This window comes from Rosa chinensis, chromosome 1 (assembly GCF_002994745.2).
Source record: "Rosa chinensis cultivar Old Blush chromosome 1, RchiOBHm-V2, whole genome shotgun sequence".
NCBI lineage: Eukaryota > Viridiplantae > Streptophyta > Magnoliopsida > Rosales > Rosaceae > Rosa > Rosa chinensis.
The window spans coordinates 53,709,804-53,849,476 of record NC_037088.1 but is presented as its reverse complement, the minus strand read 5'-3'; the positions used below and the strand labels follow the sequence as shown (position 1 = coordinate 53,849,476).

At 38.7% G+C, this 139,673-nt stretch overlaps 14 protein-coding genes, 3 long non-coding RNA genes, 1 other non-coding gene and 2 pseudogenes across 47 annotated transcripts; 11 read left to right on the top strand and 9 right to left on the bottom strand.

Annotated features, from left to right (window-relative positions):
* Positions 1-2,103: 2,103 nt before the first annotated feature.
* On the top strand, positions 2,104-3,729 carry LOC112178977 (zinc finger protein ZAT5). The gene has a single exon (XM_024317261.2). It carries the CDS (start codon positions 2,308-2,310, stop codon positions 3,463-3,465), a length of 1,158 nt encoding a protein of 385 aa, XP_024173029.1. The 5' UTR covers positions 2,104-2,307; the 3' UTR covers positions 3,466-3,729.
* A 3,896-nt stretch (positions 3,730-7,625) lies between these two features.
* LOC112169719 lies at positions 7,626-9,817 on the bottom strand (annotated as a pseudogene).
* A 7,253-nt stretch (positions 9,818-17,070) lies between these two features.
* Positions 17,071-21,749, top strand: LOC112173258. The gene is made up of 5 exons (XM_024310856.2): positions 17,071-17,193; positions 18,937-18,978; positions 19,063-19,116; positions 20,390-20,494; positions 21,131-21,749. Exons 1-5 carry the CDS (start codon positions 17,100-17,102, stop codon positions 21,220-21,222), a joined length of 387 nt encoding a protein of 128 aa, XP_024166624.1. The 5' UTR covers positions 17,071-17,099; the 3' UTR covers positions 21,223-21,749.
* A 10,478-nt stretch (positions 21,750-32,227) lies between these two features.
* LOC121052642 lies at positions 32,228-33,501 on the top strand. The gene is made up of 2 exons (XM_040518010.1): positions 32,228-32,332; positions 32,781-33,501. The coding sequence occupies exon 2, from the start codon at positions 32,791-32,793 to the stop codon at positions 33,493-33,495; it is 705 nt and encodes a 234-aa protein (XP_040373944.1). The 5' UTR covers positions 32,228-32,332; positions 32,781-32,790; the 3' UTR covers positions 33,496-33,501.
* A 4,613-nt stretch (positions 33,502-38,114) lies between these two features.
* Positions 38,115-39,978, top strand: LOC112182252. 14 transcript variants are annotated; one of them, XR_002929350.2, is made up of 4 exons: positions 38,115-38,250; positions 38,347-38,431; positions 38,557-38,652; positions 38,998-39,978. XR_002929350.2 is itself a non-coding variant. In XM_024320693.2 (3 exons), the coding sequence occupies exon 3, from the start codon at positions 39,008-39,010 to the stop codon at positions 39,704-39,706; it is 699 nt and encodes a 232-aa protein (XP_024176461.1). In that variant the 5' UTR covers positions 38,115-38,250; positions 38,337-38,431; positions 38,998-39,007; the 3' UTR covers positions 39,707-39,978. The 14 variants fall into 14 exon arrangements, 8 of the variants coding, with proteins under 8 accessions (XP_024176461.1, XP_040373959.1, XP_040373964.1 ...); XR_002929349.2 differs by having other exon boundaries at positions 38,535-38,652; XR_002929348.2 differs by having other exon boundaries at positions 38,337-38,431.
* Positions 39,979-44,326: 4,348 nt separating this feature from the next.
* LOC112182254 lies at positions 44,327-50,192 on the bottom strand. Of its 11 annotated transcripts, none has more exons than XR_002929368.2 (8): positions 50,006-50,020; positions 48,119-48,154; positions 47,973-48,006; positions 47,649-47,826; positions 47,077-47,146; positions 46,311-46,368; positions 45,934-46,158; positions 44,327-45,829 (listed from the first exon to the last, which is right to left on the bottom strand). XR_002929368.2 is itself a non-coding variant. In XM_024320696.2 (6 exons), exons 1-5 carry the CDS (start codon positions 48,442-48,444, stop codon positions 47,089-47,091), a joined length of 426 nt encoding a protein of 141 aa, XP_024176464.1. In that variant the 5' UTR covers positions 48,445-48,517; the 3' UTR covers positions 46,323-46,368; positions 47,077-47,088. The 11 variants fall into 11 exon arrangements, 3 of the variants coding, with proteins under 3 accessions (XP_040373971.1, XP_024176464.1, XP_024176466.1); XR_002929367.2 differs by lacking the exon at positions 50,006-50,020 and adding an exon at positions 48,524-48,672; XR_002929353.2 differs by having other exon boundaries at positions 47,973-48,154; positions 50,006-50,192.
* A 1,600-nt stretch (positions 50,193-51,792) lies between these two features.
* LOC121052658 lies at positions 51,793-54,412 on the top strand. The gene is made up of 3 exons (XR_005809721.1): positions 51,793-51,974; positions 53,005-53,061; positions 53,227-54,412. It is a non-coding gene; the product is annotated as an uncharacterized LOC121052658 (long non-coding RNA).
* Positions 54,413-59,464: 5,052 nt separating this feature from the next.
* On the top strand, positions 59,465-61,252 carry LOC112182256. Its single transcript, XR_002929369.2, has 2 exons — positions 59,465-59,680; positions 60,187-61,252. It is a non-coding gene; the product is annotated as an uncharacterized LOC112182256 (long non-coding RNA).
* An 8,253-nt stretch (positions 61,253-69,505) lies between these two features.
* Positions 69,506-73,532, bottom strand: LOC112182251 (monocopper oxidase-like protein SKU5). Its single transcript, XM_024320690.2, has 9 exons — positions 73,108-73,532; positions 72,873-72,982; positions 72,180-72,450; positions 71,956-72,088; positions 71,429-71,786; positions 70,328-70,696; positions 69,958-70,214; positions 69,781-69,871; positions 69,506-69,635 (listed from the first exon to the last, which is right to left on the bottom strand). The coding sequence occupies exons 1-9, from the start codon at positions 73,267-73,269 to the stop codon at positions 69,566-69,568; spliced, it is 1,821 nt and encodes a 606-aa protein (XP_024176458.1). The 5' UTR covers positions 73,270-73,532; the 3' UTR covers positions 69,506-69,565.
* Positions 73,533-77,618: 4,086 nt separating this feature from the next.
* On the top strand, positions 77,619-91,136 carry LOC112182509 (structural maintenance of chromosomes protein 3). The gene is made up of 30 exons (XM_024321002.2): positions 77,619-78,263; positions 78,993-79,032; positions 79,143-79,218; positions 79,431-79,469; positions 79,617-79,684; positions 79,776-79,847; positions 79,992-80,071; positions 80,184-80,262; positions 80,348-80,469; positions 80,548-80,719; positions 80,976-81,221; positions 81,359-81,480; positions 82,035-82,179; positions 83,046-83,218; positions 83,297-83,396; positions 83,566-83,702; positions 83,802-84,003; positions 84,981-85,068; positions 85,173-85,322; positions 85,936-86,087; positions 86,198-86,389; positions 86,491-86,674; positions 86,751-86,821; positions 86,891-87,042; positions 87,420-87,588; positions 87,717-87,863; positions 88,645-88,731; positions 89,081-89,255; positions 90,078-90,271; positions 90,888-91,136. The coding sequence occupies exons 2-29, from the start codon at positions 79,018-79,020 to the stop codon at positions 90,266-90,268; spliced, it is 3,606 nt and encodes a 1,201-aa protein (XP_024176770.1). The 5' UTR covers positions 77,619-78,263; positions 78,993-79,017; the 3' UTR covers positions 90,269-90,271; positions 90,888-91,136.
* A 1,067-nt stretch (positions 91,137-92,203) lies between these two features.
* Positions 92,204-93,806, bottom strand: LOC121051199. Its single transcript, XM_040513307.1, has 2 exons — positions 92,620-93,806; positions 92,204-92,516 (listed from the first exon to the last, which is right to left on the bottom strand). Exons 1-2 carry the CDS (start codon positions 93,722-93,724, stop codon positions 92,233-92,235), a joined length of 1,389 nt encoding a protein of 462 aa, XP_040369241.1. The 5' UTR covers positions 93,725-93,806; the 3' UTR covers positions 92,204-92,232.
* A 768-nt stretch (positions 93,807-94,574) lies between these two features.
* LOC112181671 lies at positions 94,575-97,334 on the top strand. Of its 5 annotated transcripts, none has more exons than XR_005804039.1 (6): positions 94,575-94,901; positions 95,544-95,669; positions 95,779-95,968; positions 96,300-96,362; positions 96,455-96,553; positions 96,673-96,695. It is a non-coding gene; the product is annotated as an uncharacterized LOC112181671 (long non-coding RNA). The 5 variants fall into 5 exon arrangements; XR_005804044.1 differs by having other exon boundaries at positions 96,678-96,694; XR_002929042.2 differs by lacking the exon at positions 96,673-96,695 and adding an exon at positions 96,757-97,334 and having other exon boundaries at positions 94,576-94,901.
* A 308-nt stretch (positions 97,335-97,642) lies between these two features.
* LOC112182245 (monocopper oxidase-like protein SKU5) lies at positions 97,643-100,564 on the bottom strand. The gene is made up of 8 exons (XM_024320685.2): positions 100,430-100,564; positions 100,229-100,338; positions 99,868-100,138; positions 99,626-99,755; positions 99,173-99,533; positions 98,567-98,935; positions 97,803-98,059; positions 97,643-97,701 (listed from the first exon to the last, which is right to left on the bottom strand). The coding sequence occupies exons 1-8, from the start codon at positions 100,562-100,564 to the stop codon at positions 97,643-97,645; spliced, it is 1,692 nt and encodes a 563-aa protein (XP_024176453.1).
* Positions 100,565-101,461: 897 nt separating this feature from the next.
* Positions 101,462-103,424, top strand: LOC112182244 (pentatricopeptide repeat-containing protein At3g46790, chloroplastic). The gene has a single exon (XM_024320684.2). The coding sequence runs from the start codon at positions 101,546-101,548 to the stop codon at positions 103,421-103,423; it is 1,878 nt and encodes a 625-aa protein (XP_024176452.1). The 5' UTR covers positions 101,462-101,545; the 3' UTR covers position 103,424.
* A 684-nt stretch (positions 103,425-104,108) lies between these two features.
* LOC112182249 (ras-related protein RABC2a) lies at positions 104,109-106,242 on the bottom strand. Its single transcript, XM_024320688.2, has 6 exons — positions 105,870-106,242; positions 105,349-105,417; positions 105,198-105,263; positions 104,827-104,948; positions 104,607-104,735; positions 104,109-104,499 (listed from the first exon to the last, which is right to left on the bottom strand). The coding sequence occupies exons 1-6, from the start codon at positions 105,997-105,999 to the stop codon at positions 104,386-104,388; spliced, it is 630 nt and encodes a 209-aa protein (XP_024176456.1). The 5' UTR covers positions 106,000-106,242; the 3' UTR covers positions 104,109-104,385.
* A 1,089-nt stretch (positions 106,243-107,331) lies between these two features.
* On the top strand, positions 107,332-107,404 carry TRNAR-UCU. The gene has a single exon. It is a non-coding gene; the product is annotated as a tRNA-Arg (tRNA).
* Positions 107,405-107,549: 145 nt separating this feature from the next.
* Positions 107,550-110,776, bottom strand: LOC112182246 (mRNA cap guanine-N7 methyltransferase 2). Of its 3 annotated transcripts, XM_040512597.1 has the most exons (12): positions 110,582-110,776; positions 110,408-110,489; positions 110,202-110,296; positions 109,779-109,850; positions 109,559-109,686; positions 109,312-109,434; positions 109,131-109,223; positions 108,662-108,730; positions 108,393-108,481; positions 108,213-108,310; positions 107,863-108,063; positions 107,550-107,832 (listed from the first exon to the last, which is right to left on the bottom strand). In XM_040512597.1, exons 1-11 carry the CDS (start codon positions 110,696-110,698, stop codon positions 107,887-107,889), a joined length of 1,143 nt encoding a protein of 380 aa, XP_040368531.1. In that variant the 5' UTR covers positions 110,699-110,776; the 3' UTR covers positions 107,550-107,832; positions 107,863-107,886. The 3 variants fall into 3 exon arrangements, with proteins under 3 accessions (XP_040368531.1, XP_040368530.1, XP_024176454.1); XM_040512596.1 differs by having other exon boundaries at positions 107,603-108,063; XM_024320686.2 differs by having other exon boundaries at positions 107,603-108,063; positions 109,559-109,668.
* A 1,144-nt stretch (positions 110,777-111,920) lies between these two features.
* LOC112182248 (uncharacterized protein HI_0077) lies at positions 111,921-113,126 on the top strand. Its single transcript, XM_024320687.2, has 3 exons — positions 111,921-112,120; positions 112,191-112,310; positions 112,383-113,126. Exons 1-3 carry the CDS (start codon positions 111,950-111,952, stop codon positions 112,968-112,970), a joined length of 879 nt encoding a protein of 292 aa, XP_024176455.1. The 5' UTR covers positions 111,921-111,949; the 3' UTR covers positions 112,971-113,126.
* A 3,622-nt stretch (positions 113,127-116,748) lies between these two features.
* Positions 116,749-117,354, bottom strand: LOC112169713. The gene has a single exon (XM_024306761.1). The coding sequence runs from the start codon at positions 117,352-117,354 to the stop codon at positions 116,749-116,751; it is 606 nt and encodes a 201-aa protein (XP_024162529.1).
* Positions 117,355-126,966: 9,612 nt separating this feature from the next.
* Positions 126,967-138,629, bottom strand: LOC112182242 (annotated as a pseudogene).
* Positions 138,630-139,673: the final 1,044 nt, after the last annotated feature.

Here is a 139,673-nt window from a genome sequence, read left to right as displayed (position 1 = left end):
TGTTTGGTCAAGCATGTGATCGATCACTTATAAACGTTATCTTTAGGTACGCAAAAGTTTGCACATTTAAAATCTCTAATAGGGCTGCACTCATCGATGGAGAGAAACCTCTCATGCTCTCAAACGGACTTGTAATGTATGCTTCTCTTTTCTGTTTATAACGGTAACTGTAAAATCTTCATATCTGGTGTTTGTGATGTGATGACGGATAGATGACTAGTATCACCTTGTGCATAATTAGTATTAATTGAGTTGTCATATGTGAACTAATAGAGATCTACATGAGTCATGAATTTAGAGGCTAGGGATTCAGATAATTTAGTGGGAAGTAATTTCCAGACATTCCTTAAAAATCGGAGTAAACTCACTAGTAATTGCTACGTTTGGCCCTCAATATTACACCCAACAAAGAAAGACACACAGAGTTCCTCTAATGTATGGTCATGTAAGCATGACAATACTTAATTGACGACAAGTAATATAATTGTATACATAAGAATAGAATATAATAGGATCTATAGATACAAAAATGAATGTTCAAATTATGTTGAGGGAGGGAGAGAGAGGAGAAGTGGGAGTGGGGGGAGCACCGCAGATTCCGTAGTTCCAGGCTTGCACTCCAATCATCTTGATCGATCATATTCATATTCATAAACTCACACACAATACAAATCGTTGAGGCAAAGTAATGGGGGTATTTTGTTGCCTCGTTGCCTTTGCTTGCTTCCCTTCAACACACTTTGTAAATTTCACTTCTCTTTCTCTGGTTTTCTGTAATACTAAATAGTATGTACACATCTACAATTTTGGAGTCTCTCTTCAATAGGACGTCTTCGATCACTAGGTGTGGTACTGTGGTTGGAATAGCTGTATAACTCACGCGCCTTCCATACTAACTTCCAAAACCATAGAAACCATTTCCACCAAAGAAATGAAAAATTCATGGAAATTAGACTTACATTTTTTAGGAAAAGGCAATAATATTATTACACACCCATGGAAAGAGAACCACACAAAGGACGAGTATGCAAACCTCGCCTCCTCTTCCAATTAAGCCTAGGCCTCACAATTCAGATTTCAGCAGTCTTGAGTTATGGTGAAGCAGACTGGTTATTGATACCTTGTAGGCTAGGGTTAACCATACTTTGTTTTGCTTTTGTCTGTTAAGGCCGGCTGGCTAATTCGAAACTCGTGTTCCAAGTGCGAAGAAGTATAAAGAAAATCACTATTAACCAAGGAATTAATTAACTAATTTTTAGCAAACACATTTGAAGATTTTTAGATCTTGAGAAATGTCTCAATAGCAGGTTTCTATAAAAGAACCCAAGTATTTTACCGAGTATTTTACTTATAAAAGAAAATACATGCCTAGCTATCCTTTAAAGTATCGATTACTTAGAACCTAATAAAATTTCTTCTCTCTAAAAGTGGGATATAACATACTCAAAAGTCAACCTATATATATTCAATGTGTTGTGTAACAAAATTTGATTAGTTGATATTAATGATTTGAAATTGAAGCACAAGGATAAACTACATAATAATTACTTTATCTAGCCAATACTATCATCTCTTTGAAAAAAAGAAGAAGAAGAAGAAGAAGAAGAAGAAGCAAAATATACTTTTGGAATAGTTGGTAAGTGATATCCAAAGTCCTATTCCCTTCAAACTTAATCCACAAGTTGAGCTACTTACATTAATTACTAGTTTATTACAAGCTTAGACTTTGTACCTAATTTGTTGGACGAGTCACAAGTTGATATTGCTGGAGTGAAGAGATGGAGTAGCACTAGTATGTGCAACAACAAGTATTTATGGACAGAACTTGGAAAGTGGGGTGCACGCGCTAACAAAATTGTTTGGTTTTGCAAGTGTGGGTTGGCAAAAGTGAAAAAAATGATTGAAAGAAAGAGAGCATGAAACGGAGTTTGCGTTTAACAACCTCTTCTTCTTCTCTGGCTTTACACTCTCCAATCTCTAAATTTGCAACCCTTCTGTTATATCTGGTTGTTTTTGGCTATCTCTAAAGCATTTACTAAAACTCTCACTCTCTAAAATTACAACAAATTCTTGTTTTTAATATAAATATGTTTATAAATACCTTGAAAGCTCAGCAAAGATTGGGGGACTAAAAATTCACAGTTACTGTTGTGTGCATTGGGTGGCCTTGTGATGACTCCATAATTCTTCACTATATATATTAATGCAATAAAAACCACTAAAACCAGTCTTTCTTCCTCCCCCAACCCTCCTCCTCTTGCTTCCTCCCAACCCATTAATCTCTCCCTCTGTCTCTTAAGCACTTTCATGTCTCAACAGGTAGAGGAGGAGAGGGAACAGCCAAACATGGAAGAAGCCGATCATCAAGAGGAAGAAGTCATCATAGGCTGCAACGAACAACACAACAACAACAACACCGCCACCACCACCACCAACAACAACATTATCATCAAGGGCAAGCGCACAAAGCGCCTTAGGCCTCAATCCCCCATCCCTTTCGCCATCCCCACGAACTCGTCCACCGCGGATGGCGGTGGCCAAGGTGGCGGTGGTGGTGAGTGTAACAACACCACCAACTCGTCTCCCACCACCTCCACGGAGTTCCAGGATAGCACCGAGGAAGAGGAGGACATGGCGAATTGTTTGATCCTCTTGGCACAAGGCCAATCCCGGGGTCCTTCTTCGTCCCCCAAGCTGCCCCAAGCCCATAACGATCACAACGCAACCACAACAACAAGTCGGAGATTCCTGGAAGCAACACCCCTCGCCGCTGCTGTGGGGCCAGCCAAGATGGAGGGGCCGGCTGCCGCAGCTGGCGGGTATTATGTGTATGAATGCAAGACATGTAACCGGACTTTCCCTTCTTTCCAAGCATTGGGTGGTCACCGGGCGAGTCACAAGAAGCCAAAAGCAGCGATAAATGTGGATGACAAGAAGCAGTTTGGAATTGGGCTGTTACCATCGGATGAAGAAGACACACAATTATTCAAGAACATGAACATGAACAACAACACGGCCTCCTCATCCCCACTTTCTCTTCATTTGAGTAACAGGGGGTTGGTCTTGAGTACCAACAACAACAAGTCTAAGGTACATGAGTGCTCCATTTGCGGGGCGGAGTTCACCTCCGGTCAGGCCTTGGGAGGCCACATGAGGCGCCACCGGGCGCCCGTTGGAGGACCAGCTACCCTGGCGTTGACAGCTCCTCCTCCAACAGTTCCTTTAGCCTTGGAAGCTCCGCAACCACAACAAAACCAACACCAACAACAGCCCTTAAAGAAGCAAAGAAGCATGTTGTCTTTGGATTTGGATCTCAACCTTCCAGCACCCGAAGACGATCATCATCATCGAGATCAATCCAAATTTCTGTTTGCACCCAAACAACAGCAGCAGCAACAACCGCAGCAGCCTCCGCAGCAACAGCAACAAGAAAGGTTAAGAATTTTGGTGGATTGTCATTACTAAAGAAAGGTTAAAAAAAAAAATTCTAGTTCCTTCTCACAGTTTGGTCAACTTGATGTGAATTACCATATTTTTTTTTCCTTTTACCTTGAAATTCTTTGGATTCTTTTGATTCAACTTGAACGATATCAAATATATGGACTTCGATTCTTTGCTAAGTCAGTGTAAAATTTTTCTACTGTCATACTTTTTCCGATGTGGGACAATTGTATTTGATCTACAAGATTAACAATACCATGTAATGATGAGGGCTTTGTCCTCTGCTTTCCAGTAGGGGTTTGTTGTTGGTCGTTTTCTAGTGGGAGAAATGTGAGAAACACTTGGGGAGTGCTTAGCTAGAGCTAGGTTGTCGCCACCACCATTACAAATTTACAATCTCACAACCAATTTTAGTGATGGTGTGAGTTTCATTGTTTCATTTACAAGAAAGCCTGCTGCCATTGATGCAAGTGATAAGAATAGAATAAAAAGTGTGGAAAGCCACTGAGACACTGCAATTCCCACATGAATCCACCTATTGTCCTTTCTCTCTTTATATTCTGTATATAAAATATGTGCTACTAAAATAATGTGTCTAGTTGCCTATTTTTGTCACTTTCTTTGCTTGGTCACCTCTTTGTTAGTTGCTACCCCACTGTGTACACCTAAGCAATCTGTGGAATGATCCACTGCTTCATGACCCACAAACCTTAAAGTACTCATCAGTCCTAGGATGTTGAACTTGGGAACTGAAAGTAGTTCATTGTCCTACAGTTTATAACTGGACAACAGGAATAAATTGGTAATTTACTGTTTCTTGTGTTGGTGATCGAAACTACAGGATTTAGTATTTGATCCGAAGTAGTGTTATTTGTAACCCCATTGTTGCGTATTGCTGTTGATTAACCTCATGTATGAATTTATTTTTATATTGATACACGCAGTGGCGTAGCTATAAATTTCATTTAGGAGGGTCAAAACATAAATAGCTATATATTAAAAAAAAAAATCGTCTGATAACATAATTGCTCCATGTTAAATCGTCTTATTTATAATTTCCTTATTAAAGCTATTGGAGATTTATAATTCTAGTTATGTACAAAGAAGGTATGTTGACATGATTTCTAGATTTTCTATGATTGGTTTCTATGTATAATTGACATTATACATAGTAGCTTTATAAATTATCTTATAAATTGATTTATTGGAGAATATTGATTATGATTTCCTCTGTATTAATAGAAATTGAAAAGAGAATGTATCAAACATTAAAACCGGAAAGTAATTAAAGAGCCTAAAATTATGCATTTAGGAAGGTCATTATGTTTTTATATTATATTTTTATATAGAAAGTTTGATTATTCAACAATAAAGATGAAAATATGAGGAGGGTCAGCTGACCCTTCTCGCCCCCCTCTCCCTATGCCCATGGATACACGAGATATGAGGTCATTCATTATATCAGCGAATTAAAATTTATTTTAAGGGATATTGACCATTTATACAATTTGAGCCTAAAAATTGTCCACTTACTCCACTAAGAGTTTTTTACTCTCATTTATCCAATTTAACATGTATTGACAGTTTTGCCCTCATTTTAATTAATAAATTACACTCTTCTCTCTCTCTCTCTCTCTCTCTCTCTCTCTCTCTCTCACACACACACACACACACACATCCGCCTCCTCACCCAGACCACCGTCGTCGAGCCCTAGGCCTCGTAGCTTCTATCAACGCCGGCTACCAGTTTTGCCCTCATTTTAATTAATAAATTACACTCTTCTCTCTCTCTCTCTCTCTCTCTCTCTCTCTCTCTCTCTCACACACACACACACACACACACATCCGCCTCCTCACCCAGACCACCGTCGTCGAGCCCTAGGCGTCGTAGCTTCTATCAACGCCGGCTACCAATGGGCATTTCTCGGCCATCATCACCGCCTACTCCATCGTCGAGCCCTAGGCCTTGTAGCTTCTATCACCGCCGGCTACCAATGGACATTTCTCGGCCATCATCACCGCCTACTCCATCGTCGAGCCCTAGGCCTCGTAGCATCTATCATCGTCGGCCTACTCCATCTGCGGCTTCGTCAAGCCCTAGGCCTCCCCCATCGTCGAGCCCTAGACCTCGTAGCTTCTATCACCGTCGGCCTACTCCATCTGCGGCTTCGTCACCGTCGTCGTTCTCGTCTCGTGCAACAAACTCGACGACTTCTCAATCTCATAATTGGATTTGGACGACGCGTTGGGGTTGTAGAGGGAGAGGGAGGAGAATCTGGAGATGGCAGCGAGGAAGTAGGATTCAGGTCGGGCCTAGACCGAGCAGAGGTCCTGGACGCGCAAGCGGGAGTTGTTGTTGGTGTCGACGTAGAACCAGAGGATGGGACTTGTGGTGGAGGGCGATGCGGTCCTGGCGGTCACCGGCGATGATGAGGAGGTGGCAGTTGGAAGGATTGGTGGAGATGAAGTCGCGGCTAGGGGGGGGAGGGGGAGTGGGAGACGACAAACTGCCATGATGGTCCTCTTCCGAGCAGAAGGCTTCATGGTTTTTTTGCTCCGATTTGCTACCCACAGCATTTTCTGGGTGGTCAAATCTTATAAACTTCCAATTATCTCTTTTCAGCTCTTCCGGCTGCCTCGATTTTGGCGCCAAGATCCAATTGCTAAGAAACAATTGGTTTTGCTTGTGAATTGCTCAGTGATCATGTTTAATAATTAGTACTGCTTCAAGTTTGGGATTTGATTCTGTTTCAAGTTTGTTTATATTGTTTTGAATCGTTTTTGGGTGGTAATAGTGCGACACAAATGATTATTAGAGGGCAATAATATGATTATTGGGGGCAATAATACGATTATTGGGGGTCAATAATATGATTACTGGGGGGTAATAATATGATTACTGGGTATTATTAGGGGGCAATAAAATCGGACGCCGGAATCTGGTAGCCGGTTGCTGGATTCCTGTCACCGGAGTCAGCGGTCCGCCACCCATCACCGGAGTCCGGCGAGGTCTCCGATGACTTCTCTCTCTAAGTGACAAAGAAGGAGAGGGCAAAATTGTCCTAAAAATAAATAAAAAAACAATAAAAAAAAATACTTAATTGAGTATTAGGGTAAAATATATAAAAAAATATTGTGTAAGTGGGCAATCTCTTAGAGTGTTTGGGTAAGTGGGGTTAATTAACCCCAAAATTGGGTAAATGATCATTATCCCTTATTTTAATTTGTAGTATAATAAATATGCTCGATGGCGGAAACAGAATTGGAGAATGTAATTCCAAACTTTAGTACTCTTCTTTTTTTGTCTTTAGTTCGATCTAATTTGGCCCCCAAACATGTTTTAAGAATTGCCACTTAGGTCATCTAGATGTGTAAGGCAGCATTTTGTAGTGAAGTGATCAAGATCCGGACACTTCTCCAGCCTTCATGCATGAATGAAATTTTCGATAGTTTTACGAGATTAGACACCGGTGCTTCTCACCACACACCGGATTCACACATAGTGCAGGTAAGTCCGACAATCCATGTCAAATTAGTGGCTCATGTCTAATGCACATTCTATAGTTCAAGTTTTATTTTGCTTCTGGTAGAGAGTGGACTAAATAATTAGATATTGCAAAGTTGGCCTGACTAATATAACTTGTGGTGCTTATGATGTTTACAAGCATGTGTAAGCACAAAGTTGGCGATAATAACCATCCAGTTCAAGACAGGATTAAGAAGGACAACTAAACAGCCTTGTACAGTTGGTATCATATGAAATTGTTAGCAAGCATCATTAGCTGTTTTAAGTAAGAGTTGGTCCATGTCTAATTGTCTACCTTACAGATCAGAGAGAGAGAGAGGGTTTGTGCTAATTTGGGAGTTGGGTCAACTTTTAAGCTTTAATTAACACTCACAGGTTCTTCACTTCTTCTTGTGAGGTCAAGGATGAATGTGCCAACGTGGGGCGTGAATCACTTAATGTTTTAGCTTTTCAAGGTAGCGTTTCATATAGATGTTAATATCCGTAAATCCTGGCCAAAATTTGAAAGAGATCGAGATAAATATTTGCCATGAAATGGTTTTTTTTTTTATTACCGGGAAGTTTATTGAAGATCAAAAGTTTACAAGACTTTATGAAATTTGTCCCAACCAAAAAAAAAAAAAAAAAGACTTTATGAAAACCTAGTGGATAAAAGTCATAAAACCCTGAAAAAGATCAAAGGGACCTTTTTGTCTATTGGTTTTTTTTCTTCTTCTTCTTCTTCATTGTGGGTTGGGAACTAAACCAATATGCAGCTTGAAATTGGATGTCTAACATTTTTAGTGCATGCATCAAATTTTGCACAATACATTCAAGCCTCTCTCTCCCATAATTTAAATCTACAAACAAACCCATTGTAATCAAAGATAAGCAGGAGAGTTCCAAGAGAGAGATAAAAATTCAAATTTGGAATCTATAGTTCTTCAAAACAGAAACAGCAGACCCTTATGCCTTGGATTCAGAGTCAATCGAGGTGGCCTTAGCCTCATCCAACTTTGTTTGGTCTGAACCAAGACCCTGCAGCGTTTTATAAAACTCCTCAGGAAGAGGACCAGGTCGGTGAATGGGCACGTGTTTGGGGACTGGAGCATCATTCTTGATCGCCTCACACTCGTAATCATCAGGAACACCCCATGGATCCCACTCTCCAATACAACACAATAAACAATGCAAACCATTATAAACAATCCATCCCTGTTCGTATATTCATGGAAATAAAGAGCTCATAATACGATTAGAAGTTAAATGAAAGAATCTGGATAATACAATTGTACTTTGACAAACAATAACTATATCATTTGTCTCAACAAGCACTTCAAAACAGAACAAAGATAGAAAAGGAACAAAATCAAAAACAGAAAAGAGCACTTTGTAAGAAGGAAGCACGAGAAATATACATTTTGACAACAGAAGATTCCAACATTATGGAAACAATTGAAAATGGATGAACCAAAATGTCATGTTTTGAAGAAACAGTTGCAGTGGCTAGTAAACACCATGCTTTCACACACATTAAGATTTCTACTCTGGCCTTAGTAAAAGGCATTCAAGTGACGAAAATAGCATTTCCTTATCATCTGTTCCACTTCCACTTAATGGAGATTGGATAGTCAACGAAGTGCTATTGCAGGAACAGGGGACATGCCTAGAATAAAATTACTTTCGGAAGAGAAGCCACCGGGAAATAAGTAGATGAACTCGATACAAATGATCGTCACAACAGGCTAACTATAAATATTGACCGACTAATATTTTGAGTTACCAACTTAGCATTCTCAAGTAGTAATTACCATCGGATCCATTGGCAAATCATAATCCTGATCAAAGCTGACAGTAACACCACTTTTCAGCTACATAAGCAAAAACCAAATGTCAAGACAGAATCAACACCAGTAAAGTGCTGTACCGAAAGAATTGTAACCCAACCTGATGGCTGAATACATGCATGTGTAGTTGCCCGTGGATAAACATATATAGGAATGCCTAAGCTTTTAACATGATAGGCGTATCATAGGAAACACGAAAATTGTGACGAAACTCCAAAACAAGCACTTTAAAGTGAAATTTTCAGCAACCATATTATCTTTAAAACTAAAAACTCCAAATAAAACTCGGCAACGAATAGAATTCTACAATCTTTACTCACTTTCCCTTCACAAAATAAGTAACTAGAAAAGCGAAAAAACTCAATAACCACACAAAACTTGTAAGTCCGGACCTAATCCCAAAAAATTCCAACCTCATTTGCATTTTCCAATCGCTATTTCTCGTCGAATAAGCAAACCACAAACAAGTCCAAACCAGAAAGCACACATTAACACTCCGATTTCACTCTCAGTTTCTTCCAAAGCTAAAACCACACAACAAAACAAAGTGAACAAACAACACACACATTTCAATTCGAAAACAATCAACGATAACAGCACTGACCGGTCATCTTTCCGATGAGCGTGAGCTCGTCACGCGCCTCCTCGATGAGCTCCTCTGACCTGGCCGCAGCCGAGCCTCTTCTCGATGGCCTCCCAGTCCTCTTCGCGGCAGACCTGGAGGCGCTGCCGAGTGAAGCTCTCGACGGCTTTGCGGTAGCCTTCGTCCTTGGGGACGGCCTGGATCTCCTTTAGGGTTTTGGAGTAGAGCTCGATCAGTACCTCCCTTGCGTTGGGGACCACGTCCAGCCCTACGATCCCCGTCGTCTGCTTCACCCTGGCCATCAGCGGCCGTGCGATCTCTCGGAGGAACATCGTTTACGGTCAGATTCGTGGTTCTCTCGGCCAAGCTCCGATGCCTCTCTCTCTCTCTCTGAGACTCGCTCACGCTATGAAGATGGGAAATGAAATTCCAAAGAAGACGAAGAGATTTTGGGCCTAATGGGTAGTCCATATAATGCCAGTCCATGGAGACAAGGCCATAAGCCCATAAATTAAGGAGGCCCATTTAGGTCAGCATCTTCTTAACTTTTGGAGGGTATAATATGAAGGGAGAGGATCCTCTCCTAAGCTTGTTATCAACCTAAGCTACCTAAGTTTTTAACTACATAGTGACATGTGTTAATAAGTACATCTAACGGCTTGGATCAATTTTTCCCCACTACACTTTTATTTTAATTTTTTAATCCTTACTCATTTCACGACCAAGTAGTAATCCTGCTCCTTTGTTTTTGTTTTCTTCATCGAGTTCAAACCATGCCTTTTCTCTGTTCTTCTTATTTTTCTTTGCAATCCCATTCATCCAAAAGAAAAGCCACAAAGTTTCAATCTTACAAATTTCCAACGACACCCAGCCGAAGTCATACCCAGCCGAAGTCATACCCAAATAGAATTTATAATTATACTCAGCAACTTTTCCAACAATACCCTTAACAAAACTCACACCCAGCCGAAGTCATACCCAGCAAGCTGGGTGTAAGATAAAACTTATCTCCGCATCAATTTTTGATGTTGATTGTTGCAGTGTGCATTTGAGCCATGTTTCACCGCCGCTTCTCCGCCTCACTCTCCCCCTCCGCCTATTAATCATCCTCGCGACAACTAAGTCAGTCCCTCACTCTCTTCCCTGCTCCAATCTTTACACCTCTTCTTCTCCATCTCTCTGATTACCCGGCCCAGAGTCAAACCCCTAGGTTGGGTCTTAGTTAGAAGAGGTGTTGTAACGATAATTGGTATGAAGTATGGGGTGTGGGACTTCTTGTTGTTTTGAATTCTGATAGCTTAGTTTCGAATTGCTCTGGCTTGTTCAGTTTCTGCGGTGAGATTGATGAGAATAGAGATGGGAGGTGCTTTTGCTGATCTTCTCAATGAGAAAGGGAAGGGCTCTGGTGAATTGATGGTTGTGCTAGTTAATTTCCGGCTTCTATTTATATATTGAACTTGAGCTGATTTTCAATCATGCTTCAAATGGGTTTGTGGTGAAGATGGAAATCAATGAAGAATTGGGTGCAGAACTATCTCAATCTGGGTGTCCTAAACAATTAAGAAGTTTGATCGATTTTCATTTTGGGAATATTCAATATGGAGAACTTGTGTGGAAAGCAACTAAGCAAGAATTGGATAATTTAAGGTCATATGAGAACTTGCGTGTGGCTTGCCTCTCTGAACTGGGTTTTAGGCAGCCATGGCAGTTGTTACACGTGTCTCCCAGAGAACCCATTTCGCCATTAGTCCCGCCTCCGTTTTGGCTCTGGCTTGCCATTTCTTGCTTCTAGTCTCTTCAGCCATCATTCTCAGTTTTGGGTATTCTAGTAATTAATCTATGCCTCTGGCATGTTGATTTTGGAAAGGTTTGCTCTTGATGTGGAGATAATCCAAGTTTTACTGGGTGTGAGATTTGCTGGGTATAACTTTTGCTGGGTGTGAGTTTTGTTAAGGGTATTGTTGGAAAAGTTGCTGAGTACAATTATAAATTCTATTTTTTTTTATAGAAAATTACACACAAGTGATCTTTTGAAACTTTAATTAGTCATAAGGCCACCTTATATTTTTTGTCTTCATAAGGCCACCTAATGCTTCAATTTTTTCCCCGCTTGACCAATTTGCCCTTCCACCTAATCGAAACGAGCTGAAATAACAGCCTATGCTCCACACATTCTCTCTCTCAACAGCCACCATTCTGCTCCACACATTCTCTCTCTCTCTCTCTCTCTCTCTCTCTCTCTCTCTCTCTCGCGTTGCAGATCCCTTCACAAACCCACACGACGTCATTGCCTCTCTCTCTCTCCCCTTCACCGTTGCAGACCTCAGACCTCAGACCTCACAAGCTCGCCGACAAAACACCTGATCGTCGACGTTCGATCACAGATCAAGTCTTGATCTCTGCCTCCGATTCCGAAGACCACCGGCACGGCGCTCTCTCTCTTTCCTTGATCACAGATCACCTCGTGATCTCCGCCTCAGATTCCGGCTACCACAGGCACGGCGCCCTTCTCAATCTTGCTCGCTCTCTCAGCAAACCTTATCTCCCTCTCCCAGGCTTCGTCGTCTCCGCGATGCTGAAGTTTTCGCAGACTACTGCGAACCATATTCGATCAGCACCTCCTACAAAGCCTCAACGATGCCAACTCGAACTCTGTTCACCTAGAGCTGACTCATGTAGTACCTCTCTCCTTCTCGCTTTTTCTTCAATTCCGGCTCTGTTTGCTTCCGATTCTCATTTCGGAGCCCTAAAATCCTCTATTTTGGTTCGGAGTATTCAGAATTTGGACGGAACTTCATTTTTGTTTGGTTTCGATTTTGGACGTTTAGTGAGACTATTAGAACTCAAAACGGGGTTTTGTTTGTCGTTTTGGCTTCCTCAGTGAGCTTCTGAATTGCTTTCTCAGTGTAGATTCGAACGCCGTCAACGTTGCCTTGCTTTCTCAGTGTCGTTTTGGCTTGCGCAGTGAGCTTCTGAATTTCATTTGATTTGATTTGAATTTGAATTTGCAGGTGCAAATTATTTTAAAAATCTCGATTTTGATTGCTGAATTTTCATGCAGGGTCTGTCTGGATGATGGCGATGAGTCTTCGATGGTGAGATTAGGCGTAGGGAAGAGCGAGAGTACTAATTCCAGAGATCAAAGCTTTGTTACATGTTCAAAACCTGGAATTATGTATTGTTACACTTTTTGGATTAGGTAGAAACTCATATGTTGATATTTGTCAATTTGATAGCTTTGGTTTGATTTTGGTAATTCCTATGGATTTTCCGGCTTACTCTAGTAAATGATACTCATGGATACAAGTTATGTTGATCGATTATGATATGTGCAATACATGCAAGATTGAGCATTGTGCATAGTAAATTTGTAGTTGTTTTAATGTTTCATAGTAGTTTTTGTGTAGGTTGGTAATAGTTTTCTCAGTTGGTGATAGTAGCTTTGTTAGTCTTTGGTAAGAGTAACTTTTTGTCGTGATGATTGTAGCTTTTTGTGATGGTGATAGTAGTTTTTGCTGTTGGTGAGAGTAATTTTTGCTGTTGGTGAGAGTAGCTATTGATGTTGGTGAAAGCAGCTTTTGCTGTTGGTGAGAGTAGTTTTCTAGTGTTGGTGAGAGTAGCATTTGTTGCTGATGAGAGTAGCTTTTGGTATTTGTGACAGTAGCTTTTGTTGGTGGGGATAGTAGCTTTTCGTTTTGGGGAGCATATGTTATTTGGTAAGCAGCAGCTTTTATTGTTGGTGATAGTAGCTTTTGTTATCTCATTGGAGGTTGCTGGAAATCTTACTAGAGTAGCTTTTGTTGCTAGTGATAGTAGTTTTTGTGACATTGCCGGAAATTTTATCATTGTAGCTTTTGTTGCTAGCTTCAGTAGCTTTTGATATCAGTGACAGTAGATTTTGTGGTTGCCGGAGTTCGCCGGAGTTGATCGAAGGCCTCGCCAGAGAGGAGAGAGAGAATAAATGTTGATTTTGTACTCTAGTGGCAGTTATGTAAATATATTGGTTTTTAATATCCAAAATAAAACATATTTTTTAATCTAGTGGTCTTATGAAGGAAAAAACTAGTCGGTGATCTTATGGCTAAAAAAACATTCTAAGATGCACTTATATGTAATTAACTCTTTTTTTGTTGGGTGTAAAAAATCTGCTCGGTCTATATAGAAATTTGTTGGGTACATTTAGAAAAGCCCTAATTTTTTTGCTGATATGTTTTGTTGGCAGGCAATTAGGAGTCAAAGGTTCAAAGTATTTGAACATTGGCTCAACAATTGGCAAAGTTCACAAAAAAAAAAAAAAAAAAAAAACTTTTTTTTTTGTTCAAGGGGAGACTACTAGAGCTTTGCGAAGTGCGATTCTGGCACAAGGAGTTGAAAACACCAAGGTATTCCCTAAGCTTAAATCCCACATGGGTATTCAAGGGCTTAGGGAGTACAATTTTGAAGGTGAGACTTTTTATGCTGCTGGATCATCTCAAGGCCTATTGGAGAATATGCAATTGGATCTCAATATTGATGAGTCAAATATTATTCCAGGACCTGCAAGACTTCATGCAAAATATATAGAAAATCCTTTGTAATTGTGAAATCAATTGCTTTAGGCAAATGATTTATGGTATTTTGGGATTGTTGATTGTTTTGATGTGCTACTGCTGATCTATGATGCACGGAAACTCAAAAATGTCCGCGTATCCCGTATCGAAAAGGGAAACGGGTACGAAACGCCTCGGAAACGCATGGAAACGCTCGGAAACACGTATCCGGATTTGGAAATAGTTTGGATACGTCTGTATCCACTGCGAAAACGCAGAATGTAAATAAATCGGAAACGTGGGGGTAATAATGACTTTTTACTCTGCAAAAATTGAAAGAAAAAAAAATGAGAGAGAGACGCGACCTCAGCCAGATCGAGATCGCTCTTCTGCAAAACGAGACCCAGATCGAGCTACTTCGTCGTTCGGTCATTCCTCCTCGTTGTTCGTCGTTCGGTCATTCCTCCTCGTTGTTCGTCGTTCGTCGTTCCTCTTCTGGCTTCGTTGTTCAATCGTTCCTCTCCTCTTCTGCTCGGAATCTTTTCTGCTCTTGTTCTGATATTGTTATGCGATGTGTGTACTAGCTAGTTCTCATCCTCTTTGCTTTTCTCGATCTATTTGTTTAAAAGCATATAGTTCTTTTAATTGGAACTGTATGCTTTATGTTTCATTATTTTTTTCTAATTATATATATATATATATATATATATATAATTGGCGTTTCCTTCATGTTTCCATTTCCTATTACATTTAAGATTTGCCATTTCCACGTATCCGAATACTCTTACCCGTTTCGGTACTTCTTAGCTGCTGATTATGTTTGATCTGTCAAGTGAGAAAGGTGGATATGCTTAATGGTGTTTCTTTTTTGTTTCCTTTACAAGTTCTGTATTGTGTCAATTCTTTCTTGTGTGTATATGCTGCTTTCATTTGCTGAGACTTGTTTTCTTATGGGATTATCTGTTAATGCAGTTTCAACTGATTCAGTTTAGTAATGACAGTCATCAAGAGATTATATTCATTATATGGTCTTGAGTCAATTTTAACAAGGATCGATGTCAGATCTGTTGGAAATCGTAGGTAGAAGAAGTTTCAATTTCTCAATCTTCCAAAATTTCAGAGCAAAACTTAGCTATTGAATCTGACTCAGGTATCTCAGTCAATGTCTTGCTTACTAATACCGAATGATCTCCATCCCCTTGGCTCAATGGTTAAAAGATGTACACTTTGATGAGTTGTTTGAATAGGTGGATCTAAAGCACATGTCTAGAGAGGAACGTATATACATATATACTTGCTGATGGCCTTTGCTTAGAGTCTGTTGAGCTTGTTTATTTCCATTTGCGACGTGCTTGTTCATCTTCGATTTATGTGAAGAAGTGAATATATGATTTGAGCTGTTTGATTTACATTGAAGTAATTTTATGTTAGAACTTGTTGCTGAGATAACTCACATGTTATTCTCAATAAAAAATATAAAAAATAAAAATAAAAAGAATTATGGAAGAGTGAACGTTTACTAAAAGCAACAAATTGGCCTCTATCTCCTAAGAACTAAAAAAGGATATTAGCGAGAAGGGAAAGTCTAGGGATCAATGGGCACGGCCACAAGCCCACAAACATATTTTTCTTATTTTGGGTCGGGCTTTTTCTTAAAAATCAAGGCCCAAGGTCAGGCTTTTTGGGTGGGCAAGGTCGAATAGCTATGGCAAATTATAACATGTTAACGATTGTACAAGATAAAATACAAAATACAGTTTCTTTGGGTCCCAAAAAAACAACTCTCTCTGTGAGAACCCTACCGGTGGCTTTGACCTTCGCTACCTTTCTCTGATCTCGTCCGGCGGCTCCCACACCTCGCCAGGCCTCTGGCCTCGTCGGAGTGCGGTGAGTGCAGTCGGGCGGGGCATTTTTCAGGGGAGCTTGGTGGCTCCTGCAAGAAGGCTTTTGGGCATCGACAGAAGGGGTGGCCGAACTGAGGGCGTCTGCTGATGTAGGTGGTGGCAGGCGGCACGTTGTTGTGATCCGATCAAGGCGATCCCATGGAGAGGTGCCGTTGGCCAGTCAGGCGATCTGATTCTTCTTCCTCTGGTTTCGAGTTGATGATGGGTTGTGTTGAGGGCCATTGGATGAGCTGCGTTTTGTGGGGTGGATTCGACGGCGGCGGGGACTTTGCAGCCTTGCTGGGCTTCGGGTTGGTGCGACGGCGGGCGTCTAGTGTCAATGCTTCGACGACGGGGTTTGTCATGAACATGTGTTGGTTCTGGGCCTGAGCTAGGCTTGCTCTTTGTGTTGGGCCTTGGGCTGAGTTTCTTTGGGCTTTAAGGTTTTTTAGGAATTAGTTATTTCCAAATTCTAACTTTGTTTGGGGAAGGTAGTAGGCTTAGGCCCAATATAGGCACTTCGTGTGTGTTTTAGTCTACCAGCTATGGGTTCTTTTTACACCCAGTTAATGAGTCTTCTGGAGTACCACAATTGAATGCATTGACAAAGGAAGATTCAAGATAGTTTTCTTCGTGTACGTTGAATTGTCATAGTTGTGTAGGCTTTGGAATAATTGAGCGATAATGAACTAGTGGATGGTACCCGTTTTCCTTTACCTGCTTGACCACTGATGTAGGGTACAAGCAAATGAGGATTATTTGTAAGTGCCGTTCTGGCTTTGGGATAATGGAATCTCTATTTCTTTGTCAGAAAAAAAGAAGGAAAAAAGAAGAAGAAGAAGATAAAATACAAAATTAAAGAAAAATATGGCCTAATACAATAATTAGTTCACATATTCAACTAATAATTACATAAAAGAATATTACTACTATAATTGAATGGCTTTCGGGCTGGGCTTATAATCAGACCGGGGCTAGCTTTAATGGGCATGAAATGGCCAGAGTCGCGGGCGGGCTTGAGCTTTGAACCCTCCGTCCTAGCCCTACCTCATGCCTAAAGGATAAGGCTGCGATGGGCTTTGCTGCGGGCCAGGCTGGGCTTTTACCCATTGCAAGAAAACAAAGATTCAAAGTATTGGTGCTGGGCCTTTGCCTGATTGGATTTCATCTTCTTTTTGTCCTCCTTAACATAAAGCCATGCCATGTGCAAGAATACAATGACACGTGTGTTTTTTTAAATAAGATATATAAAAACACAATTAAGGATCGGTATCGGGCAATCATCGAACCGAGTTCTTTTCCTCAAAGCCTATGGAATCATCCCAATGGGTTCGGATTTGGCTGGAAATATTGAAGGAAGTCATGGACGCGGGTCTGGGTCTGGCCGGAAAGGAAAGGACTGATGGTAAGCTTTTGATTATCTTTTTTAGGATTTCTGAGCAATATTTTTGATTTCTGGTCTTCATGTTCAGATTTTTGTTCTTCGCTTTGTATTTAATTGAAGGGGTTTTGTCCATTTACCCCATTTTTAGGGATTTTTTTCCCACTTACCCTATTAAGTTTTTTTAATTCTCTCTTACCCAATACACTCTAAGGGAGTCTTCCCTAATACCTTTTTTTTGTTTTTAATTTTTTTTTAATACCATTTTACCCTCACCCCCTTGTTACTTAGAGAGAGAGAGAGAAACCATGGGAGACTTCGCTGGAGCCCGTCACCGGCGGCCAGATTCCGGTCACCGGTCGCCGGAATCCGGCCAACTTTCGCCGGAATCCAGTCACCGGCCGCCGCCCACTGGAACTTGCTGAAAATCTCACTGGAAAGTTTTTTTGCCCCCAATAGACATCTATTGCCCCCTAATAGAGGGGTAATAGACGTCTATTGCCCCCCAATAGACGTCTATTGCCCCAATAGTCTATTGCCCCCTAATAGCAGTCTATTGGCCCCCAATAGACGACTATCAGCCATGTATTGCCCCCAGTAGACGTCTATTGCCCCCCAATAGACGTTTAGATTACCGAAATAGTAATTAATCTTCCTAAAACTACACAAATAAAACTTTGATTAAAGAAAAAAACGAGGAGATTACATCAATTCAAAACATTTATTGCCCCCCAATAGAGGTCTATTGCCCCCCAATAGACGACTATCAGCCATGTATTGCCCCCCAATAGAACTTTCAGTCACCAGAATAGGAACTAATCTTCTTAGATTTAGATAAATAAAACTTTGATTAAAGAAAAAAATGAGAACATTACATAAATTCAAAAAGTCTATTGCCCCCCAATAGACGCTTTAACAGACTTCTATTGCCCCAATAGAACATTTTTTTCCTTCATTTTTTCTTTCTTTCTAGGAATTCTGCACCATTTAATGAAAAAAAAAAAACAAAACAAATAAATTGATCTGGGCACCCAGAGAAAAGCTCTGGGCACCCATGTCATCTTCTCCATTTTTGTTGCAGTCGAAACTGTGCCAAACCTGCCAAACTGGACTCGAATATAAGGAACCAACCATGAAGATCAGAATTCCAACAAGGCGAAGCCCTGACCGGGTCGGGTCGGCACCGTCGTCTCTAGCATAAGAGTCGCTGGTGATGATTTTGTGGTGGTGGTCCTTCTTGCGGTCCTCGGCTCCATGGCCGGCGTTGAGATTGTCAAAGAGGGAGTCGGTGCAGTTGACGGTGTCGCAGGTGGTGAAGCAGAGGCGGAGGCGCTCGGAGATGATGTCCATAATCGGCGCTCGGAGACGATCTCCAAAACTGGATCCAACAAAATCTCCTGGCCTCCGCGACGATCCAACCCATTCCGGCGACGTTGCGAGCCTGGTGAGACCGGCGGCAGAATTTGAAAATGACGACGGAGGTGAGAGAAAGCAGATCGGAGAGGGATGAGAGAGAGAGAGAGAGAGAGAGAGAGAGAGAGAGAGAGAGAGAGAGAGAGAGGAGAGAAAATTGATGGCATATGGATGTAATTCATTAATTAGATGGAGGGTAAAATTGTTATTTTAGTTCAAATTGGGTTAGTGGGAATTACAATATGTTGCTGGGGTAAGTGGGATAATTTTTGCTCATTTTGGGGCTTTTGGTCAAGAACCCTTAATTGAATTTTTAGTTTTTGGTGTATTTAACCGCCATGGAACCTCCAACAGGTAGAAAGGGGGAACAATCAAAGGATGCTCAAACACCGGGGGGTATGTTCCTTCTTTCCTTCTTTCTTTTTTTCTTTTTAGCTTCTACAAACGCAAAACCTTAATTTATTATCTTCACACCCACAGGATCAATGAATATTGCTCGGGAAGAATCTGAAAAGTATATCCATTTGCTGTATGGTAAGTTTTTGGTCATGTTTATCTATTTTTTTTTTTTTTTTTAAGTATGAATGCATGAGATTACCTCTAATTGATTAAGCATCTCACTGTTTTGAGGGAAATAAAGCTAGTACTGAATTTTGTTTTTAGAGAGATACTATTGCAAGTTTGCAACTCATAGAATGTCATTTATTTTAGTTTCGTTTACTAAAACAAATTAACTCTACATTCTCTTCCTTCCAAGCTTGTTCTCAAACTCACCGATCAACTCTGGTTGTCCTCAACCTGTCGTCCTTGACCACAAATAGCTTGGCCTTCCTATTGTAGTCTTGTCTTGTAACTACAGTTATATTTCATCTGATACAACCAAATTTAAGCCAATAAATGCTAAGTTGAATTTATGTTTGGTTTATTTACTGGATTTATGTTGGATTTATTTACTGGATTTATGTTGAATTTAAGTTTGGTTTATTTACTGGATTTATGTTGGATTTATTTACTGGATTTATGTTGAATTTATGTTTGGTTTATTTACTGGATTTTTGTTCTTCTATGTGGTACATATCATACATTGCTTTGAAAACAGCTTTGTATTGGAACTAAAGTCTTATACTGGGAACTTTACTTTATTTTTAAGTTTTTGGTATCTGCAGATCCATCCACTCCATTGAGTATAATTTCAAACAACCTCTGCAAATGTCAGACTTCAATAGAATTTCTTAAAGGTCTCATAGGTCCAACAAACTTTTCTTTGTTTTGGTCAACTTTCTAGGTTTCTCTTCTAGTTTCTGGAATGAACATCTACTATTCTTGAAAGTCAGTTGCTTTCAAATAGTTAAGATTGTTTTGGGAAAAAAAATGTTTTGATAGATATTATTGGCACAATCCTAAAATGCCATTCCTTTGTTTTCTTTATTTTGTTCTGTTTACCGGAAATTAACCCTCCATTCTCTTCCTTCCAATCTTGTTCTCAACTCACCGAACAACTCTTAGTTATCCTCAACCTGTTCTCCTTCACATAAAAAGAATAGCTTGGCCTCTTCATCGTAGTCTTGTCTTATAGCTACACTTAACTTCCGTCAGATACAACTAAAATTTTAACCAAGAAATGCCAAGTTGTAAACAGTTACTCTTTTTTTTTATCGTTAATTTTTGTTTAGAGGTCACTTAGATGTCTGTTTAAAGTGAATGGCATATTCCTTCAATTTAAATTAATGAATCCTGTACTTGTCACATGCCTCAATTTATTATTATCTCACCTCTTAATACTGCTGTTGTGCATCCTCTTCGCAAGGACAAAGCGATAATATCAAGGACGAAGAATCTGAGGACAATGAATCTGAGGACCAGGAAACTGAGGACGAGGATCCGAATCTGGCTGTTGAGAACGGCTGCGATGGTAAGCTTTTGGTTTTTGTCGTAGGGTTTCTGTGGACGATTATGTTGATCTTCTCCGGTTTTGAGCAAACAATGTATGTTTCTGTGAATTTTAGAAGTTTAATTTACAACTACAATTTTAGGTTAGGGTAGTGAAATTCACCTTCCTCAAGTTACATTCCACACTCTTGATTATTATTATCTTTATCTCTTTGCCAAATTACACCTCTTTATCTTCTCTTTCTTCATTTATTCGGCCATGACCAATCACTCCTCCATTATCATAGATCTTATGAAAATGAGCAGACAATCCACTTATTGTGTGCCTTTGGCGCCGTATTACCAGTAAATTCCAAGATTGCTTGTTTTGACTTGGCGTATCTCTCTTTGAGCTTGATTCAAGTTCTGAAGATAGAAAACATTTGCGTGTGAGGCATTGCGTTTACTTGTTCTTGTGTCTAGATGAAGTATTGTGCCAAATAATTAAGTACTTGCTTACCCATTAAATTATTTCAGTTTGTGCTGATGATGCATAACTGTGATAAAGTTTTTATATTTGCCAACAGCTCTTTCATTCTTTCCTGTTGATTATAATTCATCAAGTCAACTTGTTTCCTAGTTTGATTATTGTTTGTTATGTTCTCTACATACCTTCCAGGTGAAAAATTATTAGGTCAGATGAAAACAAATGATGCTGGAGAGTCTTATCTCCGTATGGGCGACTGTGTTTATGTATGTGAAAGACTCTAAAAAGGAAGAAATCAGAGACGAAGAAGAAGCAGAAGACGGTTGTCCTATCTGTCTTGGGGACCACTTTAGCTTGGAATGCCCATGGCGAGATAATGTTCCACCAGGCCAACAAGTTGGGCGTCTCTATGACATAAAATGCAAGGGTTGTGGTAAGTGGGGACTTGCATGCAGTGCTGAGGGAGGACTTGCCGTTCTCAGGAGGTGTGGTCATTGTTTTGATTTTGGTCACTGGGGGGACGTCTGCCCCAACTATAAGTATATGCCCCTTCCGGCCTTCCCAAATTATCCATGACAAATCCGCTATCCCCTTTCTCTTTATGCAAGAAATCGAATGCGTCCTCAAAATAACGTTTCGTGGTATTATTTTCCATCAGGTTATTCAATCTATTATGACTTCCTACTCACCAAGTTGTACGTTTTTAGTAGATGAAGGTTCTAACCTCGTAATTAAGCTTAATTATTTGTGAGAAGAACAATTTATGATGCTTTTATCTATGAGTATTGCGTATGGTTATATTTTGCTTTTCTCTTCACCTTATTTTAGCTTGTAGTTCCTGGGGTTATACTATCCTAATGGTTTGTCGTGACTGTTAAAGTCATGGTCCTTACATAGCTATAAATAAAAGTATCGCCTTAGCCGTTTTTCTAGAACCACCTTCTTCCTTCCTTATACAGTTGACACAAAGCCAATCGAGTGTTCTTTATCTGCCTTTGTACTTGGCGCTTTTAGCTTGATCATTAAGTGTTGACAGTTTCTGATTTGTGGTTTACATTTTATACAGTGAACTTGATTTTCAGTTGGACTAGCCATTATATTGCAAGCGCTAGCTAGCTTCTTATGAGTCAGGCGTAAGTGCGAGTTAAGATCGATAAGTGTAGTTTGATTGTGTTTAAGATGAGAATGCTGTTGCATTTTGATTTTGTTTTAGATCGATGACTAGGAAAACTCAATTTGATTTTTTCTTTTGTTAACCTTCATCAATAAACATATTCCTTACTGGATCTCCATCCATGAGTAGGAATCCAGAACCTACTGGGTAAAGGTAAACACGTCTTGTACTCTAAGACAATAATTCTAATTGCCTTGGGACAGGAGCAACAGCTACACCGAGCACTTATACAGACACCTGACACCAAGATCTCCATCGGCAGCAGTTGGTCCTCGGCTAGACCTGCAGAAAAACCAAATTGTGATGAAACCAGTCGAGCAACCTAAGAAAGTTAATATACCAAGTGTATTCAAACCCTTCGCCAGGGGCTTCATCTACACAATGAGCACCAGCAGCCATTGCAGGTTAGGAGAGACATGTGCATCACTCCTATAATGCTTGATCGATGTAGTACCAAGGTGCCCAACAGTACTCAATGTCGGACCACTATTGCCAGCATTACTCACAAATACCAGACGATGCTTGTTCACAGCCTAATTTAGTATCAATAAAGAGATGGTAACATAACGCATGAAAGGAAAAAGAAAGGAAGATATCAGTCAGCTATGAAAGCAACAGTTAATAATGTAGTTATCATACTTCATTAACGAGGTCAACAAATTAAAGCACCCATAGTCCGGTAGTAACGCTGATTCTCCATAACTCATGTTGATCGGATCACATTTATGCTGCAAAAAACATTGTATTACGGCCATCAATACACTGATATATACCCCTCAGATTGGTATGTCCGAAACAGAGATTTTGAAACCTCCACAGCAGCAATCAAAGCTCGAGTCAGCCCAGTTCCTGTCTCCATTGAACCCAAGCGTGCGTCCCCAATTTTACAATATGTAACAACTGTGCTCCAGGTGCAACTCCATTCAACAGGCCGGGCCTCCTAAGAACAACAACGAGTAGCATAGGTATATATATTGTCTTACTATCGTCTATCGAGGTGCAGCAACGGAATAAAGTTATCTAACAGTAGCTTTGCATGTAAAGCAGTATCAATGCCAGCAACATGTGTGCCATGGGGAGAGCAATCTGTCACGACGCTCAATATCTTCCCTTCATCATACACATTACAGGCATCCAATTTGCCGGAAATGCCACACTTTCGTTCTATCCAGTACAGAGTTTATATAAAACTAAGAACATTCTATAGAATCAACCCACCATATAGGAAACTAAAACACCAAAATTATTCAAAATATCAAATAGGAAATTTCCAGAAGAAACAAAAAACACTGTTTGGTTTAAAGCATCGTAAGTGGTTCGATTTAAAATATACTAGGAACTGTAATCCCGCGCGATGCCGCGGGTTTTTTTTTTTTCTTGTCAAATTTATAGATTCATAGTTTACGAAATATTGTATAGTTATATTACAAAAGTGGAAATACCAAGTAGAATCTGGTATTTTAATTTGGATCTAAGCTCCCTAATTGTGACCAGCAACTATATACATGTATTCAAACATCCGCAAAATGTATTAATTACTCTTCCAACTTGTGTTGCTCAACTCCACCTCTCAGAGACAAAATTAGAATGAGAGATCTTTTTGAACTCTTGATGCATCCAGATGGGCCTGTATGTAAAACTGGTGAGCATATATAAAATACAGATTTACACCCTGGGAAACGAGGACAGTGTGTAAACAAAAATGAAGAGTACTCAACTGATCTTTGTTGTACTCGCATGGACTTGCGTGCGCATTCCTGCAAAATATTTTAGGAGTTAGTGACAATAGTGTTATTAGATTAGAGGCTAACTATTATTAAGCATAGATACAGAATAGTTTAGCGAGGACTCACCAAGAGAGACATGAATGGAATGAATGATGGAAGGTTTGGAAGTTCAGCTTGTTTTCTCTTTGGTCAATATGCTGAGCTATGTGGTTTTAATCCTACAGATATTAAAGTTCGAGTGAAAAACAAAAAATAGATTTCTGAGCATAAAGAAAAGTACAAAAAGGAGCTTGATTATAATTATAGATGAAATGGTAGCATATTAATACTCAGATTAATTGCGGTAGAATTTGTATACCTTTACTGTATGCAAGAAAATTTTGTAGTGGTAACTGTGTGCTTTTGATCCTACAGAAGCCAGATAAACTGCATTGTTTTATAGCTTTGGTTTTGCTGGTCTTCTGCAAATGAACAACTTGTGCAGCCAAAGCATGCTTTTTGTCAATCTTGTGATGCTTTCACTAACCAGTAGAATATGTAGATTAGTCTATTGTTTTTTGAGGAAAAATGATTTAGTTTAGCATTCAAAAATATCTACAATTGATATAACTACAAAAGTAATGTTTAATATGCAAGAATGTTATCAGCAAAGCTAAACAGGTACAATCTGTTTCTTAATTTCTTTCATTTTTATGTTATATATAAGAATTGATCAAGAGTTTCTATAATCTTCCTAAGCTAATATTTTAGATTCAAGAACAAACAAATTTTAGGATCCGTATCATTTTGTATTCTTGTTTATAATAATTTTAAGTCTATATTTTCTCTTTTCTTTACAATCGAGTTATCATGACTAACAGTTCTAATAAGAGAACTTACATTCTTTCTATGACTGAGCTGGTGGTCATTGACAGTGTTGGAAATCCAAGGCAGAAAGTGAGGAAGCAAAGACTATTCTTTAGACAATAGTGATTGTCCTGCAAACAAATGAATGTAGCAGCAGCATAAATGTTTTTGTTAAACTTAACAGTTATTTATCTACTTATCAACGTAATCACAGATTGAGCAAAGAACTGAATTATGCACCTTTTAGGGGTTTAGGTTTGAATCTATCATTATAAAGATACTTGCCTAAGAACTAAAATGGTTTACTTGCTTTTACTACTAATTGAATTAATTTTTTGTGAGAAATCGTAAGCACGCATTGGTAAGAGAATGAGTTTTAAAACTGTTTTACTTACTGAGATAAAAACCATGCCTCAGAGTCAGGTAATCATAGTAACTGACCTGAAAAACTGTCTGAAGAAGCACACATGATAGGAAAAGGAGAATACCTCAGGTCATTCATATATAAATTCACATCACCTACCATGGCTGGCAAAGAGCACACCGTTATTCATAAATAAAAAATGCAAAACAAAGTCCAGCGTGCAAGTAAGCTAATCACAAATCTATAAGATGTTTACAGCTACAACCACAAAACTCATCGGACAATATCTTCTTTCTCTTTGTTTTTCTTTTGAGGCCTTGACTCCTTGAGCTTCTAATACATAAGAACTAACAAACATGTACTATTCTCAACAACCAAGCAGGTAGTAGTAATTTCATGAAAAAGTGAGAAAATTTATCTAACCTTCCACATGGCCTCTCCATGTTTGAACTCTCCCATATCCTTTTAGCTAGTTAGTGGTAAAAATAATGAAAGTAGGTATGACCGTATGAATAAAATTATCATTTAAGCTGTTTTTCTTTAAACTAAAAATAAAATCATAAATGGTCATGCAATACACTACAAGAAAATTGTTATAGGGGGAGGGCGATGAAGAATGTTGCTAACGAAGATGAAAATTCTATCTTTATTTTCGATAATGACAGAAGCATAATAGTTTTTTTTTTTTTAGGTGGACTAAAAAGCACACGATATGTAAACCTATAAGAAACTATAGAATTTATATACAATCTATATAGAAGTTTGATAATGTCACTTGAGCTATAACACAGGATGGCCACCTCTCGCTCCACCCATGTTCTCCAAAATAACTTTTCACGGTTGCTTCTAGGGGTCATCATTTGGCCCTTCAGCCCTAAGCCCGCCCGCCCGGCCCGTAGGGCCGAAGCCCGACCCGATCCTTGCATTAGGGCGGGCCGGCCCGACCCTTTCTCAAATAGGGTAGGGTAAGGGACATGCAAATGAAACCCGGCCCGGCCCTCTAGGCCCGCCGGTTTAGGCCCTAATAATTTTCTATTTTTTAAATAAATTTCTCTTTTTTCTATAACATACAACTTATCTCTTTTTTGGTAATTGATTTCCTAAGCTTTATTTTCTTTAATTCTTGTTTCCTTTGTTAAATAACAATTAATTTTTCAGAGATTTAGAGAGATAGCTAATTAAATATAACCACATTAACTAATATTTATAAATGTTATAACTTATAAGTTAATTTCAATATATATATATATATATATATATATTAAATATGATCAACGAAAAATAATGAGTCTTATATTGCCTATATGACCATGGAGCCACATTTTGAGAAAAAAAGAATAATGTATTTCTTTTTGTTAAACAAATTAAAGCCCTTTTAGGCCTATTTTGGCCTTATTTGGAAGGCCGGCCCGACACGACCCTAGTGACTCGGGCTTTTAGGGCGGGTAAGAGTTAGCATATTAAAGCCCCAGCCCAACCCTAAATTTTGTTGACTTTGACTAAGCCTGACCCTAAGCCCTAAAATTTAGGATAGGGCCGGGCTAGTCAAGCCCCTATGACTAGTGTCTGGTGGAGGAAGCCACCCATTGGTGTACTCAAACTGAATATAGATGCGCTTTTGACAATGTGACTCAAAGGTGGGATTAGAAGGAGTGGTTCGGGACTATGAAGGAGTGTTTCTGGGAGGATTTCAACACCCCTTGACAGTGTCAAATTCAACAAAGCATGCAGAGCTTACGGCGCTGTAGGTAGGAGTACATATTGCTCTCTCTCACCATTTATCTCCATTAATTACTTGTTTGAGTTTTTAGTTGAGACTGATTGCCAAGAGCTAGTGTCTGTCATTTTGCAGCACACTTTGGATCATTCTGAGTTAGGTTTCCTCATCCAAGGCTTAAAGGTGCTGCTGCTTGCTATTCCATCTACTCAAGTAGTCAGTGGCAACTTTAAGTTCTCTGGGGCACAAATGGATATATCACAACATACAAGATCTGTAAATAAAATTTCTATGTATTAAAATGGTTATTGTCATCGACGTGATTTCATATTTTAAAATCATTTCAAAACAGTCTCTTTATCTATATTAGTAAAATATTTTTATCAATAAATAAAATCAAGCAATCATTTAACAGATCGCAACAATATTTGATTTTCTTTTAATATGTTAAGTAAAGAAAAACATCTATATTAGTTAATAAAAAAAAATTTATAATTAGCTAAACATAAACAGCACAAGAGAGTTTCTATTGGGACCTCTAAATCTGCTCACTTGACCTCATTCTATTATGAATTATTAAATGACATATATAACCTACTATAAAATGACTATTAAGGACAATACTTATACCAAAAAAATATTATATTTATTTTATGTAGACTTTCCAATTCAACAATATTAGATTGTATTCCTTATTATTTTCCTTATCTATTTTCATTTTCCAATTTCACTACATACTCATTAAAGCATTGATATATATATTTAATAAGAATTAAAAATATGATTAAGATCATGTGACATAAAAATGTATGATATATATGTTGAACATATATTGGTGAGGGAAAACAAAATAAATCCTCTTATGATTTATGACCTAAATCTAAGTCAATCCATTATATTTGCAAAAAAATATTAAAAAATAATAATTAATCATGTGATACAAAAAATACATTAAAAAATAAACATAAAAAAAAGAAATGATTTTTTTTTTGAGAATAAAAACAAATGATTTTTTTTTTTTTGCACAGCTAAAATAGAAAAAAAAAATACATAATAGTTCATGGAATTTTCTTATTTTTGAATAGAAGTTGATTGTTATTCAATAACCAACAGCCAATAGGCCATAGCTTACAAAGCTTACACAAGAATTTCGGCAAGAAAATCCGGAAAAACCTATCCAAGCTAAAGCAAACTAATTAAAATCATTGGGAAGCTCACATTTAAGCAAGCCTATCCAAGAATGACCAAGGTTCGCCTCCTACGGAAAGAAATCATTCAACTAGCCCTCACTTGCCAAGCACGCAATTGTGGTACAAGCAAGAAACTAGAAACGTCATAGAAAACTCATAGAAACTTAATCACACTCACACAGGCTGAAACCCCATCTAGAACAACTAAACAATAAACAGCTCCTGCCCTATCGAGTGGGAGCTTATATTCGAACCTGCATTATGAACTTTAATTTCTTTTGCCAAAGTATACTTGCGAGGACGACCCCTTTTCTTTGGAGTTGGCCCCAAAGAAACCGGAACCTCCACCAATTCACCAAGCTGAAACTGCCGAGGTATAATAGCTAACCTTGGCTTGAACTGCTTCCTCTTCACACCCAAGGCTGCCTTCGAATGTCTCTCAGCAGAAACAGGCCCCAGGTTTGCACCATTAGAATTGAGGCCCAACCCACCAATCTGCAGCTCTGGCCCAGTCAACCCATCCACCCCAGCGGTCAACCCTAATTTTGAATCAGGGTTTCCCGCCGAGATTTCCGGAATAACCCGAGCTGCACTTGCAGCAGGCGCCGATCCCAAGCCTGCCACCATTTCTTCCGCCACTTCCAGTACCTCCAACCGCTTCGACGCCGCATGGGACGTCCCCAGACCGCCAAACGCCGCCACAGAAGTCGGCGAACAAGGCGCCGAACTCAGCCTGCCGCGATCTGAACCTTCATAGTCCAGCATTGCCAGTGGCAGTGCCTCCATCTCCAACCTCCTATCACACACACCTCCGCCATGTCCAAAGAAACCACACGCAGCACAGAGCCCATGGCACTTCTCGTACTGGAGCTCAACCAACACCGACAAGGCCGTTGAAAACCCAAACACCCGTTTTGCCCAGATCCTCCGACGAATATCGTGCAACACACGGACCCTCTAAACCGAGTCCTTCCGCTGCACCGCCCCCTGATCAACCAGAACAAAGGTCCCCAACGCCCGTCCGATCAGAGTTAAAGCTTTCTCATTGCGCATAGCGATGCACAAACCCTTCACCGCCACCCATACCTCAAGGAGATGCAGCGGAGCGGCCTTGAGATCAGAAACGCCGTCATAGTCGGCCAGCAACAACATGGAATTGTTATAGAACCATGGACCCCCTGAAAGAATCCTATCCTTGACAGCCCTGTCTTTGAATTGAAAGACGAAGATGTCGTCCTCCTCTTGTCGGATCAAAACTCTCTCCCTTAGTCCCCACATGTTGGAGATCGCCGCTGAGAACGATGGGAGCACCACCACCTTCTTAGACAGTAGCCGCCCACAAAGGTAGAAAAACGAATCATGCATCGCATCTTCTCCTCCAACAAGGCTCACAAAAGCCTCCTCAAAAGGTGCAGGAGGAGCCACCATCTCCTCCGCCATCACAAACTCGATCAATCCGGACGGCTAGGGCAAAGAAACCCTAGCAGAGCCAAAAGTCGACTTGGAAAAGATAGGGTTAATCCTCCTCAAAAGCCACATGGAATTTTCTTATTGATTAGACATTAATTTTTGATACTCATGTTTGATTAAGAAATGTATATTTAGTTAAGATTTATAGAGTGATTAAATCATTGAAATGACTAAATTTTTTTATTTTAAAGATAATAATTTGTTTGCAAATTATATGAGTGAGGTTATTTGAGGAAGTTTAGTGAGGTTTAGTGAGTAAATTTAGCATTTGAAAATTTGATAAGAGGTGTAAAAAGCATAGAGGTCAAGTGAATAAATTTGGAGGTTCCAATAGAAAAACTCACAGCACAAACCAGAAATAAACAACAACAGAAAAGGAAAAGTTACTTCAAGGAGGTGAAGTGATCCATTCATAATTAATAATTTCAACAACACAACACACAACATACCAATAAAAAAAATGCTGAATTGCTGCTAAGGAAAATTGAACCCAAAACCTCTTTAGTAGCATAAAGAAGCCCAACCACTACATCAAGCTCGCAATTAGTTATTTTAGGTAACTAAATTTTATATGTATGTTAAAAAATAAAAAGTCAGTGGGTCATGCCCCTATGTGGCTCCACCTCTACAAGTAGTCCATTTGCGACGTAATGCCAACAAGGTTGCACATACACTTGCAGAGGAAACCAAGTTAAGAGTGTTTTCTATGAATTTCTTTTGGATTCAATTCAGTTTAGTCTCTCAAGCTTTAGGCCAAACATCAGTTTGGTCCCTCTTTTTTTTTTAGGGGCCGTGACCACTTACCCAATTTTAGCTTAAAAATTGCCCACTTACTCTACTAAAAGTTTTTAAACCTTATTTACCCAATCTAACGAAAATGTTCACCTGGTCAGTTATTGACCAAGAAAATAATGCTCAACCACCATTAGATATAAATCCAATGGCAGAGAGAATTATTATTAAGTTGAGGTGTTTTGTTTTCAACCCTTGGATGTAAATCTAAGGGTTATTGAGCATAAATTCTTTGGTCAGCAACTGACCAGGTGAACATCACTGCCCAATCTAATATCTAGTGATAGTTTTACCCCCTATTAATTAAATTAAAACTCATATATATATATATATATATATATATATATATATATATCTCTCTCTCTCTCTCTCTCTCTCAGTTCGTTGCAGGAACATCGTCTCCGATTATGTCCTCTGCTACCTCCAAGTCCGATTACTTCATCTTCTTTATCTTTCTTCGTCGTCCTTTGCCCTCAATCTCCGATCGGTGGTGCGCTGGATCACATTCGAAGCTCGAAGTCATCCCTCTGCCCTCAATCTCCAATCTCCGATCGGCGGTGCGCTGGATCACATCCGAAGCTCGAAGTCATCCCTTTGCCCTCAATCTCCAATCTCCGATCGGCGGTGCGCTGGATCACATCCGAAGCTCGAAGTCGTCCCTCTGCCCTCAATCTCCGATCGGTGGTGTGTTGGATCGCATCTGAAGCTCGAAGCGGTTAGATCCGGTAGGTTTTCGTTATCGGAGAGAAGGCTCGAAGCTTTGGAGTGTGGAGTTTGGTTGAGGTGGTGGGTAGTGGGAGCTTGTGAGCAGAGATTCATGGTGGCCGGCCGATGTTCATGGTGGCTGGGAATGAGAGAGATAGAGTAGAGAGAAAGAGATGAGGTTTCAGATATGTGCGAGGGAGAAAGGAGAGAAAATAAGAGAAAAAAAAATAGAAATTAGATTAAATTTGAAATGTCCATTTTGCTCTTCTTGTGGGTTCAAAATCAAAAATGTGGGACCTCCTTGTCAGCTCCAGCACAGCACATGACGTCATATTCGGAGTCAAATTTAAATTTTGGACGAGGTTGATGCAATTTGAGAGATCAGGGATGAGTTTGATTAAAAAAGAAGAGAGACCCAACTGATGTTTGGCCTAAAGCTTGAGGGACTAAACTGAATTTAATCCATTTCTTTTCTATAACCCCTCCAAGTGTAGGGGAGTTGATATATATATATATATATATTTTTTTTTCCGATTGGGGGAGGTTAGCGTTAGAAAGTTAGCAACACATATACCCTTCGGGGGGTATCCATAGAACACCAATAAAATTTTCTTTCATTTGAAAAAAAAAAAATAGATCTTCAATATTAAGATTTTCAAAAATTTTCTATTCTCACGTTGTAACATTGGAAAAGTTGTTAAGAAATTTCAATTTATTTTAATAAAATTGTGAAAAGTGAGTAGTCAATACCTGAAAAAAGTAAGGGAAAATGAATCCATAGAATATGTGAGACTTCACTTTCCCCCAATTTTTATTTTTTTAAATTTTTTTTTATCAAATTCGTATATCATACTTCATTTCAGCAGAAAGAAAGTTATAAGCAGGGATACGATGTAGTACAAAAGCCAAAATACCTACTTCCAACTTAGAATCAGATTATCAAATTTGAGCATCCAAATTCTAAAAACGAAAAAGGAAGTTAAACTCTCTAGAACACCAATAAGGCTACAAATAACCATAGAGGCATAGACCATCAACGGGCCACAACTTTCCCCTGACTATTTCTTCTTTCCCATTCAGGTGCTTCCCAAACATGGAAAATGCTGGTGCTTCCCAAACATGGAAAATGAATCTTCTAAAAAAAAAAAAAAAATGAATGAGGTTTGGTTCAATAACAAACAATACGGTTTGGGCTGGGTTTTTAAATTTAAACCGAACCGGGTCGAATTGGGCCAGGTAGCTATTTGATAAATAATGAGGTGCAGCTTCCTCGGATCGACGGAAAGACTCAAAAGGTGGAGACTTTTTGCTTCTCTTCGTTTTGGGTAATTCTAGATTGGTTTAGATGCATACAAGTTGACTGTGCAATTTCAAGCCTTCGAACTTATCAATTCCCAGGCTAATAAAAGGTGATTTCTTTTTTGTACTTGCATCTGTGCATTGTTATGGATTTGCTGAATGTCATCCTCTGTGAATTGGAGTTATGTTGTGAATTCGATTGTTGGGTTTTGTGAATATAATTATTGTTTCCCTCGGTTTCCAACTTTGTAAGTATTTTAATCGCCGGTCCGGCCGGAGAGTGATTACAAATTGGTAGACTGAGACTAACTCGGAGACTAACATTCTCTTTCTAGCTGGCGGAAGTAATTTCCGTACACACCAATTTCGTAATCCTTGTTGGTTTTGGTTTATAGGCTTTCACAAATTATGAATATTTTTGTTTTCCTAATCGTTGTAGAAGAGAGGTAATTTTAGGTGTTTTCCTAGTCCTTGTAGAAGAGACTCTAATTGCGCTAGTTATATATAATCCCTCGCCCTCAAAACTACCTTACTCTCCATTGTTTCCTTGAATATCAGTTCTTCAAGCATGTCCACAGAGAGGCATATATTCGCTAGCACAGCGTTGCAAGTAGAAACAGGGCACTCTGCACCAAGTTTGGATTTCCCCCGTGTGCATCCGATCCGTCTACGTCTCTTCAAGCAAACCCGGGTTTGGTATGACGATCCAGCAGACTTTACAACAGATGGTGAACCAACTTTCGTGACTGAGAAAGGACTTTTGCTCGGCAGTTGCTCCAGCCCAACAAGCATTGTTCGCGAGTATCTTTCGAGTATGGGTGTCCCACAACAAGAACACAAAGTTATTTCTAGCAAAATATTTGCGCGCATTTTGTTCAACGTAGCTAATAATTTGCCTATTACTGTGAATATACTGGACATCACTGTGGTCTTGTTGGGTGCTGCACAATATCATGACATTATAGATCGGGTTGCAATAGAAACCATCCTATTTGTGGATGAGTACCGTAATAGGGTCAATTTTATTCCTGCAAGTAGATCATCGATCAAGAGTTTGAAGAAAACAAGACTTGATAGTTTGGAAGAGTCTGTTATCAGACTCATCCCGTCATGTGCTATTTGTCTCGAGGACTTTGCAGAATGTACTGATCAAATGGTTACAACCTTACCCTGCAAACACCAGTATCATGAAGGTTGCATTGTCCAGTCCCTGGAGATCAGTCACCTTTGTCCCTTGTGCCGATACCCAATGCCAATTGTGGAAACGGATTAGCAATAAATGGAGTCTAGGGGCTCAACTGGATCAATCACTAAGGATGACTCGGCTTTGGAAGGGAGAGCTAATCCTTCCGACTGTATTTTAGTTATTTATCATTTAGGGAAAAAAATACAAACAGTACTCAACCTATGGCCCACTAGTAACTTCAGTACCCAAGTTTTCAAAACTATCACTTTGGTACCCAGGTTATCTAGCCCGACCCAACTTTAGTCTCTGGAGCTGTTAACTCAGTAACGACGTCTGACAAGTGGCATATATTGAAGGGTAATTTTGTCTTTTCATATTTAATTCATTATTTATATATATATATATATATATATATATATTTTTACCTCTGCTTCGCTCTCTCTCTCTCTCTCTAACCATTATCAACGACCAAGACCCGCGCCTCCTCCTCTCCAGCTGGCCCCCCCCCCCCCCCCCCCCCCCGCCGCAACCCCTGCAGCGAAAATTCAAGAGCTCACCAAAACCCTGTCCCGCCAGTTCTGGGGCGTCGCCTCGTTTCTCGCCCCGCCGCCCAATGCGGCCGCTCCGAAACCCGCCGAGCAGGGAGAGCCGTCCGATCCGGAGCTCTCCGAGGAGGACGTGATCGCCGGAATCCAGAGCGATTTCGCGGAGATCGGCGGAAAGTTCAAGAGCGGGATCTCGAAGCTTTCGAGCAATATGGCGGTTTCGGAGTTCACTAAGATCGCTTCGAATTTGCTTCAGTTTGGATCGGAGGAAGAGGCCGAGGCGGCTGGGCTGGCTCTCGGTGTGACGCCGGAGGTTCTTGCGTTCGTGAGAAATGTTTCTATGCATCCCGAGACTTGGCTCGATTTCCCTCTCTCTGATGATGATGAAGATTCAGATGGTATGCTTGACTTTCGATTGAACTTCAATTTGAGTAATTTGATTCAATGTGTGTTGAATTGTTGCTTAATTTGGTTGTGTTAGTGTAAATTAATGTTTATTTGTTCATCATTTTTATGAAGGATTTGATTTGAGATATTTGCTTTTCGCAAAGAGATTTCGTGTTTGTTGCGATTGCAGCTCTACATACTGAGAATTATGCAACTTAGAGGTTTTTCAGATAAGAATGAGGTGAATCTCAGCTAGGTTTTTCAGACCTGGAGGCGCTGCCGAGTGAAGCTCTCGACGGCTTTGTGGTTCTCTCGGCCAAGCTCCCGATGCCTCTCTCTCTCTGAGACTCACTCACACTATGAAGATGGGAAATGAAATTCCAAAGATTTGGATTGATGTTGTTTGATGTTTCCCAGGCTGTGAGGATCGGAGTTAGGGCCTTGATTGGTGGTGGGATTCGCTGTGACTTCTCTTTTTCTGGAAGATGCGACAGCTTCGGGGACGGTTTTGAACTGCAGACGGCGACTGGGTTTTGGTCACGAAGAGAGTGTGAGGAAGAAGAAGACGAACAGTGAAGGGACCATAATACCCTTCAAAGTTTGCCAGGTGGCTAACACCGTAATGGCAAACAGTGTTTTAGGTACTAAAGTTGGGTCGGGCTAGATAACCTGGGTACCAAAGTGATAGTTTTGAAAACTTGGGTACTGAAGTTACTAGTGGGCCATAGATTGGGTACTGTTTGTATTTTTTTCCCTATCATTTAACCAGAAGAAAAAGAAGTTGACGGCCCACCAAACAGAAGTTGACGGCCCACCAAAAGACAGTTGATGATCTTGCGCTGGCGGCGACTTTCTTATGATTCTGTTTTGGTGGTGGCGGTTGATTTTGCACACACAGAGAGAGGAATTTTTTTAATTAATTGGAGGTTAAAATTGTCATTTAACACTTAATTGGGTAGTTGGGTATAAAAAACTCTTGGTGGTGTAAGTGAGAAAACTTTGGCCTGATTCTATGCTTTGGGTCAAGATCTCTAAATTATTTATTATTTGGAACTAGAGAATATAGGTCCGGCCCGGCCCGAAAAATCCCACAAGACCTGGTTTATATTGACAAGTTTGGACTTAAAATTTATAATGAAGCCTGACAAGTCATTATGTAAAAATATTATAACAAATTACATATAAGTTATTGACAAAAGTTGACTTAACAAATACATCATCTAAAGATTGAATTAAACATATAAGGACTAAATCTTACAAACAAGGACAATGTGTTCTCCACTTACTACATGTCATGAGTTAATTTACTTTTTTACCCTTAACTACTTCTTTTGACTTCTAAATCCTTTTATAATGATTAAATCTTACAAATAAGGACAATCTGCTCTCCATTTGCCACATGTCATGAGTTAATTTACTTTTTTTACCCTTAACTACTTCTTTTGACTTTTAATCCTTTTATGTTATTTTTTTTTTCTGAGAATAATCCGTTTATGTTACTTTTTTTTTTCCTTGAGAATAATCCGTTTATGTTTTTTTTTTCCTTCAGAATAATCCCTTTAGGTTACTTCACAAGATCTCACTCTCCTACTACTCTCATCTCATTGCCTAATCCTCACCCTCACTCGTCAAATCCTGCTACTGCACTCATACTCGTCAAGTTCTGCTACAACACTTGTACTCGTGTCCAGTTCTGCTACTCATGTTCGGCTATTGCACTCGTCAAATCCTGCTATTGCACTCATACTTAGTCTAGTTCTGCTACTGCCCTCGTACTCATGTTCTGCTACTGCACTCGTCATCGTCTAATCCTGCTACTGCACTCATTCAATCCTGCTACTGCACTCGCTGCACTCATACTCGTCATGTTCTGCTACTGCTCTCGTCATCACCTAATCCTGCTACTGCACTCGTCCAATCCTGCTACTGCACTCGCTGCACTCATACTCGTCCAGTTCTGCTACTGTCCTCATACTCGTGTTCTGCTACTGCACTCGTCATCGTCTAATCCTGCTACTACACTCGCTGGTGTTATTCATTTTACAAGGATTCCTCTGTGTTTGTTTATGCCTATTCACAGAGAACTCAAGGATTTCAATTAATCAAAGTGAGTACAGCAAGAAACTAGTACTTTAGTTACTTCAAAAGCATGTGGGAATAAAATTTCCGTGCTTACACACAGTGTATACATATACTTACAACTTATGTCCAGTATCACAATTAATGGTAAACCAAGTATACTGGCCGGAAACTGGCATATACCAAATTAACTAACAATCTATACACTTCCATCTCTTAAGTTCATAATCTTACTAAGAGCCACTGCATTTCTTAATTACCAACAATTACCAAGTAACCGCTACTTTGCAAAAGGCACAGCATCCAAATTCCAAATATCTTTCTTTCCCCTTCTTATTTCACGTTTAAAGACCAATTTACTCAATGCATTTATTGATATACAATGGTTCTCATCTTTCTATATAATCACTCTTAATTAAGATTGGATACCAAACTACCATTCTCTGTGAAATGAACTCAAATAAGCATGTAAACCAATTATCATTGCACACAAAACAACCAGATCTCACCAAAGCCAAAATCTTTAAATAAAACCTAGCTGACCTTGACAACATAAATTTCAAACCCAGCACCTTCGTTGTACATCCATACTTTCCTGCATCAAACTTTCATATTCATTTTTTATAATAATCATGAAGAATCAGGTGTCCAATTCTATAATCAAAGTAATTGCCAAACTTTGTTAATTTTTCAACAAATACAATATCTACATGTCAAGATCATTCATAGTATAGAGAATTGTACCTTTATGTTGCGTAGTCCGAACAAACCAAAACTTCCCAGCTCTTGTTCTGATTCCAACATAACTTCTATCAATCTCTAGTCTGCCCGCATCTGGGTAACCGATTAGTTCATATTGAAAGCAAACGGGCTAGCTATTCTTCTTCGATAACTCGACCAGACACAAAGCAAATTCTCCGATTTCCATCAAGTTCTTCAACTTTGTGAACCAAACATTATTCAGTATTAATCCATGCCCAGAGGAACAAATTGAGGTCGGAAAAGGGCCAACCAAACCAAACTGTCACTATGAACAGCGAACAATACAGTCGAGGTCTCCCAAATTCCAAATCTTCAAGTATAAACCAAAAGCTGTGTTCACCCACAGAAATTGGAGTAAGGGCTTATCTTATCGACCTTCATTGAAGCCAGATTCAAGCTGAGTGCTACTGCTTCAGAGATTTTGCAATGCGTTTTGGATTCGTCGCTGGAGGTTTTAGCGTTTCTGATTTGAGGTTTGCGTTTTGCGTTTTGAGATTTCAGTTTTTGATTGTTTTGGATTATGGCAGTGGCATGTGCATAAAATGTGATGAAAATTGGATATTTTAGTCATTTTCCATCAAAATTCGAAGCCAGGCCTGCTTCATTTGGTTTTTGGGTTGGGCTTGTGTCTTTATTTATATAAAACTATTTGAAGGTGGGTTTTCTGTATTTATATCTTTGGTCTGGTGCTACTGTGTAATTTTCTAATAATATTAAAAGGCCGAACTCGGCCCATTAACAACCCCTGCCCATGAAGTTTTCATTTACACCCTAATTAATAATCTTTTCGTTTAAAAAAAAAAAAGGAGATAATGAACACTGTCATAGAGTGCCCATTTTCGGGTGAAAAACACAAGTATTTTTTTGGTCAAGTATGAATCATATTTGTGTTTTGTTTTGTTTGTTTGTTTTTTATTTTTTATATTAAAAAAAAAAAAAAGAACACAAGTATGATTAATAAATGCTCCCTGCTGGCCCGGACCGTTTGTACTTAAATCCGCTGAGACGTAGGTGCTGGACCTCCTGCTCAGCCGAGGTTCGATGTCGCCGCCACCGCAGCTGACCTGAGGTCGAGCTTTTGTCTCTTTGTTTGTTGTTAAAGATGGAGACTTTTCGGTTCTCTGATTGTTATTTTTCAATTCTGGGTAATTTTAGATTGGTTCAGATGGAGACAAGGTCTGCTTCACTGTGCAATTTCAAGCCGGTCGTATAGATCTCTTCCAACTTGTCAATTCCCAGAATAAGGAAAGGTGATTTCTTTTTTTCTACTTGTATCTGTTTTGGCTTGCTATGGATTTGCCTGGCTGTTGGGTTTGTGATTTTTTTGTTTTGTTTTTTCGGATCGGCGGTCAGGTAAAACTTGTCATTTCCCCAGATATATAGGGCAATAGCTAGGAGACTGGTTGAGAATTGGTTTGGGAGCGTCAAGTAATGTTATTTCAGACTCAAAGATTTTACCTTTGAGACTCCGGTAAGTAATCTCTGTACAATCAAAATTACTTTTCCCCAAGAGTCTTTTATCAACCAGTTGTAAAAACAAATGGCAAGGAGCGTATGAGGGATGGGTGGGCAGGGGTTGGATTTAGGCCTTTTTAGGGATTGCTAGAAGAAAGGGATTCCTAATCCTCCTAGAAGAAAGGGCTTTTCCTAATCCTTGTCGAAGAGAAACACTTGGTCCTTGTTTTCCTAATCCTTGTAGAATATGGACTCTTACTCCTCGTTGATTTTGGACTAAGCCACCTATATAGTCCATCACCCTCACTGCTAGTTTGATATAATCAGATATCGACTGAAAGGTCTCCATTTTTAATATCAGTTGCACAAGCATGTCCGCAGAGAGGCATATTTTTCATAGCACGGTGTCTCAAGTACCGGTACCAATATTGGACGAGGGAGAAGGGACTCTGGTCATACTACGTCTTCTCAAACAAAGCCGGTTTTGGTATGATAATCCACGAGACTTCACACAGGATGGTGAACCAACCCTCGTAGATGAACAGGCACTTCTTGTCCGACCTGGCCCAGCCAAATTAAAGTTTATTGCAGAGCATCTTTTGCGTATGGGTGTCCCACCAGAAGAACATGAAGCTATTCTTCAGAAATTCATTCAGAGGTATCTTGTACCGATTGACGACACCCCCCATTATGTGCCATATACTGTGAATATATTGGACATCAGTGTGTCCTTGTTGGGTAGTGCTGACTATCATGAGATTGTTGATTGGGTGGCACAAGAACACATCGTATATGAGGACCATTGGGGTACAAATAAGCTCAAATTTGTTCCTGCAAGTAGATCTTGGATCAAGAGTTTGAAGAAAATAAAACTTGATACTTTGGAAGTAGATCTTGGATCATGTGCTATTTGTCTCGACGACTTTGCAAACTGTGTTGATCAACTGGTTACTACCTTACCCTGTAAACACCAGTATCATGTCGATTGCATTGTCCAGTCCCTGGAGATCAGTCACCTTTGTCCCTTGTGCCGATACCCAATGCCAACTGTGGAAGCGGATGAGCAATAAACAGTCTAGGGGCTCAACTGGATCAACCACTAAGGATGACTCGGCTATGGAAGCGAGAGCTAATCCTTCCGACTGTATTTTAGTCATTTATCGTTTCACCAGAAAAAAAAAAATGAAAGGGAGAGTTAATCCTCCCGACTGTATTTTATAGCAATTCCTTTGTTTACCAGAAAGAATCCATCGGACTGTATCTTATTTTGACTTTGGCAGAAGGATTTTGATTATTTCTTTGAAGGTTAATCCTTCTGATTTGAGGAAAGAGTTTCTGGTTATTGTGGTACACCCTACTTATTTGATTTCATAGCTAAACCAACATACATATACAAAATGTAAAAGCTGTTCTCTTATCAAGTCATTCAGAATCCCTCGTTATAAGTGTTCTGTTACAAAAACTTATTCTGCCAGGTTCTCATTTTAAAGGCTAGTCAAAATCAAGTATATGCCGCCATTTATTTCAAATAAGAGTATCTCAGAAGGAGGATAGCTTACTTAGTCCTTTGGATTCAACAAATGCCTTTGGATTCAACAAATGCATCATATAAACAGCCTTAATTAGAAAGGAATCTGGAACATTACATTCACATCATCCTTGCCATCGATCAGTACTTCTGCAACTTCTAACATGTCGTTTTCCCAAGAAATTCACACTGGTTTTAACATTCATAGAGGTATAGTAGAGAGATTTCCTTAAAATTAAAGAGATCCCATAGTAGAGTGTTTTCCTTAAGGATCCTGGATCATCCTATTTGTTCACATTTCCGCCCTTTCAACATTTATGCTTCTAGAAAGTGATTGTATCCTTGATACTTTTAAATATGAAATACTCTTCCTAAGCATATGTGTCATATTGAAATTGATCAAGATCACTTGATTATGTCTTAGATGGTCTGGAATTAGTAGTAATCTTCCATGAATCTTGCTGCAAAACAAACTGAGGAAGCACTTGGATAGTAGGAGATAAGGAGACTGCGGCATTCTAGTACTTGCCCGAACATCTTAAGATAGACTAGTTCTAAGGAACTGATTTCTGTATCATAAATTAATAGGAAAAATATACAAATAATCCATGAACTAGTTAGATAATAAGACTTTTGTCCAATGAATTGAATTATCCTCAGAAAAAAGTAGTTTCCTAACTTCTACCTAGGGTCCTCTTTGGCCCCTTATCAAAAGTTGAATGAACCTCTGGATATTTGAATGAATGTAGCAACAATAAAGATAATGGATGAGACGTACAAAAAGCAAGAAGCAAAGGTTAGATGTGAAAGAGACTAGCTAGGAGTTTTCAAGAAATGAATTGGTATTGGGAAAACATATGATCAAAATTGATTCAAGTGATTAGTAGTGGCTAGCTAGTTTGTCTGATTAGTACCCTGTGTAATTTGCAAAGAAGGTTTCATATATAGGCCTTTGTGAGAAGCTCGATCCCCGATATTGTAACGTCCCGAACCTGAATTTACCGGTTTACTAGTCATTTGGACGGTAAACAGCCTTTACTTTCACTTTTACTTTCGGTTTGGTACTTTTAGTGGCCCTAAAAGTTGACTTTTTGTTCGGGTCAAAATTTGAGGAAAGGTTCTTCATGAAAGTTGTAGGGGACGTTAAACCGAGCGCGTGCATATGTGGTGCGTAAAAATCGGACTTAGTATGCGAGAGTTATGGCCAAAAATGTGAAGTTACTGTTCATGGTAATTTTTGATTAAAATAGAAACTTACCAGGGTAGGTTTCCAAAACCGGAAACCCACCCCCCATTCTCTTTCTCTCTCCCCGACTCTCCCTTCCTCTCTCGGCCGATTCGCTCCCCCTCCGAGTTCTTCCTCTTCCGGCCGCCTCCGGACGTAATCCGGCCAACCCCAAGCTCGGTTTCCTCCCCCGGTCACGTCTGTGGAAGCATCTTTGGACGATTTGGCCGGAAAAGCTCGGATCGAACGAATTTCCTCCCCGGTTGCAGTTTTGGATTTTGGCCGATTCCCGGCCATTCCGGCCACCTCCGGTCCCCATCTCGCCGTCGAAGGTTCGGTTTTCATCACTGATCTTTTCCCCTATGGCCTTGTATCACGATTTGTTGTGTAAATGCCGAATCGACGAATTGAAATTCTAGGGTTCTTGAGGATTTCTGGGTTTTGTTCATTGATCGATTTCGGCCGTTTTTAATTGTTATTTGGGAATGTTGTAGTTGAGAAGTTGAATCAGTGTGTTGAGTAGGTGCTGCTGCCAAAGTTTGGTGGCCATCGGAGCTGGTGGCGGTGGCGGCGGCTAGGGTAGCTTTTTAATTTCATTTTCTGGCTAGTTAAATTCTATAATTATCATAGGGCATATATGTGAAGTTTGGTGAATTTTGGAGGAGTTTGGAATTGTTTGTGAATTTTCGAAGTTTGGAGTTTTGTGGTGGAATTGTGGGAAATCCGACGGCCGGATTTCCCTCGTCTTCATTATGGAATATGTAAATTGAGGAATTGGAATTGTGGAAGAGATTTGGGGTGAATTTGAGAAGTAATGGAGATAGAGATTTTCAGGTTTCGTTTAGGTTCGTAATTATTTTATCGGATTGCTGTTTACGGAAATTTAATTGTGTACAGGGCAATGTTGCGAGCTACGGCTAGATAAAGGAACTCGTTTGTGTGGTCGCCCAATAGTACTGTGAGTGGACTTTTATTTGCAAAAGAATGATGCATGCATTTATTTAAATAGTTCCGAAGTTATAAATTATTTATCAATTTACTTTCTTGAGCACACGATTATTTTCGGAAACGGTTTTGGTTAATTGATTTACTTGGAGATTTTATGGCGTGCGGGGTCACGTCATTGGATTACGCTTATCTTTTCTTATTTATTTATTTCCGATATGATTTCCGGATTTATACTACTTATATTATATTTATATTCGGCAATTGAGATTTTTATGAAATTCTATGAAGTTAATCTTTATACTTATTTATATCTTATTTATTTTGAAGATGAGGTTATCTTGGCGTGTGGGACACGTCGTTGGAAATTTATTTACGAGAGTTGGGGAAGTTTTATGGATTTACTTGGCTTTCGGATTTTCTTTGCCATACTTTGGGTGACTTATCATTGCTAGCATTGATTTCCGCCTTTGTGGCGCGGTGATGGGATCACCGTAGCCCTCCGCCTTTGTGGCGCAGGTTACTGTCTATGTGATAGTAATGCTGTAGCCCGGTATCCTATCGCTATACTTAGTGGTGTAAGGGTATATTACGGGAGTTATGGGAGTTTCTTTAGCCTGGGAGGCTATCACCCAAGCCTGGGAGGCTCACTTGTATGGCTATCGCTTTCCCCCACTCACTTTACTACTTTAGCTAGCGGGGCTAGCTCGATTTTTGTTTAACCAGCGGGGCTGGTCTTATTTTCCTTGAATATCAGAGTTCCAACTGTTATTTTAAATCGTATGTGGCTAGCGGGGCTAGTCGGTTTTCATGAGTGGAACTCCTTTTGTTTTATTTTCGTAAATCCTTGCATGCATCGGGAATTTCTAAAGGAAATAAATGTGGGAAAGTATAAAATCCATTTGGTTTATATTTGTTTATTTTTGTCCACTCACGCTAACGTTTTTCTTGTACTTTTCCCCTTGGCCTTTCGGTTTCTAATGCCCAGTTTGCAGGCGTTATTAGTTGAGGTCGGGCGTACGTGGTTCGAGGCATAGTTGACGAATAGCTTCCGCACTTCTTTGTTTGGCTCTGATCTATTGTGGGTTACTGTTTTGGGTAGTCCACTTTAGGGGTGACTCGACCAGTTCTCGGTAGAGTTATCACTAAGGTGGGCCCCGCAGGGCCACTCCGGATTTCGGGGTGAAATCCGGGGCGGGTCCTGTCCGATATGATCCTTTTCCATTCTTCAAGATTTATCAGGGGTACTATTGTTGGCGGCCATTTGTTTGCTGCTGCGTATGAAACTTAGTTCCTGTTACATATTGTAACATAAAAATGATGTTAATCACAATCAACTTTGTGCATAATGATGTGTTTGATCATTAACATGGTGCAAATTTGCTACCTTGTAACTCGTCTAATACCAATCACCAATGAGAATGTAGAAACAATACACAAATCACACCAGCAAATCTATCACACACACAAAGTCAAGAGTACTGGAAGCACTACACCAAAACTGGTCTTTTACGGCCCACCATGTGCGCCGTAAAAGCCTATTTACGGCGCACAAAAACACGCTGTAAAAGCTCGCGCCGTAAAAGACATATCCCATTTACAGCATGCATTTGTGAGCCATAAATATTCATCTAAGCACGCCGTAAAAATGTTACCACCAAATCTCTGATCTCTCATCTGACATATAAGTGCGCCGTAAATGTTCAACAAATCGCGCCGTAAAAGATATCTTGTAGAACTCATTTATGGCACATATATGCATGCCGTAAAAGAGTGCCTATAGAGTCATTTACAGCCCACATGACACGCCGTAAAAGACTTCACCAATAATTTTGAAATGTCATTTGTGGCACACCCTGCACCCCATTATTTGCATTTCTTGTTTGCAGGCAAATTTTATACTGCTGCTCATTTGCCAAATATGACAGTACATTCAATGTAGCTGCTCAACCAACAATAATTCATTTCAAAACCTTATGCCAGAATAATAACTTAACAGCAAACACATATCAGATATGTATTCCATTAATTGAAATAGAATGTCTGTACAAACTCTTGCCATGCCCTATGCAAATCAACTACAAAACAATTGCATATGCATGTCCCTGCAAACTTGAGTTCAAAAGTAACATTACAGTTCAAAAATATATTACAGGTACAGGGTAATTGCAAGCTTTCAAGAACCATTATCCAACTGCAAAATGTCCCAATCAGTTCGAGCAATTTACCAGCAGTAGCAACATAAGGCATTCAGAGTCAGATACCTCAAAATTCCATAGTACCTGCTAGAAACAAGTTTGAGAATATAGTTTATAGATTTGTTGCACTGTTTTCTCCTTTTTTAAACTAGAATTAAAAAACAAATCTAAATCACTGAAAGCATGGTACAATTCTGAAAATAAGAAGTAAGTTGAGTTCAGATCTGTTATCTATCCTCCCTCTTGGAAATATATTTCCGTCCAATTGGTTTTCAAAAGAACTCCATTGCCATAGCTGAAAAATATTTCAGTATCAGAAAGTCTACCCTGTCATGTTACAACTCGCTAAGAGTTTGACAATTGAACATTTCCCTGATGATACATTAGACTTGGTACTTACCCAACAGCAAAAAATCCGAAGTCATCCTAATGCCAGGAATCCATGACCTCCAAATAATTGTGGAAAACAAGTTCCATCCACCCTTTGTGAATCCCACTTGCAACAGCTCCATGCTCAGGTTTAACATTCGTAGAGTAAGTAGAGAATTCATGCAAGCTCAATGGTGTATCTGGGGTTAAGTAAGACAAATTGTTGGCTGTAAACTTGGGTGCACCATCAATATCTGCTGTTGATGCACATTATCTACGTTAAAGTTTCCTTGTGGATTAGGCCTTTCTGTCCCTGTAGTCAGGTTCCACCTTAACAAGATATAAAGTTCAATCCCAGTAAGATGAATAAATGACAGAGTACAGATCATGTGATGATGTCGATTTTGTGTTAATGTCTAGCTAGTTATTTTTCTAAGATAGATCTTTAATTGTAAAGAGAAGCTCAAAGTGTTTCCTGTAACTCCGAACACAATGTTGTTTCAACAGAATCCATGGTGCTTTCATCAGTGTAGGATCCTTCTGCTTCAACCAGCACCATTCGATGATGTTTTAATCATGAAATTGAAACTCCATGCACTCCCAACATTGGATATCCTAATTAGGTATGTCTTCCATGCACAAAATCGTTAAACATTATAATCACCTAATTGCTTAAATATTGCATTTGGGCTGTTAGCAAGTAATCGCTGCTTTGGATCAGTAACTGTCTAACTGACAATTCGACATCCTAGTCAAATAAGAGAGCAAACATCAGTATTAAACTAAACCCTATTTGTACCTGGTGCAACAGATAAGGTTTCATAGGCCTTTGTGGGAGGATTGATCCCGGTATGATCTATTTGCATTCATCAAGATTTTATCAGGGGTACTATTGTAGGCGGCCATTAGCTTGCTGCTGAGTATGCACCTAAGATCATATTAGATTTATGTGACATATAATTTATGTTAATCACAATCAAATTTGTGCTTAATGATATGTGTGTGATCATTAATATGGTGCAGAATTATTACCTTGTAACTTGTCTGGCACCAAACACCAATGAGACGATCAAATTCTGCTTTTGGTTGCAGAAATGGTAACTTGGATGACCGGACGATTATGGCCCATTGGACCAAAATCCACACCAGCATTGATCCTTGAGCTGGAACAGGTAGGTCCAGTTCTGACATGGCAGAATAGGCAATTTGTGCCTCAAACTCCATCTTCCCAGCAGTAATAGTTTTTGTATTGCATTCCTGCACCACAATTCTTTAATCTTTAGGCCTGGTTGTTTTATCTTGCAACCACTTCTTGCTTGAACATAATATTTCTCTCCTAGAATGAGCTCCTGTTCAAGTTTTACAGAGACGTTGGAAATCTGATAATGCACTAACGCCAGAGCACATACTTTTTTTTTTTGAGGGATAGTAAATGAATATGTCCAATTCCTCTCTGGAACTTTACACCTGTATTAAGTGGGAATTTAATTGATAAGAAATACATTTAAACAAAAGATATAAATTCATTACGTTCTAAGCATAACTCTGTAGCTGAAATACTTAAACCAGTGATTAATATACAAGCCTTACTTTAAGCTCCATACAAGAAATAAAAATGTCAGAACTCAGAACTGACTCCAAAAAAACATATACAGTCAAACAAGAAGATTTAATAGTTTACTCTTCATAAAAGCATTAACATCACCTAAATAAGCCTATTTACAGCTAAACTCCTGTCTGAACTAAAATCAATATCCTCATGTTGAACCTAACTACAAAGAGTGGAAAATGAAGATTACATTCACAGGATCTAGTTTGTAAAGCATCTACACCACATAAAGCATGTCTAAGAGTCACTATTCAAAATACCATAATCACTGTGCTTGGCCTTCGTGAGACAGAGTGCATATCTTTTGATAAGACTTGGTTGCTGCGCAATAAGTCCATTAGCTACAGAACCATTTCATTTGCTCAGATAGACTACACTAATGATGACACAAAATCAGGACGCCAAATACTTTGTATGTTTGAGCTACCATCGTTCTTATACTTACAATGCTTTGTTTTTCATACTTGCAATATTTCTCAAGTCACATTTCACCAAATACTTTTCTACATTACTATGGAACTGATTATTGTAACAACACAATTGAAATATACTTCTTTAAAACTTACAATGTCAAACCACTAAACACTTCCTGCAAAAAATCGATGGTCTGTAGTAGAAAGCAGTGAACCATGAAGCCTGCAAGAGATGGATATTGTTAGAACTGGGATTCAAATTGATCCATACTATGTATGTAGTCCTATTACAGAAGTCCATTATTTCTTAAAGAAAATAAAAGTGATAGGCATGACTTGACAGTTATTTTAGTATCTACACAGTTTCACCAGTCTGATAGTATAATGAGTCAGGTTATATGTAACCAACACGGGTACTAGGAAGAGTCTTATTCATTGTTTTCTCTCCTATGTGGTCTGGCATCCGAATCCCTCACTGTAAGTACCTACCGATTTGCTAGAGTTTTTCTCATAATAGAAATTAAAATATATCAGAATGATTCTTGGTTGTGGCATTGAATAGAGGCCCTGGAAACTTGCTGTTGATAGTAATCACCTAATTCACAACAACAAAGTTGGCTGATGAACTGAAACACAATCTTTATCTTCATTTTTTGTACTCGGAGGAAGAGGGATTCAAACTTGGCTATAACAATTAACAAGTAGTCTAATCTGTTAATACATACCGGTTGGTCCACAGATGCAGGTCCGATACTTGTATCAGTATGAGCTCCACAGGCAAGGAGCGACGGTGATCACTTCCAGACTTAGCTAGGGTCCTCCTTGGCCCCTTGTCACAAGTTGAACAAACCTCTGGATATTTGAATGAATGCTGAGACGATGCAGACAACAGCAATATGAGACCTACAAAAAGTAATAAAGGTTAGACGTCAAAGAGAGTAAGAGACTAGCTAGGAACTTTCAATAAATCAATGGATATTGAGGAAAACATGTAATTAAAATTGATTCAACTGTAGCCTGCTGCTGTAACTTGTAAAGATGTTGCATACCCTGCTGCTGATGACCCTCCAAAATTCTGTAGATCTATTCACAATGCCAATTCAATTATATTTTGAGCAAAGGGACCTGGACTGCATTGGAAATAGAGGGCAGAAATTGATGTTGTTGCAAACAAAGCTAAGGGAGAAAAAGGGACCTGGACTTGTAGAGAACCAGATGATTGAAATTCCACCTGAAATGGTAACAGGTAAACCTTGAATTTTGAATCATTAAAGAAAGTTTGATGTTCCAGTAATTCAGAAAAGAAAGTTTGTTTCTTTAATTTGGGTCATAAGAAAAAAGGAAACTTCAATTTGAATCATGCTCAACAATGAACTCTCAAATCAGTAAAGAGTGAATTACCCTTTCAGCAATCCCAAAATCTTTGAATTTTTCAATCACAATCCTCCTTCCAATCCAATCAACATTGAAATCCAATACAATTAATTCAATTAAAACTTGGAAACTAATCGTCAGATTCATGAATCCAATCCCTACAATCCCGTTTGAAATTAAACCCAGAAATTAATCGTGATTTGTGAATCCAGCAATAAAAAATTACCTTACTTTGAATCAATTACCACCTTATGTTACCATTCGTGGAATGTAAAGATTGAGCCTTTTCCGGCGACGAACTGGGGAAAGACGAAGTACAGGTCAAGTTCGTTACAGAAACTAACTCTTGGGCAATAATCCGCTGCAGCAATGCTTTCGTGTTCTCTGTGTGAAATGACCGTAAAACTACTCTTTGTTTCCTTCTAACGAACTTGATTGGACATAATAGGGGTAATTATGTAATTTTATATTCTCCAACATATCGTGGAGGTCTAAAATACCTTTGAATTTAGTGAGGTCTATAATTTTATCAACTCCAATCATTTGAGGTCTAAATTATATATCTATTTTATTATTTTTATTTTATATACTTTAAAATTCAATGGAGGAATACATACTTCGTTATAGGATGATACGCTCACGTTACGCAAACAATGATTTGCAACAAGACCTTATCAAACATGTTTGGTCAAGACGAGGACAAAGAAGACCCCGATGATATGGATGTGGCTTGTTTTCAGTTTATATATTTGTGGTTGTAATAATTGACAATTTATTGTCATGTTTGAGTATGTCTTTGCATTGTCTTCGTTTTTACCGTTTTTTTTTTTCAATTATTGTAATGAATAAATGCAGTAAAGTATTATTATAACTGCTTATTTTGTATTATATTTCATAATTATATTTAGTTGATGTATCATACCACTAATAAATAATAATAATAATAATAAACTATTAGGTCAAATTTATTTCATAAAATTAAATTTATTCAAAAAAAAAATTGGATTAATTATGCAATAATGCAACTTGAAGCTTGAAGTGGACCAACTTTGGTGGTCTATATTTAGACCAAGAAATGGACTTTAGACCACCATGAAACATTTTTGTAATAGACCTAATCCATGATTGGAGATGGTTTTTGCTCAACCATGGTCTAAAATATAGACTTTGAACCTTCTATTGGAGATAGCCTAACGGACTCTTAATAGACACGTTCCAAAGTTGCAACTTGCAACCCTGCCTCTCATTCTTCATCTCTCTCTCTCTCTCTCCCTCTGCATCTTGTTTCTCTCTTGCCTTTAAACTTCCTAGAGTTCTCCCTCTAGTTCATGGTTTTTGATCTAGTGAGATTGAAACTTTGTTGAGAGATGTTATCTATGAGGAGCTATATGGTGTTACATGTTCCATATGTCTATGAGGCCTATGGTGTTAATCAGCTTGTGAGATCCATGAGATGGATGTGGTTGAGAAAGGATGACAACATCTTGGATGTGTTCAAAAGATGTGCATCTTTCCTCACCCTAAAAAATCTCGAGGAATTCTCATAGGATTGTGATTGACACAAGGGTGAGTCAAAGATATATGATTTTTTTTGTTCAATTAACTCAAGATTTCTTTATTATAAAGCCTTTGCTTCAATATCCATGAGGTTGAGGGCTCTATAGTTGTGATTTAATCGTGATTTGTGAATCCAGCAATAAAAAATTACCTTAATTTGAATCAATTACCACCTTATGTTACCATTCGTGGGATGTAAAGATTGAGCCTTTTCAGGCGACGAACTAGGGAAAGACGAAGTAAAGGTCAAGTTCGTTACAGAAACTAACTCTTGGGCAATAATCCGCTGCAGCAATGCTTTCGTGTTCTCTGTGTGAAATGACAGTAAAACCACCCTTTGTTTCCTTGTAACGCACTTGATTGGACATAAATAGGGGTAATTATGTAATTTTATATTCTCCAACATATGACTATATATAACGGACTCTAATAGACACGTCCCAAAGTTGCAACCCTGCCTCTCATTCTTCATCTCTCTCTCTCTCTGCATCTTGTTTCTCTTTTGCCTTTGAACTTGCTAGAGTTCTCTGTCTAGTTCATGGTTTTTGATCTAGTGAGATGGAAGTTTGTTGAGAGATTGAGAGATGCTATCTATGAGGAGCTATAGGGTGTTACATGTTCCATATGTCTACGAGGCCTATGGTGCTAATCAGCTTGTGAGATCCATGAGATGGATGTGGTTGAGGGAGGATGACAACATCTTGGATCTGTTCAAAAGATGTGCATCTTTCCTCACCCTCAAAAATCTCAAGGAATTCTCATAGGATTGTGATTGACACAAGGGTGAGATGCCTTTGGATTCCTTTTTTGTTGTTTTTGTTTTGTTTTCCTTTATTTTTATTTTTGTTTCAATTCATTCAATTTGTCATTCAAAGACCTCCATATACATGAGGCTGGGGGGGGGGGGCATATTGATGCGATTTTAATTTAATTTTAATTTTTATAAATCATTTTCATCATATTTGATTTTAGGGTATTTTGTTTTTTGAGAGTGAAATTGAGTTTCTAGAATCAACATTATTATTTTGGGTAAGTAACTAGCGGAATTCTAAATTTCTTTGTAATGTTAATCTGATTTTCATTTACCACATGGTGTTTAACATTTCTTTTAGCAAGTTAATATATTAAATCATTTTCTGAAAACCAAAATCCGTTAAGATCTCGTTATTTTATTGTAATGGATTTTGGTTGCAGTTACTTGGCAAAAATACTAGCACTTGAGGGTTCAAAGGATGTGCCTGTTGGCCAACCAATTGCAGTAACAGTAAGTGCAAAAGGCTCGTAGAACTGTATAATCTGCCTTTTACCATCCTTGAGGAAGTTTTTGTGTCTAAAGCCCTTATAACATGAAGGAATCTGTCAATTAATTAAGTAGCGAACTAGTTTAGTTATTTCAGCCAATAACTGATGAAATATATTACTGATCTCATGATGTCAAAAACATTTTTGGTGTCTTAAGACATATAACAACACTAATTTACAAGAATGCTAGAACAATGAGATGATCATTACTGATTTATTGTTTGGGGTAAAATTAAACAATGAGATGATCAAGAGATTACGTTGGAGATTTTCTAGGGAGAGTTTTAAGGAAAGATGAAGTGTGTGCAACAAGAAAATGTTCAAAACAAGTCTAGATTCGTTCCCTACTTTTTCTAAAGATATTTTGGCCGAAATTGGTGAAGGAAATCAGAAAAAATCTTATATATTTCGGCAATAATATATTTTAAGGGATATGGACTTTATTTTGGAGCCTTTTGATTGGTTGGGTGACACAACAAAGCTGACATGGCGCTACGTGATTGGTCGAAGCTGTGTGGAATTATTAAATAAATCTTTGGAAAATAAAAGAAGATTCATGAAGCTTGGAGATCAAGTTCACGTCCCCTATATAAACTCCCCCTAGGCTTGACGTTCTACATTCTCGCATTCAGAAAATACTTCCATAACGTCAGAAAGCTCTCTCCATTCTCTAATTGCAAGTTCTGCGTTTTCAAGCAAGGAGAGGAAGAAGAAGAAGGAGCCGTGAAGACATAGCCTCCATCATCAACCTTGAAGACTTTCTTCCAAGATTCAAGAGTCCAACGTTCAAGCTCTCCATCTCCATCTCCACTCACGGTGTAATTCGATCTTTTTCCTTGTAACATTTTGGTTTTCCTTGTTTGAATTCGTAGGAACTTGTTTCTAGTTAACAATAACATTTAGGGCAATGTTTAAGCCCAATTCTATGTTGAAATAAAGATTTCGAATTCCATGATTGTGATTCTAAGTTGCTTATGTGAGTTTGTTCGATTGAATTTTCTTTACAGAAAACTTTTATATGTTTATGTTCTTTAGTGGCCAAATTAGGATATATGCATGTAATTGGTGCTAGATTTAGGTAAACGATTCACCTAATAGTTTTGTGAATCTATTTCATAAGTAGTAAAGGCTTTGGACAAAGGTCAAATTCAATTGAAGAGGATTGCAAATAGATGAACTTATTCATACTAGGTTGTGCACTTAAGTTGATAACCTTTCTCTATGCTTATTGCGTTGGACATGTATTGATTAGCTAGCTTTATAGACTTTGATTGCATGTTTAATATGATTAATGTAGGTGCTTTCATTTAGATTAATTAGTAAAGGAAAGTAAAATATGAGAAATCATTTGCTTCGAATGTTTCACATGATCAACTTCTTTCTCATGACTTAGATGATCCATTATAGGGTTTGAGTCGAATTTGATTACATGGAATTGGTTTTGATTTTTGTTTCTTACGTTTCATTCTTGTACATGTGTTTTTGTATTTTCTTTCTTTTATTTATTTTAATTTTCGAAAACCTAAATCTAAACCCCCTTATTTTTGTTACTTATTTATATTTTTGTAAATATTATACTTTGTTTTTATTTTAATTATTTATTTGTTTTACAATGACAGGTGTACCCTCAATCTCCGGAATAGAACGATCCTTATTTACTATATACTAACGATGACATTTTTAGGCTTAAATTATATGCTTGCTTTTAGCGTATCAGTCTTTATGTATCTTAAGTATTTGGTATTTGTGTTGTTTGAGATGCTAAGGCAATTCAAGTTTTTGCTAGTATTGTTAGTCAAGTACTGGTTTGATTGAAGCTTAAACTTTGTTCATTATATTTGATTTCAGGGTATTTTGTTTTTTGAGAGTGAAATTGGGTTTCTAGAATCAACATTATTATTTTGGGTAAGTAACTAGCGGAATTCTAAATTTCTTTGTAATGTTAATCCGATTTTCATTTACCACATGGTGTTTAACATTTCTTTTAGCAAGTTAATATATTAAATCATTTTCTGAATACCAAAATCCTTTGAGATCTCGTTATTTTATTGTAATGGATTTTGGTTGCAGTTACTTGGCAAAAATACTAGCACTTGAGGGTTCAAAGGATGTGCCTGTTGGCCAACCAATTGCAGTAACAGTAAGTGCAAAAGGCTCGTAGAACTGTATAATCTGCCTTTTACCATCCTTGAGGAAGTTTTTGTGTCTAAAGCCCTTATAACATGAAGAGCTTCTTCAAATCTGTCAATTAATTAAGTAGCGAACTAGTTTAGTTATTTCAGCCAATAACTGATGAAATATATTACTGATCTCATGATGTCAAAAACATTTTTGGTGTCTTAAGACATATAACAACACTAATTTACAAGAATGCTAGAACAATGAGATGATCATTACTGATTTATTGTTTGGGGTAAAATTAAACAATGAGATGATCAAGAGATTACGTTGGAGATTTTCTAGGGAGAGTTTTAAGGAAAGATGAAGTGTGTGCAACAAGAAAATGTTCAAAACAAGTCTAGATTCGTTCCCTACTTTTTCTAAAGATATTTTGGCCGAAATTGGTGAAGGAAATCAGAAAAAATCTTATATATTTCGGCAATAATATATTTTAAGGGATATGGACTTTATTTTGGAGCCTTTTGATTGGTTGGGTGACACAACAAAGCTGACATGGCGCTACGTGATTGGTCGAAGCTGTGTGGAATTATTAAATAAATCTTTGGAAAAATAAAAGAAGATTCATGAAGCTTGGAGATCAAGTTCACGTCCCCTATATAAACTCCCCCCTAGGCTTGACGTTCTACATTCTCGCATTCAGAAAATACTTCCATAACGTCAGAAAGCTCTCTCCATTCTCTAATTGCAAGTTCTGCGTTTTCAAGCAAGGAGAGGAAGAAGAAGAAGGAGCCGTGAAGACATAGCCTTCATCATCAACCTTGAAGGCTTTCTTCCAAGATTCAAGAGTCCAACGTTCAAGCTCTCCATCTCCATCTCCACTCACGGTGTAATTCGATCTTTTTCCTTGTAACCTTTTGGTTTTCCTTGTTTGAATTCGTAGGAACTTGTTTCTAGTTAACAATAACATTTAGGGCAATGTTTAAGCCCAATTCTATGTTGAAATAAAGATTTCGAATTCCATGATTGTGATTCTAAGTTGCTTATGTGAGTTTGTTCGATTGAATTTTCTTTACAGAAAACTTTTATATGTTTATGTTCTTTAGTGGCCAACTTAGGATATATGCATGTAATTGGTGCTAGATTTAGGTAAACAATTCACCTAATAGTTTTGTGAACCTATTTCATAAGTAGTAAAGGCTTTGGACAAAGGTCAAATTCAATTGAAGAGGATTGCAAATAGATGAACTTATTCATACTAGGTTGTGCACTTAAGTTGATAACCTTTCTCTATGCTTATTGCGTTGGACATGTATTGATTAGCTAGCTTTATAGACTTTGATTGCATGTTTAATAGGATTAATCTAGGTGCTTTCATTTAGATTAATTAGTAAAGGAAAGTAAAATATGAGAAATCATTTGCTTCGAATGTTTCACATGATCAACTTCTTTCTCATGACTTAGATGATCCATTATAGGGTTTGAGTCGAATTTGATTACATGGAATTGGTTTTGATTTTTGTTTCTTACGTTTCATTCTTGTACATGTGTTTTTGTATTTTCTTTCTTTTATTTATTTTAATTTTTGAAAACCTAAATCTAAACCCCCCTTATTTTTGTTACTTATTTATATTTTTGTAAATATTATACTTTGTTTTTATTTTAATTCTTTATTTATTTTACAATGACAGGTGTACCCTCAATCTCCGGAATAGAACGATCCTTATTTACTATATACTAACGATGACATTTTTAGGCTTAAATTATATGCTTGCTTTTAGCGTATCAGTCTTTATGTATCTTAAGTATTTGGTATTTGTGTTGTTTGAGATGCTAAGGCAATTCAAGTTTTTGCTAGTATTGTTAGTCAAGTACTGGTTTGATTGAATTTTAAACTTTGTCCAATGGATCCCATACTTACTGTTGAATAGTGTTGTTAGCTTAGGTCTTGATGATATATGAATCTGTAATTTGTACCTGTCTTCCGGTTGTGTTGTTCTGATACAAATTTCAGGTTTTCTTCAGCTGGTCCATCTTTTCTTCAGTCTTAGCTGCCTAGGTCAAATATTTTTTGTTGCCAAGCAGAAATACAAAATTTGGTAACTGCTTGGTTTGTTTAGAATGAGATATGATCTGTGTTTGTAGTTGAATGATCATTTTGTAGTCTGGTTGTTTGTAGTGTTCGAATGGATGATCTTTTTGCATCCTTTCTAATGATATACAGTTGCAATTATATGTGGCATATTTGTTTGGAGTGATTGAATGGATGATCATTTTGGAGTTTGGTTGTCGGTTACTTTTACCACGTCCCTGTGTCAATTTAACTCTAGCTTCTCAATGAACTAAACTCTTTCACAACCCATGAAATCAGATAGGAAACTGAACTCTGGCATCTCAATTTAACTAAATCTGAACCTTGCTTACTGCATTTCTTGTCAAGTGAATGCTGGTTCATACTCTCCTTTTCTTTTTTCTGTTCAGGCTTGATTGTTGGACTGCTCCATTGGATGGTATAATGAAGATTAATATTGATTCATTGTGGAGGAAGTTGGATACCAGATGTGTTCTAGCTGCATTAGTTAGGAGTTCTTCAGCAGAAATTCAAGCATGTCTTTGCAAGACCACCTTTTTTGAATCCCCTTTGGATGGCGAGGCATCTGCTACTCTTCTTGCCGTTGAAGTTGCAAAAAAAATTGGGTATATCTACTTATGTGATCGAGACTTCAAGCACAGAGTTGATAGCTGAAGTTCATGGTGAGAAGTTGGGGGTTGAGCGTGCTGCACATCTGCAAGAAAAGCTGAATTTTCTCAGAAAGCTCTCCAATAGTGTGATAGAATTAATGTTTTCCTGCTCCATCCGCGAATGTTCATTAAAGTGCGTTCGCGAGATGAGTGCGTTTGAGAGATAAAGTCACCACGGAGAAAAGTTCGCGAAGTGAGTTCGCCGCGAATGTTCGCTAAAAGTGCGTTCGCAAGGATGACATCACTGCGGGGATTAGTAAGTCGCGAGTTCGCTGAGAAGTAGTGTTCGCGAATAATAGTTCGCGGAATAACTAAGTCTGTTTGCGAATGTTGAGTCTGTTCGCTGTCGCGAAACATGTTGCGGTGAAAGATATTTTTACAGCTACTTGCATTACTGTTTGCTCCACTCAAATTAAGCTAGATATTTTGTATCTAAAGTACTTTTAATCTAGTTTAATATGCTTTCATCTTAGATATTTTGTAGGTTAATCTTGTACCCTATAGAATGGAAATGTTCGTTGATGTAAAAGGGTGAACAAGTTCAGAAACTCAAGTACACAAGTTTGCTGGGTTAAGTTGATCTGTTCATGCTTCATTTGCTACTGCAAATTAATCAAATCAAGAAGTTGTGGTTTCGATTATATTTTGTTCAAATACAAAGTAGAAGCAATCAAAATTTTACAAATATATATTCAACATAGTGTTACTTGGTCCCATGTTACAAAATTTGCTAATGCTACTATTAGGGCTGCAACAGCGGCAGTTGGTGCAGGAGTGTGTAATGTTGAAACCGCGACATTCATCCCTGGTCCTAATGTTACTCGAGGAAAGTGGATGATTGCTATGCCGCGTAGTTTTGTTGATCTTGTTTGCCGTGATCTCAGAGCTGTGATGAAGCATAAAGCATTAATAAATTAGTCAGGATGTGGATTTTTTCTGCTGGATCAGAGTTGAGGGAAAAAACAGTTGACATATTTTGTGGAGCTGTATTTTGGGGGGTCTGGCACTCTTTCGTTTCTAGTAGGCGTCTATACAAAGTTAATTTTGTCTATGCTAGAGTCTAAAATGTAAATTCATTGTTGTTTTGTCAGCTAGAGAAGTGTTTGTTGGTGGATGGGCTTTGAATTTTCTTCAAAAAGCAAACCAAATTCCTTTAGTTGGTATATGTTTCTTGCTGTAGTATAGTGGAAGATTACTTGAAATGTTGGCTATTATTATCAGACCTGGATCCGTTTTCTACTTGCAGATAGTGGGTGATAATAGCAAAAATTTCCAATTACTTTCAGCTTTTTGCAGACAACAACACTGGATAGGTTTCCTGCATCTGCAAATGCAGAAAGCTTTGAGTAGTAGTATAGCAGACCTGGGTTTTCCCATTCTAAAGACCAATTCGACTGTGGCTTTTGGAAAGGCTAGCCATGTTGGAAAGCAAAAGAATCAAAGATTTTCCTAACATTAATACACCCTGAATGCTGAACATACAAATCCCTTAAATGTTCTACGGATCCTTCTTTTTACTTCACCACCAATTAAATGACTTATATAATACAAGTAAAATAGTGTATCTGCCCATCCGGCAGTCGATCTACAAACTACACATTCTTCATCTTTAATGGTACTAGGAAGTAAACATGAACCTGGGAGATTTATGGATTGGCAGGGTCTTCGATTAGTTGAAGGAGCTCTATAATGACCACAATACAGCAGCAACATTGTTCAGGCTTCAGAGTAGAGCTGTGCTTAAGGCCGAAAAATTCAAAAGTAGCTGAAAATATCAGTGGCCAATGTCGACCAAACCAAAACTCGATGATTATCGAAGCCACAGAGACCGTTTGGGACATTGAACTCAATCAGAAGGTGATATGCATGATAGCAAGAGGGATAGAGTGAAAATGAGAGGTCTGGGACACTTGCATTTTGTGATGTAGATTTCTGAGAGTATACAATTACTTCCCCAGGTAATCCCATATGCTTGTGAGTGACACAAATGTGCTTATACTCTTCTCTTTTTTTCCCCCTTAGCCTAACACACCTTATATATATTAGTGAGAATCGAACTCATGTCAATGGGTCGTGTCGGGTTGGGTTCATGTCGGATCAAGGTATATGTCTTGTCACAAGAGACAAACCCAAACCTAACCAATTTATTAATAGTGTCTAAAATTTAAGCCTAAACCCAACCTATTTATTAATAGTGTCTAAAATTTAAGCCTAAACCCAACCTATTTATTAAACGGGTTACTCATTTCCAACAAATTTAACCCATTTAATAAATAGGTCGTGTCGTGTAACTAAAAAAATGCATAAATTGATTAAATTTACTAAAAACTCCATAAGACGAAGAATATAAATAATTATATGTAATTCAAAAATAATTAAATCCAATAATGATGAAGTAAAATATTTCAAATTGTCCAATTTTAGGATCAAATACTCCTAATGTCCAAAATTTCAAGAAAAAGTATAGTATAATCGTTATACGTGTTCACTTTGTGTTGACGGGTTGACCCGTGGCCGACCTGTTTATTAAATGGGTCATGCCGGGTTGACCCGCTGTCGACCCGTTTTTTAATCGTGCGGGTTCAACCAGCTTTATTTCGTGGGGTTTCCAGTCGTGTTATCGAGTCGTGTCGGAATTGACAGCCCTACCCATAACCTTTACAAATGTGCTTATACTTCCCATTGAGTATCCTAATGCAGTTCCAATCTGACCCAAGTTGTCCATCATTGTTATCATGCCGCCTAGGCGCATATTGTTGTCAAGAATGGTGCTAACATTTCGATGCTGAACACATCTTAGAGTATGGTGTAGTCCTCTCCTATCTGTGGCGGACTAAATCTATTAACCTCTACTGTACTAGCATCATGGTTATTGACCATAGTAGCGTCGGATTACAGTAATTACAAGTCAATAACACACACACACACACACAAACATGTTCCTTGTAGTGAGAGATCATTTTTTGTCATTTCATTTCGGCATCTCGACCATTTAAATTTTAGGCTCTAATGTATATATCTTACTTCTACAAATTTTAGTCAAATTGATGATCGCTAAGGTATCGAACTAGATTAAATCAATGAACGAAACAAGTCTGTCCAACCTGAATCATTCATGTATATAATTGTAAAACGGAGTTATGAATGTCTTAACGATTATCAATTTGGCTGAAAATTTTGCAGAGGTGATCTACTCATATAGATCTAAAAATTGAACGGTTGAAATATGGATATGTGATCGAAAAGTGGATCTAATAAGTGATCCCTTATCATTAGAACACCAATAAGGCTACAGATGGTTAAATCATAAACCAGCAACGGGCCACAACTTTCCCCCAACTATTTCTTCTTTACCATTCTGGTGCTTACCAAACGTAGGAAATGAATGTGTTTGATTCAAAATCCGTAAACTAAATGAGGGTAAAGTTGCGGTTTAGTTCGGTAAAAAACAATACAGTTTGGGCTGAGTTTTTAAATTTAAACCGAACCGGATCGAATTGGGCCCGGGCATCTGTTTGATAAACAATGAGTGGAGACTTTTTGCTTCTCTGATTATCTCAGAATAACTGCTTCGTTTTGGGTAATTCTGGATTGGTTTAGATGCATACAGGTTGACCGTGCAATTGCAAGCCTTCGAATTTGTCAATTCCCAGGCTAATAAAAGGTGATTTCTTTTTTGTACTTGCATCTGTGCATTGTTATAGATTTGCTGAATGTTATCCTCTGTGAAGTGTCTCATGAATTAGTTGTCAAAAAAAGAAGTGTCTCATGAATTGGAGTTATGTGTGAATTCGATTGTTGGGTTTTGTGAATTGTGAATATAGTTATTGTTTCCCTCGGTTCCCGACTTTGTAAGTATGTTAATCGGCGGTCGGGTCAGAGTGTGATTACAAATTGGGAGACTGAGATTAACTTAGAATTAACTTTCTAACTGGCGGAAGTAATTTCTGTACACACCAATTTCCTAATCCTTGTTGGTTTTGGTTTATAGCCCTTTTACCCTTTCATAAATTATGAATCTTTTTTCTTTTCCTAATCTTTGTAGAATAGAGGTAATTTTAGGGTGTTTTCCTAGTCCTTGTAGAAGAGACTCTAATTGCGCTAGTTATATAATCCCTCGCCCTCACAAGTCACAACTGCCTTACTCTCCCTTCTTTCCTTGAATATCAGTTCTTCAAGAATGTCCACAGAGAGGCATATATTTGCTAGCACAGCGTTGCAAGTAGAAACAAGGTACCCAGTATGTCCTGTTTCCCTCCGATCCATCTATGTCTCTTCAAGCAAACCCGGTTTTGGTACGATGATCCAGCAGACTTTACAACGGATGGTGAACCAACTTTCGTGGCTGAAAAAGGACGTCTGCTCGGCTATTGCTCCAGCCCAACAAGCATTGTTCGCGAGTATCTTTTGGGTACAGGTGTGCCACAAGAAGAATACGAAGCTATTTCTGGCAAAATATTTGAGCGGCTTTTGTTTGATGTAGCCAATCGTTTGCCTACTACTGTGAATATACTGGACATCACTGTGGTCTTATTGGGTACTGCATAATATCATGACATTATTGATCGGGTTGCAGCAGAAACAATCCTATTTGAGGACGAGTACCGTAATAGGGTCAATTTTATTCCTGCAAGTAGATCATCGATCAAGAGTTTGAAGAAAACAACACTTGATAGTTTGGAAGAGTCTGTTATCAGACTCATCCCATCATGCATGTGCTATTTGTCTCGATGACTTTGCAGAATGTACTGATCAAATGGTTACAACCCTACCCTGCAAACACCTGTATCATGAAGATTGCATTGTCCAGTCCCCGGATCAGTCACCTTTGTCCCTTGTGCCGATACCCAATGCCAATTGTGGAAGCGGATTAGCAATAAATGGAGTTGATCCCGCTCAACTGGATCAATAACTAAGGATGACTCGGCTATGGAAAGGAGTAGTTCTCCCTTCTGACTGTATTTTAGTTATTTATCATTTAACCAGAAGAAAGAAAAAAAAAATGAAAGGGAGAGTTGATCCTCCCGACTGTATTTTAGTTGTTTTTCTTTTGACCAGAAATAAATGAAAGGGAGAGTTAATCCTCCCGACTGTATTTTATAGCAATTGCTTTGTTTACCAGATAGAATCCATCAGGCTGGATTTTATTTTAACTTTGGCCCAAGGATTTTGATTATTTGTTTGAAGGGGTTGAGCCTTCTGATTTGCTGAAGGAGAGTTTGTGTTTATTGTGGTACACTGTACACATTTGATTTCAGAGCTAAACTAAACATCCATATTAAAAATGAATCTATTTTCAAGTCATTCAGGATCCACATTATAAGTGTTTTGGTACAAAAACCTAGTCTGCCAGGTTCTGTTTTTAAAGGCTAGTGGATTTGAGTATATGCCGCCGTTTATTTCAAATAAGTGCATCTCAAAAGGAAGATAGCTTAATTAGTCCTTTGGATTCAACAAATGCATCATATGAATAGCCTTAGAAAGGAATCTGCAATTTTACATTCACTTCATCCTTGCCATCACTACTTCTGCAACTTCTAACATATCATTTCCCCAAGAAATTCACACACTCTGGTTTAACATTCGAGAGGTGGTAGAGAGATTTCCTAGAAATTAAAGTGATCCCATAGTAGAGAGTTTTCCTTGAGGATCCTGGATCGTCCTATTTGTTCACGTTTCCGCCCTTTCAACATATTTATGCTTCTAGAAAGTGATTGTATCCTTGCTACTTCTAAATATGAAAAGAGACCAGGTAACCTAAGCATATGTGTCATATTGAAATTGGTCAAGATCGATTGATTATGTCTTAGATGGTCTGGAATCAGTAGTACTCTTCCATGAATCTTGTTGCAACAAACTGAGGAAGTACTTGGAGTATAGCTAGGAGATAAGGAGACTGCAGCATTATGGTACTTGCTCAGACATCTTAAGATAAACTACTTCTGAGAAACTGATTTCTGATTTCTGTATCATAAATTAATAGGACAAATATACAAATAATCGATGAACTAGTTAGATATATTATAGGAGTTTTGGTCCAATGAATTGAATTATCCTCAGAAAAAAGTAGTTTCCTAACTTCTACCTAGGATCCTCTTTGTCCCCTTATCGAAAGTTGAATTGAACCTCTGGATATTTGAATGAATATTGCAACATTAATGCAGATAATGGCAACATGAGACCTACAAAAAGTAAGAAGCAAAGGTTAGATGCGAAAGAGACTAGCTAGGAGTTTTCAAGAAATGAATTGGTATTGGGAAAACATATGATCAAAATTGACTCGAGTGAATTAGCAGTGGCTAGCTAGTTTGTCTGATTAGTACCCTGCCACTAATTTGCAAAGAAGGTTTCATATATAGTACCCAGAATAAGGAAATTAAAGGTGATTTCTTTTTTCTACTGGTATCTGTTTTTGCTTTGTCGACCTCATTGCTTTGGATTTTCCGAGACTGTTGGGTTTGTGAATTTTAAAAGTTTCGTTCTTCCTTTTTCGGATAAGCTGTTAGGTAAACTTGTCATTTCCCAGCTATATAGGGAAATAGCTAGGAGACTGGTTGAGGGTCATTTCCCAGATATATAGGGCAATAGCTAGGAGACTGGTTGAGAATTGGTTTGGGAGCGTAAGGTAATGTTATTTCAGACTCAAAAATTATACTTTTGAGACTAGTCTGATAACTAATCTCTGTACAATCAAAATAACTTTTTCCTAAAAGTCTTTTATCAACCAGTTTAAGACAAATGCCAAGGAGCGTATGAGGGATGGGTGGGAAGGTCTTTAGGGATTGGTAGAAGAGAGGGATTTCCTAATCCTCCTAGAAGAAAAGGGCTTTTCCTAAACACTTGGTCCTTGTTTTCCTTATCCTCGTAGAATATAGACTCGATCTTACTCCTCGTTGATTTAGGACTAAGCCTCCTATATAGTCCATCACCCTCATTACTAGTTTGATATAATCAGATATCAGTTGTACAAACATGTCCGCAGAGAGGCATATTTTTCATAGCACAGTGTCGCAAGTAGATTCAGGACAACCGGTACCAATATTGGAGGAGGGAGAAGGGACTCTGGTCATACTACGTCTTTTCAAACAAAGCCGGTTTTGGTATGATAATCCACGAGACTTCACACAGGATGGTGAACCAACCCTCGTAGATGAACAGATACTTCTTGTCCAACCTGGCCCAGCCAAATTAAAGTTTATTGCTGAGCATCTTTTGCGTATGGGTGTCCCACCAGAAGAACATGAAGCTATTGTTCTGAAATTTGTTCAGAAGTATATTGAAGATATTGACGACATCCCCCATTATGGGCCATATACTGTGAATATATTGGACATCAGCGTGTCCTTGTTGGGTAGTGCTGACTATCATGAGATCGTTGATTGGGTGGCAGAAGAGCACATCGTATATGAGGACCATTGGGGTACAAATAAGCTCAAATTTATTCCTGCAAGTAGATCTTGCATGGATCAAGAGTTTGAAGAAATTAAATAAAACTTGATACTTTGGAAGTAGATCTTGGATCATGTGCTATTTGTCTCGAGGACTTTGCAGAATGTACTGATCAACTGGTTACAACCTTACCCTGCAGACACCACTATCATGTAGATTGCATTGTCCAGTCCCTAGAGATCAGTCACCTTTGTCCCTTGTGACGATACCCATTGCCAACCATGGAAGGGGAGGAGCAATAAACAGAGTCTAGGGGATCAATCACTGAGGATGACTCGGGAAATTTTTGTTATGAGGCTATGGAAGGGAAAGCTTGTTAAGCATATAGGACTGGAAAGTAAAAACAATCCTAATTTAGGATTGGAACCTGATGACACTCCTCATCAAGATCTCAAGACTACAGGATTGAAGTTTGGTAACAATCCTGATACGGGATTGAGAGGCAATAGTGGTCCAAGACTAGACAATATGCAGGTCTCTGCTCACATCAGTGCCAAAGCACAACCTTATGCTCCAAGACATAGAACAGATTAGATTCCATCTGACTGGAGCAGTGGAGCAGACAAGCACAAAGCAAGACAAGGAGGAGCCTTTGAATTGTACTAAGCTCACAATCACCATACACGTATTTACTTTGAATTGTATAGGGCAAATGCCAAAGTGGTCAATATAAGTTGATGTAAATGTAATATTGAACTCAGAGAAGAAATACACACGAAATTCTCTCAAACACACTGATGTAAATGTAATATCGAACTCAAAGAAGAAATACATAAGAAATTCTCTCAAACACTCTCATGTTCTTTACCATTCTATGGTATCAGAGAAGAATCCATCAGATTCTATTTTATTTCAATTTTGGCCCAAGGGTTTTGATTAACCTTCTGATTTGCTGAAAGAGAGTCTGTGTTAATGGTGGTACACCCGACCTCTTGATTTCATAGATAAACTGACATACATATTGAAAATGAATCTCTTGAATTCATTCAGAATCCAAGTCTATCACATCATCCTTGCCATCACTACTCCCACAACTTCTAACATGTAGTTTCGCCAAGATATTCACACATCAGAAAGTAATTGTAGAGAGTTTTCCTCAAGGATCCTGGAAGAATTGTCCTCTTTGTTCACATTTCCGGCCTTTCCACATATTTATGCTTCTAGAAAGTAATTGTATTCTTAATACTTTCAAATATAAAAAGAGACCAAGTATCCTAGCTAGGCATATATGTCATATTGAAATTGATTAAGATCGATCGATTATTTCTTAGATGGTCTGCAATTAGTGGTACTCTTCCATGAATCTTGCTGCAACAAACTAAGGAAGTACTTGGACTATAGGAGATAAAAAGTCTGCAGCATTAAACTAGTTCTGAGAAACTGACTTCTGTATCATAAATTAATAGGACAATATACAAATAACCAATGAACTAATTAGACATAGGACTCTGTCCAATGAATTGAATGTCCTCTCATAAAAAAATATTAAAAAAAATTTAAAAAAAAGTTTCCTAAATCCTACCTAGGGTCTTCTTTGGCCCCATATGAAATGTTGAATGAACCTCTGGATATTTGAATGAATGTTGCAGATAATATGCATATTGGGGAAAACACATAATCAAAGGTTAGATGTGAAAGAGAGTATCTAGGAAGTTTCAAGAAATGAATTGACATTGGGGAAAACATATAATCAAAATTTATTCAAGTGAATTAGCAGTGGCTACCTAGTTTGTCTGACTAGCATCCTGCTGGTGTAAGTTGCAAAGATGATGCACATACTAGATGGCTTTGAAGGAGGTGCAGATGGTGCACAATGGGGAGTGGCCGGCCGGGCAAATTTTCCTACAAAAGAAGAAAATCAATCTAGCATTATATGATTATATCCTGACTTGTTACACAAGGAAACACATACAAGGATGTTATCAGGGGAAGGCCTCTCTTTCACAGGGTTGGGATCAGCATCATAGACTCTCACATATAGCTCTTAACCCAAATACCAATTTTTCAAGTGTTGTGACCTCAAATTCACATTCCAGGTTTGTCAAGGTATACGAATAAACTGCGCTCCACCCTCCTGGGTACACTTGTACAGTAGAGCACACCATGGGATCATAAAGGTTGTAGGTCGAGTGCTCCTTTCCAATGCCAAATTTGGTCACATCTTTGACATGAAGGTTATAGTTAATCAGATAAGAATGCAATCACATAAGTGATAGTAAATGAATATCTCCAATTCCTCCTGCAACTTTCCACCTGTTTTAAGTGTGAAAACATTTAATGAGAAATACATTTAAAACAAAAGATATGAATTCATTACGTTCTAAGCACAAATCTGTAGCTGAAATACTGAAACAATTATAAATATACAAGCCTTACTTTAAGCTCCACACTAGATTAGAAATGTAGAACTGACTTCAAACAACATAGTCAAACCAGAAGATTTAATGATTTACTTTTCATGAAAGCATTAACATCACTTGAACGCAAGCCTGTTTGCAGCTAAACTCCTGTCTGAATTAAAATCAATATCCTCATGTTGAACTTAAATAAAAAGTGTGGAAAATGAAGATTAAATTCATATCTGAAGCATCCATACCACATAAAGCATGTGTAAGATTCATTATTCAAAAGGCAATAACAGCTTGCCCTTTTTGAGACTGAGTGCTTATCTTTACATAAGAATTTGTCGCTGGGCAACAAGTCCATCAACTGCAGGACCATTTCATTTGCTCAAATAGACTGCACTAATGACGATACTGTCTATGACCCTCCAACTTCTGTACATCGATCTATGATTCACAATATAGTATGCTTAACAGCAATAGCTTTCAAGAAACCCCTAATCACAATGTTCCCCATTCTACAGAAATCCATTGCAAAACTCACACCAGGGATTATTAGTCATATATGTTTTGGCTCAATAATCAGTGGTTAATAATCTATTTGTACCCAGCAGCCAAAGAGTTTCATATATTGAGTGGCAATGCTAGCTTCCATAAACTCACCAACCAAATTTCGTGGCAATGCTAGCTTCCATAAAATCACCAACCAAATTTCTCCACGCAGGTTGTCATAAGCAAGCTGTATGCCCATTTCACAGTCAATACTATTAGAGGATCCTGCCAAATGCATCTGTATTTAACACCATAATATTAATCTCATCATAGACAGAGGTCACAACTTCAGCCTAATCCAGGTTATCTGGAATGTCATAGTTCTTTAGGCAACCGATATCAGTTCATGTATCCACTCAAACAAAAATAGACTTCCCAGACCAACTCTCTAGTTTATATCTTGTTAAAATACTCAGGATGTCAATTGTTTTGGTAGCCAGGTTCCTACATTTGACCTAATTAAACAATGTTTATCATGGTTTTAACTTCAATCTTGACAGGGCTTATTACCTAATGCCTGAAAGTTAACCAAAATCTATTTTAGAGAAATTAAAGAGATTCAAAGTACCTAATGGCTCAGCTGGAAAAAAATTGGCTAATGTAGAGTGAAGGGTTTCTCTTATATAGGGAAAAAAAAAAAAAGTTTCAATGAGTATATGTGACTGTGTACATATGGTGTACCTCTGTAACGCAAGTTTCTGAGTATCTGACCCTTGCGAGAAAATCTTCATATGAATGTGGTACTGATGATCAGAAACATCAAGGATAGATTGCTTTAGTTCCTTCAGGATCACCAGAAGCAGACAGAGGTGTCATATGTACCACGATAAAGAACTAGCGACGACACTTGTATGTGGCTAGTTACGGCTAAGATCGATGAATCTGGTGTCTTTTCATCTCGAAACAAAGGTATACAGGCCTCCTACATTAATTACTACCCACACAAGTTGTCAATCACAAGCGAGCAAATAATGAACTCGTACCTTTATAGATACAGGTGAATAAAGAACTAAAACGAATATGGATATTTCATACTTAAACATGTATACTTTATCAAGACCAATATAATGGAGAGAAGTTAGATAATGCCTTATCATGGCCTCTGGTGCAGATTTCTATGCTAAAGAAACTTTGATGAACTTTAAACAACATACCATACCACTCATGACTAGAAAGACTGAACATATTTAATCAGTGACCAAATGATTGAATGGATATGCTTTCAGAACTCAGCAATACATTAGTTACAAAGTAAGATAACATTTTAAAGTTCCAGAAAACCAAACACTAAGAAAGAAAGTTTCTTTGAAAGTTCAAAATGGACATATCAATATCATGGTCAACACTAGACTTTAAAATTAGTAACCGTGAATTCAGCATGAACAAAATATTTGAACTTTGAATCACATTTCCTTTCAAATTTAATAAAATCCACCGAGAAAACTTAGAAAGTAATAGTGATTCGTGAATCTAGCAATAACAAGATCAGTCGTACCTTATGCTATAATTCGTGGATGGAAAGGTTGTGGCCTTTCAGGTGATCAAAATGAGGAAGAGAACTCGAACTGGTGGATTCAGAAACTGTTCCAATGTAAAAGACCGTTAAACCAGATTCCTTGATTGGACATAAACAGGGGTAGTTTCGAAATTCAGAAATCTACTATGTATTGGAGCTTTAGAATACAGAATGAAGCCCTGTATCTCATATTCTCATTCATTCATCTCTCTGCATCTTTTCTCTTTGCCTTTAAAACATCTCTCTCTTGTTGATGATTTTGACCTAGTGAGATTGGAAATTTTTATGAGTAGATAGATGATGTTATGTATTTCCATATGTTCATGACGTGAATGATCATTTTATAGATCCATGAGATATATGGATGTGGTTGAGAAAAGATAACAACATCATACTTGTGTTAAAAGATGTGAATCTTTCCTTACCCTCAAATATCTCAAGAAATTCTCTTAGGAGGGTGATTGAAACAAGGGTGCGGCTCTTTAGATATGACTTTTGGGTATTGTTTTGTTTCAGTTAACTCAGTATTTCATTGTATGTAGCCTTTGCCACAAGATCCTTGAGGTTGAGTGCTCTATAATAGGGTGACGAGGGAATGTACTGAAACGTATAAGGTCAATCTTATTCCTGCAAGTAGATAATCAGTTGAGGGTTTGATGACAATAAGACTTGATAGTTTGGAAGAAGCTGGTATTAAATCCACCCCATCGTGGCCCTTTTGTCTTGAGGACTTTGCAGAATTTTTTGATGAACTCATTACTAGCTTACCCTGCAAACACCAGTACCATGCAGATTGCATAGTTTGGTCCCTGGAGATCAGTCACATTTGTCCCTTGTGCCGGCACCCAATGCCAACTGTTGAGGCGGACGAGCCATAAAATCCCTAAACAGAGTCTACAGGAAATTATGAACTTGCTCAACTGGATAATTTTCTAGCGTGACTCAAGAAGTTATTGCTATTTGTTTGAAGGTTAATCCTTCTGATATGCGGAAAGAGAGAGAGTTTTGTGCTTAATGTGGTACACATTTGGTTCAGCCTGAACTATATGTATCCAAAATGAATCTCTTAGTAAGTCTTGAATTCAGAATCCACATTAGAAGTGTTCTGGTACAAAAACTAATTCGTCGAGGTTCATGATGAATTCATCTCATTTTAAAGGCTAGGGAAAATCAAGCATATGCTGCACCATCCACCCAGTCTGTTCATCAGGTACTAAAGGTCAGATAGGAAGAGAAAAAAAAACCACATAAATAAGAGTATCTCTTAGTCTTTTGTTGAAGTGATTGCATTCTTAATACTTGTATTAGAAGAAACCAAGTATAGCATATATGACTATATGTCATATTGAAATTGATCAAGATAGATTGATTACAGTATGTCTTTGTTGGTTTGGAATTAATAGTACTCATCCAACAATCTTGCTGCCACAAACTAAGTTAAGTACTTAAGAGTATATATAGGAGATAAGCTGGAGACTGCAGCATCAAACTACTTGCCCAAACATCTCATGGGAGACTAGTAGTTCTCAGAAACCGACTTCTGTATCATAAATTAATAGGATAATATACAAATAATCCATGAACTAATTAGAAATATATCATATATTATAGGACTTTTGCCAATGAATTAAATTATCCTCGGAAAAAAAATAGTTTCCTAACTTCTACCTAGGTCCTCTTTGGCCCCTTATCAAAAGTTGAATGAACCTCTGGATATTTGAATGAATGTTGCAATAATGCAGATAATGACAATATGAGACCTACAAAGAGTAAGAAGCAAAGGTTAGATGTGAAAGAGACTAGCTAGGAGTTCTCAAGAAATTAATTGGTATTGGGAAAACATATAATCAAAATTGATTCAAGTGAATTAGCAGTTGCTAGCTAGTTTGTCTGATTAGTACGTACCCTGCTGCTGTAATTTGCAAAGATGGTGCACTAGATGGCTTTGGAGGAGGTGCAGACGGTCCAGAAGGAGGAGTGGGCGGGGCAAATTTTCCTGCAAAAGAAAAAAAGCAACCATCATTAATGTTATATCCTAGCTTGTTACACAAGGAAATTATCTTAACAAACAATGAGGCTGACCACAAAGAAGAATGTTATTAGGGGAAGGCCTCTCTTTTGCAGGGTTGGGATCAGCATCATAGACTCTCACATATAGCTCTTCACCCAAATACCAATTTTTCAAGTGCTGTGACCTCAAATTCCACATTCCAGTGTTGTCAAGGTATGCATAAACCGCACTCCACCTCCGTGGGTACACTTGTATAGTAGAACGCACCACTGGATCATAAACGTTGTAGGTTGAGCGCGACTTAGCACTCCACTTTCCACGGCCGTAGCTGAAAATATATATATCAGTATCAGAAAGTACACTAACATTTCATGTCGTTGCAACTCTTTAAAAGTTTAACAACTGAACGTTTCCTTGATGATATATTAGACTTGTACTTACCCAACAACAAAGAATCCGAAGCCATCCAAGTGCCAAGAGTCCATGACCTCCAAATCATTGTGGAAAACAAGTTCTATCCACCCTTTGTGTATCCCACTTGCAACAAAAACTCCACGCTCAGGTTTAACATTTGTAGAGTTAGTAGAGAATTCATCAAGCTCGTAAACTCCAGAACCGTTGACCAAGTGATCAGCCAACTTCAATGGTGTATCTGGGGTTAAGTAAGACACATTGTTGACAGTAAACTTGGGTGCACCATCAATCTCTGCTGTTGATGCACTTAGTATGAATGTCTGTGATAGTGTCACATTATGAACGTTGAAGGATCCTTGTGGATTAGGCCTTGCTGCCCCTGTAGTCAGGTTCCACCTTCACAAGTAATAAAGTTCAATCCTAGTAAGACGAATATGTAACAACGATTATGGCTCATGTGAGGATGCTGGTTCCGTGCTTATTTCTAGCTAATTTATATATATATATATATATATAAATATTGATTTTAAGTGTAAAGATAAACGAAAAATGTTTAATCCAAACTCCAAGCACAATGTTATTCTAGACATAATGATGCAGAACGGATGGCAGCCTGATTCGAGGAGCAGTTTGATCACGCAAAAGGGGGAAAACGAAAAGGTACTAGTAGCCACGAATGAGCTCGGTGTCCAATTGGGGCGCGCCATAGCTTTCCGGAAATGGAATCGCGCCAGGAACAAGACTCGTGGCTTTGCCACGCGCGAGCTGTGGGCTTTTTCAGGCTTTCGGGATCGTTTAGGGCCTCAAAACTGCGTTTTTCTATTTTTTCCGAATTTTGGTTTTCTAGTCTATTTTGGATTGTTTTCGTTTTTACCCATGGGCTTTAAGGTTTCATTGTTAGTCGCCCTAGGGTTTATTTTCTCTTATTTAAGCAGCCTTAAGCGGCTGCAGAACATATCTTATCATCGTTTATCAATAAAATAGAGTATTTTCTCTTTTATCTCTGGTGGACTCCAGAACCCTTTGTTTAGGTTTATCGCTTGTAAACCTAGTTTATCATTCCGACTGCGTCACATAAACACAAGAGAAGAGTGCAACCTTGCAACAAATGCTGGTTTTTGTGTTTACCTGATGGAGTTGGCTTGATTGATGGATAGTTCTATATCAAAAGGGTCCGGGCCAATTGGTAGAGGTCCACTAGCAGCTGTGGTGGAGCTATCATAGTGCAGCACACCAATTCCAAATTTGGTCATATCTGTGATTTTAAGCAATTTAGGAGTTGCTACCATGTAATAGTCTGAAGTGGCTTGATCAGCTGTGACAAGCACAGAGTAGGACTGTCCAACATGTACATCAAGAGAATCCAAGGTGATTTCATTAGTATAGGATCCTTCTGTTTCAACCAGCACCATTCGATGATTTTGAATCAAGAAATTCAAACTCCACGCACTTCCAACATTTGATATCCTAATTAGGTATGTCTTCCCTGCAAAAATATAAGCAAATGACTGTTATCAATGATGCAATTACCTATATAAGTACATATTGCATTTGATGTATTACGGCAACAAGTGCCAGTAAATGACAATTCGACAATAGGACATATCAGATCGTCCGATAACACACACACACACTAAACTAACCCCCATTTGTACCTGATGTAACAGTGAAGGACTCATACGCCTTTGTTAGAGGATCCCCGTATGATCCTTTTCCATTCATCAATATTTTATCAGGGGTACTATTGTAGGCGGCCATTTGCTTGCTGCTGAGTGTGGATCTAAGATCCTGTTATATTTATGAAACATTATATTATGTTATTCAAAATCAACATTGTGCATAACATGTATAGATCATTATCATGGTGCAAAATTTTTACCTTGTAACTCGTCTCATACCAATCACCAATGAGAAGATCGAACTCGGCTTCCGGTTTCAGATATGGAACTTGGATGATGGGACGATTATGGATCTGAATCGGACCGAATCCCCCACCAGCTTTGAGGAAGTTGATGGAGGGAAAGTAGGAAAAAGTACCAATTTGATCCTTGAGTTGGAACACATACGTCCAGTTTGTAAAAGGCTGAATGGGACAATTTGTTCCGGAAACTCCATCTTGCCAAGAGTTTAGCCTTTGTTGTATCCCATTCCTGCAATAGAATTCTTTAATCTTTAGGGGCTTGTAATTAGCTCACAGGTATTGCCGGCCATTAATTTTAAGGGTTGTGCGAGTGTTATATTCTAATGTTCAAAGAGGTTGATGAAATTATTTTACTATTTAAAAAAAAAAAAAAAAAACTGGCTGCTCTAGTGTAACCAATCTATCAATCTGGATGATCAAGTAAAAACTTTTGTTGTGCCGGCTTGACAGTTCAGAAGTGTAAGATGGGCTACTCATAGTATTGACCTACGGTAATTTTAACCTAATTTCCACCCTCTCTCACTACTTGTGCTTACCTAAGTGCATGCAAGACTCCAACAATGTTTCAATTCCTTATACTTTTCCTCTAATATATATTTTGATTTCAGTATGATTGTCAGGTGCAAGAAATCATGAGAGATTTGGCCATACCATGTTATGAGCAGCTCTTCATCCATATTATTAAACACATTAACATGAACAATATCATTGGTTGTGGCATTGATAAGCGGCCCTGGAAACTTCCCGTTGATTGTAATAACCTATTTTACAACAACAAAGATGGATTATGAGCTGAAACACAAATCTTCATTTTCATTTTTTGAATTAGGTGGAAGAGGGATACGAACTTGGAAAATAACACATAGTTTAATTTGTTCATACATACCGGTTGGTCCACGGATGCAGGTCTGATACTCGTATCGACGGCGACGTCCCATTGAAGAAAAATGTCCTCAGCATGAGCTCCATAGGCAAGGAGGACAATGAGAAGAGTTGCAGGGAGAATCAGCCATGGACAACGGCGATCACTTCCAGACTTTAATGCCATGTTATTGCATGGACTTTGAGACTTTTTGTCTCCCGCAGAGAGGGTTTAGCTGGTTTTAACTAGAATGGTTTGTCATAGCAATGAGCGCCTTAGAATAAATAGCTTCGGAAATTTCAGTGTAAACAGAAAGAGCCAAGGAGCAAAAGGTTCAAAAGAAAATGGAGAGGGAAACTTTGAAACAAGATAGAAGAGTTATTTAAGAATACGAATTCCTTTCCTTGTTTTTCTCGGCCAGCAATGTAAAGCAGGCCCTGGACCAGTTAATTTGCAATAAATATCATATTTAAATTGCACAAAGGATAAAGATAGAACAATGAGTTGGAACTAATTGTGAACTTTGAACCATTTTATCACCAACACGAGTTATAAGTAACGTGTTGGCAATTCTCCCAAAAAAAAAAGGGAAACGGCAAATCTTCGAATTTAATTCGACGAGTGAGAGATGTTAATTAATTTCAATTAAGTTGGACTTCTATTCAACCTTGGATCTTCTGGGCTTCTAGAATTTCTAGATTTCCATTTTATGTTTTAGCTTTTGGTCTCCATCCATTTTCACGAAAGGATGGTAGGTCTATTTTTTTTACCTTTTTTGAGTGAAAAAGATCGATAAATAACAAGTGGCTTTATATGTAATTTATTTAATTTTGAAATCACTTTGTTTCTTATTTTTGCGTTTAATTAAAAAAAGTGGGTGTGTGCTAGAAGTGTGCTATTTAGTATGCTTATGTGAGGAGTGTGCTATATGTAATGGCCTCTACTGACTGCCTTATGGACAAATGATTATTGTACTGCTTGCTCAATAGTAAAAAAGAATGACCTTTTCAACTCAAAAAAAAAATAATGTTACACTTAATCACATTTTATGTATTCCAACATGTTCATCAACGCAAATGGTTACATTTTGCATTTGCATGATGTGAGGCGCTCTAATCTCAAAGTAATTAACATTCATAATCAAAACTCTTTGATGCAATCCACCTAGCTCATCAACAATAGGTTGCTGGGCAGCGTTGGCGACCACACAGGGCACAACAGATAAGGGGGCACCATATTTTTAAAATAAGATTTTATATATATATATATATATAATTATATATATATATATATAATTATATATACAAAGATAAGTAAAGAACATTAAAATAATATTAGAGATTTCTAGACGCAATCTACGTCTTTTCTTGCAAAAGTAGAGCAAACCTAGGGAAACCTAGACCTAGGGTTTGTGCAAACGGCGGCGCAGCGTCTGACTGTGTCTAGCGTTGGTCTTGGGCCAGGCGTGGTGTTTCTTTTGTTTGGGTTTCTTTCTCAGGCGGTGGGCAGCGTCAGAGAGGTAGGCGCAAAGTGCAGACGGGTCTTAGCGTAGGGTTTGTGTGATCTGGATTGGATTTGGCAAACCTTGACTTACCGGATTGCGGTAAAGCTCAGCGGGGGTAACAAGATCGAGGCAGGTCGACGTAGAGCGATTTGATTATGCAGACTTGGACGAGGCTTGCTTCGCCGGTTTCAGTGGTGGGCAAACTTTCAACCGGGTTGTCGTCAGCGATCTCTACTCGGTTTGTTAGCTAGATTTGATGTTGCGGTGGACCAGCCAGCCGTCAGAGGGGCTGACTCGGCAGATGGCGGCAGAAGCAAATTAGACAATGGGGTTTAGGGCTGTTGCCCTCCTTGCTTGGGGTTGGGCTTGGGTCTTTGGGCCTAGGCTCAATCTTGGGCTGATGAGGCAGGGGAACTGGCTTGCTAAGCAAGAATTGATTTGGGCTCAGGTGTATGAGCTTGGGCTCAGGTCAAGGTAGTCGGGACCCTAATGTATTAGGGTATGAGTTTGTGGAAGGTTGGATTAACTTCTATAAGTCTTTTATGACGTTTCTAGTGTCTTGCTTGTATCACAATTGCGTTGCGTGATTGGCAAGTGAGGGCTAGTTGAATAATTTCTTTTCCGTAGGAGGCGAGGTTTTTTCATTCTTGTATAGGCTCACTTAAATGTGAGCGTCCCACAGATTTTAATGATCTGCTTTAACTTAGATAGTTTAGTTCGGATTTTCTTGCCGAGTTTTGCTTATGTAAGTTATGGTAGACTCTAGCCTTTTTGCTGTTGATTTAATGAATTCAACTTCTATTTCAAAATAAAAAATCTGCGTCTTTTTTTCTTCTTCTTCTTCTTCCAACTGCACGCACGACGTCATTATTCCAGCATCTCTTACTCTCTCTCAAACCTTGAAATCAAGTAAATTCTCTTTAAATTGGTTTCATTGCTTATTCAATTATTCTTCAATTTCTTCTCATCATTTATCATCATCCACTCTTTCTCCTCTCTATGCTTCTATTCTTCTACGGTGTTCATACTAATTCTTCGGCTTTCCATCGATGTAGGCTGACATACAAATCAAAATAGGTATTGGGTGTTTTTCAATTTTGATATTGGGTTACTTGATTTTTGGGTTATGTTGATTTCTAACAACTTGCTAATTTATTTTCAATTTTCAATATTAGGTGCAATTGGAAGTTGGAGTTGCAAGTCAATCTCGATCAAAAAAGGAAAAACAAGAAGGAACAAAGTTTTTTTTTTTTTTTGAACGCGTGGGGTGTCAGTCCATTGAAATAAAGTAGGAAACATTACAAGAGATGACTCACCGGAACTCTGGACAACGACAGAAAGAGTCATGAATGAAAAATCTAAGACAAACCTAGACTAATCAAACATAATGAATCCATGAGATGAAGCTCAAGTGCTATAGAAACAAAATTCAACACTACTAGGATAGTCCCCGACCAAAGACAAAAGACCATCCCAATTTATTCATGTTCCCAACTATGACCCCTACTTGAGGGCACCCACGGGAGTGCATACCTCAGACTCAGAATCTTTGCCAGAAGACATGTGAACCACCCCACCAGTTAGGGGTGATGTAATCCCTAACTGGTGGGACTACTAGCTCAATTGAAACCTTCTCAAGCTTTCTTGCAAGCCTCCCAAGCTCGATTGCAAGCTTCGTAAGAGATGCTTATACATTCCAATGAGCAACTTAAGGCTAGTCCCAATCCAATCCACACTTATGTTATTATTGAGCACTTATATTGAGCACTTAAGGCTAGTCCCATTCCAAGAGATGCTTATACATTCCAATGAGCACTTATGTTATTAATGGTGGAACAAAGTTGATTCCACGTTTTATTGTTCTATGCAATTAAATATTTACATTCAAAGTTTAGTGGACTTATATTTGGCTTCTCTTTAGAGATCTCAATTATTGAAGACTTTTTCTTAATTTTTTTTTCATTTCATTTTATTGATGAATATACAAGCAGTTTTGTTATTTTTCACTCAGGGCCTTGAAAAAGTTAGGATCGGCCCTTGTGATTAGAGCTATCGCAGAATCATGTCAAAACACATAATCTGGAGTTAGCTCCACAGTAATATCTATGAGAAGTGGTTAATAACAATCACATTATATGAGAAGTGGAGGAATTTATCAAGCTCGATCAATTGTTATAAAAAAATTTGTACATGCAAAAACAGTTCACAGTCATCGATCAGTGGAATCATTTAGAAACTATAATTCTTTCAACGTACGCCTTCAGGCAGCACCTCGATGAAGAGTTAAAGTACTAAACCGGCCATGAACTATATATAGGTCTTCCATACTTGTAGCTAGGGTACTCTTTGGCCCCTTATCAATAATTGAATGAACCTCTGCAATAGTTGAAAGAACGTCGCAACAATCAGTTAAAGGCAAGTTCAAACCTACAGAAACATAGAAATATAGGTGGTATGAAAAAGATTCAGGAGTTTTCAAGAAACTAATTAAGAAACATTAGGGAAAGCATGCGTGTAATCAGAATTATGATTGATTCAAGTGAATTAGCAGTGGCTAGCTAGTTTGTATGTCCTGCTGCTATAATTTTTAACACTAGATGGCTTTAGAGGTGGCGGAGATGTCGCATAAGGTGTAGCTACGGGCAGAGTTTCCTGCCAAACAAAAAAGGCAGCTAGTTATGTATTAAGCTACAGAAGTTAACGAAGTATGATCCTGATATCCTAGCTTCTTGAACACTGAGACTGACCACATAAATTTCTTTACCCCGATGCCAATTTTTTCAAGTGCATGTTGTGACCTTAAGTAACACATCTCGGGGTTGTCAAGGTATGCATACACAGCACTCCAACCTCGAGGCTAGATACACCTGAACCATATACACACCACTAGATCATAAACGCTGCAAACATAGACATGAGAGTCATGAGACAGCCTCCTCGACATTTCCTCCAGAAAAAAAAAAAAATACAAGAACATTATTGATGAATCTAGAGTCTATTATGTACTTACCCAACTAAACAGAATCCATACACCATAGTCATCCAAAGGCCAAGAACCATGACCTCCATATATATCTTTGTGGAGAAGAAGTTCCATCCACCCTTAGTCTCGAGAACAGGTCCATAAAGCTCCGCCGACGATATGACTTCGCCGTGAACACCCTACAATTTCTGCAGCGCTGACCTTGCAGCGCTTCCTCCTATCCTCAAACCCCTCAACTCCCTCTCCGATAACACCAGCAAAACGACGTTCAATACCCTCTCATTCTTGCGCGCAGCAGCTCAGACAGACAAACCAGAACACTCTGCTCGCAAAACCAGACTCAGATCACCAGGAAAACCCTAGAATTTGATCGGCGCGATCAAACCCTAAAAAAAGCCTCGCAGACCCAACCCTCGTGACTAGTCAGAGGGACAATTTACAACACATTCTTTTTGCCAAAAAATACCTTCCTCAATAGTGCATGTACCATTTAAAGTTTTTACCCTTTTTCATTTTTGCCGCCTTTTACTTCGCCTCCGATCTGCTGTATATTAACTCCGTGCCGAGCCCACGCGGCTTAGCTTGCGCGCCACCCCAAACCCAAGCTTGAGCAAACACTTACTCCACTGCTACCACTCCTCGCCGTCTCTCTCCTCTTCTTCATGGTATGAACTCAATTGTCAAATTCAACCGGTAAGTATCTCTTTCTTCTCCAATCTTTAGCTTAAATTCCGAACCAAATGTAATTTCAATTTTCGGTTTCTCGAAAGTCTTTGAATCGCTCAGTTTCTTTGTGGTTTTCTGCCTCTTTGAGTTAATTTTAGTTTGTAGACTGTATGTATAGTTATATACCCCTGGGTATAGCTAGGGTTTGAGTTCAGTTCGATACCTTCATATTGGTGGTGTTGTTTTAGTCCAGATTCTCATGGTCGAGAGCTTGAATTTCCGATTACGTCTCTGAAGAAGTATGATTAGGTTTTGTACTGGACTTGGCATTGGTTCCTTCAGTAACAAATCCATGATTTTTTATTCACCAAAAAAAAAAAATCCATGTTTTCAATCGGCCATACACCATTAGGTTTCAAAAATCGTAATGCATGGCAGATTGAGGGTTTTAGCTTCTATGATTTTCGAGTGCTTGTGCTTTGGCTTAAAGCAAAGTTATCAGTACGTAGGATAGTGGCAAATCACTTCTGTAATGGTATAGATTGCTTTAAAAGTACTTCCACAATACTAAGGTTTTGTTTGGATGGCGTTTGTAAGTAAATGCACGTGGGGTGTGTGTATCTTTCCCTTGCCAGAACACCCATGGATAATTGGTGTCTAAGAGTTGTTGCTTTAGGTTATTAGGTACATTCCTTATGGGAATCCTGAGTTGTTACTATGACTGTAAGTTGATAGTTTTTCTTTGACATTTCTCAGAGGTTGACAGTCAGGTGATTTCAAAATGCACATAAAGCAGGTGAGTTTTGGTTGTAGGTATAGTTCAATTACCTTGTTTTCTTAAGTGATATCTATAGTGGACTATTTATTTTTCTATTAATTTTTTGATGTCTATGGTTCTGGAATTAGATTATAATTGAAGGATTTAAGAGCTACAGAGAACAAGTTGCTATTGAGCCATTCAGTCCAAAAATCAATTGTGTTGGTAACAATCTCCTTCTTTTGCTTTTGTGCTTTCTGTTGTTGATGAAATCTGTATGGGAGCATAATTATCATATTTGCTCTTGTAATTGAGATCTTATCAGTAAAGTAAACATGTCACTGGTCTGTTTGTACCAGCTTTTGCTTCTCTACTGATGCCATGCTCTATTATGTTTTCTAATTAATTTGACATTGATTTCAACAATGTCTACTCAGTTGGTGCTAATGGGTCTGGAAAGACGAACTTTTTCCATGGTAAGTAGCAAGTAAAAAACGATTCTTGCAGTGGTTTTATCCTGTGGAAAGTATTTTATTTGCATTTTTAATTCTTCTGGAAGAACTTTTTCCAAATCTTGACCCATTTTGAAATGTGTTGTTTTTATTTTTGTACTTTTTTTATAGCAATTCAGTTTGTACTAAGTGACCTTTTCCAAAACCTTCGGAGTGACGATCGGCATACGCTACTCCATGTATGTCTTACTAAATGCTTGTATTTTTCATCAAGGATGTTGAACCATTTGCTTAGTAAACAGCTTTTATTGCAATATATATATTAAACAGGAAGGTGCAGGGCACCAAGTCTTATCTGCATTTGTGGAGATTGTCTTCGATAACTCTGACAATCGAATAACGGTAATACGCTGCATCTCCTCATTCCTGTTCTTATAAGTTAGATTCCTTTTTAATAAAGTCAGTTTGTCATCTCACTGTCTATCTTATTAACAAAAAATGAGGCGATTGGGGTCTTCCTTGCACTTTTGCATCACTTCTTAATAGGATGATAAGGAGGAAGTGCGGTTGCGAAGGACAATTGGTTTAAAGAAGGATGAGTATTTCTTGAATGGAAAGCACATCACGTGAGTATATAAACTTCCCCCGCAGAAAAATTTAGGACTGCATATTATGTGGTTTGATCACTAGACTTTTCCATGGAGTCTGTTGAATGAGAGAAGATATCTTTAATTTCAGGAAAACCGAGGTTATGAATTTACTGGAAAGTGCTGGGTTCTCTCGCTCCAATCCATATTATGTTGTGCAGCAAGGAAAGGTTTAGCCGTGCAACTTGTTTAAACTTAAGTTATAGTTATGATTGAAGAATATTTATTTATTTTTAAATGGTTACTGTTTCATAGATAGCATCCTTGACACTGATGAAAGATTCTGAGCGACTGGATTTACTTAAGGAAATCGGTGGCACTCGAGTGTATGAGGAGAGATGTCAAGAAAGTTTGAAAATCATGCAGGACACTGGTAAGTCATCAATACATTGGTTGTTTCATGGTAAGTAGTTATGCTTTCTCACATTTCTGTTTTCCCTTTGCTAATCAGGTAGCAAAAGAAAGCAGATAATTCAAGTTGTTCAGTACTTGGATGAGAGATTAAAGGAACTGGACGAAGAGAAAGAGGAACTTAGAAAGTATCAGCAGCTTGACAAGCAGCGAAAATCTCTGGAGTACACTATATATGACAAGGAACTTCAGGATGCTCGCCAAAGGCTGACAGAGGTTAGTAGAAATGATCTATTGGGTTAGCAGTTTTTTGGGTTGTATTGATGGAAAGAAATAGGTATATGAAGTTTATAGTTGGGTGTGGATGAGTTATGGTTGCATCAGAATTAGTCTTTCTGGCCTTCCATTTCTATAGAAGTGAGGGTCTAATTTTTCTCTGGCTCCTATTTAGTAGGAAGGCAGCTGTGTGTAATGTGTGCATCAAGACAGTCTTTATTTCTCAACCTGTATGCTTTTCATCCCCCGGAATTAGGTAGAAGACGCTCGAAATAAGCTTTCTGAAACATCAACTCAAAAGAATAATAGCATGCTGGAGGCGCATGAAAAGTCCAAGGACTTGGATAAGGCTTTGAAAGATCTGACAAAAGAGCTACAAGCTTTAAATAAAGAGAAAGAAGCAGTAGAAAAGCGAAGAACAGAAGCAACAAAGAAACACACAGAGCTTGAGCTTGATGTCAAAGATCTACAGGAGAAGATATCTGGAAACATCCGAGCCAAAGTAATATTCTAATATTACTTATCCCTTCAGCAGTAATTTTTTTTTTTTTTTGTTTTTTGTTTTTTCCTATTCATGTTCTGTTGCTAGTGATGGGAGGGACACAAATGCTGCATATGTTGATCTTTTCATGCTTCCAGGAGGATGCTGTGAAACAACTACAAAGTCTGCAGAAAGAAATTCAGGATTCAATGGATGAGCTTGAGAAGATAAGTCCTCTGTATGAGAATCAAGTCATGAGGGAAAAGGAGATGACAAAGGGGTACGTCTATAGATATTTGATATCAGAAAGTTATATCAGCTTGTTATTCTTTTGCTTCATCCCTTTGAAAATGTTAATGTTATTTTGTTTATAATATGTCATCATGTCATCTCCATACGATTCATGTGCAGGCTACAAATTTGTTCATCTAGTCTCCCTGTATTAGACAAATACTATGTTAATTTGCACACTAATCCAGTTGTGTACCTTCTGCACTATCCCTATAGTTGCTAAATTTGGTGCAATTATAGGAAAGTAAGATTAAGTTGCCCTGGCCTGGTAATGAATTACTATTCATTACACGGGAAACTTAAATCTTACATGGTTGCCTCTCCTTGTTTCTGTTTTACTCGAACAATTTAGTTAATCAGTTTTAACTTTTAAGTACTCTGTGCACCTGTTTTATATGACTGAACTATGGCTTTGTAACAGTTATGTGTTATCTACAGATGCTCTATCAAGTCCATTCCAAATAATGTAATTTATTCTGAGATTTGCAAAATTGGTGCTAGGTGCTGGTATTTTTTCTCACATTTGGTTCTCTTGGAATATAGAATAATGGAGCGCGAGAAGCAGCTTAGCATACTTTATCAAAAACAAGGTCGTGCGACCCAGTTTCCAAGTAAAGCTGCTCGTGACAAATGGCTTCAAAAGGAAATTGATGATCTTGAACGAGTTCTTTCTTCAAATTTGGCACAGGTATGACCTCCTTTTTGAGTATTTTGTGTACCATATATGTCATATCATGGTGTTGCTCATGTCATATGAGTATATGGTGGTTTATGTATTGCATAATCACAACTAGCAGATATAGAACCTTATGCCACTCAGAGCCATTTGAGGAGTTCCTCAGAAAAATTACTTTTTTTTTTTTTTTTTCATTTTAAATTGTTAATCTTATCTCAAAACTTTCTTCAAGCATGCTGGCTGTAATGGAAGTCAATTTAAGTTAACCGATTATGGGATTCAGTCATTCAGATCATAAATCCGAAAATTTGATTGAACCAATAAATTAATTTCATATAAATAAGTACAGATTCGGAGCAAACTGTACACATGGCTACAGTTATACAAAACTTAAAATAAGAAATTGTATCCTAGGTTTATGGTTGTTTTCACTGATATTGAGTTTAATTGATGAATGGTGAGTGGGTAAATCAATGTAGTTTTTCTTACTTAAAATTTGTAGGGACTTTTAAAGAATAAGAATAGTGAAGAAAAGCATCATCCACGCCAGGTTTAAATACCAACTGGTGAGGAGCAAATAGAATGCCTTCTCCTACATGATTTATAATTGAACATCCCCGACGTTTCTACTACATGTGATGAAAAAATAATTGGCCAAGCTGGCAAGCAGGTCCTGTCCAACTCTCTAAGAGCACAGCAACCTCATCCGATCCTTTTCCAAATGCACCAAATCATTCAGATATATCCTAAAATAAAATTCCTGCTACAAGAAACAGAGAATCATCTATAAACTTTTGATAGACTGTCCTTATGCTCTCTTGACAGTAGGGGAAACGGCATTTGTAAAATGCTTATTTTTTTATTCTTGTATGTTCCAGGAGAAAAAGCTTCAGGATGAAGTCAAACGTCTTAATTCTGAGTTGAATGAGCAGGGTACTTACATTGGATCTCAAAGAAATGAAATTACTACCATGGAGTGTGTCATCTCTCAGTTACGTGAAGGGTTCAGTCATTATAAAGCACAGAGGGACAAGATGAAGGATGAGCACAAGTATGAGTCTTTGTAATTACCATTTTTAATTTCTATTACCTTTTCTAATATGAATTTACTAAATATATTTTGGCGTAGTACTCTATGGAAGAAAGAAACTGAACTTTCTGCTGAAATTGAGAAACTGAGAACAGAAGTTGAGAAGGCAGAGAAGAGCCTTGATCATGCAACTCCTGGTGTGAGTAATCACTTCTGACCTTTTGTAGCTTCTCATATGCTGAACATGGATTGATATCAAATTGAAATATGCGCCTCAGTGACTGTAATTGTGCAGTAGAAGTGCAAAATACTATCCTTACCCAGAATTACATGTAACATCTCAATCTTCCCCTGTGTAATGCTTTCAGGATGTGAGGAGAGGGCTAAATTCTGTTCGTAAGATCTGCAGAGAGCATAATACTCCTGGGGTATTTGGCTGTGTTATTGAGCTGCTTGATTGTGAAGAAAAGTTATTTACTGCAGTGGACGTTGCTGCTGGGAACAGGTATCTAATGACTAACTTTCTACCCCATTCTTTGGTGTCATCTTTATCATTGGGTTACAGTTGAAGTTCTATTATTTACTATTGTTCTTTCCTGGACAGCTTATTTCATGTTGTGGTTGAAAATGATGATATATCAACTCAGATAATCAGGCACCTTAATTCACTGAAAGGTGGCCGTGTTACGTTTATCCCTCTGACTAGGGTGACGGCTCCAAGGGTAACTTGTCCACAAAATTCAGATCTGGTTCCTTTGTTGAAGAGGTTAAAATTTCTTCCAAAGTACACTGCTGCATTTGCTCAGGTTAGCTTGTACCTGAATAATCTTGTAAAAGTATTATTTGGTGTTGGGTCCCTATGTAAGTTTTGATTCCATCAGAGTAGTTGAGTTATTTGTCTAAGAAATTACCCTTGGTTGTAGAACCTCTAATTTTATAATTTCCACTTTCAAGGTGGATTTTGCCTTTTGTTGCTATATTTACTGTCATCTCAAATTCTAATACATTTATGTGTAGTTAATGCATGAACTCTTAGTAACTACCTCGATCTACTACCTAAATGTTTTAAAGAGAAGACTAGAACCTTTAGTCTTGAACAGCACAACAATAACTTCCTCGCCCCGGCCTAAAAAAAATCTTTCATTTCCTTACATTGTAAAAATTTCAACACACTGCATGCAGGGTAACTTCCAAATCAATGTCACAATTTTACTTACAAGCAGACTTCCAACATCATTATCTATGTCTCACAAAACGGCCTTCAGTTCTACAAAAACAAGCTTGAAAGATCATTTATTGAACTGGTAAAGTCTTGACAACTAGTTGTGACAATATCTAGAGAAAGAAACTGTTATTTTATTTGAAGTAACATCTGTTTCCCCAGTTCCTTGTACCTGGCTTTGGACTAAGTTCAAAGACCAAGAGGTCTTGCTTTTGAACTGCCATGGAAAGGGGGAAATATGGTAAACTGATATTTGTTTGACACTGCTTGGTAGGTATGTTTTTGTGCTGGTATGCAATTGCTCTTATTCTTAGGTTTCCTACATGATTTGGATTGACCCTTGTATTTGGTATCGTATGAATTCTGGTGAAACAGTATCATGCTTGATATGGATAAAAGAGTTAAAAAATTCGTAACCTTCTTAAGTGGGTTTATCTGAGAATATAAGTATTAAGGCTTACATTTTGTCAATTTGTATATGCATTTTAGGCGGTGTTGAACTGAAGCTTCATGCAATTTCAAGATTGACTTTTTATGATTATATGTTCTTATATTTTGTAGGTATTTGCAAGAATAGTTGTTTGTCGAGATCTGGATGTGGCCACAAAGGTTGCTCATACCGATGGTCTAGACTGCATCACTTTAGAAGGTTTGTAAGAACTGCAGACTTTGTCTGCATATTTTGTGCTCTGTATTTTTATAACTGGTCCTATATCCTAATGCCCTGACAGACCACATTATATTATGTAACAGGAGATCAAGTCAGCAAGAAGGGTGGAATGACAGGAGGATTTTATGATCATAGACACTCAAAATTGAAGTTTATGAATCTAATCCGACAGAATGCAAAATCTACCAACTTGAAAGAAGAAGAACTTGAGAAAATCACATTTATGCTTGAAGATATCCTCTTAACTTTTATATATTTTCTCAGTTTCTGCTTTCTAATTTCATAGATCAAATTTGCATGACACCAGCATAAGTTGATAGGTGCTGTTCAGTGGTGTCATATAGAAAGTTCTGGACACCCCTACTCTTAACTCACTCTGAAAAGCCTTGCGAAGATTGGGTGTTGGGAGTTGATATTTTGTTTGCAAACTTTTGGATGCCCAAACTTTTCATTTGCTTTTCCCTCAAATTCCTCTGTACATATAAAAATGTCTTGAGTGCTGGTTTAAGGAAGAAAGTGTTGCTCCTCTGTTTTTTTAAAGCAGACCAAATCTTTGGAACGTGTGTAGCTGAGTTCAAGAGGGAAAAATTTGAGAATTAGGGTTTTTCTGCAACAGTTCTGTACAATTCTTTTAAGGTCTCTGTTCGTCAGCTCAAACATAATTGCCTGCCGTCTAGTGTATATTTCTTTCCTATTCCTATAATGTGATGATAGTTACATAACCGGTAAGAGCGAAAAAGTAACATTCAAGCTACCATAGTTTCTCTAGTGAATGTTGCAGTGTTGTCTTCATGATCCTATGAGTTTTTCAAGTTTTTAGTCTTGTTTTTACTAAATTTAGCTTACAGATAGACCGGAAAATTACAGATCTTGAAACTAAGCTGGGGAAAATTGATGCTGAGCGAGCTCACAGCAAATTAAAACTGGAACAGCTTAAGCAGGACATTGTGAATGCTAATAAGAAGGAAAGTTTAATTTCTAAAGCACTTGGGAATAAGGTATTTTTGGGCTTTGAGATGAGTTCATGTGGCAATCTCAGCCTTAAATACTAGTTTTTATTTTATATAATTTTTCTGTCCTACTGGCTTATTCTCTCCCTCTTTTGTAGGAAAAATCACTTGCTGATGTGCAGACTCAAATTGATCAGCTTAGAGCTAGTATGGCCATGAAGAGGGCTGAAATGGTCACTGATCTCATTGATCATTTGACTCCAAAGGAGAAGGATCTTCTCTCAAGATTGAACCCTGAAATAGCAGATCTTAAAGAGAAGCTTATTACATGCAAGGCGGATCGAACTGAGGTAAGCCCTATGTAGCATTCTCTATTCATGTGTTTTTACGTGGAAATTTCATTCTAATGTCTCCTCATGTGCATTTTTTTTCTTCTTCTTCTTACTGATAGACTGAAGCAAGAAAGGTAGAGCTCGAGACTAATTTAACTATGAACCTTAAGAGGCGGAAGCAAGAATTAGAGACAACAGTATCTTCTGCGGAAACTGATAATTTGCATGGTGAAGATGAAATAAAGGTTCAGGAACTGAATGATGCTAGATTATTGGTTGAAGATGCAACAGAGCAGCTCAGAAGTGAGGCCAATGATTTGCTGTTTTCTTAAGTTGTTTTCCTGCTCCTGTTTGTTAACATATGAGTTTTGCTCATCAGGAGTTTCTGAAAGTATTGACGGTCAGTCAAGGAAGTTCAGGAAAACTAAGGATGAAAAGACTATGTGGAAGGTAGTCCTTTTACCATGTTAGATCGTAAATGATTACTTTATCTGCTAAGATGACCACTTCTGAATGCAGAACTCGGAAGACAACTATGAGAGGACATTTCAGGATGTAGCCAAAGAGCTAGAGCAGCAACTGAGTAAAAGAAATATGTATCTTGCTAAACAAGAAGAGTACTCAAAGAAAATCCGGGAATTGGGTGCATTGTCATCAGATGCTTTTGAAACGTATTACTTCATACTTTGAATTATCTTCTATTGAGTGATGATGTTTATGCACATATGTTTTGGAGTTTTTTTGAGGTCTCAAAACTTCCATTATATATTTGTTTATGTGCTAGATTATCCATTTATTGAGATTATTTGTATGCTTTATATTTTTTACGCCTTCTCTTTCCCATCTGACATGTTACTTCAGCCAAGCTCTAGTGGCCTGGATCCTGTAGTGCTGTTAGTTTGTAAATCAACCATTATATTCCAACATATATGATGATAGTTCTTACTCTTTGATATATGTGGCTGGTAGATTCTTATATGTTTTATCGTACCTTCAAACGTTTCACAGTTGGCATGGTTCCTCATAGTTGCTTGTACTGGAATGGTAGGTATAAGCGAAGGAACATCAAAGAACTGCATAAAATGCTGCACAGTTGCAATGAGCAACTGCAACGGTTTAGTCATGTAAACAAGAAAGCACTTGACCAGTATGTAAATTTTACAGAACAACGTGAAGAACTCCAGAGAAGGCAAGCTGAACTGGATGCAGGTGATGAGGTATCACTTCCACTAGAATCTCTGTCAGATCTCTTGTATGCAGAGTTGTTTTTTTTTTTTTCCTTCTTTTTCTTTGATGGTTAGCTAAGGTTAGATCATCTTGATTTATGGTCTTTTCAATTGTGCAGAAAATTGCAGAACTTATATCTTTCTTAGATCAAAGGAAGGATGAATCAATAGAACGCACTTTTAAAGGTGTTGCTAGGAACTTTCGAGAAGTTTTCTCTGAACTTGTGCAAGGTGGCCATGGTCACCTTCTCATGGTGAAAAGAAAGGTTTTCTTTTGAACTTGATCTCTTCAGTTTTTGCTCTTTATAGCCAGTTCTGAGATATGTGGATTTACTTGATGCTATGTATTATTGTATTTATTGGTTCAGTATCGGTGAAAAGTAAATTAATGTAATCTGTTAATTCAGTCACACCGCTATCACTGACATGTTTTAAAAACTATTGTACCCATTTTGTGCTCAAAAACATTTCATTGAATTTTTCTTTAGACAACCTTATATTTGGAAAGTGTTAGGATAGTTCTTATTAGCGTCATCCCCTGTTGATTGTGTTTTGGAAAGCTTGGAACTTGGCCTATCTTTGTTCACCCCCCTCCATTTGGAAGTTTCTCAATTCTCCTTGTGGCTCTGTTTTGTGCAAGAACTCAAGAAGTATAAAATTTGACAGATTGTTTCAACTGGCGAAAAATTTTCGTTGGTTGGTAGATTTTATCATTAGGAATTTTTCTTATCTGTTAAGCATGACTTTGGTTTAACATAAAGGCTTAAAAGCATTCATGTCTTCTAGCTGGGCAATTATTTTCATGGAAAACTAAGAAAAACACTATTGTCTTGGTGTCTGTTTAAATAAACATGAGAATAATTTTCAAATCCAAAAATTAAAACTTATGAAGCCAATAGAAAGTGTTTCGACTGAAACATACACAAGGAATTTTTCCAATATTTTACTGTTTCTTTTAAAGAGATTTAAGGTATAAAATTGTCTTAATTGTAGAAACTTGGCTCTGTTTCATGTGATTTTAAATGAACATGGGTGTAATGTTGACAGGATGGTATCCATGCTGACGATGATCTGGATGAGGACGAGGGACCAGAAACAGATAGATCTGAGAAATATATTGGTGTCAAAGTAAAGGCATGTATTTTCTGGCATAAAAACTCATTTCCTTGGGTTAAAAAGACATCTCCACCTTATTTGTGACATTTAGTAGTAAGCAAACTGAAAGTTTAATTTGTTGATAATCTATTTAGAAAGGTGATATCTCCTTCTGCTCTAGGAACCCAGGCTTTGGTACACCTACTAGATTTTACATCAGTAAATTAATTTATTTAGAAAGATGATATTCGCCTCCTGCTCTAGGAACCCAGGCTTTGGCAAACCTACTAGACTTCAGTGATATATTTGATGAAATTTTCAGTCCAAGATTTTCTGGATGCTATCAGTTTAACATAATCTTTCTGGCTCACTTTTTTTTTTTTGACAGGTTTCTTTTACCGGGCAAGGAGAGACTCAGTCCATGAAGCAGTTGTCTGGGGGTCAGAAAACTGTTGTTGCGTTGACGCTTATCTTTGCAATCCAGCAATGTGATCCTGCTCCTTTCTATCTTTTCGATGAAATAGATGCAGCGCTGGATCTTCAGTACAGAACTGCTGTTGGAAGTATCCTTTATGTCGTACTTTGTGGAGTTCTATAACTCTTCTGAAGTTGATTTAGTTTTTACTTTCATTTGACTATTACATGCACCCTAAAACCCTTCATATCTAGTCCATTAGCCACCTCTGATAAAATTTATGTCACTCGACTCTAGGTGTTTCCATCATAGTCAAATGTATGCAACCTACCATTAAGTGTCTCTAATTGGAACTTTGAACCTCCTTTCTAATAATTAATCTGTGTAAATGGTTAATGCCTTATGGGGTTAAGTTCATTATGTGCTGGAATGTGTCTTTCTATTCCCAAGGATCGTAAGTAAATGAAAAGTTACCTAGAACAAATACCGATACACTGTTAATTAAGTTTGATCGAGTCTGGATATAGACAGTCGCTTGCAATACACATACTAATGGAGGCTAAATGTTCTTGTATGACAAAGCCTGCACAAATGCACGTTCTTACCAGATGAGATACAGAAGAAAAAGATAAATTCAGAAAATAGCATATTTTGTGAAAGAAGACTTGGTTGATAGGTATCTAGCTGAGACATCAGATCAAAGAAGCATATAAGTAAGAAGAGTCAGTTTGTCTTTGTGAAAAGGACATGCTTGACTAATACAGTTTAATGGTTTATGATGACTTTAGGCAGCCTTGTGATCAACTTCTGTGGGTATTGGTTCATTTGCAGAGTGACAGTTGGTGTCTTCTGATTTTCAAAATGTTACTCATGTCTATGTTTGTAATGGGCGCTTTGTCTACATTTCTTTTTAGACATGTCTGTGTTGGAAGTTTTACAGCCATGGATGTTCCTTAATTACCTGCTGTAGATATGATCCGACGCCTGGCAGATACAGAAACTACTCAATTTATAACTACAACATTCCGACAAGAGCTTGTGGAAGTTTCTGACAAGATCTATGGTGTTACACATTCAAACAGGGTGAGCCGTGTCAATGTTATCTCGAAGGAAGAAGCATTGAACTTTATTGATCAAGACCAGTCTCACTATGCTAACTAAAAGGTTAGAAAAAGGTTTGTCTTATAACGTTCTGATATTTTCTTCATGAATTTGATTAGGTTATTTGGGAAGTAGTTGCAAACTTGCAATAAATAACTTTTACGGTAACTTAGACCACTGCACCCCAAGTTTGACGAATTTCTTATTTTGGTCCTTGAGCTTTTACTGTCTCAATTTGGTCCCTGAATTTTGAGTCTTGCTAGCAAGCAGGCACTTTTTTCAGGGGACATTTTCTTTTATGCCTCTCCAGCAAGTCCAATATTCTTCACTCCCTTAACCCTTTCTCCTTGCTATATATCAATCACCCCTACTCTCCCCAAAGCAATTATCATGGCTCCATATGAAGATTGGAGAAAGCATGTGGGAATGTGAAATATAACTAAGATATTATCTAAAGATCTGATGAGCTTTTAAGTGTACGATGGAGGGTTACAGTGCGCTGCCAAGTATTCTCTGTCTTTAAAAACCGACTAGAATTTATCTGTGGTGTTTAAAAGCAACCAAAGGATTCAGGACAAAGAAAAAGTAGTCAAAGAACTTACTAAAGAAGAATTGCAGTTCGATCATCATATGTCACTGTATTTGTAACTGAACAATATGTTTGTTTTGGTACATTCAGCAAGGTTGAATTGAAGGACAATGGAGCAGCCTCAGCCTGCATTCGGTTCTTGTGCCATATTCTTGTTGTAGCTGTTTGGTGGATTCAAACACGGATGGGGCAGTCAAATATTGTACAAAGTTCGTATGTATTAACCACGAGGACAGAATACTTCTAAACTATGGATTTGACCTTCTAACCTGATATTAAGTGGATTCCAGTCATACTTACCTACAAGAGGAATGTATGCATCTCTGAGAACAATATAACTTGACAGGCTTACATATGTTTGATGACAAGCTGTTTGAAGGTTATTGATATTTTGGATTTTGGTGTCCAGGAGACTAGTAGAAAGTTTTACAGAACAGGATCGAGATCTATAATTAAAGGTCATCATATAAGAGAGTGACCTCTTGATATATGCTGGTCCAATTCAAAATTGTCTTATTGATATATCATAATTCCTTCATTCCTTTGTCTCGTGTGCGGGGATGAAAATAATTAATTGGTCCAATTTCGTTGCCCGTAATTTATTGTTTTGTCGAAAATCATTTACAACATAATAATAATGGAGGCTTAACATAAACATGACAAACCGAAAAACTCTATCTGGCACAAGTTTCAAACCAACATACAATTAGGTCTTTTATCCATTTAACAAGGCATGATCCAGCTCAGCCTTGTTAAAAGCTCAGTTATTGTTCTTACTCATATATAACCAAGCCTAATATGCACATAAGACACTGCCAAATAGATTCACTCATATCCCATACAAACTACAAAAACTATAAAAGCTAAGCCTGTATGTGCACATAAGACACCTCGCCAAATAGACTAGGCTCATATCCTATACAAACTACAAAAACAATAAAAGGATTAGCATATAAGAGAGGGAAGTCAACTTAAACCACCAGTAGATGATTGTAGTACCCTACCCATCATAAGCAGAGTCGAAGGCAAAGGAGTGTACATAACAGAGCGGTGGATAGCAAAATCACTACATAAAGAAAAAACAGCCGAAAGCCAAACAATCAACATTCAACAAGAAACTCTTAATAAACTAGGCACCAGCAGCTAGCTCTTCACTTAAAAGAAATAGGTAACAAAGAAATATGACTAAACTCCTCTGTAACTACAAGGACTACCCTTCCATTAATGAGCTTCAACATTTTAGATGCATTCTCAAATGCCGACTCATGGAGCATCAATTTCTTGCTATATAGCAATACTAGCCTTAAAACAGGTTTTCTGCCACCCATCAAGAAAAAGGACAGACTAACAATCACAAAATACCTGCCTCAGCAAAAAAGGACAGACTGGTTCTATAATTGAGGCACACAATGCGAAAAGAGTTAACTTACCAGCCTCAGCGGACAAAGCTATGAAGAACTGATCCATTCAAGACCCCTGCAGAATCCGGAGACCAATCTGGTTCAAAGACTCGGGAATTCAGAATTTCGGTGCCCATTGATGTGTACTCATCACCCACAATTTTAAATGATATCACATGAATGCGCAGCTTTGGAGTCTCACTGCCTACATTGGTCCGAACTGGCCCCCATGGTTGCCCCCAGGTCCGAGCTGCCCACCATTTTGAAGGCTCATTGTCTACATCGATCCGAACTGCCCCCCATTGTTTTTGTTTAACACCTATAAAAACACAAGTTATAGCAGTAAAAATAGTAAGAGCGTGTTTACAAATTTCTGGTCATGCATGTACTCATGCATATAAATGTACAAAATTATTTGTTACCTGTGGAGTCAAATTTGGCTAGGACACAACAAATCTTTCTTTCTCCTAAATCCACTAAGCTATGCGTTATGTTGCGAGTGAACTGATCTCCATCATCAGGGCATTGCCACACAAGATGTGGAACACCCTCAACAGCCGCATAATGATGGTCGTCCGATTCCTTTTCCAACCAAGTCTCTGAGACTCCACACCCCTGTGGAGTCAGGCGATGCATCATTATCTCCCACTTCCTTGCAGACTCATTCCATGCAAAGTTAAAAAGCATTCCTTTGGGTCTAGGAGACACTCTCACGTACAATGCTCGCCCTTTGCCAAGAATTCCGGGAGGAATTCCACGAATTGTAGGCCAAAACTTTTCGACTGCAAATGGAGGCTGCCCCACCTCAGTAGTCGCAAACTCCGATAACTTAAGGTTAAACATGTATACTTCACTATACACACTACTGGAGACCCATAACATGTTTTCCAACAGAGCGTACGAAAAATAGAAATCATCTTCGTTATAACCAGCAAGAGGTTTTGGCGCATAAGGGTCCCGCAGCTGGTCCAAAACACTAGGATCAAGAGACTGCATCAGAGGATGATCCGGAAGCCGTAACCAACGATTTTCATTCTGGTTAAACACCTCAAATGCAAGAGAGTCACAAAAATTCGACATAGAGGTGCCAAGGGCAAACAAGCGACCCTCAAACTCGAACATCATAGGCTGAAGTTTGCCAGAACTGAAGTTCGGCATCATGTTTGGCTTGATGTTAGGGTGCGGATCAACTGTCGAATCCATCTCAAAGACATACAACTCCGTGCGAGAACATCTTGGAAACCACAAATGTCCTTTGTGTCTTAACTTTGACGAAGAGGGGAAACAGCCGCCCCCGAAGACAATTCGAGAGCCAAAGACACCACAACCCATGTGGAACCGAGGAAAAAGCATTGGTTCGGTTACAATGGTATCCATGGGCTGACTTTGCAATTCTGCCAGCCGCTGCAAGGAAGCATGTCTCTCAAATAGTTCTGCCAGTTTGATTCGGTACACAACGTACCGACGGCGCTTACTGTCATAATCGGCCGTACATACGTATAGGGATTTCTGCTCCTCCATTGGCATGCACCTCCTCACCTTTCTGACTCTTATTTGCCTATTGTAATCTTCAACTCCTTCCCTTTCTGCTTCTCAGTTCCGGAAAGAACTTGCTTACTTGTTAAAGGAGAAGAAGAAGCAGCCAAGGCATATTTTGTCTTCTGCAAATCCTATCAAATCCTCAGTTCACCATATATTTTCTTTTGCCCTAATGTTTTAGAAAAACTGGAAGAAAAAAAAAATTAACCTAAAGAAAAAAGAGTAATTAAATAAAAAAATGGACATATTCCATTGTAATATAAATTAATGGACATATTCCGTAGTTGGAGGGACTTGAAATTTCATCATGCCGTGATTAATTACTCAAGGAAATCTCTAGAAGCAATATCGGGCGCTCATAATTGCCCTCTTTTGACATCATTCAAATTGAACAAATGGTTACGCCACCAGTCTGAGGATGAAGTACTTGCTGCAGAAACCATGCATTGTTAGGGACAAATAATGCCTTCACTACTAGAAATTTGGGCAAAGGCTACCGATTACTAGCCACTGTTGCCAAGTGGTGCTTGATTGAAATAGTGTTCCACCGTTTCAGTCTTCAGTGACAAACTTTTACAATGCCACTAATGATCACTGGGAATGGACTGAAGTTAGAAGGCATTTTGCTATTATATTATATTTTTTCTTGGTCTTATTATATTAAATTATAAATAGTACTCGTGCATTGTACTCGCCCTTGACAACCTAGATATTTAAATGTATTTGATGGCTCGATGGCCATACTTTTTTCTTTGGTACAAGTTACATGCCATACTTTGACAGACCAGTATACACTTTTAATAAAAATTAAATAAAAAAGCAAATATTGCTCATAGAAGAAATATAGAAGATGTTTTCATTCGCCGAACAACCCAAAAAATAAAAATATTTAGGGATCTAAAATCACTCGAGTCCCAAAACCCCACCCCCACCCCTCTCTCTCATTCCAAATCGTTCTTCTCTCCTCCATTCTCATCACCCAGCAATCTCCACCATCGCGTTGCCGTGACCGCCGCGGTCATTTGCCACATCATCACCATACTCGATTTGGCTCTCACTGGACCAGCTTCTCAACTATGCGCTAATCTACATCACCAATCCATCGCCGTTTTGGAGTATGGAAGACGATATAGAAGAGTTCTCTTCTCCTGAAGATACTATCAAGGTAATTTCTTTGTCTTTTTCTCTTAATATTTTGGATTTTTGCTTATTGATGTTTTGAGTGGAGATGAGATTTTGCAATTTCTTGTGAAAATAAAAGTTGATTTATCATCTTTTTTGATGAAATTGTGAGAAAAATAATAATAATGAGGGATTGTTATTAATTGGTGTTGATTAGTCTCTGTTTATGATGTGAAGATCATAATTTGGAGGAGGAAGTGAATTTTTCTCTTTTTGTTTTATTTACAAATTTGAAGAAAAAGCCAGCAGTAACCAATAAGATCAACAATCTAGCATTTGTTGAGATCTGCGGATGTAATTTAATGGGTGTTTTGATGAAGGAGACTGACTTTGATAATTTGGGGGTTGCGGTAATGATGCACAAGGTAAAAACTTTTGGTTTCATTCTGTTAAAATGCCTTTTAAAGGCTAGTAGTTTGACAAGAAACTATGTATGGTAAATAAATGGTTTAAAGGAATTGGGTTAAATCTTAGGGTTGATAACTACTCTTCAATCATTGTAAAATTTATCCGCATAAGCAAGCAGGTTTGACGGTTGATTAATCATTGGCAGAGTTGGTTACAATTTGTGTCTCGCCATATATGGTTTTGCCTTCTGATTGTGGTTGCTTTGTTCTTGGTGCAGCTATTGTTCAGGTCGCTATGCAATCTGCAATGCAAGAAGTTATGAGTCTTTTGGTAGACAGGTCCAATTTTGGGGATACTTTTAGTCCCAATCTCATTTAGTTGCAGTTGACTGATTGTTCAGATTGTAAGCTTCTTTTTTTGCTTCTCTCTGTATGTGGTCTGTACTTGAGCAAGATAAGAGTCTGTGAACACCATAAATTATATGTTTATTTCAAAGTTTGCCAAATTTGTAGCAGATGTGCGTCGGTCAACACAATATCAAACATCCTGTAGTAGTCCTAAAGTCCCGTTGCATGGAAGTGGAGTTTTAACTTCTCAATCATCCTACCATAGCATTGGAAGAAAAAAGAATCATATTTTAGATGTTCCAGCTTCTGTGGTCTGTGCTTGGTCGTCATTGGTATAGTCCCTGGTGGAAGGAAGGTATGTTAAAAGTTAAAAACTCTACATTTTACTGGTTTTGTCAGTAACTCTGCATAGATCTAATATTAGTAGCAATTAGGGAGTCAGCTTTTTCTTAGGTTGATGTTAATACATATGGACAGTTTAGGAGGCTATAAAAGTTGATCATGGATTGTTATTAATTTCTGCCATTATAGTTACGATCACAGAGTATAATGTCTGTTAAATCTTACATTTGTTCTAATTTCTGCTTACAAAAGAAACAGGAGTTTATTAGTGTTTATTTACATACATTAATTTTTTCGTGTGCCTTTATTTACATTAGTTCTAATGCTCTGGTGTTTGCCATCAGGTTTATGTTGGTAAAATTGGGCAGGAGTTGACAGGTCAAACAGCCCACAGACTATGCTCAAAGGTATTTGTGAAATCAATAGTTTGTCCATATTTTCATTATCTTTATGAGTGTGACTGTATGTGGCTTACACATTGTTACTTTGTAATTGACAGGAAAGTTGAAGCAGCTTGTGAAGGCCAGAAGAAGGAAAGCCAAAAAATAAAAATAGATGAATTTCATGCCATGACGGGCATTAGTTGTAATTGGAACTGGTATGGGTATAGGAAATACAGATTGGAGCCTATTAATTTTTTTATTTTTTTTTAATAAATGAACATTGACACCGTTTTAATTGTGACTGCATGATGAAAAAAAATTAATATAATATAAGGTTAGACACCAATCAATTACACCGAAGAGAATAGGAAATGGTGTGAACTGCCACTGCGAAAGCTGACACAGCAGTTTTCGGCAGGTGTACTTTATCCAAATGTTAAAGCAAAATATGATGAGAAAGAACCACCGATGTTGAAATGGTGGTCTATGCAACAATGGAAACTGCTCCAAAGGGGACTGACATGTGATTGGTGGCTGCATAGTGGCTATTGAAGATATCAGTGGCCTTTGTCAACAATGAGCACAGAAACTTGATGGTGTCCTATAGCTATAATTCTAGTAGTGAGCTTGCGAAAAATTCTTGATGGCTGTCCTCAGCTCGAGTCACTTGATCTCCGCGGATGTGGCAAGCTTAATCCAATGGGATCTTTGGGAAGAAGACCCTTGGATTCCCTTGAAGACTATGAATGAATGAATATGATGAAGTCGATCTAGCTATATGATTGCCCACAAAGGGAGTGATCATGCACTCTAGTGATTTTACAAAATTTGTTCTACTTTCAGTCTTGAATGTTGAGGTTGAATCTTTATACGGCAGGTGGCTATTCGCAAGGGAAGACAGCCTGAACGTACGGCTGAACATACATTCATGTTCAATATTTAGTTTACTCATTACTTCATTAGCTATATTTCAGATTGCCTTATTGCCATACAGCTATGGTAAAAGTACCACTCCTGCAATTTGAGTGTAGGAAGGCTTTTCGTTATATAGATACACCTTCTATGAGTCCTAAATAATAAAATGACATAATTCACGACTCAACAACATATTGCAACAAAGAAAAAGTAGATGAAGCCAAACTAATGAGTCAAGTAATTTTAAGTTGGAGCACTACCGATCTGGATTCTGGACAGAAAAAGAATGCTTTGTGCGTAGTAGTACATGTCATACTTATATGTAGCCAATTAAACAAATTCGAACATTATTGCTATATATATTTCTACAAATTAAGGTCCGCTTCCAATCACCACTCTCCTGTCCATGGACCTGGAGCTGGGGCTGGAGGAGAATCAGAAAAAATCCCTGCAAATAGAATGAAAGCACGCACAATTAAACTTCCCGAGAACTAATAAAACTGTTTATAAGTACTTGTGATAATAAATGAAATTGCATGAACTAGTTACCACATAGAAGGAGGTTATCAGGTGGCGGGCGCTCCTTAGCAGGGTCAGGGTCAGCATCAAAAACTCGTACGTAGAGTTCTTGTCCCAAGTACCAGTGCTTCAGTAGTTGTGACCTCAAGTTCCACATTCCAGGGTTGTCTAGGAATGCATACACTGCAGTCCATGCTCCCGGGTACACTTGCACGGTTGATCTTACAACAGGATCGTAGAGGTTGTATGTGCTCCGTGATTCTGTAGTCCAATCTCCAATGCCGAACCTGCTTGTTAAGATTTTGACAGGATCAGACTAGTGTCCAACGTACATGTTTTGCATTACATGCTCATAAGGAATTTTCGGGATTTGCTACTACTCGGTTTGGAGTTTGGACCTATTGATTAGATGATCGATCAAGTGAGAGTTTGCAAGCATAATGTTTGTGGTTTGGTTACTGTATGCACACTATAATTTGCTTGAAGCTATCAAAATGTGTGGCATGATATTTTGGTAAACTCTCAACCTCATTAGTGGATCTAGTTGAGAGCAAAAGGTGTGTGATAAAAGATATGAAAGAAGCAGGGTATGGTATTCCACTATTCCTTTCTAAGCAGGGTACGGTATTTCTTCATCATGTTTTGCCAAGAGAAATTTTTAGAGTCCACCACCGGTCATCTAGATTCTAGATCAGGTAAACTGGTACTGAGAGCATTGAATTTTCAGATCATAATATGCCATGATAATGTGTCTAGCTATCAAGAAATATTAAAGCTAATAGAGCTAGGCTTACCCAACAACAAAAAATCCGTAACCATCCAAATGCCAAGAATCCATGGCAGCCAGGTTGTTTTTAAACACTATTTCTATCCACCCTTTGTGGATTCCAGTCACTACAAATACTCCATAACCAGCATCGGGGTTGACTGATTTCACTGGAAAAGAATCAAGTTGATACACACCGGAACCATTGACAAAGTAATCAGCGAGTTTCAGCGGGGTCGTTACAGTGTCATATGACACATTGTTGACAACATAACGTGGTAGATTATGAATTTGAGCCACTGTACTTTCTAGGACGAAGGTTTGGGATAGGGTCACATTTGAGACGTTGAAGCTACCTTGTGGATTAGGCCTTGCAGCTCCAGCAGTTAAGTTCCACCTGGTCATGAAAAAGTTAATTGGGGGAGAAATATCAGAATGTGTGTGATGAAACTAATCGAAAATGAAGTCTGCGTAGAAGAGGAAAAACACTCTCTCGATCGCCACAAAGTCACACATGTTATGTTGTTCGTCTGTTAATTTGAACCATTCAACATATGAATTCTTATATTAATGAGCGAACCAACTTAATGTTCTGACAAGTGCAATTTAAATCAATTTTGTATTTTATTTTTACCTAATAGACCGGGCCTGATTCATCGAAAAATCGACATCGAATGGGTCAGGCCCTTCTGGCAGCGGTCCGCCTACTGTTGAGACAGAATTTGAATAGTGCAACACCCCTACGCCCACCAGGCTGCTAAAATCAGAGGTGTTGAGCAGCTTGGGAGATGCCACCATGTAATAGTCAGCCTCATCTTGATTTGCTGTGACAAGAACTGAGTAGGATTGACCAACATGTACATCCAGAGAATCCAAAGAAATCTGATTAGTATATGACCCTTCTGTTTCAACCAACACCATTTGATGGTTCTGAATCCTGAAATTGAAACTCACAGCATTCCCCACATTTGATATTCTCAGCCTGTATGTCTTCCCTGAATATATAACAAACATGCAATCATAAATACTTGAACACATTATATTTCAGTAGATACATATAGCTCTCATTAATCCTAGCTAAATGTACCTTGTGTGACATCGAAGGACTCATGGTCTTTTGACATTTGATTATCTAGAGGGCCTTTGCCATTCATCAGCATAATATCTGGAAAGGTGTAATAAGCCGTCTCGCTAGTATCCATCTGTGACCTAATTGTCTGTTCCAATTCCATGTCCGAAAAATAAAATGTGAGCCTAAAATGAAATTGAAATTTGAACTGAAGCTAATTGGTCATGATGTTCATGAATAAAATTTCAAGTGAAAGAGACCTTGTAGCTGTCATAAGACCAATCACCAATGAGGAGATCAAATTCTGCCTCTGGTGCAGGGAAGGGGACGGCAATGACTTTGCGGTTAATAACACGAATAGCTCCAAACCCTCCAGCAGCCTTATGGAAGTTGATGGATGGAAAGTAGAAGAAGCTGCCAATCTGGTCCTTGGTTTGGAACACATAAGTCCAGTTTGTACCAGGTAGAATCGGACAATTTGTTCCTGAAACTCCATCTTGCCATGAGTTTAGCCTTTGCTGTATACCATTCCTACACCACCACAATCATTTCTCATTGTTAACTTAAAACGTTTGAAATTGGGTCTATGCAAAATTAATTGTTGTACAAAACTGTACATACCATGTAAATAGTAGAGGCTCATCCATGTTGTTAAAGACATTGACATGAACAAAGTCATTGGTTGTGGCATTGATAAGAGGCCCTGGAAACTTCCCATTTATGGTGATGACCTGCTCAACAATGAACACAAGCACAGGTTCAAATTCTCTAACTGTAAGAAGAAGCAGAAAGCCGAGCAAATTAAAAGCAACCGGTTCTTACAGGTTGATCCATAGACACAGGCTTGATGGTGCTGTCAAGGGTCACATCCCAATCAAGATAAATATGAATAGCATTGGCTCTAGCAACAAGAGCTAAAACCAATATTGCGCATTTGATCAGGCCAGTATAGGCCATTTTTCTCTGTTTCGTGTCTACTGCGTCGTGCTAGGAAATGCAAATGGACAATGTAGCTTATATACGTGAATAACAAGGAAGAGTTAGAGAGGTGAAGATTCATAGAGGGAAGACAGTAACCAGGATAAATGTAACAGCTGGAAAATGGTATCAATCGGTGATATCAAACTCTTTCTTATTAGTGACTGTATAGTAGCATAAAAGATTAGTGACCAAACCAACCAAAGCCGGCAGGTTCGAGCTGAACAACAAGAGTACAAGAGGAACTGGTCACGGACCATGACATTGTTTTGATCAACCTTGGGGCCTCAGCTAGTTGACTCCTTCAAGACTGTAACAAGCTGTTTTCTCAGAACCCATTTGTCCTCTAAGTAATCTTTTCAGATTTAAAACAAATAATATCAACCTAGGTAATGGAGTTCGCTACATGACCAAACAAAAAGAACGCTAGCTGAAAAAGTTATGAGGTACCAAAAATTGTTCAACGAGCCACATATCAACTAACTTGTAGTCTAATAATATTATTTTTCTCTTTAGTGAAAGAGGTCTTAAGTTCAAATTCTCTCTTTCGCTTATTAATGAGAAAATAAAATGTAGTTGCACATTCATGTAATGAAGCTAGCTAGTGAGGTGGTGAGGCACTGAGGCCCATCCACGAGTGGTGTAATAATGCAGCAGGCACAAATGATTGAAGGAAATAACTAGGAATAATTTACAAACCAAACAAATTAAAAAGCCGTATTTCCATTAAAAAAAAAAAAGCCGTATTTATTTCATTCTTACTAATTACGAACTTTATTGTGCCGAGAAAATACAATTATAAATCATTATAGGTTTTGGCATTAAAATGCTTTGCTATGACACTTTTTTGGGACTAATGCTATAGCATTATACCATTAGACACCACTCCAATGTAGTCGGAATGAAAACTCAAGAACACAAAACTCAAATCGGCACTATTTGGCGGGACTGCTCTGCTCCATGCGTACTCTGTTAAAGCCACTACTAGCACAAAACCCATGTTTCATCTTGGACTATGCACCAATTTTCCAGTCCTTAACTGGGCAAAACTTGTTGAAGCTAGGCCAACAGGTCCACACCCATATGGTCCTGCGTGGCCTCGAACCCAATGCCTATCTTGGCGCCAAGATGGTTGCAATGTACGCCAGCTCTGGTGATCTTGACTCAGCTGTAAATGTCTTTCACAGAGTAAAATACCCATCTCCACTTTTGTACAATTCGATTATTCGGGCTTATACCCTTCATGGTTACTCTGCGAGAACTGTGGAAATTTATGGTCAGATGCATTGTTTAGGCCTAAAGGGTGATCATTTTACCTACCCTTTTGTGCTCAAGTGTTGTGCAGAGTTGTCGAATATTTTGATAGGGAAATGTGTTCATGGGCTGAGCCTGAGAACTGGGTTGGAGTCTGATATGTATGTTGGGACTTCTTTGATTGACATGTATGTGAAATGTTGTGAGATGGGGAGTGCACGTAAGCTGTTCGATGAAATGTCTGTGAGAGACGTTTCGTCGTGGAATGCGTTGATTGCGGGGTACATGAGAGAGGGTGAGATTTATTCTGCTGAGGAGTTGTTTGGACAAATGAGGTGCAAGAATATTGTGTCTTGGACTGCTATGATATCGGGGTATGCGCAGAATGGGCTGGCTGAGCAGGCATTGAGTGTGTTTGATGAGATGTTGAAAAAAGATTCGGAGGTTAAGCCGAATTGGGTGACGGTAATGAGTGTTCTTCCTGCATTTGCACATTCGGCTGCACTAGAGCGGGGGAGGAAGATTCACAAGTTTGCTAGCGGGATTGGTTTGGACTCGAATGCTTCCATACAGACCGCGCTGGTAGCAATGTATGCTAAATGTGGGAGCCTTTCTGATGCTCGTCAGTGTTTTGATAGGATTCGTGGAAGTGAGAAGAATTTGGTTGTATGGAATACTATGATCACTGCTTATGCGTCCCATGCACGCGGATCAGAAGCTGTGTCCACTTTTGAGGACATGGTGAGAGCCGGTGTTCAACCTGATCATATAACATTCACGGGATTGTTATCTGGATGCAGTCATTCAGGGCTTGTTGATGTTGGCTTGAAATACTTTGATGGCATGAAGACAGTATACTCTGTTCAACCAAGAGTTGAACATTATGCTTGTGTTGTTGATCTATTGGGTCGTGCAGGGCGATTGATGGAAGCAATGGATGTCGTAGATAAAATGCCAATGCAAGCAGGGCCAAGCATTTGGGGTGCACTGTTATCAGCTTGTCGAAACCACCCAAACTTGGAAATTGCCGAAACTGCAGCCAGAAATCTCTTCAGTTTGGAACCAGACAACAGTGGCAACTATGTCCTGCTATCTAATATATATGCTGAAGCTGGCATGTGGAAGGAGGTGGACAAATTGAGAATTCTATTAAAATCTCAAGGGATGAAGAAGAGCCCTGGAGGCAGTTGGATAGAGGTCAATGGGAAAGCCCATCTGTTTCTTGGTGGAGATACATCTCACTCTCAAGCAAATGAAATTTACATGTTACTGGAGGAGTTACCGAAAAGGATGAAGGCAGCTGGTTATGTACCTGACACTAGGTTTGCTTTGCATGATGTTAGTGAAGAGGAGAAAGAACATAACCTTACAACCCACAGTGAAAAGCTTGCCATTGCCTTTGGACTTCTTAATACCGATCCTGGAGCAGTTCTTCGTGTGACAAAGAACCTTAGAATTTGTGGAGATTGTCATACAGCCACCAAGTTCATATCTAGAATCTATGGGAGGGAGATTATCGTAAGAGACGTGAATCGATTCCATCACTTTAAAGATGGGCACTGTTCATGTGGAGATTATTGGTAACGAAAAGGAGCCTTCCATTTGTACCAAAAAAAAAAAGGAGCCTTCCACATGAATCAGAATGTGTGAAAACGTTTGGAAGATGCCATTAACCGCATTCAGATGGATATAACAAATCCCCAGCGACACGTCCTGCTTTGACAATGTTGCCAAAGGAAGAACTAGAGCCAGGTTCGAAGCTATATTACAATGTTAATGACTGCAACAAGCTGATCATTCTGGCTTCAAAACTGGAAGACATTCATGAACCTTTAGAAGCTGATGCAAACCATGGTTTGATCGGCAGAGAGGAAGCTCTTGTTTTCTCGTTGTTTTCTAACTGACATCCCAGAAATCCTCAAAGACCATGAATTTTAGCTAATATGAAATGGTGGTGGCAGTATCCGAGTTGGGTCATTCAAGTTCGAGTGACACATTCAGCCTTGTTTTGCCCAGTATAAGATTTTTGATGGGTAAGACGAAATGAAGAATGCTCGAGTTGCTGGAGGTGGAGTACAACTCCTGTGAGCTAAGGTTAGATTCTGGTCCATTTTATGGGCCTTACTTTGATTGTAATTTTATTTGACATAAATAAAGCTTTTATTCTCATCAGCAAAAGCCATGTGTACTCATAAGCAACAGAATTGAACACATAAGAAATTCTGGAAAAGAATGAATATATGATAAAATTGCTCAGAACAGAAAGAAGGATGCAAAATGCACATTTTAAGCTATTTTCTGTATTGTTGCAGTTTCTGTACATCTTATGTAATTTATAGACATTTGTAGCAAACTCTAAATCTTGAAATGCCCTAGCACTCGAGCAAACCCCTGACATCTGCAGAGTTCAATAACCTAGCTAGAAACTATTATGAAACCCAAAAAAAAAAAAAAAAATCATGGAAGTGATGACAAGGATTTTTGAAGATCCGAGTCCACCTAAATTGCATATCACCAGTTTTTGTACTGGCATGAACTAATGTTCTCTATTGAGAGCAGCAATTGCCGCTGCAAGGCATCTGGTCTGCTTCTTTCTGCTTCAAAATTTGTCTCTTCACGTCCACAGATCCACTTTCCAGTAAACTTGGTACCTCCAGCATCTGTAAAACCAACAAATTGGGTAGAACTTAGAAGACTGGTGATGTGTGATTAGATGAAAGCCTTGAAGCATGTGAGGTCTTAGAGATTCTAAATGTGAGATTGATACCTTCAATGTGAGATCTTTAAAGCATTGATGAACATTTTCTTTAGTTTTAGCACTACATTCAAGAAACAAACATTTATGCTCCTGTGCAAGTGCCATCCCTTCTTCTCTGGTTACAACCCTCTCTTTATCCTGGAAAGTTTTGCACAACACAATCAGATTTGAGTATTTAGCAGGCACTCTTGTATATGTAGGAAACCACAGCTAGCAGAATCAAACTTACCCTGTCAACTTTGTTCCCGACTAGAATTTTAATGCAATCTTGATTGGTGGAGTACCGGTCTACTTCCTTTGCCCACAGATTTGATAAATTTGTAAAGGTTTCTCGCCGTGTTACATCATACACTGCGATTGAAATCAAATGAGAAATCAGACCGATTTTGATTTGCCATTGTTCAGCTAACGCTCTGATATCAATTAGCAACTCAACCAATGAACAGAAACAAAAATATAAGTAGCTTCCATGGCTGAACACATATTTATATGATGTGAACAGAAGATACATGTGTAGACAATAGACAAGTCAAGAATAAATGATCAGTGCATAACTCAGACGATGCAGATTGAAATGTTTTTGTAAATGAAATGACATACCGAGAATGATTCCATGTGCACCTCTGTAGTAAGAGCTTATTACTGTTCCGAACCTCTCCTGTCCAGCTGTGTGCAAAAGCAACACAAAATATTCACAAACCAATTCCATTGACATGGCGAATGAGGAAATTCAAAATCCATTATTGGATACCTGTGTCCCATATTGTTAGCTTCAATCTCTTCCCATCAATTGAAAGCTGTTTGATCTTGAAATCCACACCTGGAAAAGTGAAATGGTTGGAACAGAAGATCAGCACCAAATATAATAACAATCAGAGAATTCAAAGCAAGTATAACTTTCAGAAATTTTCCTTGAAGTTCAACATTAAGATATGCAATGGTATAGAAACAGAGCGCTCATAAGTCATAATCATGAAGCTCAGGTATACAAACACAAGTATGGACTTATAATTTGGTCATTTCCATCTAGTGGTGATAGCTTATAAGACTCTTCATAAGTTCATGTACAAAGACAACAACGAAATGGAAAGAAAAATCAATGCATGCCACCATTGGAGTTCATAAAGTTTGCAAAGATACAGAACTCCAGTATTTCACAAGATATGGAACCCAATTAAGTACTTGGACATGTGACTGAGTCATTAATTTCAAAGAGAACATGGAAGAGCTAAACTCTGAAGGGGGATGAAAGAGTATTAGTAGCAGTAGTACCAACTGTAGGAGAAAGGTCTTGAACAAAGTTGGAGATGAAGCTCAAAAGAAGACTGCTCTTTCCAACACCAGAATCACCAGCCAGCAAAATCTTGAATGAGTAATCATAATTTCTTGGTGAACCCTTCATTCTCTCTCTCTCTCTCTCTCTCTCTCTCTCTATGTATATATATGTTCTTCTAATACTCTCTAGTTTCACTGATATTTCTCTGGTTCTAACCTTCTCTCAAAATACAAAACTACAGAGACAACAGAGAGAGATAGAGAGTCTTAGAATTGCAAATAGGAAACTTCCTGAGGTACAAAGACAGGTGTTATTGGCGGGTAGCTAATACGTGTACACTGTATATGAGAGAGAGAGAGAGAGAGAGAGAGAGAGAGAGAGAGAGAGAGCTTAAGTATTCAAGTAATTTGTGAATAATTCAATTCGGTTAAGAACTTAAGAATGATTGCAGATTTGCAGTCCTGTAATTTGTGCAAATGGATTTGGCAGGTTTTATGTTTATTAGGATAAACTTCCTGTTTCTTGAACGGTTTTTGTAGCTTTCTTAGCCCTTACGCCGGATTTTTTTGGCAGCTAATACTTGTCTCCTTGTGCGTGTCACACACTATAAAGCACATTTAGCCTAAAGGCCTTCACATTTATTTGTGTCCCAACAAGACTTGTGAACTGTTAATAGGGAGGAGGGAATAGGGTTTCTCACGGAAATGATAGTGAAAGATAAGCAATAGAGTTCACAAAAAGGGAAATTCTTAGGTAGGGACTTCCCCACCACGTGGATATAGGGTAAATCAAAATCTTGCTTGTTTACATCATGAGCATGAAAATAAGAACTATTTTGATTTATGAGTTTCAGTAAATATAAAAAATATTTAAGAGTGTTCGATTCATCGATTTTCCTTCTCTTTTTTTTTTTTTCAAGCAAGCCTGGAAATCCAAGTTGGGAAGACACTGTAGTAGTATAGTACGAAGTTTAAGACGATTTGATAACAGAAGTTGATGATGACACAAAGATTGAGGTTTGAGGTAGAGAGCCTATCATCCACCTAAAACTAAAGATGATGTCAAAACTGAGAGAGAAGGATGGGCGTTGGACAATGCCAGAGATGAACAAGTGTTCACCATGCAAAGAGCACGCAACCACAACAATGCTACGTACCCATAATTTTACTATATACTATGAAATAATGACATGATTATATTTCCGAATTATTTGACTGAAAATTTGATCCCTCAAATTGTGGGGATTTGGATGATTGGATCCCAGAACCCCAAACTGCGTTCCCATCACCGTAGCGACCAACAACCATCCTCACCTCCTTTCTACATCACCATCAAATTTGATGTCAAAGACAGCTATGGTAATTTTAAATCTCTTTTACCGTGCAAGGACAAGAGTTTTAACTTCAAATTCACCATAGTAGATTTATATTTGTTAGCACAAGCATCTCCTACCAACAAGCGCCCATGGCCTAATGGATAAGGCGTCTGACTTCTAATCAGGCGATTGTGGGTTCGAGTCCCACTGGGCGTGCAATTTGTGAACCTTTTTTTTCCCATTAGCAACAAAACCCTTTTTAATTTATTTATCTAAATTCCGTTTAATATTGGTTTGCTTTGGGGAACAATGAGAAAATTTTGACAAGACTGAAGAATTCCGAATTATAAATGCATTTTCCTGAACATAAACAAGTTCAATTTCGTTACCGGTCTTTGAACAATTGAGCTTCTGTTGAACTGAAATTGCTTTTTCAAATGTAAAAGCACCATTCTTCAGATTAAGTTAACCTAGTACATTTCCCTAGTACACGAAATGTACATATATAGCTTACAAGTTCACCCAGCAAACAAGTACAATATTCCACCTGGGAAAAAAGAATCATCTAACACAGAGTCTACCCGGGAAGTTCTGAACCCTCAGTCTACACTAGTGTTACAACTTTGGACAAGAGTGACCACTATGTTTTTTTTTTATGACCTAGTGACCACTATGTTAAAAATCAGTGTTTTCCAATCCTAATTCTTCTTGCTTGCAACAACCACCAGGTCAAGTGGCTCAGAAAAACGCAACTCAGCAGGGCCAGGACCCAAAATCCCTTTTTGCTCGCTGATCTTCCCTAGGCCGGGAAGAGGAGGCGGCTCTACAGGTGCACTCTTTTCATCATCTCTCCAGAGGGTTCCTTGCCACTCTTTCTACAATGTTGAAAGCAAATGCATTCAATAGTGCAATCACATAAAGCAGAACCATAATGGTCATAACAAGATGATTCTGAGACTGAAAATGTAGAATTTCTTCCTAGGCCCAATTTCAGTGTATTGTTGGCGAATTTCAAAATACTAACCTCATCAATAATGTGTGGTGCATCCTGATGCACTGGTGTCATAGGTGGAGGAGCAATATCAGGGTCTGGCTTTTGAAATATAAATGTGGTATACAAACCTGCAAAAGAAAAGTATCAAGCAAATAAGGAACTATAAACAATAGTTGCAATACTACAAGATAGACAGAATGAATGCATCACCTAACACATCATATGATCGAGGAAGAAGTCTGCCTCTCGGATCCGCAAGGTTTGGGCCATAGTTCATTAGCATGCCTGCAAACTGTGCTCTAAAGCAAAAAAATAAATAAATAAAATAAATAAATGAAATAAAATTTAGAAGTCAGCCATGATAAGTTGAAGTAGGGTTCTCTGAAATGAATAGAATATGGCTTCAGAGCTTTATTCAGAGGATTGTATAGTAAGCTATCTTCTTGTGATGAAATTAAGAAGAGAACTAGTATTCAAACCTGTTGTCATCATAAAATTCAGTTAGATTTTGAATCTCCACATACTCAAGACCAGCTTCTCTGGCTAACCTGAGTATTATAAAACAAAAATGGTCATTTGAAAATCACATTACAAGCACAGCCAAGCAAATGAATAGTGCGTGTGATGAAGCCAAGGAGCTGATCCATGGCGTTATGACGACAGCAATCCAGAGTTCCAGACACATGTGATAGTTAGAAGAAATTATTCATAATCCAATGTATAATCTAAAGTTGAATTTCCAATTACTTTAGAGTCAGGATTGAACTTGATCAATTTCTAACTAGTATGAGTGAGCAAGCCATCTTAAACTAAGGATCATTAATAACTCAAGCCTTGAACATAGATAAACTTTGGTAATGACAGATTGTAAAATGTATGTCACACTAAACAAAACAACAACCTACAATTAGAATCAAGCTTTGGAAGCAAGCAAGAAAGAAATAATACCTAATGAAGCTAGGGAAATGAACCAAGCAATGGGTTTCAGGGGGGAGATCATTAGCCAATTTTAGCAGGTACTTCTTTCCGAATAAGGGGAACCTGGAAGTTTCAAGGAAACTCATTGGGATTAAAAGGGAACAACCCAAGAGAACAAAAGCTAAGTTCCCTAATATCTAAAAATACATACTTCTCTTCCTCAATTTCAAAAGTGATCACATAGTTCTCTGATCTGATGCAGTTGGGAACAATGTTTGGTTTCATACCAGCACTTCTGTTGTGGTATGCTTCTACATTCTTCTGGTACTTTGCCCTGTATAATTACAATGTTAATAACCTAGCAGCAACAATCTCCATAGATATGAAAATAATTAAGCTATTCAATGCTGGCTATAAAACTAACTAATGGACGGGTCTTTAGCAAGCATAATTCATACCATATTGTAGATGAGTCAGGAGTAATACCAAAAAAATAACCCCCTGGCTTCAGTAAGGACGACACATTTAACAAGAGCCTCCTTGCTTTCTCTTCAGTTTGGAAACACAACTGCAAGTGAAAAAGCCTCTAAAGATTCAAAACATGGGATTCTTAAAGAAAACACATGTCCATTAAAACCAAAAAGAAAAAGGGAAAGACGAGAAAAAGTATATTGAAACCTGCAAATTCTGCAAGCAGCAAACTAAATCAGCCAGAATGGTGTCCTCATTCAGATGTGGCTCTATATCTTCCTGTCAGACCCAAAAAATGATCCAATTTCAAGCCATGTATTAACCAAACAACCACTAATTGGATTGATCAAGTTAAAAGGTAGCAAAAAATATATATAAATCTCCAACGCGAATATTTTAAGACAGTCACCAGACATAGCGGAAACTTATGATTGAAAATGCACAACAGCGAACTAACACAAACTTCCACCGGTTGTTTTAGTTCATGGAAAACAAGTAACAACAAGTAGTGCAATACTATTTAGGGGTTAAGATCAAAACATGAACAATCCTAAACATGAGCAAGACTCAGTTCAAAACAACACTGGCATTCAACTTTTCAAAAATGAGAGATAGAAAGAGAAGGCTGACCATGCAGGGGTCGAGCTCAAAGAAGTCAGCAGTGTAACTCTTCCTCTGGCTCTCCCAAGCTTCTCTTCTCTGGCTTATTCCGGACGTCGAAACATCTAATCAATCACGACAACAAATCACATTCACCCACCACCATAACATCACACTCATATTTTACACAAAAACAAAAACAAACAAAGCATAGAAAACAAGGATGATGGAATTACCAATTCCAATGTAGTGACCGATTTGGAACTCGTCCCACTTCTCGGCGTCGAGTCCGCCGCCGCCGCAGTACAACTCACACACCTAAACAGCCGCCACCACAAATCACCCAATTAGATGAATACACGTGTATGTGAGTAGAGAGAGAGAGGGGTTTAGGGGGAGAGACAACAGACCGAGGCGTAGGGGTGGACGAAGATTTTGGTGAGGGCGGCTTTAGCGAACTCGTAGAGTCGATTGTGAGTCGACTCGGCTCTCGGCGCCGCCGGGTGTTGAGTCGTCATCATCATCATCGCTGCAGCTCACAGAGGTCGGAAACTCTCAAAAGTTCCAGAGAGTCAGAAACGAATATAATTACCTCCTATCTTAGGTCCTCGTTGGCAAAGTAACAAATTATATCCCTTTGGGGAAAATTATATTATGGGCCCTTATTTTTCATCTGATTGACACATATTTTTTTTTTAAAAAAATATCATTTTTGTTATATAATTTTACCTCCATCTCACACTTTTCGTCTTTTTGGTGATCAAAAAACTGTTACAATTGTAGATATTTTTACCAAATTATATCAAATACAAATTCTAAATGTAATGTGTTTGATGAAAATATGCATGACCTAATAAATGATGATGAAAATCGCACTTTATTTTGTTGTTCAAGTTCAAAATCTTTTTTTTTTCTTTCTATTTTGCCAATAAAGATGGACTCAATAGAGTATAACAGTCAGGAGGAGAATAATTTGGTGCTAGATTTTCTTTTGGATGAGGTTAAACTTTTGTTAGGAAATTTTTCTTAATTTATTGTACTCATGTTAATCGGCGAGCATATAGTGTAGCTTATAGTTTAGCTTAAGCTGTTTGTGTGCGCTAATTTTAACCATTTTTAGTCAATTATTACACATGTACTTGAATGATTTTAATTGTCAGTTTAATGAAATTCTAAAAAAAAAAAAAAAAAAGAGTTTTGCTTAAAAAAATATTTGTAATAATTTCTCTTTAGTGAGTGAAGGGTATGAAACAATCTAAATTTTCATTTTACTACTTATTTGACTTGACAAAAAATGACTTTGAAAAACTAGCTCAATGATCTGGTGGTCAATTAATTGATACTACACAATTTTTCTCAGATTTATATTTAAAGATGAAAAATAGTGAGTATTTCAATTACTTTATTATTTTCACCATTTGATCCAAATTCAATAATAATTGAGCACGATTGACCACGAAATCATTAGACTACCTAAACGGGATGGTAACAAAAATATGTTTGATTTAATTAATATTTTGATCACAATTCACAAATTTAACAGAGAACTAAATTGTAAAACAAGGCTAAAGCCTAAAGTTGAGTAACAACAATAGTATTTTCTAAATGGTACTAAAATGTCAATCAGGGACTAAACTATGAGTACGTTTACCCTCACACTATAACCCGACCCGATTATAACCGGTTCAAACACGGTTTAAACAACCCGAATTCTTTTTTTCTTTTCATTTTTTGCTACTATTTGTAGCCACACAAATGAAAAGCTTGGGGTTCAATCAATGGAGACCTTAGTTGACGCGGCGCTCCGAGTTTTAAACACCGCCGACCCCTTCGACAAGGCCCGACTCGGCGACTCGGTTGCCTCACAATGGCTCAACGGAACCATCACTCTCCCTTACAACCCAACCCTGGACCTCCCTGTACCGGACCGCCCCGCCAGGCTCACCCAAGTACGGTAATCTCATGATGGCTTGTTTATCCCCCTCGATGAAATTCCTGAATGAGATTCGGTGCGTGCAGGTGAAGCTGGTGAAGCCGGGTCAGATGCCGAAGCTGGGCCGAGGCGGTAGCTTGCAGAGCAGGCAAGCAATGGTTCATAGCTTGGCGCACACGGAGAGTTGGGCGATTGACTTGTCTTGGGTACACTAGAGTACTAGTCTCTGATTTGATTCGATATTGTTGTTTGTTGCTCACGTTTTGTTGTTTGTGCAGGACATAATTGCGAGGTTTGGTAAGCAAGAGGCAATGCCTGTGGAGTTTTTCACTGATTTTGTGAAGGTGGCTCAGGACGAAGGGAGACATTTCAGTCTCTTGGCTTCGAGGCTGGAAGAGATGGGATCGTTTTATGGGGCTTTGCCGGCGCATGACGGGTTATGGGACTCGGCGACTGCTACTTCGGATGACTTACTGGCGCGGTTGGCGGTGGAGCATTGTGTCCATGAGGCGAGAGGAATGGATGTGCTGCCCACGACCATTGCGAGGTTTCGCAATGGGGGTGATGAGAAGACGGCTGGGCTGCTGGAGAGCGTGGTGTACCCTGAAGAAATCACGCATTGTGCTGCGGGAGTGAAATGGTTTAAGTATGTTTTCCTGAGGTCGATGGGAAAAGGTTTGGATGGAAATGAGGAAGATGCAGTGATTGAGAAGTTCCATGAAGTTGTGAGGAAGCATTTTAGGGGGCCTTTGAAGCCTCCTTTCAACGAAGAAGCGAGGAAAGCTGCTGGATTTGGTCCTCAATGGTATGAACCTCTTGCTGTCAAAGAGAGCAAGACTACTACTACTACTACTATAGCATTTTGAGTGCATAAACATGACAATATTTCATTAGGAATCAGATTCTTCCCATAAAAAATGGAATGCCCATTTTTCTGTTTTCGTTTTCGAGTGGCTGGATTGTTTGCACTGGTTAAGAAGAGAAGTTTCTTTTTAATAAAATGCTAGAGAAATTGTTGAAGAGAGGAATTGGGTGTGTTCGTTTTTTCTATGTTTCTCTCAGCAGTTTCAGAAACATTAGGGTTTAGGATGATTGCATTAATTGTAGGGTTTAATGTGATTTAGTAATCAAGTAACTTTGTTTGCAATTTGATTCCAAGATACGTGACCAGACACTTCTATTTAGGGATTGTTTTGATTTTTTTATAAACTCAAATGTCACTGAGGAAAGATTCTTTACTTAATATATGATGATTATGATTAATAAACTAGATGGTATGGGATCCTAATGAGGTATTCAAACCTCTCTCTTAGTAGAGCTTTGGTGAAGATATCTCCAACTTGGTCCTCAGTATTGCAGTAGACCAAATCCACTTCATTCTATTCAACTGCATTCCTGATGTACTTAAACTTCAAGGCAATATGTTTTGCCCTACTGTAGTACAGAATTCTTACTCATGGCAATTGCAGACTTGTTGTCACTGAGAATGGTTGTTGCAAATTCTTGTTTCTCACCAAAATCTTCAATGACTCTTCTGAGCCAAATTGCTTGTGAAGTAGCTATAGATGCAGACATATACTCAGCTTCAATTGTAGATAAGTCCACTGATTTTTGCTTCTTTGAAGCCCAAAAGAATACACCAGTTCCAAGTGTTAAAGTACACCCAGATGTGCTTTTCAAATCATCAACACTGCCTCCCCAATCACTATCACATAAACCAAAGAGTTTTGGTTCCACATTCCTCTCATACATAATACTAAATTCAATGGTACCTTGAATGTATCTCAGGATCCTCTTTGCAACTCCATAGTGTACTCTGTTTGGCTTGTGCATAAAATCTGGATAACAGACTTGCAGCATACATAAGGTCTAGCCTTGTTGCTGTCAAGTAAAGCAAACTTCCCACTAAACTTCTGTATATACTTTATCTGCACTACCACTTCCATCTTCTTTTTGAAATCTTTCATTGACAACTAGAGGTGTTGCAACAGATTTGCAACCAAATATCTTGAACTTTTCTAGAATTGCCTTTGCATATTTTTTCTGTGTAATGAAGATTCTCTCCATTTTGAACTATTTCAATTCCCAGAAAATAATGCATGATTCCCAAATTACTAATTTCATATTTCATCATCATATCAGACTTGACATTTGAAATCATTTTTTCACAACTCGTAGTAAATACCAAATCACCAACATATAAGGAGACAAATAAGAATGCTTGATTTACCTTCAGTTTTGGTGTAAAAGGCAGGTTCATTTTCACTCCTTTGAAACCCTTTTTCTATGAAATAGGAATCGATCTCACCATACCAAGCTCTTGGGGCTTGTTTCAAACCATAAAGAGCCTTCTTCAGTTTGTAAACCTTCTGCTCTTTACCCTTGATGATGAAACCTTGTGATTGTTCCACAAACACTTCTTCTTTTAACACTTCATTTAGAAATGCAGACTTTACGTCTAACAGAAACTAGCATTTTTGTGCAGTAATGGAAATCAGACCTCTTATGGTCTCATGCCTTGCTATTGGTGTAAAAGTTTCATTGAAATTGACTCTAGGTATTTGTGAGCATCATTTAGATTGGTTTTGTAAATCCACTTTAAACCAATAACATCTTTGTTATCTGGTTTATCAACCAACTTCCATGTATTATTCTTCACAATTACATTGATCTCCTCTTTCATCGCAGTTCTCAATTCATCTTCTTTTACAGCTTCTTCAAAATGCTCTGGTTGGAACAAGCATGCATTGCAACTTTCATACACATCATTTAAGCTTCTCAACCTAATCGGTGTTGAGTTTGGAGTTGATTGTGCATTTGAAGGTGCCAGTGAGGGTTGTTGAGGACTGTGAGGCGGTGACTGTTGTAGTGGATCAAGTTTCAGCCGTTCTGAAACCTCTTGTTCATTTTGAACAACATTATCTTGCACATCTTGTTGCAAGACTGAACCTTGATTCCAATCCCCCAAGATGATTTCTCACTGAAGAGAACATCTTGCAGATAATCATTTTCTTCTTTTTCAAATTATAGAGCCTATAACTCTTTGTATGTGAACTGTATCCCATGAACACAGACTTTTCACTTGATTCATCAAGCTTCCTTCTCAGCTCCTTTGGAATATGTGCATAGCAGATTGAACCAAACACCCTCAAGTGATTAACATTTGGTTTTCTTCCACTCCAGACTTCAATTGGTGTCATTCCTTGCACAACTGTTGTTGGATGCCTGTTCATCAAATACATTGCGGTGTTGACAGCTTCTGCCCAAAATTCTTAAGGCATCTTCTTGTCATGTAGCATTGATTTTGCCATTTCCATAATTGTTCTATTTTTTTCTTTCAGCTACCCCATTTTGCTGCGGTGTATAGCTTATTGTGAGTTGTCTTTCCAAACCAATGTCTGCACAAAAATTCCCAAACTCATTTGATGTATATTCACCTCCTCTGTCTGTTCTCAATACTTTGATCTTGAGATCTAATTGTCTCTCAACCATTGCTTGAAACTTCTTGAATACAGAGAACACATCAGACTTTTGCCTCAGGAAATAAAACCAAGTCATTCTTGAATAATCATCAATGAATGTAGAAAGTATCTATTTCTAGCTTCAGTTATGGTCTTCATTAGACCACACACATCAGAATGAACTAACTCAAGTGGAACTTTGGCTCTCCATGCCTTCCCTTTCGGAGATGAGATAATGTGCTGCTTTCCCAGTGCACATCCTTCACACATTACAGTAACTTCTTTAATTTTTGACAATCCCTGCACCATTTCATTTTGATGCGGTTGCTTGAGACTTTGAAAATTCAAATGTCCAAGTCTTCAATGCCCGAGACAAGGATCATCTTGTAGTTCCATTTTTCTTGCACTCTCTGTTGCATATTTGAGAGTCAAAGGAAAACTTCTATTCCTCTTCATCTCAACTTCTACCATCAACTTCTTGCTGCTCCATCTATCAAAGATCTTACAAGTGTTGCCACCAAAGTGTAGGTGATATGAGTGCTCAAGGAGCTGACCAACACTTAGCAGATTTGAATCAAGAACTGGAACTAACATTACATCTTTGATGAACATTTTTTTCATTTTTGGTTTCCACCGCAATACTTCCTTTGCCTTTTGTGTCATCCAACGTTCCATTTCCCATCTTCACTTTAGTGATGCTGTTGTAGTCAATATCATACAGAAGATTAGCATTTGTAGTCATATGATTACTGCAAGCACTATCAATAAGCCACACATTCTCACACACTTGTGTAGTTGCAGCATGGTTAGTAGAAAACATGTTGGTATCACACTGTTCTTCAATGCAGTTCACTTGTTGATTGCCTTTATAGTTGCAATCCTTCTTGACATGACAAAACCTGTGACAATTTGTGCACTTTGGTTTTCCTTTAAACCAACATTCACCATTGTGCATTTTTTTAGCAAATCAAACACTTTGAATAAGTTGAACTGCTACTTCCTTCATTATTTTTCTTTACTAATTGATCTGATTTGTCTTCCCACTTCTTGTCTTTGTTTTTCCAGTTCTTCTTCATTTTCTGGTTTCCCTGATTTGAATTGGAACTAAATGGCTCATCATTCTTCTGATTTGAGCTAAGACTTAGTGTTTGAAAAGCTTTTTCATATGGTTCATCATGACTCATTAACCTCTCATCAAAAGCCTAAGTGTTCCCATCACATCTTGTACACCAAGAGTTTCCATATCCCTAGTCTCCTCTATAATATAGATTATAGCATCATATTTTCTATTTAGACTCATAAAGATCTTTTGTACTACTCTTTTCTCTGTAATGGATTCACCATAGGTTTTCATTTGATTTACAATATCAGTCAGTCTAGTACTGTAATCATTTAGCAGCTCAGTTTCATTCATTCTAGTATACTCAAAATCTCTTCTCAAATATTGAAGTTTAACAACTCTAACTTTTTCTGAGCCTTTGAACTCAAGTAGCAGAACATCCCAAGCTGCTTTGGTTGTTTCTTCATTTGAGATTCTTGGAAAGATCTCTTCTGAGACTGAGTTTTGCAGTATGCCTAGAGCTTTTGCATCTTTCTTTATTTTTTTCTTTAGCTCCAATTTCTGAGCAATAGACATGTTTTCAATTTCTGGAACTGTATAGCCTTCATCCACATAACTCCATAGTTCATGTGAGATGAACATTGTTCTCATCTTGATCATCCAGAGGTCAAAGTTCTCTCCATTGAATATTGGAACTCTGATTTCTGATGAGTTGCTTGAACTAGCCATATTAGATTAGTAATTTGTATTTGAATTTTTTTATCCAACAGTTGATACGACCCAACTGATATTGATCAACAAAGCTCTGATACCATGTTGATACTTTTGATTGCTTCTACTTTGTATAGAACAAAATATAATCGAAACCACAACTTAGTTGATTTGATTAATTTGCAGTAGCAAATGAAGCATGAACAAATGAACAAAAAACTCAACACACGTTGTGCTTTGAGCTTCAAAATTTGTTCTCTTCTCTTATCTGCTTTTACATCAACTATCTCTTCCCTTATATAGGGTACAAGATTAATCTACAAAATATCTATAATGAAAGCATATTAAACTAGATTAAAGTACTTTAGATACAAAATATCTAGCTTAAATGTGAGTGGAGCAAACAGTAATGCAAATGGTGTCAAATATCTTTCACCGCAACTAAGTCTTCCGTCAGCAGCAAGTTTTGCCGCGAATGGACTAAATCCTTCAACGAACAGACTTAGATATTCAGCGAATAGTAATTTGCGAAACACTACTTCTCAGCAAACTTACATCTGTCTTTTCCGCCCAGTGAACTCACCTCGCGAACGCACTTCAGCGAACTTTGATTCATAGAGAACTCTGCTCAGCGAACACTATTAGAGCTTCCTAGTTTGGACCAGGAAAGCATTAATTCCAACACCCCCACCCACCATTCGTTCACCCTCCGCCGTACCTCCCCGCAAACCCCAACGATCTGAGGAGAGAAAAAACCGGCACCATCAACCTCATCGGAGCCCCACCGCTGTAGACACACCGAAATCAACATCTAATTCTTATTGGGATCGAGCTCGTTGATCATAGTCTTGGCCTCTGGATATGGGATTTGGTTGCAGTGCTTGAAAGAACATGGGGTGGGTTGGTTAATTGCAGTGCTTCAGAGAAGAGGGTGATGGGTGCCCAGAGCACATTTGGATCCCTGAAGGAAAATAAATCGATTAAGAAATGAATGGACGAAAATATCCTTTAAAAATTGCCACCTGCCAAACTCTGTAAAGGAGCTAATGGCTCTAGATACCCAAATTCGATTGGGGTCAGTACGTCAGGTACCATTTTGAAGTTTTTCAAACTTAAGGTACGAAAATTTAGAATAGCCAAAACGTCAGGTACATTACATGTCATTTTCCCTTGAACAAAAGTAAGAAAGGAAAGACCAATGCTTGGTGGTTCAAGTGGTAAGGAGCTTGTTCCCCTTAAGCAAGGTCTCGAGTTCGAGCCTTGTGAATGGAGCAGCCAGTATTGGGAGAGCTTCCCCTCTAAATGGGGTCCGACCCGGCTCGAGAGGGATTAGTCCTTACCTACGGGTGGGGGATACTTTGGTTTAACCAAAAAAAAAAAAGTAAGAAAGGAAAGCTGGGGTCTATGATGGGCTGTTGTATAATCTTTTCGTCCAGCATCAACAGCAGCGATTTTAGCCTTGGAAAGTTCAAAGCTGTATTTTCTAAAGTGTTTCCTATTATTGTGGAAGTGTTTTTCCTTTTTTGCTCTAGTTGTCCAGTCCATTGTGTTAGTGGAGGTCCCTTTTTCTTTTCATGAATGAAACTCTTGTTCTTGACCAAGATAATATGTAAATGTGCAGGAGTTACTTGGAAATGCAAGAAGTTTGTTGTTTCTCACTCTCTAAATTGGAAACTTTTCTTCCCAACAGTTATCTCCCTTCACATTGTATCCCCTTCTTATTTAGGCCCAAATAAAAAAACTCAAATTCCCAATTAGAAACGCAGCCGTTTCCGAATCCAAAATTCTTTTTCCGAAGCAAGAATAGCATAGGAAACAAATTGTTATCCAAGGGTCATGGTAGACTTCGTCAATTCTCTGGCGCTGGAACCTTAGCTTCCATCTTCGCTTGATGACCAAAAATCCATGGACAAAGAACACAAGTATATATTGCGCGCAACGATGATAAGCTGAAACAGGAAAAGGTGGAGGGGAGCGAGAGTTGGTTTCGTGTTAACTGTATAAATGATGCTTTAGCTGCCGAGGACATTCTACATCATGGACTCATGAGAACAGTGGCAGAGGTGTTTTATGGATAGCAAAAAAGCGCCAAGCTGCTGCTAGGTATATATGTGTGGTTTCTGTTTGTCTCTAATTCAATGATTGGAATCTCTTGAGCAGGAGGAGGAAAAGTAGTAGCAGCCAAGTTTCTCTGTTTTTAGTAATGTGTAAGCCTAGCTAGGTTGTGGACTTGGACGAATTAGGAAAAAGTCTTTTATGTTTATACATTATTAGGTCGATTACATCTACCACTGAACTAGAGCGACCGAGAATGTGGAGGAGGACCGGTGTGAGAATTGTGGGGGACAGACCAACAATAGACCTCTAATTCTCTCAAAGACATCAGTGAGATCCATCACCAAAACAAAACTGAATATTATCTCCCTACTGGCCTAGTCTCTACGTACATTGTAATTGTGAAGATTAATCTTTGTGGACTTCATCATGATACTAACGAGTGATCGCAAGGTTTAATTCATTGAAATGATATGAGAAAATTAATGTTTGGATAGGTACAAAAAAAATTAGGATCAAATGGAACATATCATTTTTCAAAATTTCTTTGCCACACTGCTAATTTTACTTGAAGAAAGCAACAGAATTACAAAATGAGTTTAATATACAACGTATTTCATATGTAGTAATTAATAATGTGACTAGTCAATCAATTATGATCATATCATTTTTATTGGGCTCATAGATCTCAAAGAAGATCGTACTTCACAACCCTTTGATGCAGGGGTGGAGCCACGTTAGCTAGGGCACGGTGGGTCCCATGCCCCGGTGAGATTTTGATATATATACAAATCTGGTTTGATAGCAACTCTGAGTGTTGTCTTCCTATAGTGGTAGAGGCATATATCTATGGTAGGCCGGTCAATCTACATCAATGGAATGGTGCCTGGTAGTGCTTACTTCTTCTTTGGACTTTACAAAATTTGCTAGTCTTTGGCATTTGGCTAGACTCTTGTCAATTAAATGGTAAGGGGATTCGAACTCTCACAAAAAGGTCTTGCACTATTTAAAATGCATTAAAAGAAAACATTCTCAAAAAATAATAATAATAATAATAATAATAATATATATAGTGTTCAAGGAAAACCTAATTTGTGTTTAGCCCAAACTCTAGGTTACTTGACCTAGTGGTAATAGGATTTAACTAGAAGATCTAGAATCCTAATCAATGTAGAATTACTTTCCTTGTATGATTGAGATTCTATGCATTGTAATCCTCTATATAAAGAGGCTCCTATTATCAATGAGAATACACAGCAAATTCCTCTCAAATTCAGTTTCTCTAAAACACGTTATCAGCACGAAGCCCTAAACCTGAAATAAATAGCCAAACCCTGATTCAAGAAGCTAAAAACCTTGAATCCGAATACAAAACCTTGAAGCCTTTCTTTCCTCCACCTCACACCTTGAAGAACTCTATCCCAAGAGTCCAGAACCGGCAGCCCCACCTCAAGAACCGGCCGGAAAACCACCAAACCGGCCACCGAAAGCTCTATACAACTAGCAGCAAATATTCCACCGGTTCACCATCTTCCGGACCTCCGATTTCCACCAAATTTTGGTAGCAGAAGCCTCTCAAGTCAAAGATGCTGGAATAGGAAGAAAAAGTGAGAAAACCGGCCTAAAAGTGCGTGAACCGGCCGACTAAATCTCCTGCAGATAACCGGCAAAAAAGAAAAGAAAAGAAAAAAAAAAAGGAAAGGAAGCCCAGAAGCCCAAGAAGCAGGAGGACCCACTGCCACATCAGCACTGCCACGTCAGCAACAGGGACCCACTGCCACGTCAGCAGGTCAACAGTCAGCGGTCAACGGTCAACAGTCAACTCCGGTCAACATTTCCGGCAGTTTTCCGGCGAGTTTTCCGCCGACTTCCCGGCACATTTCCGGCGACTTTTCGGGCCATTTTCAGGAAACTTTTTCCTATCAAATTTTCCGGCGACCTATTTCAAGGTATTTTTTACTAAACGTTCCCGTTTTTTTAGAGTTTTTAAATTTAATTTCTCTTCTTTTTCGGGGACTTGCAACCTCCCTTCTTCTACCCCCCTTTCTTCATTATAGGGGAGACCAAATTAAGCCGAACTGTGGGGGTTCGTGCTCACTCCAAGCTTAGAGCTTGTTGAGATCTCCAAACTTAGAGTTTGTAGAGAATTTATGATCGACCACTTACATCATTGTTTCGATCTAATCCAATATCTCTTGTAATCGAATTTCTTGGAAGCGACTACGCTCGGAAATTCCTAATTTCTTGGAAGCGATTACGCTCAGAAATTTCATATGTTTTCGTGATAGCCTATTTAGCTCCGAAACTAACCCTAATTTCTTGTTCTCTTTCAGGATGAGTAACCTGAACAAATTGGATTTTTCTCCATTGAGAACAACTGGCTCTGGATATCATAGGTGGGTTCGTGATATCCGCCAACATCTCAAGGCTGATGGAATCCTGGATATGATTCTAGAGCCTAGCCAGGACGTGCTAACTGTTGAGCAAGCTCAAGCTTTGAAAGCAAACAGAGCAGCCTTAGAGGCAAATAAGGCAAAAGCCATCATCCTAATGACTCGTCATATGGATGATTCGCTCCAGTACGAGTATATGAATGAAGAAGACCCTATAAGGCTGTGGGTCTCACTCGAAGAAAGATTTGACAATGTCCGTGACTCCTTGCTTCCTGACCTAGAAGTGCGATGACATAGCCTCCGCTTCTGTGATTTCAAGTCAGTTCTTGACTATAACTCGGAAGCACTTCGCATTAAATCCTTAATGGAATTCTGTGGTAAAAAGATCACAGATGCGATGTTGATTGAGAAGACTCTCTCTACCTTCCCCGTCTCTGCATTGATGGTTGCTAAGAACTATCAAATCAATGTAAATGCAAGACGGATCACAAGGTTTCATGAGCTCATTGGAGCTATGACTGTCGCTGAAAAGCATGACAATATCCTTGTGAAGAACTATAATTCGAGATCCGTGGAAACAGAACATATTCCGAAATCCAATTATAGTTGCACCTCTAAGAGAGGGAGCCAAGAGCGAAACCCTAATCTTAGGTATACTTCTGGACATTCTGATCCATATAATCGCTCTACTTGGGAAGGTAACCGCCAAAATAGGCGAACATGGAACCGAAAAGGTAAACGTGGAAAGAGAGAGGGAGGCAACGCCTCTGGCCATGTTGGTGGCGCCACCAACACTAAGAGCCATCTAAATGACGCTTTCAAAGCGCCTCAATCAATGGAGTTCGAGCAAAGAGATGTATGTTCTCGATGTGGAGTGTCTGATCATTGGGCACACATTTGTAGAGCTCGTGAAGAACTTGTCACCGCCTACAAAGCATATTGTGAAGCAAGAAAAGCTCACTATGTGGAACAAGAAGATCAAGAAGATGATCTAGAGTGAAGGGTTGAAGACTACAAATCTGGCTGGGATCAATAGATCGCCAATTCTGTTTAAGTCTTTATTTTCCAAGAGATGTAGGCGATTGCCATATTACTTTTTATTGGATTAGATTTTCTTTGATCAAGGAAACAATGATGTATTCCGTTGGCTTATGAATAAAATTTCGAGTGCTTTTCATTATGACTCAATTTTGATTCTGAGCATATGACTTTGTGACTACGATGGCTAGACCATCAATATTAATTCAAGGACATGGAATAGCCCAAGTTCCACTTGCCAAATGGCACCTTGATTACTGCTGTCACAGAAACTCTCTACGCTCTTAGGGCAAATCTTACCCTATGAAAATCCAACGAATTCCATACGAAAATGCATGTAGAGAACGGAAATGAGTTCCTTTGCATTACCTCTAATAATTGCGAACAAAGACGCATCTTAGAGAAGTTTATGTGTCTCTCTAGTGGACTTTATGTCACTATTCGAGCTATTAATCCAATAAAGTTATGAGAGAAGATCTCTTGGATTTAGACACATATTGGCTTTGTCACGATAGGATAGATCATCCTAGTCATGATATGATGATCCGTCTACAAAAAGACTTCACACGGACATCTTTTCTCTCGAGCGAAATGAAGCATAAATCAAAAGTTGATTCTTAGACTAAGTGTGACCGACGCTGCTGCCTAGGGCACCGCCTCCATCCACCACCTGCCTAGGGCTGGCGTAGTCCCTGTCCATGACTCCATGGATGGCGTCCATCATGGTGATGGCGCCCTAGGTGATGCTGCAATCACCAACTTGCTTCAAAATAGCGTTTCAGACGCTCAGGCCTAACCAAAATTCTCATTGGTTGCTTCTAAAGCCTCTCGCTCGTTTTACTAAAGCCTGTTCCTTAGGGAAATTAGGACTGAGACCGTCCTATGCAAAGGATATGACATTACTCATTCTGTTCTTACAAAGAATCCATAGGGATTTTGTGGATTGATTCAACCAACTTGCGGACGCTTAAATATTTTATGATGTTGGTTGACACGCAAACACGCTGGTCACGTGTTGTGCCATTGTCCACCTATAAATGCTGCTTATGCTACACTCCTAGCACATATCATATGACAATGGGCTCACTCCCCAAATCATCCTATTCAGTCAATTGGATTTGACTATGCTAGTGAGTTTACATCGAAAGACTTTCGATGGATATTGCAATGGGCTTGATGTTGGACATCACATTCCCATGTACACACCCAATTGGTCTCACGGAAATGACTACGATGGTAGTCCGAACATTGGTAATGCGCACCAATCTTCTTACATCCGCTTGGGGTGATGCGATATCGCATGCAGCCATGCTAATTCGTCTACGACCTACCGCCACTCAATGTACCTATGCGTTACAGCTAGTGACTGGGTACACGTCTTTTGTACTTACGCACATTTGAGTGAGCCATTTATGTGCCAATTACGCCGCCACAGCGCTCTATAATGGGTCCTTACAGACGAATGGGCAACTATGTTGGATTTGAGCTTCCAACAATCGTCCGCCACTTAAATGCCCTTGCTAGGCGATCTCCTTACCGCTAGATTTGCGAATGTCACTTTGATGAGACAGTCTTCCCGTCGTTCGGGGGAGATAAGAACACAGATGTTCAACAGGAACGACATGAATTGTCGTAGTCTGTCCCCACTATGTCTCATCTTGATCCCTATTAAAGTGACGAGATCACACAAATATGCTGCAAATATGCCTGCAAGGAAGGACGTCCCTACAGGAGGACGTAGCGCCACCCTACACAGAGGTAGGCATGGCGCCAATGCCAAAGAGAGTGGCACTCTGGCGTTACAGGCCATGGCCCCAGCTAGGATGCGTGGGAGGCCCGTGGGTTCGAAGGATACTTTGGCACATTCCAATCCTTTGATCGTCAAGACTCAAAATCCGTCTCATGAGTATCTTCCGGGTTATGGTTATCGTTGGGGGACGCCTCAACGTTAGAACCTATTCCTAAGAATATAGAGCTCTATGAAACTTACACTAGTGTACATGAGACGTGGGATAGAAACTCCATCAGAATTGATGATGTAGTTGCGTATTTTATTGCGCATGAGTCTTTGAGTTAGATGACTTTGAACCACACTCCGTTGATGAATGAATGCCAACGTAGAGAGTTTTTGGCCTAAATGGAAATATGCGATCCAGGTTAAGATGGATTCTCTAACGAAGAGGAAGGTTTTCGAGCTAGAGATGCCAACACCTCTTAATATAAAACCTGTTGACTAATGGGTCTTCGTTAGAAAGCGTATTGAGAAAAAGAGATGGTAATCTCGCCTTATGGCGCAAGGCTTCTCACAAAACGCCCTGAAATCGACTACGATGAGACATATTCTCTCGTAATGGATGTCATTGCACTCCACTACCCTGTCAGTTTGGTAGTTTCCGAATAACTGAACATGCAGCTTACAAATATGGTCACTACGTATCTCTATATGGATCTAGATACGGAATATACATGAAGGTTCATGGCGAACTTCATTTACCCAAGTCAAGTGGCTCTAGACCATGGAGCGCGTTTACAATAAGGTTGAAACACTCACTAAAGTGACTACTTGATTGGGAAGAGATATGCCCACGCGTTTCTATGACAAGTTTCGGATTCTATCGCTGTTCATGTTGGACATGATCTTCATTAGAAGCCCTTAAAGAGTTAAGGGAAACCGCTGAACACTTGAAATCCGAGTTTGAGATGAAGGATTTTGGGAAAACACGATTATGTCTCGGTTTGGAACTTGAGCATTGTGTCGATAGATGCTTAGGCATTTTGACAAGGTCAAGCCTTCAAGCACACCCATGATCGTCCATCGTCTTGATCCTGAAAACGATCCTTTTCGTCGAAAGGATGATGACGAAGATGTGCTAGAGGCAGAAGTGCCTTACTTAGTACAATAGGCAGAAGTGCCTTACTTAGTACAATAGGCGCATTATTGTACTTATCCCAATGCACAAGACCGGACATCTCATATGTTGTGAACTTGTTAGCTAGATATAGCTCTGCGCCAACGCGACGCCATTGGATTGGTGTAAAAGATATCTTTCGATACTTGAGATGTATAAATAATATGGGCTTGTTCTATCCCTACAAAGAGATGATGGATTCGGACCCATCACACACCAGGTACGCCGCCAATGCTGGCCTGCGTTTTCTATCCCCATCCTAAAACGACATGTGTTTTGGAAGGTTTTGCTGATGTTGGGTATCTCTCTGACCCACACAATGGTCATTCCCAATCCGGTTAAGTGTTCACCATGGGAAAAGACCGTGACATCTTGGAGGTCTACAGAATAGACCCTAGTCGCTATATCTTCGAACAATGCAGAGATCATCGCTCTTCATGAAGTGATTCGTGAATGAATATGGATTGGATTCATAATTACGCATGTTCGAACAATTGTGGTTTGAAGTCTACCACAGATGAGCCTACGAGCATTTAGGATAATGCTACTTGTTTTGAACAAATGAGGCAAGGCCACATCAAAAGCGACAACACCAAGCATAATCAGCAACAACAGACACTCCTCGAGATCAAAGTGAACTAGGTTCGATCTGAGGACAGTGAGGTAGACTTGTTTACTAAGTCATTGCTCAATTCCACGTTCGAGAAACATGTGGCAAGAATTGGCTTGCGGAAATTATCTGAACTCCCATGATCGTAGTCATCAGGGGGAGGTGCAGACATCAGGGGGAGATGTTTACATGTTCGTCTCGAATCGTGAAGGGTGTGTTGTGCTCTTTTTCCCATTCGACCGAGGTTATTTTTGTCCTACTGGGTTTTTGTTACTCGGTAAGGTTTTTAACGAGGCAACGAGAGAAGCACCGCGTTTGGGCAACACAAGGAGGAGTGTTCAAGGAAAACCTAATTTGTGTTTAGCCCAAACTCTAGGTTACTTGACCTAGTGGTAATAGGATTTAATTAGAAGGATCTAGAATCCTAATCAATGTAGAATTACTTTCTTTGTATGATTGAGATTCTATGCATTGTAATCCTCTATATAAAGAGGCCCCTATTATCAATGAGAATACACAGCAAATTCCTCTCAAATTCAGTTTCTCTAAAACATATAGATATATAAAATTAAATTAAATTAATTACAAGGATTGCGTTAATTTTGTTAATTATGTTGCTCATCGATTATCTTCCAACCAGATCAATAATCTCGAAGAAAATTGTCCTGGTCAACTTTTGAACGGATTCGTTCGCTCCACTATTTTGCTCTTTAGAACAAGACCCTTCATTGTCCTTGATTGTTGAAATCTCATTTTGAACCGTCCTTTCAATGTGATCAATATAATCCTCGTTGTTTTCTTGCATCTGCAAAGCAAACTGAAGCCCTCTCACAACATCATCCATTGACGGCCGATTGATCCCATTATCATCCATGCAATTCATTGCAATGGAAGCACATTTATGCAAGCATCGGATTGCAATTTCAGTCTTCAAATTTGGGTCAACAATCTAATCAAGTTTCCTGTCGCGATGACACTTTTTAGCCCATCCAATTATGCCAACTCGATTATTATCCACGATGGTCACAACTGGCCTCCCACACAATACTTCGCATAACACTACGCCAAATGTTGGCACTACAATCTAATCAATTATGATCATATCATTTTCATTGGGCTCGTAGATCTCAAAGAAGATTGTACTTCACAACCCTTTGATCATGTTGACGTCGGTAATAATCAGGATCAAGATATTTGAAACTACCTTTCACCTTCGTGCTAATGTGGGTTTTAGACATTGTGATATTGCCTATTTTTTACAACCCAAAATCTGAAACCTTGGCCACCCATTTCTCGTATATTAATATGTTTGTGTTCTTTACGTCACAGTGAATGATGGTGCTTTTGGTACCTGTATGCAATGTTTTAAAAGGCTGAGGCGTAGCCGGGAGAGCCTCAGCAAGGCGTTCGCCTTGAGGAGTAAGGCGTAAGCCTTACGTATAAATTTCCTGTATTTACGTATAGAACTAGTCTTATATATAGAACATGTATTGTAACAAAAAAAACATTATAAATTGTCATCCATTCATAATAAGCAAGTACTAAAACCATATGATTCAACAAAATCACCAAACCTATAATAAATCCAAAGATATAAAGTTGAAAGACCAAAGAAGAACAATAATTATTGAAATTAACTTCATCCTTGGAAATCATCATCCTCATCAATTAGAAGATCACCATCCAAACTATCATCACCCAAACTATCACCACCATCACTATCACCCCCTTCATCACTATCATCACCATGGTGCTCGAAGAGAGGATTGGTCTCATCATATGGATTAATTCTAATACCATCATCCGCAATGTCATCAAGACGCATTGATTTCTTTGGAGCCTTTCTTTTACCTATACAAAAAGGTGATAGACAATTAAAGATAAGAGTTGAGAGATTATTTGAATACTATGTTATACAATTATTTGAACATGGTTACTTACTTGAACATGCTCCTTCACTAGATTTCCTTTTGTATAAAACAATAGGCTCATCAAGAGAAGGAGTAGGCTCACGGGGAGGAGTAGGCTCGTGAGGAGGAGAATGCACACGAGGAGGAGGCTCTCTATCAATTAGGGTACTTTGATATGTACCAATTGGCACATTTCTTACCGCCTCATCATTCAATGTTAGATCTTCCACATTGTCCTCAAGCCAATGTGGATCGGCGGGAAGAACCGGATCCTCTATCTCTGTTATCCATTCATCATCATATTCAATTTCTTCCACTACAATAGGATCGGTCATTGTAGCATTCCTTTTCAAAGTCCTATCTTTTAGAGCAATATTATATTTCACATAGACTAAAGCATGCATCCTCTTGTGTTCAACTCTATTCCTCTTTTTAGTATGAATCTACAATCAACATTCAACACACAAATGCGACAATTAATTCAATAGACTAGCAATTATTAACTATTAACAATTCAACTTAAAAGTGATAAAAAAAACTTACCATTTCAAAAGTACTCCAATTCCTCTCACACCCCGATGCTCTACAAGTAAGAGAAAGGACCCGAGTAGCAAAATTCATCAACTCCGGTGTTTGTGTCCCATATTTTTCCCACCAAAACACTAAGAACATAAAATGAATATAAATTAATAAATCAAAATCATATAGACATTTGGTAAAATTGCATTTAAAAGTATGTAGTAAGTTTAGCAAATAATAACTAACCGGGTGATCGGATTTTTCTAGTAGATTCGGCCATCGCACTTCCAAACTTACCAAGCTTTCGCTCATATAAGTCCAATTGTATTTCCGCTGTGACACGCGCCCTACCAACTAGCATCCTATCCATGCACTCTTCCAAACCCTTCTTCACATGCTCGGTATTTTTAAAGTTGTCGTCATATCGGAATTGAGGGTTCAAGTAATAACCCACCGCATGCAATGGTTGATGAAGTTGTGGACTCCACCTATTATCTATTCTCCTCCAAATCGGTCCATACTTTTGTTCCACATTTCCAAGATTATTTGCAATCTTATCTTTTGCGGCATCCATCAACTCATAGATATATCCCATGGCGGGTCTCACTTCTGAATCAACCTCTCTTAAGACACAAACAAGGGGCAAGACACTCTTTATGCAATAAGCAACATGGTTCCAAAAATATGTGTCACGAAGGATCCACTTCCTCACCGCATAAGCATCCTTATGTTTTGTACATCCACATTCATACCATTCTTTTGATGAAAACATACTAATAAGAGCCTCCTTTTGCTTATATAAACTTTGAAGAGAGAGAAAAGATGTGGCAAACCTTGTAACCGCCGGCCGAATAATCTCTTTGTTGCCAGTGAATTTCCTCATAATGGAAAGAACTTGTGTGTGCCCATAAATGAATTTCACAATTTGCTTAGCTCTTTGAATGGTAGTTTCAACTTTCAAAGACTTTCATTTTGCTAATATCTTCTAACATCAAGTCAATGCAATGAGCCGCACATGGAGTCCACCACAATTTGCTTCTATGCTTCATTAGTTCCTTTCCCGCCCACTTATAATTGGAAGCATTGTCCGTAACAATTTGGACAACATTCTCCTCCCCTACCTCCTCCACAATATTATCCAAGTAATTTAGCATCAACTCTCCATTTTTGATTGTATCCGATGCATCAACCGATTTCAAGAACCATGTACCTTTAGAGCTATTTACTAAAAAATTTAGTATAACCCTACTCTTGCCATCCGTCCAACCATCCGACATAATAGTGCATCCATAATGGCTCCAATCTTTTTTGTGTGCTACCATCAACTTTTGAACATCTTCAACTTCTTCCTTCAAAATCCAAGTCCTTAACTCATGACTTGATGGAGGTTGAAAACCGGGGCCATATTTGGCAACCATCTCCAATGCGGCAAAATAATAAGGATTATTTGCCACATTGAAAGGCAATGCACTAGTATAAAATAAGCGCCCAATTGCCCTATACACATCATGTCTTTCTTCTTTCTTGTATGAGGTATTCAATGTAACTTGACGAGCTTTTTAGGATACAAACTTGTCCATCGGTCCTCTAGCCTTCGGTTGACCCGTAGAACCACCACCAAGTGGAGTTTGAGCACTACCACTCTCACTTGCAGCCACATTTGTCATCTCATGATCATCTGCATCATCTTCTTCTAGACTTTCCAATCCCCCTATCTCCCGATGCACAGCAATCCTTGCTCGTTTCTCTTCATCATTTCTTTTAAGCGCTATAGTGCACCAATCTTTCACATTTGGTGGAACTTTGTTACAAGGTTTGATTCCCTTATGAGTGCCAACTAAATGCTGCTTGAACCTGAAGATGCCACCAGTATTTCTTTGATCACAAAATGCACACAAAAAGTACTTCAACTCTCCGGGAATTGGTTTAGTCCATCGCCAAGCATGATCTTTCTTTGTTGTCCCACTAGTACTAGAACTCATTGTGCCTACACAATTTCAAGGAGAGAATATTACAAGGAATCAAAGGTACTGTTCATTCATAGTCACAAACTGGGCAGTCGTGATCATCAGCTGCTTTGCTAATTGGTTTAACAATACTAGGGAACAAAATTACAAGCAAGACAAGCAGAGGCTTCAGTAGAGGCAGGATATTCATCTTAACTTGTTTACTCTCTTAGCAAAAATTCAACCTATTAAACCTTTGAAATTGAATGTTCAATTATAAACATCAAAGCATCCAGGTTGTGGATCGGGTTCTACTAAGGGATGCCATTTATCAAAGCATCCAGCCTATTAAACACCATCCTTCCAACTACCAAGTAGATCAACAGTTCAACACACACAATTCACACGAACAAACTAGGATATGTAAATCAAATCAAGGATATGTAAATCAAATCAACACACACAATTCACACGAACAAACAACTCACATACAGTATGAACAATCAAGCAAAAACACTCAAGCTAATTCAGTAATCAAATTAAAGAACAATACGAAATCTTAAAAGAACAAGAAACCTTCAATCGAATAAGAAACCCCTATCGCCAATCGGATTCTATAACCGGAGCTCCAATTCGCCTCTCTCGATCGATCACACCTCCTTCTTGTTCCAATTCTTCAAAAAACATATGGGCTCTTCATGATTTTATCTTCAAGTAAGGGATTGGGATTGGGATTGGGATTGGGATTGGGATTGGGTGCTCTTGACAGTGAAGAGTCGGGGTCTCGGGGAGGAGGCTGTTGAGAGATTTGGGGCTTCGCTCGGGTATAATACACGAACTAAATGAAAAACCCTCTCAAAACACCAAAACGACGTTGTTTTGGTGTGTTTAAAAAAAAAAAAAATTCCCAGGCGTACGCTCAGGACGCCTTAAGGCGCGCTTTCTCCGCCTTCAACGCCTTCATCTCCGCCTTTGTCGCCTCTGCGCCTCATCTGGAAAACAGAGGCAATTTTCTTCACGCCTCACGCTTTTCACGCTCTAAGGCGTGCCTGACGCGCGTTTTTTAAAACATTGCCTATATGAAGGTAGTGCAAACCTTGTGCCGCACCGATACAAATCCGAAGTCGTTGTTCCCAAGAAAGATGCGATTTCTCGGTGTGGTGCAAATAATCTCACGTGCCATGTAATCGTACACTAAGATCATCTCACCTTGATCAGCACAATATTCGATCAAAGACAGCAAATAGCGATGGCGCAGTCCAGACTCCAGAGAGCATCTTGATTTCTGTCATGAACTAAAGGGCGCCCTGCGATGAAGTGGCTTTGAGCTGTTTGATTGCAACAAGGGTGGCCCCATCATCAAAGTGTCCTTTGTACAAGTGGCCAAACCCACCAATTCCGACGATAAGAGTGTCATTGAAGTTTTTGGTGGCGGATTTGATCTCTGCCAGTGAAAAGTAACGACATAAATAAGATGGGAAAGTTGACTCAAGGTTTGTGGTTGACCTCGTCATCCTGTGGTTGGAGCTGGAGTACTTGTGTTTTCTTCCACGCCCGAAAACTAAAAACCCAACTAGGGAAAGAGCAAGTAAGACAGAAACTACACCGGCAAGGATAGCAAGTACAGGAATCAACTTCTTCTTCGGTTTTCTAGAGCTTTCCAGTTTCACATTTGGTTTTTCCTCCGGCGGTGGCGGGTCGGGATTGGGTCCGGCGAGATTGCCGTTTGTGTCATTGAGTTTGAAGATTTCGAGCCCATTCAAGATTTCATCACTATATTTAGTCTCCTAACCATTTGGGTTTACTTGTAGTGCGAGAAAGAGATTAACTAACTTCTTGCTTCCTTGGCTGGGCATGTATACAAGATAATTTGTGTACACCGCAACCCCATTGCCACCACTCCACTGGATTATGTCCACATGTTTCTCAACCGTTTGATTGGCTAGGTAGATGAAGAACACCCGGTCTCCGGGGTCTGTCATGTTAGTGTGAGTCATCGTTCCCTATTAGGAATAGACTACAAGGGAATATATTGTTGTAAATACTTACCTTGTATATGTGGTAGTACAGTAGTACACAATAGTTGTAGTACGATTGTAATCTGTTTATATACACCACAGATTGGGTGTAATAATATATCAGAAAATTCATTATCTCTATCTCGTTATATTTGAGTTGGTATCAGAGCAAAGATCCGAAAGGACTTTGTCTCTTGTTCTTTCTAAATTCAGTCAGAACCCCGTTGTTAGGGTTTGTTTGCATCCTCGGCGTCCGTCAAAACTTTGACTTCGGCGCCATCATCTCCACTTGTAATCCTAGGCGTCCGTCAAAGAACAATCACTTTGTCTTTGACTTCGGCATCATCTCCAGGTTGCTGTGCATCAGATCCAGCATCAGATTGTCATTCCACGGCATCATATCGGCATCAGACGAAGTTCAGACCTGTTCGTCGCACCCCAGGTCGTCGCTGTCGTCCAGAGTTGGTCGCACTCCGCTGCTGTCCCTAGGCTGTCGTCGGCACTCCGTCGTTTCTGCTCAACACTTCAGCCTCATCCTCAGTCCAGGACCGCCGTCTCTCATCTTCGACCGGCTTCGTCGTTGTGTTCAAGGCCGCTATTGCTCGTCTCCAAGACCGCTGTCGCTCGGCCAGTTCACAGATCGGCCTCTACTCCTCCGGTCTGATTACTTCCATCTCCGGTCAACTCGGTGATTCCAGATCGATTCCAGTCAGATCGTCAAATCGTCAGATCCATCTCCGGTCAAATCGTCATCCTCCGCCAATTCCAGATCAATCTCAACTCGGTCAACTCGGTGAGTCAACCCGCCTCAACTCAGTGAATCAACCCGCCTCAACTCGGTCAACTCGGTGATTGAGTCGGTCAACCCATTCAGCTTAGTCAAACAAGTTCCAAAAAAAAAATATATATATTGTTACTATTTGTTTGATTTTGTTTGGAGACATCTGTTATTATTTCCGCTGCGCACTTTGGGATTTGTGTATTTTTCTAGTGTATTATTGCAATGGGTGGTGATGACAGTGAAGGTCAGAGTTCTAAGACCAATGAGGTCCAGAGGGTTGAAGTCTCTGTCAAGAACTCAGAAGGTGGTTCTTTTGGGGGTACCAAACTCACTGGTGCTAATTTCCGAACATGGAAGAAGATTATGTCTGTTTATCTTCGTGGGATACACAAAATGGGGCATGTGACTGGAACAATCAAGGCTCCTAATGAAGATAATGTGGAGGCCGATGCTAAGTGGGAAGATGATGATGGGTTTGTCATGTCAATTCTATTTCGAGCCATGACTGATGATGTGCTACAAATGGTAGAGGAGTGTGAAACTGCTGAGGCGATATGGAAGACGTTGGGAGATCTCTATACAAATGAGTCTGATTTTATACAGGTTCATGAATTGATGTGCAAAGCTGCTAATATGCAACAGAATAGGCAACCAGTAGCTGTGTATTTCACTAAGCTGAAGAATGTATGGGCTGAAATTGATCAGAAGCGTCCTTGCAAGATCAAGAATCAGGAAGATCTTGTGTGGTACCAGAAAGAGAAGGAGCTAGAACGGGTTCATGTGTTCTTGAGAGGACTTGATGAGAAGCATAGTAGTGCCAAGGGAGAATTGCTCAGAATGCTAGACCCTCCTAGTTTGAACACAGCTTTTACATACATCCGCAAGGATGAGTCTCAACAGGAAAGTGTCAAACATGCACAGGTTGAAGTATCTAGCCTAGCCATTCAGGCCAAGTCATCGGCTCCTTTCCTTCAGCAGCAGAATTCAGCCCCACAAACCACGTGTCCACAAACACCAGAACAGAATGGAGTGTCCGAACGGAAAAACCGTCATTTACTTGATATGGCTCGTGCCCTTCTTTTTAGTGCTCATATGCCTAAGTATCTTTGGGGCGATGCTATACATGCTTCCTCTCATCTTATCAATCGTCTTCCATCTAGTGTCCTTCAGGGCAAAATTCCTTTTGAGGTTCTCGCCTCTCATGTCTCCTTACCATCTTTTCACAATCTTCCAGCTCGTGTTTTTTGTTGTGTTGCTTTTGTCCATGTACCAAAAAATCAGAGGTCTAAGTTAGATGCCCGGGCCCTTAAGTGTGTGTTTGTTGGCTACGGAGGTCATCAGAAGGGGTACAAGTGTTATCATCCACCCACCAGAAAGTATTATGTCACTATGGATGTTACTTTCTTTGAAGACATGAGTTATTTCTCCTCTTCAGATACAGCTCTTCAGGGGGAGAATTCATATTTTGAAGAGCTATATCATGGAGAGGGGGAGGAATCAGAGGGAGAAGGAGAAGGCACACAGCCAGGAGGTATTTTGACGGATCCGGTTGAAACTATTAGCTCGCCTCCCCCAGCAGCAGAAGCACCAGTTTCCATCACTCAGAATGAGGTTGAAGACACAACTGCCCCTCCTGCCATCGCTTCTACCCCTGACCCACAGCTTCCTGGTATTGAAGATCATCCATTTGAGGTATGTCCATCCACTGATACTAGTAGTAGTGAGTCTAATGTTGAGCAATATGTGTTACCACATAGGACCACTCGAGGTCAATCAGCCAAAAGATATGAACCTACTCTTACTGCCAAATCAACATATCCAGTAGCCAACTATATGTCCACTAGGAGGTTGTCTAAGTCATATGCATCATTTGTGAATCAAATATCTGCTGTATCAGTACCTAACAAAGTGCAGGATGCATTGGGGGATCCAAAGTGGAGGAAGGCTATGGATGAAGAGATGGAGGCGTTGCAGAAGAACAGTACTTGGCAACTTGTGCCTCCACCACAATGCAAGAAGGCTGTAGGCTGTCGTTGGGTGTTTACCGTGAAGCATAATGCAGATGGATCAGTGAATCGATACAAAGCACGTCTTGTAGCAAAGGGATTTACTCAGACGTATGGTATAGACTATGATGAAACTTTTGCTCCTGTTGCCAAGATGAATACTATTCGGGTTCTGCTCTCGTTCGCTGCTAGTTTAAACTGGCCACTCCGACAGTTTGATGTCAAGAATGCATTTCTTCATGGAGAGTTAGCCGAGGAAGTATACATGTGCCTCCCACCAGGGTATGTAGTTGCTTCTCCTGGTGAGTTTGTATGCAAATTGAGAAAGTCTCTGTATGGTCTCAAACAGTCACCTCGTGCTTGGTTTGGAAGATTTTCACAGTTCATGCGGAAGGTTGGTTACAGGCAGAGCAACTCAGACCATACCTTGTTTCTCAAGCATCAACAGGGGAAGGTAACAGCTCTAATTATCTATGTGGATGATATGGTAATCACTGGTAATGACACTGTTGAGATGGATAGACTGCAGAGACAGCTAGCTTTTGAGTTTGAGATGAAGGACTTGGGTGAGCTTAAGTACTTCTTAGGAATTGAGGTAGCCAAGGGGAGAGAAGGAATCTATCTGTGCCAGAGGAAGTATGTTCTTGACTTGCTGACAGAGACAGGTTTATTAGATTGCAGACCTATTGATACTCCTATTGAGCAGAACCATGGTTTAGCTGAGTATCCAGATCAGGTACCTACTGATCGAGCTCGCTATCAGAGGTTAGTTGGGCGCTTAATTTATTTGGCTCATACCAGACCTGACGTTGCGTATGCAGTGAGCGTGGTGAGTCAGTTCATGCATAATCCGAGTGAGAGTCACATGGATGCTGTTATGCGAATTCTGAAGTACTTGAAGTCAGCTCCAGGTAGGGGAGTACTATTTTCTAAACACAACAACATTCTTGAGGTTTGTGGCTTCACAGATGCAGATTGGGCTGGAAATATCACAGACAGGAGGTCGACATCAGGTTACTTTACCTTTGTGGGAGGTAATTTGGTTACATGGAAGAGTAAGAAACAGAAAGTTGTGGCACGTTCTAGTGTTGAGGCGGAGTATAGAGGTATGGCTCACGGAGTGTGTGAATTGTTGTGGCTGAGAAATCTGTTACGTGATCTAGGTTTCATACTCAAAAATTCCATGCAGTTGTATTGTGACAACAAGGCAGCTATTGACATATCACAGAATCCAGTACAGCATGATCGTACTAAGCATGTGGAGGTTGATCGTCACTTTATAAAGGAGAAGCTAGATGCCAAAATCATTAGCTTTTCTTTTGTTCCAACTGAAGAGCAACTTGCAGATGTACTTACCAAAGGAGTTTCCAGGAAGGCGTTTTATGACTCACTAAGCAAGTTGGGCATGGTTGATGTATATGCGCCAACTTGAGAGGGAGTGTTAGTGTGAGTCATCGTTCCCTATTAGGAATAGACTACAAGGGAATATATTGTTGTAAATACTTACCTTGTATATGTGGTAGTACAGTAGTACACAATAGTTGTAGTACGATTGTAATCTGTTTATATACACCACAGATTGGGTGTAATAATATATCAGAAAATTCATTATCTCTATCTCGTTATATTTGAGTTGTCATCATTTCTTCAAACTCACAAAAATGGAGCCTTACCAGATAGAAAAACTCGGGATCTACAGGAAAAGACCAGGTGAGATTGTAGCTCAGGGTTGAAGTGCAAGCGGATAAACTTTTGGCCGGGAGAGAGGGGAAACCTATAAGTGAATGCCGAGTGAGAAAGCCGCGCTGCGTTGAATGGTACTTGGCCTGCAGTGGACGGGGGAAACGGTGCTTTTCTGACTTTAGAGTGGGTGTTTGTGTGATCAACTTGTATGGGGGAAAATTTTGAGATGATATTGTAAACACGGAAATCTGAAAGCAAATAAGATGCAGACACGTGTACAAAAATAATATATTTATTAATTCAAGTGCGGGTTACAATCTTTGGTAATCTTCTGATTCGATCTCCGACGATGAATTTCACTCAAGGGCTTGACGCTTGATCTTGAGTTGGAAGATGGTCACGAGAGTCGACACGTGACGAGTGCTTTGGCTTGAGGTTGGTGATGAACCGGCTATTTGGCAGCTTGAGGGTTCTTCACACGAGCTTGGGAGGCTTCAGGAATTTTGAGAGTATTTCCTTCTCTTTTCTGGCTGAAGTCCTCCTCTTGATTTGAGAAGGGGTATTTATAGTGTCGGCATCTCTCTCAATTTGGAATGACATGATGACACATAATTAATTGTATTTTCCTTAATTACGTAATCAAATTAATCAACGTCAATTAACTAATTTAATCACGATCATTAAGGAATTAGCCAACCAATTTAATATCTGATTTTAATCACATTTTCCTTAATAACATAATCAAACCAATCAGCGTTAATTAGCTGGTTTAATCACAACTATTTAAGGAATCAGCCAATTAATTTGATGACTGATTGTCGTCCTGATTACAAATTGATATCTAATCAGCAGACAAGATTTAATACTTGATTTGACTTGGAATCAATTTATTTAATTTGATTGATTCGCTTTAATATCAATTGATTTAGCCGGAGCAAATTCATTTATTGCCGTCGAGCCTTTCATGTGTCGCCAAGTGTCATTCTCTGAGTCTGTGTGATTTTGCTGACTCACAAGCCACGTGGACATTTTGTGGGACCCACATGCCGACTAAATTTGTTCAGTCATAATTTTGAGTGTTGACCGAATTATTTAATGAATTTATTTTCATTAAATTTTTTGGTGTCTACAGATATCTCCGGTCCAATTTCGAAGGTTATAATTAGTAGTGGGTTGGTTGCCGGAAGAGCCACAGGCAAGGGTGATGTCATCGATCAGAGTGTAGCTAGCGTTGATGACGATCCAGCCAGGAGTAGGGTTACGATGTGTAGAAAGAAGGGAAGGTAGACAGGATGGTGAGCTAGAATTGGTTTCATGGTAACTATGTATAGGTATTTGCATCTTAGGTTGCTCATCATAGCAAGCACTAGCAGGAGTGAATGTAGATCTACAAGCTGGTTTCAAACTTCTCAGTTTTGTAGTAACGGTGAATCAATAATGGTGGTCTTTGAAAGTTCGTAGTTTCATCTTATAAAGTGGTTACAGATAATGTTCATGAATCTGCTTGGTACGTAAGAGGTGTGTGGTATGTAAGCGGCTGGTTGTTAATACTTAATATATCTTGGCCAAAAATATATGCAGTTATTATTATTTTTTTGGACGAAGTATATGCAGTTATTTAGAAACCGAATGAAAATAGGTCTGTTTGTCCTTAACAAAAAAAAAACAGAAAAACTGAAAAAGAAAACTCTCAATCACACTTAAGGAATATCGTTTTTCTGATAAAAAAAAAAAAAAAGGAATAAAAAAGAAAAGCCTGAGATGCAGTAAGGGGAAGTGAATTGTTCCAAGTTTGAGCAGGGCATTGATGGCCTGTTTTAGTTTTAGTAATAGCATCCGTCAAGAAGTTTGAGATCAAGGGAAAAAGAAAACAACATATTTACGAACCTCTGCATTCCCATCCCTAGCCCTACCTCTCTAAAATGAATGATGTAGAAGAAGAGAAAGAGCTGCCTTGAATTGTTAAATTTGGACAGAGAGAGAAATAGCAGATTATCTATCAAGTAAATAACACAGTGCATTCTTGTGTTGTTATAAATTACATCTGTACTCATTCCGGACACCCAACATGAAAAATTCCACCATTTGGTAACATAGTGATAAAATTTTCAGAATTTTTTCATAATGAAAATATCAAACAGTATAGAAAATCAAAACAATATGTGTTTATGATTGATATAGTTTTTTAAAACATCAGTAGTTTCATTTTCTATGGATACTATTCAGATTCATATACATTTTTATTACGGGGAAATCGAGAATGAGGTTGGTATCATTTGAGTTAACACGGTTTACCATGAGATAAACAGTAATGCCATCGAATGTATCGACTTCATTAAAAGCTCCCAAGTTTATGAACAAATCCCAAATTTCAATGCAACCCATCACAATTCAACTTCAAACAAAGTAACCCGAGATCCCAAAATTTGAAAAACCCACATTCCCAAATACCATAACAGAGAGGTTAAT

Excerpts from the sequence above, each read along its gene's own strand:
- LOC112178977 (XM_024317261.2), top strand. The coding sequence starts at position 2,308 with ATGTCTCAACAGGTAGAGGAGGAGAGGGAACAGCCAAACATGGAAGAA.
- LOC112173258 (XM_024310856.2), top strand. The coding sequence starts at position 17,100 with ATGGAATCATCCCAATGGGTTCGGATTTGGCTGGAAATATTGAAGGAA. Across the intron at positions 19,117-20,389 it reads GTATATCCATTTGCTGTATG|GACAAAGCGATAATATCAAG; the intron begins GTAAGTTTTTGG and ends CCTCTTCGCAAG. Across the intron at positions 20,495-21,130 it reads TGTTGAGAACGGCTGCGATG|GTGAAAAATTATTAGGTCAG; the intron begins GTAAGCTTTTGG and ends CATACCTTCCAG.
- LOC121052642 (XM_040518010.1), top strand. The coding sequence starts at position 32,791 with ATGTCCACAGAGAGGCATATATTCGCTAGCACAGCGTTGCAAGTAGAA.
- LOC112182252 (XM_024320693.2), top strand. The coding sequence starts at position 39,008 with ATGTCCGCAGAGAGGCATATTTTTCATAGCACGGTGTCTCAAGTACCG.
- LOC112182254 (XM_024320696.2), bottom strand. The coding sequence starts at position 48,444 with ATGAATCTGACGATTAGTTTCCAAGTTTTAATTGAATTAATTGTATTG. Across the intron at positions 48,155-48,324 it reads ATTTTGGGATTGCTGAAAGG|GTGGAATTTCAATCATCTGG; the intron begins GTAATTCACTCT and ends TTACCATTTCAG. Across the intron at positions 47,147-47,648 it reads CTGCATCTGTGGACCAACCG|GCTTCATGGTTCACTGCTTT; the intron begins GTATGTATTAAC and ends CATCTCTTGCAG.
- LOC112182251 (XM_024320690.2), bottom strand. The coding sequence starts at position 73,269 with ATGGCATTAAAGTCTGGAAGTGATCGCCGTTGTCCATGGCTGATTCTC. Across the intron at positions 72,089-72,179 it reads GGTATGAGACGAGTTACAAG|GATCTTAGATCCACACTCAG; the intron begins GTAAAAATTTTG and ends TAAATATAACAG. Across the intron at positions 69,636-69,780 it reads TTGCAAATTACAGCAGCAGG|GTCTCATATTGTCATTATCT; the intron begins GTACGTACTAAT and ends TACTCTTTGTAG.
- LOC112182509 (XM_024321002.2), top strand. Across the intron at positions 80,720-80,975 it reads CTCGCCAAAGGCTGACAGAG|GTAGAAGACGCTCGAAATAA; the intron begins GTTAGTAGAAAT and ends CCCCGGAATTAG. Across the intron at positions 86,390-86,490 it reads GCAAGGCGGATCGAACTGAG|ACTGAAGCAAGAAAGGTAGA; the intron begins GTAAGCCCTATG and ends TCTTACTGATAG.
- LOC121051199 (XM_040513307.1), bottom strand. The coding sequence starts at position 93,724 with ATGCCAATGGAGGAGCAGAAATCCCTATACGTATGTACGGCCGATTAT. Across the intron at positions 92,517-92,619 it reads AGCCAAATTTGACTCCACAG|GTGTTAAACAAAAACAATGG; the intron begins GTAACAAATAAT and ends GTGTTTTTATAG.
- LOC112182245 (XM_024320685.2), bottom strand. The coding sequence starts at position 100,564 with ATGGCCTATACTGGCCTGATCAAATGCGCAATATTGGTTTTAGCTCTT. Across the intron at positions 99,756-99,867 it reads GGTCTTATGACAGCTACAAG|ACAATTAGGTCACAGATGGA; the intron begins GTCTCTTTCACT and ends GAATTGGAACAG. Across the intron at positions 97,702-97,802 it reads TGATAACCTCCTTCTATGTG|GGATTTTTTCTGATTCTCCT; the intron begins GTAACTAGTTCA and ends TTCTATTTGCAG.
- LOC112182244 (XM_024320684.2), top strand. The coding sequence starts at position 101,546 with ATGCGTACTCTGTTAAAGCCACTACTAGCACAAAACCCATGTTTCATC.
- LOC112182249 (XM_024320688.2), bottom strand. The coding sequence starts at position 105,999 with ATGAAGGGTTCACCAAGAAATTATGATTACTCATTCAAGATTTTGCTG. Across the intron at positions 105,418-105,869 it reads AGACCTTTCTCCTACAGTTG|GTGTGGATTTCAAGATCAAA; the intron begins GTACTACTGCTA and ends TCACTTTTCCAG. Across the intron at positions 105,264-105,348 it reads GCTAACAATATGGGACACAG|CTGGACAGGAGAGGTTCGGA; the intron begins GTATCCAATAAT and ends TTTTGCACACAG.
- LOC112182246 (XM_040512597.1), bottom strand. The coding sequence starts at position 110,698 with ATGATGATGATGACGACTCAACACCCGGCGGCGCCGAGAGCCGAGTCG. Across the intron at positions 110,490-110,581 it reads TCGTCCACCCCTACGCCTCG|GTGTGTGAGTTGTACTGCGG; the intron begins GTCTGTTGTCTC and ends GCGGCTGTTTAG. Across the intron at positions 109,224-109,311 it reads TTTGAAATTGAGGAAGAGAA|GTTCCCCTTATTCGGAAAGA; the intron begins GTATGTATTTTT and ends TGAAACTTCCAG.
- LOC112182248 (XM_024320687.2), top strand. The coding sequence starts at position 111,950 with ATGGAGACCTTAGTTGACGCGGCGCTCCGAGTTTTAAACACCGCCGAC. Across the intron at positions 112,121-112,190 it reads GCCCCGCCAGGCTCACCCAA|GTGAAGCTGGTGAAGCCGGG; the intron begins GTACGGTAATCT and ends CGGTGCGTGCAG. Across the intron at positions 112,311-112,382 it reads GGGCGATTGACTTGTCTTGG|GACATAATTGCGAGGTTTGG; the intron begins GTACACTAGAGT and ends TTGTTTGTGCAG.
- LOC112169713 (XM_024306761.1), bottom strand. The coding sequence starts at position 117,354 with ATGGCTAGTTCAAGCAACTCATCAGAAATCAGAGTTCCAATATTCAAT.